At 41.7% G+C, this 144,179-nt stretch overlaps 2 protein-coding genes and 1 long non-coding RNA gene across 6 annotated transcripts; 1 reads left to right on the forward strand and 2 right to left on the reverse strand.

Moving 5' to 3' along the window:
• Positions 1–1,990: 1,990 nt before the first annotated feature.
• Positions 1,991–68,945, reverse strand: TBC1D1 (TBC1 domain family member 1). 4 transcript variants are annotated; one of them, XM_082238050.1, is made up of 21 exons: positions 68,488–68,945; positions 40,655–41,188; positions 38,180–38,269; positions 35,333–35,437; positions 35,014–35,146; positions 34,013–34,104; positions 33,149–33,259; positions 31,783–31,911; positions 31,286–31,372; positions 28,963–29,237; positions 25,929–26,075; positions 24,455–24,574; positions 22,992–23,131; positions 20,040–20,225; positions 17,271–17,432; positions 15,320–15,478; positions 10,929–11,173; positions 10,122–10,281; positions 7,200–7,369; positions 5,478–5,648; positions 1,991–4,129 (listed from the first exon to the last, which is right to left on the reverse strand). In XM_082238050.1, the coding sequence occupies exons 1-21, from the start codon at positions 68,902–68,904 to the stop codon at positions 3,926–3,928; spliced, it is 3,837 nt and encodes a 1,278-aa protein (XP_082094176.1). In that variant the 5' UTR covers positions 68,905–68,945; the 3' UTR covers positions 1,991–3,925. The 4 variants fall into 4 exon arrangements, with proteins under 4 accessions (XP_082094176.1, XP_082094179.1, XP_082094177.1 ...); XM_082238053.1 differs by lacking the exon at positions 68,488–68,945 and adding an exon at positions 52,228–52,513; XM_082238051.1 differs by lacking the exon at positions 25,929–26,075.
• Positions 20,187–26,028, forward strand: LOC309540937. The gene is made up of 3 exons (XR_014223545.1): positions 20,187–20,318; positions 24,498–24,614; positions 25,942–26,028. It is a non-coding gene; the product is annotated as an uncharacterized lncRNA (long non-coding RNA).
• An 11,821-nt stretch (positions 68,946–80,766) lies between the features above and the next one.
• PGM2 (phosphoglucomutase 2) lies at positions 80,767–105,344 on the reverse strand. Its single transcript, XM_082238179.1, has 14 exons — positions 105,181–105,344; positions 97,826–97,993; positions 95,039–95,145; positions 93,437–93,521; positions 92,162–92,245; positions 90,543–90,736; positions 89,178–89,367; positions 88,147–88,244; positions 86,883–87,063; positions 86,709–86,802; positions 84,402–84,531; positions 84,120–84,309; positions 83,154–83,287; positions 80,767–82,804 (listed from the first exon to the last, which is right to left on the reverse strand). Exons 1-14 carry the CDS (start codon positions 105,253–105,255, stop codon positions 82,702–82,704), a joined length of 1,833 nt encoding a protein of 610 aa, XP_082094305.1. The 5' UTR covers positions 105,256–105,344; the 3' UTR covers positions 80,767–82,701.
• Positions 105,345–144,179: the final 38,835 nt, after the last annotated feature.

A 144,179-nucleotide genomic window follows, 5' to 3' on the forward strand; every position in this document is an offset into this window, starting at 1 on the left:
CCAGAGCCAGCACGAGAGAATTATCTTTTTTCAATGCCCCATTCCTTCTAGGTTTAAGGTGGCCACTTAATAGTGACTTGCCTTAGAGCTGCAGATTGTAAAAGCAGTCCTGCTGGTAGTATCCACTTATTAATTTGAATGCTGGGGGCAAGTTACAACTGAAAGCCTAACGTCCCATTGCCATACTGTTGCTCAGCTAAGCCCCCACCTGAAGCCCATTCTTCACACCGGCACTCAAACCTTTTCACTACTTCTCCTGGGAAGTTCTACCCCAAACACTCTCCCCACAATCTCTCCTTCCTATTCTCACTCTCGCAACTTTCTTTAAAGAGAGACATCTTCTGCCAATTCAGCAGTCCTCGTCAGGGGCTGTAGTTGATGTTCCTGACCCTGTCCATCCATTCCTACGCCTCCAATATTTTGTCACCTACTGATATATAAAGCAAGCATATGCTTCATTAAATTAAACTCCATGGTGCACTTATATGCATTCCCCCCCACCCCCAGTCCTATTGTCTTCATGAAACCACATGGGTTGGCTGGTTTCCAGCTCTCTGGGGTTGCTTGTTCCTCATCTGGAGAGAAGGCGGCCATCAATTTCCTGTCATGCTGATAAGATGCCCAGCACGCCCAGCACGTGCTGAATCACCAAGTTAGAAGCCTTTCATTCACACAGGAATATTCCTATTCATTCTTTGGTTGAAATCCCTGAATTTGGCCAGATTGTTTTAAACAACAAAAACTCGTATGATTTGCATCCTTAAATTTCAGGGTGTCAAAGGAAGGGATTTTACATATACAGAAGAACTTATTAACATAGTCGATACAATTCTGTACAAGCAAGTGGAAATCGTAATACAACTGCTGTATTATGAGATCAGATGGGAATTTAGCAGATTTGGAGATATTTCTGAAGGGAGAATACTGACCTGTGTGCTGAAAGTGAAAGCTATTGCTTTCCAAAGCAGTCACTGACACACTCTATAGAGCAACCATGTTTGCTGCAGGTACATTTAAATCTCCCTAAGCCCTGAAGTATGAATGAGGCACATATTGTTAAATTTCCACATACACACATCTGGTGGCCCATGGTTCTCCAATGCAGTCATGCCCATTTTTTTAAAAAAAAGGGTGTTTGTCATTCAAACTTTGGACTGTTGCTGTGGAAAACACCAGTTTAGTCCTAGTATGGTAAAAAAAGGCAAAGGACCCCTGGACAGTCAAAGTCTAGTCAAAGACGACTATGGGGTACGGCACTCATCTCGCTTCAGGCTGAGGGAGCCAGTGTTTGTCCACAGACAGCTTTCCGGGTCATGTGGCCAGCATGACTAAACTGCTTCTGGCGCAATGGGACACCGTGATGGAAGTCAGAGCGCACAGAAATGCCGTTTAGTCCTGGTAGTCTCTGTGGCAAAAATAATTGCAAAATGGCTATTGATGTGGGAAAAAATGGTTTCAGAAGACCTGTGTTCAGATACTCTCTCGGATGTATTGAAAGAATGCTAGGCAAATTAACATACAGCCATCCTCATGCAAAACTTTGGCAGTTACCACCTTGAATTTTAAGTACAATTTAGCAGCTTAATTAGCAATATTTCTCTTGCTTATGATGCCCCCAATTGCTTCAGTGCAAACCAGTGAACTCCCATCAGATCTAGAAAGTAAAAATGGCTGGGCTGAAAATCCTTATAAGGGCTGGACACTCGCACATGGACACACACAGAGGAATAGGTTGTTGAGTGCTAACGGCAGTGATTGTCCCACAGCAAGCTGAGGAGGCTATACTGACTGGTTGAGAAGAAGTCATCTTGTTGGTGGCAATCTCTGTGGAGGAAGGCTCACCAATGTGCTTTCTGGAGAGTCTCAGGAAGAGGTGCCATGGGCTTGTAGCCTTCTCCGCCGACTGGTTCTTCATATCTGTATTTAGTAATCCCATAGGACTACTGCAGGAGACCCGATACTCTATGTTTTTGAACATCACAATATGAAGTTGGCTGGGTTAGTTAGTCTTTTTATTGCTCTTTTGTTTTAGTGTTAAAAAGCTTATATATCAGTTATTGCCTTTGTCCAAATGCATCACTGCTGGGCACTCCTAAGAGTAAAAGTAATAAAATTTCTGAAGAACCCACAATAAAACCATCATTTTAAAAGTAAAAATGTGAATGGAAAAAGCGCTGACTCACAACATAATCAATAAGAGTTTGTTTTTGTTTAAGGATGCAAAACTATGCAGTGAATTGGAGAGGTGTGAGAAATGAAGGAATGTGTTACCCTTTTCATACAACATAAACAATACTTTGGGCTTATCTAAAGAACAACATAGAATAATTATATGCCAGTTAAACCATCATGGTTTCTTAAAGAATCCTGTAAATTTAGCTTGGTAAGGGTGTTGAAAGGTCTCTCTAGCACCCCTCACAGAATGCTGTCCAAGGGTTTCTTGCCAGAGGGAATGACTATTAAATAGGTTTAAGTTTGATGTGAGATCCACATCCTATTGAAGTCAATTGATCTTAATGTTTCTGGATTTTACCTTATATCTAGACAGGAAATTCACTGTGCAATATAATAATTATTGTCAACCACTGCTGGCAGGAAGAAAAAAACTTCTTAATGCATAATTTGTTTATCAATTGTAACATTACTAGTTAAAGTAAATGCCCATACATTTCAAGTCAACAAATTTATTTAAAAAGAAATGAATTTGTGTTATCAATTGAACTTTCTGTAATATATATTGAACTGCTTACTGATGAATAATGATACACTACCTGAAGTTGTAAGTTGAAGTGCTTTTAAAGGTCTTAAAAATGCTTTTGTTTATATGAAGAAAAAAAGGATATATTTTTATTGAGAGACTGTACTCCTACTTCAAATAAGCCAGCTGCTCTGTGTAACACTGCTGTCCTGGGAGTAAATCCCATTGAACCCAGTGGGGTTTATTTCTGAGTGGACATGTGTAGGATAGCACTGTTAAGTGTGTCTTTCATAGAACCAACCCTTGGAAGTACCACAATTTCAGAAGGTAACGTTTTGAAGAGCAAAATTTCATCAGAGTGGGTTGAGGGTCCAATTAACTTCTAAAATTAAAACTGACAGTCATTAAGATTTCCATTTGGCAACCAAAGGCTTGCAACATACAATACTTCATAAATAAATAAAACAACACTTTAAGGCATGATCCATCAAAAGTAGTATCCTGAACTTCATCAGAGCATTAAACCATGCTATAATGTTGGATGTTAAAAATAAAAAAACACTCCCCCCCTCCCCGGTAATTAAAAGATATCAGATTTGTAACAACAGATAACAATCTCAAAATGCATATGGTGAAATTTGACTTACTGGGTTCACTAAACTGATGTCTTAAGGCAGCAAAAGGGATTTAAAAACACAATGTGAATAAATGGAATCCACTCCAGCTTCAGGCGGAGGGGTAAGTGCCACAAACTTACTAAGTCCAATTGCAGATGAAATAGGGAGAAGGAATCGCTCCAGGAACTCCTAGCGCTGTAATTCTCCAGCACCTTTGCAGCACACAGTGTTTAAAAGTAGAGTTTTAAAAATGCTTAGTTTGTAAGCAACATGAAGCCCTTGGGTAGAGAAGCGCTTGCTGCAGAGTTTGGGACAGCAAATCCTTACAGTGGAGTGGAAATGTCAGTCAAAAGCAAAAGAACAAGGCAGCATAAAGGTCCTTCTGCTTGTTGCATTGCATATATGCTTAATTCAAAAGAATTGTAGATATGAACAAGCAAGACTTTCCTCCGTTAGGAAAACATGCATCTCTTTTGTGCAAAGTCTTTGTTTCGCTCAAAGTTAAGGCGTGAACAATACAAAGGACACCTTTGAAAGATAGCGACTTCAGAAAACGTTTCTTCCCTTCTTATCTGTGTTGAACTTGCCTCCTCCGTTATGTCTGCAGCTGTCAGTTAGCAGAATCCGTATGTCCTTGCCTGGTAAGAAGAGGCTTTCCACTGGGGCTTGCAGAATGTGTGTGCATCCCCTTTACCGTTTCCAGCAGTGCTTTCCTCTCCAGTTCTAGAGTGAGAATTGTCTGCCTCAGCTTGCTTTCATTGTTGAGCAAAGCATCAACCATGGCCTCTAGGTTTTGGATCTTTCCATTTGCCATCTTAAGGGACAAACAAGAAACATATACAGATTGCTTGTGAGGAAAACAAGTAAGAACACGCAGACTGCTCCCTCAGCACACCTTTCTATTCCTCTTATGTGAAACCAGCTGAAATTCACATGTGCAGAACAATAAATATAGTACAGCAATCCAAATTACTGGCATACGTAACTTACAGCCAGTTTTGGAGTTTCATCTTTCTACACAAAATGAAATTGAGCCTATACTGGGGCAATGCAGATGAAGCTTGTTTCCCTCATGGCTTTTTTTAGTGTTTAAGAATAGAATAGAATTGAACTGCATCTAGATAAAAAAAGAACACGGGACAAATGTGGACATCAGTGTTTGGTGCAGGGAAGATTCCTGCCAACAATGCAATGACTAAACTTCTCCACAGCCACCACTGGGGGAAAAATACCACTTTGCTACTTAATAATGAATTAAATTTTGTGTATGATATATTCTCCACATTCCTTCCAAATCTTGTTTACTTAAGCTCCAGAATGACTTAAGCCTACAACATAATACTGAGTAGAAAAACTGAAAGCCAATAAATCTACGTCATGAATTGACTAATTCATGTGTAAATTTATTAACCAAGGCATTTTAATTAAGAATAGCATTGTTAATCCAGAGCTACATCTATCTAGCATGAGCCTCACTGATGCTGAGGCAAGGAAACATGAATCATGATTAAGACCAAACAAATAACACACACACAAAAAAATGCCTGCCAAAGACTGTGAAATTGGCTTTTCGGCTCTTCAGCTTTAGCAAGCTTTGACCTGGGAAGCATGAACCTGGGTGATTTCTATTCTTTCCATCTTTTTACTTCCCAATTTTGATCCCAATGGTAAAAAACCCATGCTCAAAACAAAACAAAAACCAAATGGGAAACAGTGGGTGTTTGTGTAGACCTTGGAGAGCAACAGTTGCACTATTTAAGCAATTTCTGTTGATGTCACAGAGCATAACAGTTGCTGTGTTGGCTAAGCAGCTCATAAATTTACTTCCTTCATCTCATCTTTTTTCTGCTTACCAATTGCCTGTATCCGCATGGTACAGATACCTAGTATTTAAAAGCACGATGTAGTTATGCTCCTGTACAAGATATCCCAGTGAAATAGAGATGACAAATCCACTAGGCATTTCAGGACTTTTATTTTTTTAAAGATAATCAAATCCCATAGTCATCTGATTTTCTAATAATCACCAAGAGGGGTTCCAGAAACTAGATGTGCAAATGTTTTTCAAATACAAAAACTCGCTGATTACTGATGCATCCAGCTGTAAATAAATGAGCCACTGAGCTATATTTAATGTATATTGTATAATGTGCAATCGGTACCTGCAGCTCCTCAAGGAGGTCAAAGTTTTGTTTACGTAAATTGGTGTTGGCTTTTTCCAATTTATCCATCCTTTGATTGTCATTGAGAGAAGAATCTATCAATTCATCTTGAAGCACATGATATTCAACTTCATAAGCTTGCAGCTGTTTGGCAATATCCATCTCAAATACCTAGTACATATGTAAAATGGAAGAGTGCCTTGAATTTTTTTAAAAAAGAAACCAATAACCAGAAAACCTACTGCATGCATATTCTGTATAAGATCCTGTTTGGCTCACTGTCTATAAGAAATCGGGGCGTCAGATAATCCAAACATTCTTCCCAAGCAACATTTATTGTCTATCAGAGTTTCATTTTTGCTGCCTCTGAACCTTTTTCTTTTTTCTCTCTCCAGTAACAGGGTGACCAACTAAAAGTAGTATCAACCACTTTAGTATCATATAAAAGCATTTTTGTCATGAGAGAATGGCCTCATGTCAGGTTGTTTCACAGCTAGTTTCACAGCTATGAGGATCACATTATAGATCATGCTATTCATTCATTCATTCATTCATTCCTTCATCCATTCATTCATTCCACTTGTTCAAAAATGTTATGAGCCTACTGAGATAAAGTCTTGTAAAAATTAAGGGAACATTGAAAACACAAAACACCCAACTGCCTAACAAATAAGTTAGCTCCAAAAGTTATCAGGTGCATTTCAAGATTACAAAAGAAGTCAAGGCACCCAGTGGCTAAGATCCTATTGGTTTTTGAAAGTCAAGAAGGGCTCGTCTGAATAAAGAGCATTTAGAATATTAATTCACACCAGAGAGATAACCACCGGTATGCCAAAACATAGTAAAACCACATACAATAGTGCTCTTCCAAGGGGCTTTATTATAGAGCGCATCTATTTTGCTATGAGTTATATTTATTAGAGGACTGAACTATGCACCTACAACATCTATTTCACCAAATGCAACGTACTTAGATTGTAGAATGGTGCAATACAATGAAAGGAGGAGTCATTAAGAAATGAACTGGGGAAAGCCTTACTACAGATTTCTAGAAAGAACGGCAAGAGGGGCAAAAACTGGAATGCCAGACATGCAGGGATACCAAGGCCTTGGAATCTGAGTGGCGAAGAAGTGAAGCATCAACGGTTTTGATGGAATTGGGCAGGCTGCAAAGTAGGACCTGGTGGGAGGTGAAGGGAGGGATGGACAGACTGTGGTGTTTAGAAGATGAAATGTCAGGGAAATGATGAGAATTGGTAGAAAGGCTAATAGTCTTAAGTAAATATTATTTGCCATTCATTACTTTCTCTCCCTCACTTCCATTTTGCAGAGCATTAGCTTAATTTCTTGCTTTCAGGAAATATTGCATTATATTAAGTGGAGAGGAAACTCAACCTTGATTCTTTTGCACAGGACATATTTTACTATTGCCAAATATCCAAAGCATTTCCATTGTTCAAGTAAACTGTCTATGCTCACTATGAAAACACAGGAGGAAATCTAGCTATATAATCCAGCTATAGTATTACCCCCAAACAATTCTGGCTAGTCTCTACAAATATTTTTTAGGTCTCCGCAAGGAACATCTACATTCTCCAAGTGCATAAGCCAATTCAGTTGTGGGTGGGTCGGTTGAGTACAAATACATTTCTTGACTGGGGCATCAATAAATTACTAGTAATTTTGCAATTTACATCTTCCTGGTAATACCTAGCTTCATACCTGGTTTATGGTTTTTTCCATCTGTACCAAACCCAGATTTGGGAGAATACATTTAACGAAATCAACTATAGTTTCCAAGTTTTCATGTTGCAGAATTAAGGGCTTATGGCTTCCCAGCAAACTTAAAGCCACTTTAAATATAACTTCTGATCCTTGGAGAAACAGCATGTCTGGGGGGAAAAGAGTGGGTGGGGGGAGAAGGCAAAGAAGAAATTATAACGAAAATTTTAAGCAGCTTGGAATCCACCAAATGCTCAAGTACCACTGTGTATCAATAATTGTTCTGGTAATGGCAGCTATATTCCAGTTCTCCGATTTGAAGATTTCTAACAATAAGTGACATACTGATAAAATAATGCATGTAGCAGTTCTATGTATCCTGCAGCAAAAGGCACATTTGAATGAAACAATAGAAGAAAGGGACAGTTTTTCTTACATTGCTTTCCACTTACACCATATGTGCATTCTACTGACAGCTGTTAGTTCCAGTCTAACCTTACAATCATTTGCCATCTATAATAAATGTTTGATGCTTATATGCCTTTCACTTAAATAAAGTCGGACAAAATTAATTTCCAGCAAGGCATCCAAATTTGAGAGAGCACACTGAAGGAAAAAACTAAAATTAAAATACATGCTAGAATTAGGGCAGATAATGCTGAAAGCATAGCCAAGCAAAACTAATTTTCGATTTAAGCCAAGAGCAGTGTTTATGCCAGAAGCTGGGGGGTGAGGGAGATAAGAGATCAGTTCAAGGTGACCTATGCTATGTTAGTGTGGCAGACATACCAATTGTCTTGCTCCTGTATAAAACAGAAGCATTTTATAATCTTCCTCAAAGATCTTACCACAGAGAGGGGTCAGTCAGGCTCAGGCAAGGGAGACGGGCCCAAGACCTCTTCATAACGCTAGAGCTGAAGAAGGGGAGAGCTGATTCTCCACCACTCCCAATGCAAATATGGAACCCGTTACTTGTTTTAGCCAAAACATAATTCTGCTTCCAAGCTGAAGAGGGTCAGTGCAAGCACAATGCCTGGTCTCTGTGCCTGGCAGTGGGGTGGTGCTCTGACCCCCTGAGAGAAGCAAAGAAACCCTGCATGCTTCCATCAACTTTCCCTGGCTCTGAGCAGAGGAAGGACAGTCGAGGCAGGTGCTGAAAGCCCACACACCTCTGCTGCCCCTCACCCACTAAGAAGGATGGTGCAGGCATGGAGGGCTGCCTGCCATGTGGCTGGAGCTCTAGGTGCCTGGCAGAGAAATTCCACTGGCTTCTGCCGCCCCTTACAGTTTCACACTGAAGAAGAAAATCAGACCTGTGTGCTGCATCTCAAATATACATCAAGACCCTACCCCCCTGGAGGATATCCACGTGACAACAAATTTCTTGGTTGGCCACCAGGGCCGCACATAATTTGTCGATCCCTGTACAACACATCAAACATTTAAACAAAAGGCCAATTGTTTTAAGAACATATCCAGGGCAAAGGTTTGCTGGATCTCGGTGGTGAGCCAGTAACGACGTAATGTAGACATCCAAACAAATGTCAGCGTGATTCAAAAATACAATCTGGAAACAGAGTTAACATTGTTTTTCTATTGCTGAGCAAATAAGAGAATACATCTTTTTTTGTATAGGACCCTCATATCTACACAGGGGTGTTGAAAGTTCAAAGAGGCAGAGAGAAAAAACAGAGGCGGGTTAAACACAGAATGCAGCCCTCTAGTCCACACAGCCAATTTTTTAACGTAGGACTTCCTTATCTGATATCTGGGTTCCCCAAAGACCTACTCTAGCATAACAACTACAAGAGTGAGCTGCTGAACCAGGAAGGCCCTGATTCAAATATTTCTGTAAAAGAAAAGGGACTAATGTGTGCAATTCTCCTTTTGTTCTTCTTCATCTAAAGTATCATAAAAATAATACTTTGTTGTCTTTGGTACAACAGAGTAAGTAACATGGCTATCCACTGCTGTAATTCATTATTTTAAAGAGAGAGAATGCTCTCCTTATACAAAGTTTTGTGAGCAACTTTCCAAGTATTGTTGCAAATCATTGCTTCCAGTGTAGCAAGCAAAGTTTTGCTTTTTGTTATAACTCCTCCCTAACTAGTGTCATTCTTTGTTCCACAAAGCCCTTTTATATGTCTATATTTCATTACATATGTACAGTGCCTTTCAAGTGTATTTGCTTTTTTAACAAGTTGCCTGTGTTTCTCTGCAACAAGGGAAATGAAACAGAAAAAATGCACAATAATTAAAAACAACCACTCTACATTTGGAAACATATAGGGTGGGATATATACAGATAGCATATGTTTTAGTTTATGTGCATTCAAGCAAGACATTGATAAGTAATGCCAAAGATCATATTTTTTTATTATGCATGACTGTGAAGAGGAATGTTGGATTATAATTTCAACATGTTATATTTGGAATGTCAACTTGATTCCATACTAAGGTATGATGCAATCAATAGGTTTAGGCAGAGATTAGGGCCTCCATCAAATTTTTGTCAACCATGGAACTTAGGTTAATAAGATGCAGTTCAGTCAAATCAGAATACTGTCCCAAATTACTAACAGCCTAAGCAAAATTCACAATGCTTTTGTCCATAGAATATGTCACATTTAAAAATGATTTTGTCCCATTTTAACCAATTGCCTATTTGTCAGAAAGTGTGGTTACCGTCATGAAAGACCTATTCCTCTGTTTACAAACAAAGATAAAGCATTTGACATGGTGGAACGAAAGCATCTGCATTTGCTATGCTCTGTCTCCACATTCTTGTCCATACAATCTTAAGAAAACCACTCATGTCCTATTAGCTGATTGGCTCATACTGATAGAAAAAAACTTCCTGAATTTCAAACAAATAATATATTTAATGGATCCTAGGTATCATTATCATTTATCGTGACTTACCAAATACTCTAGCCACAAACCCCAGGGGAAATTGAGAGGCAAACATGGTAAGAAACCAGGGGGCAGCATACAGACTAGGTCCAATTTCATGTGCTTCAAAATGATTGTAGAGATCTCTGTGGTAATCATGAAGAAGTCGAGAAAGTTGATACATCTGGATCTGCACAGGCAAATAAAAAAAAAGGTTGTTAAACTAGACAAAGTGTTTAAAGGATTTTTCCCTTGGACCTTTATGTGATCGTCCAAATGCACATTTATAGGAATGTAAGTCCTGGTGCATTCAGTTGAAATTGTGATCCTAAGTATACTTTCCAGGAAGCAAACTAAAATTTTCATATCCACAAATTAGCATTCACACACCTGAGAAAAAGAAAAAGAAAACTGAAGCTATTTTGTATTGGCCTTCTACATTGTATTCGAAAATGAAAACTATCCTCCTTCCCCCTTTTATGCCAGCTAAAAATACTGTGATTTGGTGATCTTCACAATCTCATTAAAGGATACTTTTGTTTTCTCTGAGGAAAACCTCATAAATCTATTTGCACACAGCCACTGGCAGCCTATTGAACTGCTAACACACTCCAAAATTGTGCCCTAACTTCAGCAGATACACAGCTGACAATGTTCCCATTTGGCACCCTTCTCATTCAACCTTTCTGAATACACAGGTAATAAAAATTCACGAGTGTTTCACGTATTGTGCTTTCTTTTTATGAACATTGGGTGGAAACGCAATATAGAATTCTTACGTTGCTGCATTTTTTTAAAAAATAAATAAAATAAATAAATGCAAGCTGGAGCTCCAACCTGTAAAATTGTCATGTCAGGCCGATACTGCTTCCTCAGGCCCATGTCAAACATAAGGAACTTGAGCATCTTGAAAGCCTCTTCTTCACTCATATGAAGCAACAGCACACCGGCTACAAAGCTGAGGCCCTGGCAATAGCCGACTTCCGGATCCAAGAGGGAATAGGCCTTCAAGATATTGTAAAGTGACAGCTGCCCAGCTCCAAGCTGGGCTGAGAAATACGGATGCGTCGGAAAGGTGCGGCCTGTGAAAATTAAAAATTGGGGTTAGCAACATAAATATTAATAAAGCAAACATGCCATGTTTTCGTGTGAAGCAAACAATTTTGTTAGGCCGCTTGTCTAATAAACTATAAAGTCTAATTCAGCCTTTCTCAACCTGTGGGTCCCCAGATGTTGTTGAACTACAACTCCCATCACCCCTAGCTAGCAAGGCCAGAGCTCAGGGATTATGGGAGTTGTAGTCCAACAACATCTGGGGACCCACAGGTTGAGAACCACTGGCTAATTGCTTTGATACTATAGATCAGGCTTCCACAACCTCGGCCCTCCAGATGGTTTTTGAGACTACAATTCCCAGCATCCCCGACCACTGGTCCTGCTAGCAAGGGATCATGGGAGTTGTAGGCCAAAAAACATCTGGAGGGCTGAGGCTGAGGAAGGCTGCTATAGATTGAAAGATTTAAATCCAATATAGACTTTGCACTCTATATGACAGGGTCTCTTCTGTGACTCCTATGAATATGTTGTGTGTTTCTCATTGCTGGCAATCTGCCCCTTAAAAGACTCCTGCACCTGTAATATCCCCCCTCACTGCAAGCCTGCCAATGTCTGCCTAATGTTGACTGCTCATGCCCACTACCTCACACCTAATTAAATAAAATACCTCAAATGTTTTTGAAATATTGATAGCAGGAACAGGATAAACATGAGGAGCATGAGAATTGGCATCATAGCACACTCAGTCTTTTAATTTAAAGGTGGCTAACATGAAAACCATTGAAGTTAGTCAAATTTTGAAGGATTAATCCTCTGTAAGGGCTACCATGTTTTCAAATTTCATGTGAAAAAACAAAAATGTTATGTCCATTTTAATCTGAAAATATGTTAAATTTTAAAGTTGGCTATCATGAAAATCACTTGAGCTACCCATCTGAAACTTTTCAGGACTGATCTCCTCTGTAGGGACCACCATGACTGCAAATGCCATGCCCTTATGTGAAAAAACAAGAAAGTTAGAGCTGATTTGGGTTCACAATGCAAATGGTATTTCTGAAGATTTGCAATTTCCAGATTGTGATCTGGATGCTGGTCAGAATGGGCCTGAAACGGATCTGATCCAGATTTACAAATTGGGATCACAAATCAGATTGGGGGATCCATGTAGATGTTCCATGAGGATTGGGAAGAAAATGTTTGCTTCTCTGAAAGACAGCAAGAGAAACCACCAGTTTTTCTTTTCTTCCACGTTAAAATACACTCAAGGTAGGTTTATTCCTGCATCCCCCACATCCTTTCAAGTGCAACTAAAGCAGTCTTTTGTAGCTTCGCACTTGTTAAATCTCACCCCACCCTTTAATTTCCGGAACATTGCATCTATGGGAGGTGTGTTGCCTTGCCAGATGCTATCAGGGCTCTCTTATTTCAAAAACAAAGGCAAAGCCCGAAGCTAAGTCTTCCTGCAAACAGATTAGTGCTCTGCACACTGTATACTAGGAAGAGACTGTTTGATTTCTGGGTCTGGCTGCTCACTGCCCAGGCTGGCAGGAAACCGAGTGTTTCTGCAGATGTAGCGTGCTTTGCTTCCCAACTGGAAGAGCAGCTTGTATTGCAGCAGCTACCTCCCTGCCCAAAGTAGGAGTTGTTCCAACACACACTGAACAGTTCTATTCAATGTCTCCTGTTTGGCAGAAAGTCCTGCTCAACAGAGTCACTTTGAAAGCATGAGCTAACTAGGAAAGGGAACAGATATCCAAAATGGAAAAAGACATAATAATAAGAATGAACAAGAAGAGTACTTAATATTTCCCCCTTTCTTTCTTATTACATGATAACTGATGACAGGCATTTCTGGAATACACCTTTCCTTGGAAGGATATGGATTAAGGCAGCAATCTGCTGTGTCTGATCTTAAAACTCACATGGAAGCTGGCTGAATTAACTGTGGTGAAAGGCAATTTTCACAGACTCCTAAGCCACTCTTAAAGTACTATGCAACGCAAGGAGAAAATGTTCCCAAAACATTTCAAGCATAGGCTTTGTTTTCACAGAAAGAGGCTTAAGAAACAAGCAAAAGTATGTGTGACTCAGCTAAAAGATACAGCTTCAGCGGAAAGCAGGCACAATCCACTGCAACATTCAAATGAAGGGATCTAAGCATTTAGTTTCAAATATTAGCAAATACTAATTATGTTTTTTATTCTAAAAAGTTGCTAAACTACCTCTGAATACAAACCAGCCAATATGTATATAATCTAATTTAAATGTATAGCTATAATACTAATACATGCTTTTTTAAAAAAACAAACAAACACCCTTTTAACCGCTGCTTATTGACAGTCCCAGCTCCTGCCCACCTAGCAGTTAGAAAGCACCCTTAAGTGCAAGTAGATAAACAGGTACTGCTTTATAGCGGGAAGGTAAACGGCGTTTCCGTGTGCTGCGCTGGTGCTGGCTCGCCAGAGCAGCTTCGTCACGCTGGCCACGTGACCCGGAAGTATCCTCGGACAGCGCTGGCTCCCGGCCTCTTAAGCGAGATGAGCACGCAACCCTAGAGTCGGTCACGACTGGCCCGTACAGGCAGGGGTACCTTTACCTTTTTATTGACAGTTCAACATGTCTTAACTTGAAATGCTCTAACACTCTGATACAATTTGATGTGGTGTTGGATAATGAAAGATCCATACATTTTTAGTATTGTGTATATTTTGTTTAAAAACCCATTTTTTCCTAAATAAGAGACTTACACTCAAAATGTGTTGGGAACATTTTCATTTTTGTAGTGAGACACTGGAAACTCATAGCAATGTGTTTCTGTGCCTTGCTAATCTTGGGCTGTTGCCATTTATATTCTGTGGGGAATGGAGAAAAAGTCCCCACTAATGTGAAGTGTAGGAGGCACGGGAAGTCGCAGAGGATGCAGTGCATTTTATCTTTATATTCAGAGGTTGTTTCATTACACTGACATTTTATCTGTATTAGTTTATATAGAGTAAAATATGCAAAGGTTTTTTTGTATTTGTGCAGGTCTAGACTTTATACACTGTGTCTTACTGCTTGAGTGGTCAGGAACTATTCCTCCAGGTTTTGTCATCATTCACACAGCATTGGAACAAACAGATGCATAAGGAAGTTATTTAGAATTTTAGAACTTACTTAAGAGATTTTAAGTTGTGTTATACAGGAAACAACTGATTTAAAGGTAAAGGGGACCCCTGACCTTTAGGTCTAGTCGTGGCCGACTCTAGGGTTGCGGCGCTCATCTCGCTTTATTGGCCAAGGGAGCCGGTGTACAGTTTCTGGGTCATGTGGCCAGCATAGCTAAGCCGCTTCTGGCAAACCAGAGCAGCGCACGGAAACGCGGTTTACCTTCCCGCCGGAGCGGTACCTATTTATCAACTTGCACTTCGACATGCTTTCGAACTGCTAGGTTGGCAGGAGCAGGGACTGAGCAAAGGGAGCTCACCCCGTCGCGGGGATTCGAACTGCCGACCTTCTGATCGGCAAGTCCTAGGCTCTGTGGTTTAACCCACAGCGCCACCCGCATCCCAACAACCGATTTACATGAGTTCAATTGATGTGTGACTTTGCACACTGTGGTGACACGGAAGTGGCCAGAAAAGGGGATGGGCTTATGTGCACTCCACCGTCACATGTGATGACCTGGAACACAACCCCCGGGGCAAATCATAGGTTGCCTTACATGCTTTTATAAGTGCTTCTTTGGGGACCAGTAGATTCGCTGGAAGGAAACTATATGCAGCAGACCTACTCCCAATGCCACTCAAACCCTTTTGAGTTTCTGAATCTTTAGAATCATAGAATTGTAGTGCTGGAACGGACACCAAGGGTATTCTAGTCCAAGCCCCCGTGATGCAGGTATCATATATCTGTTTATGTTTTCAAATTTCTCCTCTGCAGTCATGAGACCTAGACCCACATTCTACTTTTTAATCTGCCCTTTAAAAAGAAACATGAGGTTGAACACTCCATGTTGTGAAAGGAGAATACTTTTGAGCACCAGGCATTGTCTCCAACCTAGGGAGTTCATCAATGCATATAGACTGCAACAGAACAATAGCTTTTAAATAAAACCCTGACTTTAAAAGTGTACCTTCTCAGCAGAACACAAAATGCTAAGTATAATGTCAGATTATTTTTTGTAGACTTACCTAGGTCAATAAGTATTGCATGCTGCTGAGAGGTTAGCTGCTTTAGGAGTTCTTTGTAAGGTGTATCCTTTGGTTGCTGTTTATTTGCAAACTGAGGCTTAAGCTGGTATTGTTCTGCTAAAAACTTCCAGATCTCACCCCGGTGATGGCGAGGAACTCCTTTCCAAAAAAAGGCAATAGGAACCAAAAAAGGAAAGGAAAAAGAGAAGAATTAATTGGAATGGGGGGGGGGGACCCCACATACTATCTATCACTGTACCAGCCATCTGTCTCAACTACAGTATCCAATAATTTGCACCTTAACTCACACAAATTATCTACTAAAGCCTACGTGTGGGCCAAATCGTCAAGAGCAGTACTAAACGCCAAGTGGTGGTGGTAGAGCTAAAGTTCAAGGCAGGGTGGGGATCTTGAGGTAGACAATCCCTCTTTTCTCAAATCACCAAGGACTAAGTAGGGTGAATATACTATCTCCCACTGCCTGTTATGATTAGGAAGGAAGGAAGTTAATGGAAGAGATACTGCTTCCTTCCAATGATGCTTAGAACACCTGTTAATGGATGTAGAAGGGGTGCTGAGATGTTCTCTCTTCCCTCTTCTAAAGACATCATTGAGTCAGTCCTCGATCCACAAATTTCTGCATACAGTAGTGTGAAAAATTCACTGAAAGGTAGGCACAATTTGAGGGGTGAGGAATGCTAATGAAGCAGACCCTTTCTGTTTTTGCTCAGCAGTATGTCACCCCACTGGGGCACAGTTCCCAAATGAAGGTGTCTGCTGCTCCATCCCATTTATCCTCACTGAGAAGAAGAGATGGGGAGAAGTGAACAGAAAAACACAGCTTACTGGTGCCAGCACCACTGACATTAAAGCAACCTAATTGGCGATTTCTCCTTGGAGCAATATCATTACTGGCAGTGGAGAATCACAGTCACTAGGTTCTTTCTCAATGGGAATTGTACAGTTCTTGTATTCACTTTTAAAATGCACACACATTTTACTGCTGGCCGGGGAAAGGATACTGACTAGTTTTGTTGGGTAGCAATCATAGCAGAAACAAAAAAATCCAGTTTCTCAGACTATGTGTGGGATACAAATGGCAAGGTACTTCAAAGAATTTTCCCTAGAAAACTAAAGCAACAGCACAATCTTATACATGCCTAGCAAGATGTAAGTACCAATGCGTTCAATAGATAAGTGGGTATAAGACTGTGACCTAAAACTGTACACAGAAAATAACTCTATTTTAAAAAAAGGAATACCTTTTACCTTTCCCTCACTGCTAACACTTTCATTATAGTCTTCAGATAATTTTATTCAGAAAGACGGCTTATAAATATTTAAAATAAATAAGAATTCTCCAACTGGATGTTTAAAATAAAAAGTATGCTATGGGGCTATGTCAGAAATGGGAATATAATCAATAAAACCAGCAGCAATGGGGACTTTTGGTTGTCTCACTCCAGTTTCAATCAACCTTAGCTGGTGTTCAGCAACATCTGGAGAACCAGAGGTTCCACATCCCTACTTCAGATCAAATCACGGATCCCATTTTAACTTCCTGAAGAAGATCCTGAATAATTAATCCTGATTTCTATATGCAAATGCACAGCACTTCCATTTATTTCCATCTGCTTGCAGTTATTCCCCTTTATGTTGCAGACAGTGCTGACTAGGACTGAGAGTGTGTGTCTTGCTCGTGACAGAGGCATGATTCAAAATTGGGACCTCCTGATTTACTCGCAATTCCTTTGTGGCTCTGTCCATGACAACCTCCAAGTTTCGAAGTCTATTCCATGACCACTGAGAGTGAATGAACCTCAAGCACTTGGAGACTCATGAAATGCAGCCATATTCATATAATACATTACCCGCATTATTTGAATAGGTGTTCTGATAGATTACGTTCCAAGAATGTGTGTGCACGTCTGCAATAATTCAGTACACTTACCTTTTCCAACAGCAGAATGTATTTTTTCCATGTCAAACTTCACCTTTGACCTTCCTGGCGTACTCAACATTTTTTCCCAGACCAACGTTACCTCTTTGAGGCATGGGGTGATTTCTTCATAATCAAGCTTCAGACGTTTGTTTAGCAGATTGTTTTCGGAAGCTAGACAAAAAAGATTAAAGAGGTACATGATAATGACAATCAGCATATGATAAAGGGAGCTTTGACAGTTCACTGAAAATGTCAGCCTAATGAACCATGACACTCAGAAAAGGCAAGCGTGTTTCAGCAGCTGCAAAGGGGAAATAAGGTAAAATAAGAATACGACAAGGCTACTGAATCATATTCAATGTGCTGCTGCCCCATTACGGGCATTTTGAAAGGCTTGTCCTTACTAGCAGTTTACTGCATGAAGTTACTGAAAACATTCATCTTACCTGCACTGTTTACTGTTTACACATAGAAAATAGTACAGACTTTAGTCCAAGCTGAAAACTGTTGTTAGTCTGAAAATGTAGCCGACATGAGGCATACAGTCAGCATCATGTGGGTAGGTGCTAAGTGGGGTCAGGATTAGATAAAAAAATAAGAAGGGGAAACTGAACTCCCTGCTTACTGACATCAGGTAGGTGCCTTCACTGTACTTTTTTCAGCACCTGCTAAAAACATTTTTTGTTCAAGAAAGTCTTTCCAGATGCACAGAAGTTGACATGTGTTTTAATCTGCTTTCAGCTTAACTGTTGGTTGTAATTACATTTTAAATTTTTAAAAATACCTGTTTTCAACTTTTTCTACCATGTTAATGTTTGTTTTATTTTCTGTAAACCACTTACAGTCAAGCGGTATATAAATAAATGAAATGCTGTGAGCACTACCTTGGGCCAAAGGAGGAGGAATCCCAACCGTCTATTCTTGCCATGCTAAGAGGGAGATAATTGCCTATCCTGAGGCTCTTTGCTGCCCAGCAAAGGGAAGGGAAGGTTTTGCTGTTACAAGATCTCCTGGATTAATTGCATTTTGAGGACAGAAAGTACAGTCAACTCGCAACTTTACACAGCTGAAGGCTAGCCAGTTGAAATCGCATACATTAAATGCACGGAGGGAAGACAGCTTGCAAGCTCATTCTGCACTGGGTTTTCCCAGTGTGGAAAAGAGCTTTTAAGCTCCCAGACTTGCTTACCACGTTCTGGGAGGTTCACATGAAGGCTCTGGGAAGCTCTCGTGAGATTTTGGATGAGCCCAAAAGATCCTGCAAGAGCTTCCCAGAGTTTGCTAAGCATGCCTGAGAGCTTAAAAGCACTGGTAAGTGCTGTACTATGTTTTTTACGTATCACTTTCTGGTTTTTAAAGGGTTGTTTTGACTATGCATGATTTCGGCTTTAAACACTATCCCCAGAAGATAGCCCATGCATAAGATGCAAATTGACTGTATTGCTCTTTTTCTGTAGATGAAAGGGTTAGGGTTAGGGACTACCATATGCCAGAAGAAACCCTATAGAGAGAGAACTGGAACAGAGGGACCCAAGCAAAAGGAGATGGAAAAAATACAAGTTAATGCACTGTGTTTCCTTCTACTTAAAGGGCAGCATTAAAAGCACTGCCTGGGCACTAAGCATAACTTGGAACCATATTTAAAAAGTAATCTGTCATATCGTAGCTATCACTTTAATGATGTCTGCTTTGATATATGTACAACAAGCCCTTGCTGTGATGATACATTACCAGCACACTGTCATTCTTGGGACATATTATTCCAATACATCATAAGAATGCTGTCACTTTTATGATTTAATAGCATTATGCATCATAAAAAACAGCACTTTCATTTATTATAGGAGTGAGACAATCTATAGGAGAGTGCAGCCTTAGTCCTCCACTGCAACTTCAGTTTACTGATTGAAGAATACTTCCTTTTCCAGTTTGGTTTTGCCAGTTCCTTTCAAGATTGCACAGTATAGTGGCATGCTAAAAACCATATGCGAACAAAGAATAAAGGATTTCCCTCGCCTCCGATTTCCGGATCATGACAAAATAAATTTGCTTAATAGCACCTTACCTGGGCCATGCAGTAAAGGAGAAAGGGGGGGGATGCAACTAAAAGCAGCAGACAGATCATAGCTGTGAGTAGCCACAGAAGTTGTGAAAGGGCTTGTTTGGAGGAGAGGGTCAAGGGGAAATTCTGTCTTCCATTTTTGCGTCTTTCATGGATTATAGAGGATACGAGGCAGAAATAAATGTTTCAGGGTTGTTTTTGTTGTTTTTCAAGTGTCCCTATTGCACTTAAAATATTTGTAGGATGACATTCAATTTCCACCAGTACTAGTTTAAAGCCAGTACCTCTCACACAGATTAAAGTGCGAGCTCAAGTCTTGGGAGATTTTGACTCAGAATGACTTAGCAGGACACTAACAGAGGTTGAGTACTTTAAGCATCTCGAAGGTGGATCCAAATATACCAAAGCCACAGGTCAAAAGAGTCAGAAAATGAGCACCTTATCAGCACTTCCAGGAACTAGGCTAAGAGTAGCCACTGATAAAACAAGCAAAGAGACTATTAAGATAAAGTAAACAAACTATGGGTAAAGTACAGCAAAAGAAGGAAAGCAAACAGGACAGGATATTGGGAAGAAAGGAATCTGAATAAACACAAGGCAAATGTTATCAACAATACTTCCAGAACACTTATTTATTGTCATGGTAAAAAGTCCAATAATGTAAGGTTCCCCTGCTCCTGCCATTCCTCAAGTTTTTGATCCAGTAATTTACTTACCTTGCAACTTTTGATTTTCCTTTTCCATCCTAAGTAGTAGTATCTGCTGCAGAATTGCTTTTTGCCACAGTTCCCGGAGCTCTCTGGGTGTCCTCTTCCTCTCTTCTTTTACTGCCCTAAAGGGGCCATCTTCACAAACTGCTTGCAATGGTGATCTGGGTGGAAGTTCGCCCAACTCAGAGTATTCTTAATATGGTGACAAAGCAAGAAAGAAGCATTCAGAAGCCTTTTACTGGTATCTAAATGTTTTTAGCTTGGATTTCTAGATCAACACCTCAGGTAAGCATCAGTTACAATATATTGATAAGGTTTGTGATGTTGTGGAGAAAATTTCCCAGTCTGTGCAAGGTAGGGGTGGAAATGAATAGCTAATTTCAAAGAGCTGGAGATCCTGGAAGCAGATTAAAGTGGCTTGCATGCCATCGCTATGCATTGCATGTCACTTTCCACTTAGTAATTGTAACATCTGGTGAAATTTACCCAAAACACAAAACCAAAGAAGCTCCCAGAAGTAGTTTGTGATATGGCAGGAAGTCAACTGTTCTAATTTTTAAAAGTCAAAAATTCTACTGGATATCCTGAATACCTTGGGCACAACTCTCAATGGAAAAATACACCTTATTTTGGGGAAGGCTGTTCTATGCACACCTACATGCAGATTTTACTTCTTCTTGCCATATATATGTGTGTGTGTGTGTGTGTGTGTGTGAAACGAATTAGTCTCCGCCAGGAAATAAACATTTAAAATTGGATACATATTGTGCTAATACCACAGTACTTTTAGGATGCCAATAATCAAAATAATTCAAGAATTGATTCTTGTACTGGAAGACTCATTCCAGTGAAGTCAATGGGACTGTACATGAATGTCCATATGAGCAGAATGCTTAAAATGAAAGACTGGAATCAGGGGGAGATCTCGGCTGAGGATTTAAATCTGCCACAAACACATTGTGCTGGCACTGGAAAAGGGATTATTTCTCAGCTTCGGTTTCCAAATGGTTAAAGGGCAATAATAACATTGTGAGAGCAAAAAAATGAAGCAAAGGGCAACAAAGTAAGCAAACTGAATCAGTGTGGCGTTGTGCTAATACATCTTAGCGTTTGTAAATAACTTTAGAAAAACCTGCATATTTATTCAGGTCTGTGAGCTGACAGAAATTCTACATATCTGCAATATGTGTAAACTAGGAATGTTTTCAGATAATTTATTTTGCTTCCAATGGAAGAACAATGGAGGTAATTAGAGCCCCAACCCTCCTCAGAAATTGCAAATCCTACCACTCTGTCTTTTGCTTAAGATATTTAACCACACATAGGTGCCCATTTTTGCAGCTGTTATAGAAATAGCAACTCATTTTTCAAAAATAAGAACAGTTTCTAAGGATGTTGAATTTTATTATCTAGCAACCACTTCTGAGCTCTTCTTACACATAGTCCTGCATTTGGCTAAACAGTGCCTACAAAACCTGGATCATATACAGGGCTTATCAAACTCAACTGGACTTTATTCTCAGTACAGTAGTTCCTTTAAAAAAGCACGTAACATGAACACAGTGGTCTCAATCAAAGTGCTGCACATGGTGTGCGGCCCACCCCACCCCTTCAAAAGCCACTTCAAAGGACAGAAGGTATATCCTGTAAGACACAAGCAGCTTCTGCTGGACGGAAAAAACAGTCACCACCCATTCTGTTTGCATGTGTGGGCCTCTATGGGTCATAGCCAGCATTACTAGCATATTCCAGAGCTTTGATCATTTGTGCTCCTTACGTTCAATGCAAGAATCTAAATCCTCCCAAAGCATAGACTGAAAAGCAAAGCACTGCAAGAAACAACAGTCGTTCCATTCTTAAAAGCAAAAGAAGATCTTAATTGATTGCAGGGGTGCCATCTCACCCTCGGGATTGTGGGTGCCCGCTGCTGCAATGCAGACGTGCGACGTCGCATGCACACACGCATGTGCAGGCATGTGCATGTGATGTTCTACATCAAGGTTGTGGAGGCTGGCGGCAGCAGCAGCAACAACAGCAGCTCCTCTTCCTCCTCTCCAGAGTCAGCGAGGCACCTTTTTCCATGGGGAGGGGCTCGGACTTGGCAGCAGAGAGACTCTGTCTCCGTGTCTGAAGCAAACTCTTTGAAAAGGGTGTCTCACTTGCTGGCTGCAGAAGGTGGAGCTGAACTGCTTCTCTCCCGCTTGCTGGCTTTCCTCAGTGACTTTCTGGGTGCCTGGCCCCCACAATTGTTGTGGGTGACCAAGCACCCACGGCCCCCTAGAGTTGGCTGCTATGATTCCTTAAGAACCAAACTCATGAGGCGTTTGACCTTTAAAAGCACAAGGGACTCAAACTGAGCAGCTCTAATCTTCTCGAATCACAAGCAGAAGAAACAGTGCCACCCAGTGTACATGCTGAAAACAGCAAGCACAATTTAGCAGGGCGACCACCAACATTTCCCCTCCTCAAGTTGTGGTTTTAGTGCCTGCTGCCAACATAATTACAAATCAGATTAATAGCAGGAAGTGGTGCTAGAGGATGTAGCTGAGGCATAGGCAAACATGGCCCTCCAGATGTTTTGAGACTACAATTCCCCATCATCCCTGACCCCTGGTCCTGTTAGCTAGGGATGATGGGAGTTGTAGTCCCAAAACATCTGGAGGGCTGAGTTTGCCTATGCCTGATGTAGCTGGTAATGCCAGGAGATTAATGGGACATCTGCTGCTGACATAATTTTTTTTGTATCAAATACAACAAATTAAATTGAGAACACTTTGCTGCTTTTTAAATCCTTCTGAGTTTAAAGAACATTAAGAAGAATCCTGCTGGATCAGTAGATTCACTAATCATGAATCTGTTCTTTGGAAATTCATGATATTGTCCATCCACAAAAAAGATTAGATCTTTTATCTATAGCATAAGTTAGGCAGGTTCTTTTTATCTAAGGAAGACCATTACCATCGTGCCAACTAGGAGAATCACATCCTTTCTGTGGGGTTGCCACTCTTAAGAATATCTGTTGTCTCCATGAATGCCGGCGGGTCCTCACAGGGCTTTCGTGGATAGAAGCTGCTTCACTTGACTTGGGCTTGTAGTCACTAAAATTAGAAGGATTGTCAGAACCAGATTTGTTTATCGTTCCGGTAAAAACTGTAAAATGAAGCTAACTGCAATATGTTTTGCAGTCAAGCAGAATGAACAAATCCTCCTAAGTATTTGCAGCAACAAAGAACAAACACCAGTTCTTCATGTAACAAGCAGGCCACTTTAGAGAAATGCTGGGCCCACGTGAAACTAATATTTAATTTTAGTTAAGTTGCTAGCGCTACCCCTTTCACCCAAAATACCTCTGACAAAAATAGCCTATGGAGAGTCTTGTGCTCTGAACCTTGAACATCCTTTTATAAAAATGAAGCAGTGGGAGTGAGAGGTAATATAAACCTCCAAAAAAGGCCTATGGGTTCTTTTTTACTTTCCCCACACATATTTTTATCGTACCCCTATTTTGTGGAGAAAAAGCTACAGCATAACATTGGACCACACTTTCTTGATTATGCGACAGCATCCCCATAAGGTGACATCCTAAGTCATCAAGCTCTAAATCACTTTCCCAGGTTCTACAAATTCGGCCACAAGTAGAAGATTCTTCCACATAGTCAGCATTACTGCAAATTTCTTGCAATGGCCTCACTTATGCTGGTGACCCTTAGTCACTGGCACTCTGCCGCTTACAATTTTCTTCTCAGGTAAACTGTTGTCGTCTTTCCAACTGCAGTTCTTTATTTTCTGTTCGTCATTTTGAGTCAAACTACTATGAGGTGCATTAATCACGCTTTTAGAAAGCTGTGCTTAACGCTACTGGTTTTCCTTTGAAGAAAAAGCTGCTATTTATCTCCAAAGGAAATACGAAGAGCTTTGTCATGGATTCACAGTAAGCAAGGTGGGGCAGATAGGAAACTGGAGAGAGACTCCCCTCCAGATTGGGGAAATGGCACCAAATCAGGGCCTGCGGCTGCATTTCCTCCAAAATAAAAGCGGCAGCATTAATGAAATGTATACTTTGGCCCTTTGAGAGAGTTTCTGAACGCACAGTAGGTAGGGAGGGTTCATGTGGAATGTGAGAAACTACAACTTTGACCCATTCTGCTCACAAACAGCAGTCACTGAAAAGCTACTGAATAAGGACGGCAGCTTACTTTATAAGAATCACTGCCATCACATAACTTTAGAAAAGCCATGGTCTTCAAATTATCTACATTATTTATAAATATGAATAATACACACTGAAGTGAAATGGTTTTTTAATTAGATTACCACACCAACCATTTATGAACAATTATAACTTTTAACAATTCCCACTGCAGTCTGAGACAGTTTCTTAAGCAATCGCAGATTTTTCAGCTGCAGGAAGAGAACCCTACCTTTTTGTGTTCCTAAAGTCAGAGGTGTTATTTTCATCTACAGGAGCCAGAAATTTTAAGAAGTTTGGCACAGAAGAGGAAGAGTGAAGCTTTTTCCGTAGAGCAGAACGGTAGGAGGTGCTGAGAGCAGTTGAAAGGGGGAAGTTCAGAAGGAGGAATTGTAAGTATACCAGGTGAAATTGAGAACAAAAACACAAAACAGAAAAAAAAACCTGATCAGTATTAAACCAGAAAAATAATAATATTTGTAGGTGTTAAAACAAATAACAAACCAGAAAAATAATACTTGTAAGTATTAAAACAAATAACAAGAAATCAAAGGCTAACACTGAAAGACATTTTAAGTCTCTTTAGGGCTTTAATCCAAATCAGCAATGAATAGGAAACCTCACTTCTTGGACTTTTAAATCAGTGGGAGGAGAAATCACCTTGGCTTTTACCTCCCCCTCAGAAATGAGTGGGGCAGCAGTGGTTTCTTCTGGGTTGGTCTCATGAAATGGAAGGGAAACGTGGCAGGAAAATCACCAAATATGATGGTTTGTGTAGGGATGCTATGTGACCCTTACATGAAATTTACTTGAATTAAGAAGATATCGGCTGGATCCATGTAATTTTTTCCCTAGCACCAAATGTGCAGCAAACAAATGCATCTTAACTTTCTTCCTCTCCTGGCTTCTTGATGAAATAGTCGTGAGAGAGTCGTTAGGTGGACATTTAAGGTCAATCTATTCCCACTGCTTTTCTCAAGCTTTGCAACAGCATACGGTAAAAGTAAAGGGACCCCTGTCAGTTAAGTCCAGTCATGAACGACTCTGGGGTTGCGGCGCTCATCTAGCTTTACAGGCCGAGGGAGCTGGCGTTTGTCTGCTTCTGCAGACAGTTTTTCCGGGTCACGTGGCCAGCATGACTAAGCCGCTTCTGGCGAAGCCAAAGAAGTGCATAGAAACACTGTTTACCTTCCTGCCAGAGCAGTACCTATTTTATCTACTTGCACTGTGTGCTTTTGAACTACTAGGTTGGCAGGAGCTGGGACCGAGCAATGGGAGCTCACCCCGTCACGGGGCCTCGAACTGCCGACCTTCCGATCGGCAATTTTAAAGTTTATCTTCTCTGTATCGTTCCAATTTTAGTATATGTGCTGCCGAAACGAGCATGGCAATTTTAAAGTTTAAACCACAGTGCCTAGTAAACAATAATCTGAGTGTGGGATAATGCCACTACAGAGAAGCTTCAGAAGATGCTCCTCAGAGTAGGGGAAAAGTCCACTCCTGTTCCTCAGACTACATAGCCCACCAAAGGTTGTGAGAACTTATTTTTACTTCCACATAATTAAGGAAACACCTCAAATGAAGCATGAAAAGTACATCCATATAGGTGAAAGCATGAAACCACTGGGGTTTCTGGTGGTTTTTATGTTTTAAAATGTTCTTTAAAATGCGGATCATAAACAAACTCCCCACATCTCTTCTCTCACCTCTTTGGCACAGCATGCCCACTTTGTTCTCCACTTGAATTATGCCTAAAATGTTTAAAGAAATTGGGCGAAGAGGCCGAGGGATTAAGACGAGCTGGCGGAGGAGGAGGAGGAGCCGGTGATGACTGATTGGAAGAACTTTTAGAGCTGCAGCCAGATGTGTTCATATTTTACAAGGAGGGTTCCAGCAGGGAAGATTAAACAAAAGGCGAGACAGAAAGAAACGTGACAAATCAAAGAAAACATTGAATATTTACAGATAAATTGTAAACAGATAAGAACATTGGCAGGATTACTGTAATAACCTGCAGTTTTATAAGAGTATATATTTAAAGTAGATGAATAAATTAGCAAATTAATTTAGTTTAGATTTGCGGAAGATATTAAAAATAAATTTAAGGAACTGCAGAAAGAGGGGGAAGGAAGTCAAGTTTTGAAATGTTAAAGTGATTGTAAATTAGTGAAATGTATAAATCTGAAAAGCATAAATAAAATTTTTAAAAAGACAAAAAGAAAAGGGCAAAGAGCTGAATAAAAAAAGATGTACTACATCACTGCCTTTGTATTAACCATGTTAAGTAACAGCACAGGCACCAGGGACAATGGGAGTGCTCTTCCATTGATTCTGCCTCCTCCATGGTGCTTGGTGTAACCAAAAAGATATTCTGATGTCCCCAGTAGGAAGGCAGACATATGACAATTACATCGGCAGCAAACACAAAGCAGTGCTTTACTTCTTGGAATGGTCCTCTTCTAGCCTTAAACAAGCCAAGATGACCTGGCTCATTTTATCAACACTTATGTGAGCAACAGGAGCACAGCTTCCAAGACCGTGGGAAGGCTTTGCAGTCCAGAAAGGATGATTGCTAGTTTCTCTTACATGTATTTCCCAGCCTGCATCAGGCCTTGAGTCGTCAACAAAGTTTTATTGCTAAGGCTTTGACGTACGGATTCTGAACAATTTCCATGCCCATTAGCAACCACACCCAGCAAACCAGGGGATAATGCAGGGACAGGACTGTTGATGCAATGTGTATAGTGGAGGGATGCCTAAACATTTTGAAACGTGTTAATGCTCTTTTGGGGATGCATTTCTGGTGTCATTCTAAGGAGCTAATGTGGGAAGAAGTTCCCTTGAAGTATCGCGTAATTGTAACACAAATGCAGGATCAAGTTCCTAGCAAGCTCAGTTGTCTAGATAACTTTGTATGAAATAATAATAATAAATCTGAATTTAAGATAATCACTATTCTGGATAGCAGGGAACATTATAACATGGGCAGGCAAACTAAGGCCCAGGGGCCAGATCCGGCCCAATTGCCTTCTAAATCCGGCCAGTGGATAGTCTGGGAATCAGTGTGTTTTTACATGAGTAGAATGTGAGCTTTTATTTAAAATGCATATCTGGGTTTTTGTGGGGCATAGGAATTCGTGCATTCCCCCCAAAAAAATATAGTCCGGCCCCCCACAAAGTCTAAGGCACAGTGGACCGGCCCCCTGCTGAAAAAGTTTGCTGACCCCTGCATTAAAGTGATGCACACCTTCTTTGGTTTTTGCATAACCAAAGTTCAGAGCAAAGAACATTTGACTATATGTTCTTGAAGCAATGGAAGTATATATAGCTATATTTAAAGTTAAACTTAGCAAGGCTTTTTTTAAAAACAACAACAAACTAACCCCTATTTTCACCCTTCCTCCCCAAAACTTTACCAGCTCTGTAACATGCAAGCAAAAGCAATACAGCAGTGCTCTGTGTCACAAAAGTTGAGATCAAAGATGAACTGTGAAATAAAACATTCTAAGCAAGTTCAGCTTTTACTGAGCAAGCAGCAGCAGGTTGAAAATAGCGTTGTGGCAAAATGATACTGATGAACAATCTGCAAGTCCATAGCTGTAATGCTAAAGCCCTGTAGATATAACAAGCAACAAGGTTCAAAGAAAGGACAAGGAAACCAACCAAAGCCACAGAACCTCTTTCTTTCACTCTTCCTCCTCTTTCTGCCACTTCTGGTATGTGTAAGGAAGAAAAAGTGATTTGGCACAAATCCCAATTTGTAATAGTCTAGATATGCCTGGCAAACCAGTGTAAACCAGCATTTTTAGCAAAGCCACACAGCTAACATGTGCAAATATTTAGAAAACATATGAAGTATACTGACACAAGAATATGAGGAGTGTTAATCAGCAAATATAAAAGCATTTCATGCAATCAACTGGGCAAAATAGGACAGGGCTCCAATCTCTATCAGCAAATAGAGGAATGTATCCCTCCTCCTGCTCAATTTACAAGTATTTGTAGTCACTAGATATTTAGCCTTCATTTCTGTAGGTACAGTGGTGCCCCGCAAGACGAAATTAATTCGTTCCGCAATTTTTGCCGTCTAACGAATTTTTCTTCTTGCGAAGCACGGTTTAAACGGCTTAACAAAGTCGCAAGACGTTTTCGTCTTGCGAAGCAAGCGCATAGGGGAATTCGTCTTGCGAGGCAAATCGCGAATGAAAAAACCTTTCGTCTAGCGAGTTTTTTGTCTTGCGAGGCATTCGTCTTGCGGGGCACCACTGTACTATCCAAACTTCCCATACTGTTCTTGGAAAGGAAATGGCACGCATTTTCTTTAGTTGCATGCACTTCGCTAACAGACGATAACAGGAAAACACCTGCAAGTAAAACAGTCCATGCATGGATTCTAGTGTCTGAATCATGGACCTTGATACAAATATTCCTCAAAGTCTAAGAGCTAATTCATATTTCCCAATGAGTAAGAGCACTAATGCGACAGAGAGGATGTCAAAGGTTTCAAATGATGAGTTACCCAAAGGCTTTTTGACGTTTCATTTATAAAACATCCTGCTATAGAAAAACACTTTGTCACATTATCTGAGAATTTTAACATTTATGTCCAGAGACATGCTATGGTTGGATATATGAGACAGACTTATCCAGATATCTCATTTTCTCTAAAAATGGACATACCTTAAAACATTTAGCCCAAATTTCTCCCACAACAGCATCCTGTTTTAAACTTAGCCTTACTTTTGTTGGTTTGGAGTCTCTGTGCTCACCGAATGATACCTCATAAGTTTCCTTTGGGGAACAGTTGGAGATGCTTCAGTGGGTTCTGAGGCTTCCTGGCTTTCAGTTGGCACATGGGTCAGAGTATTAGCTCGTCTTCTAAATCCCTGGTAAGCTGATTTTGCAGACTGTTCAGTAGACAGGCTTTCTAGCTCACTTGAAATATCACCTACAGATCCATTTGCCTTGAGGGGGCTCTCTGGGGGAAGGTCTTCTTTCTCAAACAGAGATGTTTCCTGTCAACATAAAATATATGCACATATAATTAAGCATGGCATAGAAGTGATAACTGTTAATTTTTTCAGGCTGCTCTGCACATATCATATATGCTTTTTGGCTGCACTTCTGCAATGTCATTTCGCCATTGTCTGCATGTATAGTTCCAATGAGGTTTCATTCCTGTTTGGGAAGCCCAGAAGGGTTTACCAAGAATATGTTGTTATTCATATGCTACAGATCATAAGCTTATCCGAAGCATGAATTGAACCATGAACAAAATACTCATGCTGCAGAAGGTAAGTCTGGCCTGGAATGGGAGATGTACAGGAAGTTAAAAAGAAGGGGCTTCCAATTCTGCTCAGCCTCAATGGAGGCAGCCCCCATGACAGCGGAAGATCATTGGCAAAGGAAAAACAAGGATGATTGAAGGTAATTATTCTTGCAAATTCCCCCCAGGGACGGGGGGGGGGATGGGCTTCACTCACAGTTTGTCTCGGTACCTGGCTCTTGCTCCAGCATGAAATGAGGGGGGGGGGAGGCGCTGAGTGCAAAAGCACTTCACCTGTCAAAAACCCTCCAACGCCGCCATTAAGAAGCAGAGGTTCTCCTGTTAATCAGGGCTTAATTGGACTAAAGTACAGGCACATGCTAGAAGAGATGAGATCGCAAACCGTGGAACAAACCAACTGCAAGGACTTTAAGGTTTGAACTTAAGATAAGACTCCATTCAGTGCAAAAGATGTGGGGGGAGGGGAGTCTACAGTTTCTTTATTTAAAGTTTTCTTCTCTACATTTATGATTCAGCAACCCTCCTCTGAATGTTAGTTCAAAATATATTTGTAGAAGCAGGATAGAAGAAATTGGATTATAAATATGGAAAATAATATCAAATGGAACTGTGTGTGTAAAAAAAAGGGGGGGAAAGGGAGGGAAGCTCTATCTTGCAAAAGGTTTACTCTTCCCCATTATTTATTATTTATGAAGTGAACTGAATAATGCTAAGAGGACTTAGAATTTAATTTAATTGGAAGTATAATTGCTCATATATCTTCAGTTGGAAGGAAGGATGAAAGGCATCTGTGAACTGCCAAGGAACTGATAAGGGTTCTTTATTGAGTCATCTGCAGTTCGACAGACCATTCTTCTTCCCAGGATGAGAGGGGAAATGGTGACAACAGGTAATTTACTGGGACAGAGTGAATCTTGGAGCTGTTGTTAAAGTTGCAAAACAACGAGGCACGGGATGGTGTGATGGAGAAATTTCCTGAACAACAGTGGGATATCAGCTCCACCCAAGGCATGATGAATAACAGCAACAACCGGGGGAAAGAAGGACACAACATCTTACAAGGACAGGAAGAAACACCACGGACAGAATTGGCACACACAGGAAGAACACGGATATACTTTGAGTTCCTCACTTCTAGTTTTATAAATCATTTAATGTGTCAACACGAATAGAAGTTATTAATATTGCAGTTGTTATATAAGGCTTATTATGACCGGAATGTAATTGAAATTAACAAGATTTTGGAATGCAGAAATAAAGAAAATCATCAAATCTAGCACGCGGGGGGGGGGGCACTTTATCAAAATTATATAATTCGGTATTTGAACAATTGGTATTATTAATTGTATTATATTATTAGACTGTAATTGAAAACTAATAAAAAATTATTATTAAAAAAGGAAGTCAAAATGAAGGGAACTGCAGGCCCTAGGTTTTTATATAACTGTCAATTAAGTGTCTGAGATGACTAAGAATCCTATCCAGATGATCAAGTAGGTATGTTTTTGTAAACCTTTAGGTCACTGATGTGCTAGAAATTATACAGGTGTGACCTACAGAAATATTAGCAGCCAAGAGAGCTATAGAGCAGCAAACTATTTCCCCCCCACTAGTCTGTTTATGATAACAAATATAATCGTTCATTGTTTTCAAAATAAAATTCAACACTGTTTAATAATATAACTGTGCGCCCCCAATGGGCCACCTGCCTTTTAGGAAATAATATTAAAGATTGTAATATATATTGTTACTTTTTATGTTTTGACATTCACTTACTTTACTTGTTGTGCTTTGTGTGCTAGACAAGGAGCTGTCCAAATCAATACTTCCAGAACTTTCCAGTTGACTTTTGGCTTTATTCCCCTACCAAGAAAATCCTCATATTATATATAGGCACACATATATAAAGAAATCTGAAAATTCATACGATTCCTTGCAATAACCCCCCAAAGTTCTCACTGTGCTGAGATCATTATTAAATTTAATTTCCTGAGTGAGCTAAGAATAGCCTTTCTCTGCATAAGAAACAACAGCCTCCTTCAAAAAGGTCACTCACACTGATATTTGCAAGCAGCTTGGAAACCAGCAAAAGCATGACCGCCAAGTACTAATTTAATAAGTGAACCTTTTGCGTAGTCATCAATGTTTTCCTTCCTTTCTATTTTAAGAAATCACCAATCAAATGACTGGATATCTGCACTATGTTAAAAAATTCTTTCAGTTAGCATATACGATGCCATCAGACATAAGATAACAAAATTAAAGAGCCTTACCCGAGATAAAATACTGTCTAATGACTCCGTCAGTGACCTTTTAGCCTTGCTCTTCAACATATCCAGTCTGAACCGGGGTGTGTTGCTTGGCATCTCATTTCCCATGGCCTCTACTGACGACTGTGACGTCTAGAAAGTTAAAATAACAAACATTTGTTTAAAAAGAGAAAATAGGGACAAATAGAACAAGTTTCCATAGAAGACATCCTTCCATGTTTTCTAGAAGTGTCACACAATTTGTATGACGCCCTTTCTGAACTTAGAACTAACTTGGAACAAACAAGTTCTAAAAGGCTAAATATTTGTTGCACGGATCAGATTTTTCCCCTTACACAAGGAAAGGAAAGCTTTCCCCTCCATTCAAATCAGCTCCCACCCCAAAATATGTCCTAGAGACAGCAATTTGGATTGCATTTATTTCTTGTGTACAAGTTTCTGGGCAGTCAGAACTGAGAGCCAGGTGGTTGAGGAGAAAGAAAGTAGTATTCCCAAGGAAATGTAAAGACTGTATCCAGTTACTGGAGAAGATGGTTGCCAGAGAAAGTACTCAGGGTCAAATATGGATGGATGCTTGCATAAAATAACGGTAAAGGTTCAAGCGGGCTTGCACTTATGTTGTAGTCTACTGTTCAATTCAGTGCACAGCTACAGCCACAGGAGAGCATTCTGCTTAAACTAATGTTGCTTTCTCTCTTCCTTTGCAATGGCACATATTCACCACTCAGAGCAATGTTAAAATAGACACTTTACTACAGTGGTGCCTCGCAAGACGAAATTAATTCGTTCCGCAAGTTTTGCCGTCTAGCGAATTTTTTGTCTTGCGAAGCACGGTTTTAACGGTTTAACAAAGTCTCAAGACGTTTTCGTCTTGCGAAGCAAGCCCATAGGGGAATTCGTCTTGCGAGGCAAATCGAAAACGGAAAAACCTTTCGTCTAGCGAGTTTTTTGTCTTGCGAGGCATTCGTCTTGCGAGGTACCACTGTACTTCTCACTGGTTGAGTTAGCCTGCACATGCTAGTTATCTAAATGCAAGGATTTATATTTTTTAAATTTCATTTTTAATTCATGATCCATTTATACACCACTTTGCGCTATACACAGACACACACACATCTCAAAGCCGTTGACATACACAATAAGTTCAAAAAAACACATCAAATAATTCACACAACAAAATACCGTACATGCGAGTTATACAGGGCAGCATTTAAATATGTGATCCTCCAAGGAGGGCTATGCCACATGTTTTCAGAAAATACAGATCAGGTCTCATGTGCAGACCTTTACAGAAAAGGCATTTTCATGGTATGCACCAATAGATCTTTTCCAGCAATAAGAAAGGGGGGGGGGATTTACAATTGCCTACCTGCTTGGCTTCACTAAGGTGGATATGATCCTTTTGCTTTTCCTCATACATAACTCTCAGGACAGAGATTATTAACTCATTCTCCTTCTGTTCATTTCTTGGCCTTATTTTCTGCAATAGGAAAAAGGGAACATCTATATTAGCCATCCAGATTTTGCCCTATTACTTAAATTTTGTCAGGACATTGTATGGTTAAATTTCTGCTTGTACCCTAAAATACCAGTAGATGGCAACAGCATCACAAACTAAACAAATTTAGCTAGCAAAAAAAAACAAACTCCAAAAACAAAACCCAAGCCGAGAAAAAGGGATTGCACTGCCCCATATAAATAAGTAAACAGGCGATTCACAGTGGAGTGAAGATACAAGCAGGAGCAAGGCAAAAATAAATAAATTGCCCCCTTGACAGATTTAGACAGAAGATTTCAAGATATGACTACAACAAGAGAGGATAGCCTGCCATGTAACTTGGAAGTGTGGGTGGCCCTGCTGTTTTGAGAAAAGCAAGCCCTGTTGGGCTTCTACATGGTTTCACACTTCTTTGGACAAGAGCAGATATGCGGACCACAGAAGTGTGTGAAGTCAGTTACTGTGATCAGTTGCTTCTGTCATTAATTGCCAAGGAATGCCGGAAGCAGCAATCCCAGCTCCCAATATTAATCTAGTTGTCTCCATAAGAAATCTCTCTCTCTCTCTCTTTTACAATTTCCAACATTTTAAAAAGAATTTCCAGTATTTTTCACTAGTGAGCCAAGGGTCTGTTGTTGTTTCTTTTGATCCACCATAATAAATATCGGAGTACTTTAAAGGACATGTTTCCTGTTCCACCCCACCCCTTCCACAAGAAACAGGCAAGACGGTTACCTGAACTTCTTCAAAGACCGAGGCCTGCTCCTGGTTGTTCAGCGTTGTTAGATGCTTTTGGATTTCTAGTTTAGTTTTAGAAGGATGTAACCCTAACAAGTAACAGGCAAACAAATTTAGGGTAAACAAAATGATTTTAGACAGGTTGTATCTGGCTACGGTCAATTCAGAGTAGACCCACAGAAATCAATAGTTTTAAGTCCATCACATCTACTGATTTCAATTGTTCTATTCTGAGTATTATCACTTGGTTGGATACAACCCAATGACAATACCTAGTCAGGCAATATTCACAAAGTCATGTCCATCTAAAATAAGCTTTCCAGACAGGGACTACACTCACCACACTAAGGTGAAAAGCATAGAAGCAAAAAACCAGTCCTTTAAGATATGAGGGACAATCCCTTCTGAAGTTTAAAAGAATCCTAGGTACAGTCGTACCTTGGAAGTTGAACGGAATCCGTTCCAGAAGTCCGTTCGACTTCCAAAATGTTTGGAAACCAAAGCGCAGATTCTGATTGGCTGCAGGAAGCTCCAGCAGCCAATCAGAAGCCATGGAAGCCCCGTCGGATGTATGACTTCCAAAAACAGTTCGTAAACTGGAACACTCATTTCTGGGTTTGTGTTCAAGAACTAAGTTGTTCGAAAACCAAGGTACGACTGTATAGCTAATACTTTTTAAAAAAACAAAGACCCTTTTTTGGGCTTGCAAAAACAAAAACAAAAAACCCAACCTCAACAACACCCTCTTGGCCTATTTTGCCCCCAGTTTTTCTATCCAGCACATGAAAATATGTTTTTAGTATTTTGGACCTTGTAATATGCAAATATTTGCCAGACAAGGACTTTTATCCAGACTTCTCGAGTACTGTTCAAGTAGCAAAGTTGTTTTTAAATACACATAAGTTTGGCAAAGCACTTCATGCTTGATTGTTTGCTTAGCAATAATCCATACACATTTTTTTTTAAAGCAAACATGTACCATGCTGCATAATTCCTACCTTCTATCCTTTCACAGAGTTTATGCAGGCACTGCATGGGACATCCTTCACAGAGTTGGACTTGTGCTTTGGCAGTTTGTTGTATAGCAGCTACTGTAAAAGCCTGTTTCAAAGTCATCATGATCTCATCAACCTGGAGCAAAGAAAACTAGGGGTGAAGAGCTGGTATTTAAGAAGGCTAATGAACAATGTATTAACTGCTATTCTATATTAGCCCAATAGTGACAAATATCAAGCTTCAGAGTAAATAAGAACCTTATATAGAAGACATTCTATGTCCAGCACCTCTTTGTTGTTTTTGATTTCTAAAGGTTCTTACCAGGGCTTCATCTGTACATTGAAACACGTAACAAACGAAATGGAAGCCTCCATTTTCCGAAGGCTCTCTGCAGATAAATCCAAAGTGATCCACATGTCTAATTCCCTACAATAGAAACAATTATATCAAAGATTCATAAAGGCTAGGTAAAGACTTGTAATTAGTCCTCTAAGCAACATCTTAACATACAAACTTTGGTGAAAGGCATGCAAAATAAATATTAACTGTAGGAAAATAAAAGTAATCCATTGGGAAATAAAATATATATACCCACCCATATTATACAATGAAAGCCCAAGATTGGCAAATCTAAACTGCCTCAGCCCAGTGAATCTTGTGTTTGGATTACAATGGTACCTCAGATTACAGACGCTTCAGGTTACAGACTCCGCTAACCCGGAAGTAGTACCTCAGGTTAAGAATTTTACCTCAGGATGAGAACAGAAATCGTCCGGCGGCGGTGCGGCAGCAGCAGGAGGAGGCCCCATTAGCTAAAGTGGTACCTCAGGTTAAGAACAGTTTCAGGTTAAGAACCTTTGGGACGAATTATGTTCTTAACCCGAGGTACCACTGTACACTGTTCCTTAGTTGCATTTGATTTGTACTGAGACCAATGGGACGGAAGTCCTGACTTAAGTCCACTGGTTTTAATGGAAGTTAAGTGAAGCTAATGTAGTCTGGATCCAATCCAATCAATTTCTAATTTCTAATGAAGAGATTAACATGTTTCTTAAAAGGAGAGAGGGAGAGAAGAGAAGCAGAATATCAATACCATTGCTTGGTATGGATCTCAGTGCCCAGAGCTTGACATAAAAGTAATCAGTAGGTTGAGTGGTGGAGTGGCATTAAGCCCAGAGAGCCATGTACTGGATGACATTTCAAAGAGCGGCCTTCAAGTTTCCATTTTGTTCATGGAAAAAAACCACAATCCCTTCCTTTTGTCAGCAGTCAAGTTCCCAAGATATTAAAAGGAGAACAGCCAGCCAATTGCTTTCAAAAACATGAAAGCACATAAACTAATTTCTTCGCCAACAAACAAAGTTAGGCCCACATGTTGCTGATCACGTGGTGGAGTTGACAAAATATTTGGAGAACTTAAAAAAAACAACAACCAACTCTCAAGCATCACTTGCTCAACTGAGAAGACACTCAGAAGACACTGAAGCTCCCTGCTTCAGTAAGTGCTGGTGCAGGTGAACCCCATGTCCAATTCTTAGCTGAGCTAAGATGCTTCCAACCCCCTGGAGTTCTTAAGGGATGCAGTTGACAAAACACCCCAGTTTAGATTTGAATATGGGGTAAAATCAATAAATGAGAAACCTGCATCTCTCTAATTGCAAGTTGTGTTGCATTATGGGAGCTTTAAAGCTTTAAGTCTAAGATGCCCAGGAGCCCAACAAAACACAACATGATTAAGAAATGAAGACTCTCTGACTTGGCAAACATAACAAGAAGTAAAAGATGAATGAGTTAAGCAACAAGGAAATGCAGGAGACAATGCTTATGTAGCATAGAATATCCCTAGTTTTAGGATTCAATGTAATTCAAGGCCAGTAACACTGCAAAAGAGCATGGCAGTAAATACAGCTCCCCAAACAATAGTTTTTATAGGTACAGTTTGGTGCCTACAGGCAGATATTGTTCCCATGTGACCTTAGAACATTAAAACATACAGCACAATTGTTAATGAATGAATGATATCCATGAGGAATTGGGTAAATACTTTCATAAACCCAAACTTCTCAGATTTTTACATTTTAATATCCGTTAAGGTTGTGCATCTCAAGTTATAGAATCTTGTTTCATAAGAACAGAAGCAAAACAGAATGATTTTCCCATCTTCAAGCCTTAAAGCATCACTGCCAACAGTTACCATGGAAACAGTCTGTGGCTGGTGTCCAAGGGAGGATGTACAGTTGTAGCATATGCCCTCCTTTCTCTAGAGACAGCAAACAGGAGCATGTGTACAGTTTTTCCCATTGGTTGGGCCACTAGTTAAGCAATCCAAAGGACTGGGAGAGGGAGTTGGGTCATTAAATTTGGAATTTATTTCCTGTTGGTCTGAGAAAGCTAAATTTTGACCTTGAGGGCAACCTGCTAAGTGCTGACTCACAGCTTTCTCTCTCTCTCTCTCTCTCTCTCTCTCTCTCTCTCTGACAAAAGTTCCTTTACTGTCTGACAAACTTCCTTTAGAAAGTAAATTTCTGGGATTTGTGTTAATTTACTTCAAGATCCACTGCAGGCAATCTTCTCAAACGTACTGGGGTTAACACAGTCCTTGGTTATTTGAAGGAATGTCACACTCAGTGAGCTTTGCTGCCTTCATGGTTTGGACAAACTGGGGAGGGAATCCCTTATTTGCTGGGGGGAAATATGCTGAAGTAGTTCATTGCAAATGAGACAAAAATACTAATATTACAGTGTTCCTACCACATACTGACTGCAAATGTCGCCACTACAATGGTTTTAGAAATCTACCCTGACACACATTTCTTAAGTGATAAGAAAATCACCCTGTCCTTCCATCAGAGATCAGATTTTAAAGGGAGCAGTTTTTATAAGTTAACTGTAAAAAAACCTGTTACTTTCTGCTCACTCAAATTTTAGTTTATTTTCTTCCCAAGCAGTTTATTTCCTGCACCTAAATGATCACCCAAAACTTTATAAACCATTGCCACATATTCCTCTGCATGTCCCCTCCCTTCTTTGAGTCATACGCTGGTTTTAGGGCAAAGATCCTGGCTTGTTAAATGGTGTAATGGAATTTAGTGGGAGAAAACCACTGCCCTGTTGTGAAAAACAACACCCAAGTTTTTAAGAACCAAGAAGGAATCAAAAGCTTGGTACCTGAGAGCAAAATGAAATTTCCTTAAAGCTTTTCTCAATAACTACTTTTTTGGTATCAGGACTGATGATGTAAACTTCAGACTGGCCAATCTGAAAAAAATAAACAAAATATTAGTCAGTTGCGCCCTTCAAAATAATTTGTAGACAAAAATATGATTTTCTGAGACTGTAGTGGGTGTGCTGAATTTTGCATGACAAATCAGCCACAATGCAAACTAGGACTTTCATATTGTATTTTAGATTGCTGTAACTCGTCCTGGAACCTTCGGGTGAAGGGTGGGTAACAATCACCACCACACTTGTTTAGGAATTTAGCCCAACCCTGCACACGGCACAAAAGGAGCTGCCTTATACCCAATGAGACTATTTGCTCATCTAGCATCATACTGTTTGCGCTGTTATTCGCCAGGTACATTACCTGCTACCTCATTGTTCTAACTGGAGATGTCATGTGCTCTACCAATGAGCTATGTTCCCTCTCCCTAAAGATCCACAGTGCGCATGAGAGCTTCCACACAATCATTCCTTAGTAACTTCAAAAGAGGAGACTTTACGTTTTTCCATTTATGTGCACCTGCCTCTGACAGGAGTTCCATATGCACCTCAGAGAACTTTCTGAGTTATAGACTGAAGTCAGAGTTATAATCATGAATGAAAATGCAATGTCAGTATTTCCCACAAATTTAGCTCATTTTCTTTCTCTCTGGTGAGCTGGCATATTGGGAGAAACAGTGCCATCTTATGTGTCTATGAAACTTAAAACAGGTTAAACATTAATTGATCAATATAATCTAGTGTTACTGGAAGGTAAATGACAGAGGGCTACTTCAAACATTATACCTTTCAGGTTGTTTCAAAAGTTTACCTAAATAATTTGATGTGCGAATGACAGGTTCTTGTTTGCGAGCACTTGCATCGTGCAGTCATATTGTCTCCAGAGCATTAAAGTGTTCAGGTATTGTTGTAACATAATTTACTCCAGGATATCCCAAACCAATCCACACTACTGTGGAGGGAAGTTGCTTGAAGAAGGCTGTTTTAAGCCTTAGACATTACCTCACAGTCTGTTAAAGCAGAGCTTCGTAGGGGAAGCCTAGCCAGCCTTCTGTTCTGCCCAATTTTAGTTGGAAGGTCTTTAAAAGTATTACATACATTTAGGCTTCTATCTTACACATGGCCTACACATATACAAAACAAGGGATACTTAAAATGCAGTTACAGTGGTGCCTCGCAAGACGAAATTAATTCGTTCTGTGAGTTTTTTCGTCTTGCGAATTTTTCATCTTGCGAAGCACGGTTTCCCATAGGAATTCAATAACCTCAACAAAGGCTACCACACTGCATGCTATGAGTTGCTCCTCGAAGTCAAGTCGCAACTGCACCTCTTCAAGCAATGCACCCTGGGTACAGTATTAACGGTTTTAAGAAAAAGGAAACAAACTTGCAAGACGTTTTCGTCTCGCGAAGCAAGCCCATAGGGAAATTCATCTTGCGAAGCAACTCAAAAAACTCTTTCGTCTTGCGAGTTTTTCGTCTTGCGAGGCATTCGTCTTGCGAGGTACCACTGTATGTTGAAGCTGCTCCACATGCCATAGTTTGTATGTGGTAGATGCAGTATGGAATATTACAGGGTGTGATCAGGTACCGAATGCCAGCTTAAGGCTTGAGATTTTACAGGACTACTATCATAGTCTGTAAGCTTTAAGATGTGGTGGGGTTTTTTTGGGGGGGGGAAGAGAGCTGTGCTTACTTTCTACATTGATAGAGACTGCAATTTGCACAGGTTCTTAATTTTAACTACCGTATATGTGAGGACACAGTGCAGTTGCTCAGTGGTGAGGAAGTGCAAGAACCAAAGTACTTCCCTTTATTACTTCATATCTATTTCCTTAAAAAAAGAAGAAGGAAAATGCCAAATACAGGAAGGAGTAGTGCTAAATGGGTGCATTTGATGGAGCTACAAGCTCAAGAGCCACAGCACAGAAAATAAATTTTAGCTGTGATCCTGTAGGGTTGAGTTTGGCTTTGAGGACAAGTGATGCAGATTTATGCTACACTAAACAGAAAGCACTCCATTGTTCTCTGTTCTCTCTCTCTCTCTCTCTCTCTCTCTCACACACACACACACACACCTGAACTCAATTAACTTCAAATCAGCCAGCAGCAATACACAAAAGCTCTGGATATCCAATTCTGTAACCATGTTATTCAGTGTTCAGAGATGGTATCAGAGAGCCAATGCGGTGTGGGGGTTACTGAGTGTTGGACCATGACTTGAGAAATCATGGTTCAAATCCCCACTCTGCCATGGGTAACCTTGGGTCAGTCAGTGCCTCTTAGCCTAACCCACCTCACAGAGTTGTTGTGGGGCTTAAATGAAGAGGAGGAGAACCATGTATGCCACTTTGAGCTCCTTGGAGGAAAAGGTGGGAAAGAAATGCAATTAATCAATTAAACACAACAACTCTGTTTTACCGTGAACAACATTATCCGGTTCCCAGCAATATCCGTTGGCTGAACGTTCTGCCCATGAATAAATCGACTTTTTAAGTTCAGAGAAACAGCATCTTCATCAAAGGATCTGACAAAGCTGTTACTTGTCTTCAGGCAACCTGCTTGTGAATCTCTCTTGAAAGCACAAGAACGCAGTCCGGGCTGAGAGTAGGATTTCCGCATCGGCCTTTTCTCCTGTTCTTCATTAACTAAGGGTTGGAAGACGGATCGGAATTTATCACTTATGGAAAATCCTCCAGAATGGTTGACAGTTTCATGTTGTTGAGCAAATGGACCAGAATCCAAGTTTTTGGTATAACTAACATCATTAAATTTTTCAATACATTCATCTATGAGGGCTGGAGGTGCATTTTTGTGCGCTACTGTCACTCGGCCACAGAATAGCACTTCAAATTTTTTGCTAAAAGGATCTTCCACATCTGAGAGGTTGTTCTGAAACTCTTCCTGCCGTGCAATTTTTCCTGCTTGTCTGATAGTGCTTATGATCTCAGGCACCTGCAAGAAAACGGCAATATCAGAGCCACTCAAATAAGAGGAAGAACGTAGGGGTTTAAAAGTGACAGAAAGTGATGTGTGAATCAGAAAAACCACTGTACAAATTAACTTTGGAAGCTAGAGGCATCTTCATTATTTGGCCACCCCAACATTAAAGGAAAACCAATATATGTGTAGTTTGCCATCACAGATCTAACCCAACAGAGAGGATTATCATATCACAAAGATTTTCAATGAAATCTGATCACACATTAAGCTGCCAGTTATCAACACTGCGTGAAGAGAAATCAAGTGACATACATGCTTGTGTGTGAACTTGTCCTGGAATACAGAGGCTAAGATCCAAAGCGCTATGCACAGTATTCCTCATGTGCATGGGTTTTTTTTATGTACTCTAATCCCAAAGCTGTTTGTGCTCTCTTTTTAAAATCCATTGCTTTCAGTGTTTTTGAACAATGGGAGCTGCATGTACTCTTGAGAACTACTGAATGTGATGTTTAGGGCCTGCTGTCATAAGGGGACACCTTATGCCCTCCTGTTCCTGAACAAGAGAAAATGTATTTGGATTAGGACCAGAGTATGTGTGTGCATGGGTATGTTCTGGTATGAAAGGAGTTTCAGGCAGTCATAAACAAAGACAATTGTCTTTAGGGAAAAGTAAATATAGCTCAGCAAAATGCAATTTTCAAACATGAAGCCAAATGCATGACTCTAGCACAGGCATAGGCAATCTTTGGCCCTACAACTCTCATGATCCTTAGCTAACAGGACCAGTCGTCAGGGATGATGGAAATTGTAGTCCAAAACATCTGGAGGGCCGAAGGTTGCCTATGCCTGGTCTAGCAGGACTGCTGTTCACAAACAGGACCATATGAGATGGCCAGATGATATTACTGCCCACACCAGGCTGCTGTACCCTAAGAAGGGGTGATAGTAGTATGGGAAGCAACTTTGTCAATTACCCACACATACACAATTCTGGTATTAACAAGTTACTGGCATGGCAAGGAACCAAGCATGTGGAAGTAGCTCCCAAACCACAAACATAACAGTGAAATCACACCAAATTTTCTGGCTTTAAAAATATTTTTCTTGATTCGAAACTTGATGGTATTAGCCTGTAAAATACATACTTTTTTTCAGATTATACCCTCCTTTCCATAGAAGGCAGCTTTTCAGAACAGAGATGTAGCTGCTCAGAGTGAATGGTGAAACAAGCAGCGCAGGAGTAAAAAAGTAAGACTTCTGCTCTTAGAACCATCTCTCTACATAACTAGAGAAATAATGTCCCAGAAAGCATCAAACAAAATCCCTTCTGGAAAACTCTTTTCCCTTTGTACGTGCATTCATTTGTGTGTGTGTGTGTGTGTGTGTTTTTAATGCAGGTGCAAATTTCATCTTAACTGTAATAGAAAATATTTGCCTCTGGATTTGACAAAGACTTCAGAAGGTCTTTTTATAGATAACAGACATATTTTGATAGCATTAGTCAGAGGATTACAATAAGGAAACAAGAATGGTCTGAAAATGAGACAGGAAGAATTACTTCATTCTCTGAGCATGGTGCATGACTCAGTCAACATACAGTTTGGTTGCACTCTGAACTAATATTAAGTAGTTGTTTAAAAAAAGCAGCTGAGTAAGAGCAGAACTTGCCCTCTTGCACTTTGTAAAATGGCATGCAATTTTGATGGCTCTATTTAAATAATAAAGGCACTGAAAAAATGTCATTGTTCTAAGGCTGGTATGAATGAGGACTTTACCCATATTTAGTATAGCAGTACAATGCTGTAAGTACCTAGCATTTATTTGGTCCAGGCAAAACTTCTGAGTACTACTGAGTTTTAATATTTTGCCTGTGACCAATATGCGAAGTTAGAATGTTCATGTTTTATGTTATAATGCTTTTTTTCCTTTGAGAAAGACCCTGTCGTCCTCCAATAAAAATTAGGAGATGAAATACTACTGCTATTTTTATAAACTTTCTTTTGCAAATAACTGTGGGTTCAGGTAATTCTAAATACACAACTTCCCATTTAATACATGTTATAGTTAGGACACACAATCACTAATTTAGGACTGTAAATAATGATTTCAACATCAAAATCTGCCTTAAAGTGAATCAAACTACAGGCTTATCTAGGTCCCTAGACCATAGCACCTTTTTACATAACCAAGAGGTTTGTTATACACAGAAAATATACCATAGCTCTAACAAAATTACTTGCTGTAGGTAACAAGCGGGCAATTTATAGGCAGGCAGTTGTAGATTACAGGCTAAAGGTGACCCACAGTGGCAAGCAATAGCTCCTGAGTTAGAAATCCAAGCCTCTTTCTGTCTTCTAGGCACAAAGACAGTAATACGCTCCAGCAACAGCCTTGGCTCTGTTCCCTACTGCTTACTATCTGGCAGTCAAACGGTACTCTATGAACATTGCATTAGGAGATACGCATCCACGTTTGATACAAAGAACTATCTGATCAAGGCACTGATATTCTGTCAGGATTCTAGCCATAACCTGTGGGATGTTACGCAGCAATCAAACAGATGCATCCCCACACAGCATTAGCAAAAAATAAGGGCTGCAGGGGACCAAGTCACACTAACAGGGGAGAAAAAGCCTTCCTACACTTAGAGGCTAGAATGGGTAAAGTAATATTTGATTCTGTTCAATACTGGCTGCACCTTCATCTTCCTCGTTTGTCTGACCTGCAACTGCACTGACATATCCTTAGAAAGCCAGGTAAACACAGAACTCATGTTTGGGTGCTCCTTCAATGTTAAAACAACATCACTGTGCATCTCCCAGCGCATAGGAAACTTTGGGCTTGTCCACACAGGGCTTTATATTGAGTTTCAAAAAACAAAGGAGAAGCAACAGAAAACCCACAGTGGGTGGGCTGCTGATGTTTGCATTCTCTTCAGTTAATATAGCACGAGGAAAAATTTATGCAACCTGAGGGATGGTGAGGGAAAATCCAGAGTTTGTTTGCAGTGTTAAGAAAAGGATCCTGCCCTTCAATGTCAGGAGGAAGGCTATATTATGGAAGCAGAAATATTTCTTTAAATAGAATATAATGTTTTAAGTTAGTCTATAGACCACATCAAAAGAGAACAAAATAAAATATGCTTAAAACTCTACATAAAAGTGTATGTGTATGTATGTGTGTGTGTGTGTGTATATATATATATATATATATATATATATATATATATATTAATTATACAGAGAGAGAGTATGTGTTTGTTTGTTTAGCTAGATGAGAAAGTTTTTATTAGATCTTTGCTAAACAAAACTAAAAATGTAAAAATGGGTGAGACATGTGTCAGAATGTTCGTCTCTCAAAAAAATCAGAAACTCTACCACAGAATCATAAAATTGTAGAGTTGGAAGCATAATCTGAAATGAATTACAGATATCTTTTCCTGAGATTGGAAGCTTTTACCACAAAAGAGGCCACCTTCAGAGTAAAAAACTGATTAGTTCTTCACACTGCTTTGAGAAGCAACGTTTTAAACAATCCATTCAGGATGGGAATTGGCTGATAACTACAGGAGGACACTGAACCAGAGGAGCTTCAGATCTGGTATTGGCAGAACCTGTGCCAAGAATGGATTAAGTACAGAATGATGGGTATACCTAATAGATCCTTTACATTAACACAGTACTGGACAAACAGCACTGATTGTGGACAAGCATTTTATTATGCAGTTCATTACTGAAAGAGGGAAAAAATGATTTTTCAAGAAAACTCTTTCAAGCATCTCCTAGTATTTGTCCACAAATTTTCTGCTACCTCTTTTCCTTTTCACTAGCTCTCAAAAACACATTATCAGCAACAGCTAAGACATTAGGTTCCTAACCTTATTTTCCATTTTCAGGAATCAACCATTTAATATTCAGTGTGCATTTAGGAGCGCATTAGGAATATACTGCATTAAGTTGTCATGCATCAAATATAATACTTTTAGATCTGTGCCTACATTAGTGAGAGTTGTTTCAATTTCTAGAAGACCAGGTTGCTCACAGTTCAAAGTCCCAGATCCAGCAGTACACTAGCTGCTGGGTATTGTCGGTTCCAGATACAGGATGTGCATTCTCTGGACAGGACAACCAGGAACCTGCCATGCTTTCTGTTCTATACTGCAGCAGGAATTATCTGAGTCTCCCTTGACCTATTATCTTACTTTCCTACCTTTTTTACCCTGGGGCTAATTTTTCAGTTAACTTTTCTTGTAAGAATAGAGGGGGCTTTCATTTCTAACTCAGGAACTATTGATTGTTGCTGTGGACCACCTTTAACCTGTAATCTACAACTGCCTGCTATGTTAGAGCTATGCTATATTATCTGTGTATAATGAAGGACAAATCTCTTGGTTATGTAAAAGGCTGTTTGGTATAAGGCTGTTTTTTATGTTCCTATTAAATGGCAAAGTTGCTTTTGGTAAATGGCAAAGTAAAGTTAGGAAATCAGTGTGACGCTGGAGTCCTTTAGGGTTTATCGTCATTTGAGGAAGTAGGATGGTTAAAGATTGGGGAAGCTGGTGTAGTTCTAACTCAGCACTAACCCAAATCATTCTCAGAACTGAGACAAGTATTCTTCATAGGCCTTAAGACTCTCTGTTGCTCAATCAACAGATGGTACCAGCTACCAGTTTGTAGTATGTTTTGGATTAGTCAAGTAAGAAGAAGCAGTAAAGCTGTTTAAGGGACACAGGGATACACTGTAGCCTTCCTTTGCTATTTACTGGAACCCTTTTAAAAAATATATCCTGCAAGCCTTACCATGCAACTTTTTCTATAGTTTCTAGCAGTGTTGTTATTCTAGAAAATGAGGCGCTGGAACTCACCATGAACACCTCCCTTGTTCTCTTGCAATGGCAATGGCACCCACCTGAGAGGTGCCAAAACAGAATTCCGGGGAGTTCTGGCTGAAAAAAATAATCCCTGGTTTCTAGTCCTATAATTAGAACAGGAAACAGCCCTAGTGATGGAGAGGATGCTCCTGCCCCATTCTAAAGATATGACAGCAGGTGTTCTTTTAAAGAATGGTTTCACAAGGAATCAATAAAGTTGGCTTCTCTCACTAGAAAAAGAACTGCCCTGAGACCTCCGGGTATAGGGTGGTATATAAATTCTAATAATAATAATAATAATAATAGTAATGAAAGAAAATAAAAGTGACCCTCTTTCATTGTTAAGCCATTGCTAAGTATACAAGAGGCTGTCTTGTTGTGAGTCAGGCCTGTATTGACTATCGGCTTTGACTAGTAACAACACTTTAGGATGTCAGGCAGAGGTTTCTAAAAGCCCTTTAAACTCAAAACTAAGTGCAGATGCCAAGATTAAACACCTGACCTCACACACAGGAAGCTTGTACTGTTTTACATAGGCTACTGTCATGTTTTGGAAACGTACAGATCACCATCTTTAACAGCAGGAAATCTAGCAGACTGAACTACTATATTGTACAAATAACAATCCAGTAAGTGCAGTTTCCAAGCTGATAGTGTGGGGGGGGGGCAGAACAGGTGTTAACAGCATTTATTTCTACATGGAAAATAGCATTGGAACATAGCAGAAATGAAGATGCTATTGCAGATGTAGTGTGGTTCTATACTGGGTGCTAGTTCTCCCTGACTGAATGACTAGTAGCCAGAAATATATAAGCTGCTTCTTAAATGTAAAAGGCACATGCTGCTTATCATAGGGCATTTGAAAATAAGAGTTTCTGGGTACCCATTTTAACCTGGGGCAGCCAAAAGATAAAGCCATCCTATTTTAACTCCATCCATATCAGCCTCTGGCAGTTGATGTGTACAGGATGCAGATTATGACATCCAGCACAGATTTTGATATGTTCTTCTTTCTACCCAAAAAATCCCCTTGGTCTGCAGAGGGTTTAGAGGAGTATCCACAATAGCTGGGCCTAGCTCAGGTTACATTAAAATGGAAATGGACTAATTTGAGCAAAACAAATGCTAAAAGCCTTCTGGCTGCAGTCCTATACATGACGATTAAGAGGCAAACACCACTGAGTTCACTGAGACTTATCCAATCCAAAACGTGCATAGGATTGAGCCTGAGTAGTCATGTGTTAAATTTTAAATTATTGTGTTTGAGGGTGACCTGATGCTATGGCTCTTTCCTACAACCCCTCTTTTATCATCCTGATTGCTCCTTTCCTTTAAAATTCTAATTAGGGAGCTTTTACGAGTGACCATTTCAATAATTCATGTTCCTATTTTCAGTGTCTCGTTTAAATCATTTAAACGAAGTAAGAGTGAATTCCTCAAAGGAGCTACTGTTGCGTCGATATTGATTCCCAAATGAGCAAGCTGATCTCGAGCCAGAATCAGCTGCACAGACCATTGTGTTTTTATAACTGGTCAAGCACTAGCAAGTCTTTACAAATTCAAAAACCAGTGTTCATATAAATAGGATAAACCAAAGATGAGGAACCTTTTTCCATTCAGATGGTGTTGGACTCCAACTCCCATCAATCCCAGACAGCAATGTTGGACTCCAATGATCAGAGATAATGGAAGTTGTAGTCTTAACAGTTCCTCAAAGGCCACAGTTTTCCCTGTAGGTTTATTCATATGTAAAACAGATTAGTCAAAATCTGTTTAGATGGGTTTGCCATATTTCAAAAAGTAAAGACAATGACACCCCAAAAGTTGTTGAGCGTTGGTGTTGTTGCTGTTGTTGAAAACCCCAAAGCAACTTTTCAATTGACTTGCCTAAAATCTAGGGCAGAGCAGGGTCCCTGGTCCACTACTGCATTGACAAAGGTTCAATATAGGGCAGCCATGATACCAGTGACAGTATGAAAAGCTGGCTAAGGAAAAGAGAAGGATCCCTGCAGGCTGTGGCTGCTAGGAGTGAAGAGGAGCAAGATGAAGTATCTATTCTCTCCTCCCTATGACTGAGGTCATAGTCTCTGAGCTTTCATGCTGCAGGTTACACAGGAAATGGCTCAGTAACTCTCACATTAGTGCTGTAAAATGATAATTAAAGCACTGTTTATCCAGTGTCTCTCAAAGGTCAGTTTGGCTCCATAAACAGTAACTGCCTAGGGATCTTTTGCTCTTCCATGATACCTTACTATATTCAGATCCTGCAAATACTATGGAGATTGTTATACATTTCTTTTCTCTATGTTAATTAGCCACTTCAGCAGTTACTATGGGAATTAAAACAGTCCCAACAGTATGTATGGTGACACAGAGCAATGGAAACATGAAAGTGATATTTTGCTATCCAGAGGCAAGATCTTGCCATTTTCTTGGCTCCTGCATGCAAGTTATTAATGGTGGAGGAGTCTCTCTTTAACAAACATCAAATTCCTTTGGAAGATAAAGAACATGTTTGCCAAACAAGCATTTCAAGGGAGGATAATGATGGTCAGCTGCACACAGAGAAGATACAGACCAATTACAGGGGTTTTTCTCCTTCTCAGGTTGAACTACTAACACAACTTATACATATTTTGCGAAGCAAGTTTATGAAAAATATGTGTGTTGGTTTTTTTTAAAAGTAAGTAGGACAGCTAAGCATAACTTGTTGCAGCCATAACCATTGCTTGGCTTCTCTACCTGTTTGTTTTCAATTTTAGCTTGATCATGTGTGAAAGAAGTCGTACCTCTCTGCTTAGCACCGTTGCTGACTAGTAAAAAACAGGCCGCAGTAGCTGATAACAGATTGGGAGATGAACAGAAGCAAACAGGTTTACTGTCAAAAGCAGAAAAGCCCTGTCGCAGAGGGGATAAAGTACAATCTGAGTATGGAATAAAAGATAATGTAGGGTTTGAGGAGGCAGAGGTATGCATTTGCCTTCACACAGTGAATGTTTGCTGCAGGCAACACTGCTGTAAAACCAGTGCACTTAAGGCAAATGTGAATGCTATATAAAGTGTGCAGCCCCTCTGGCTCATCAATACAGAGGACTGAAATTCATTCTCTCCTCTCTCTTTCTCTTACACAGACATGCAGAGCCTTTCATGGGCTCTATTTATTTATTTTTAAACTGCATAGATGTATTAATGCATTCCAGAAAGTCAACTGCTACTATGGATATATGCAGTGAAACACCTGTACATGCAGCTGCCACACATGTTTGTTGCACATAATTTAAGAGAGAAAAACTCCATATAAGGCTTTTGTATTCTGGTCCTAAAAATGGGATATAGAGCAGCACACTTTGTGAAAATGTTCCAGATTATGAATCTTTAATGCCATTAAACTATACATGGGTACCATATTTTTATTTCTCTGCTATTATGTATGAGTTCTTCTACTGACAATATTCCACAACCTTTCTATCCGTGAGCTCCTTAACGTCCTTAGCTACCTCTAACCTTGCTGTACCAAAGAGCATTCTAATGTGATCTATTAATTGCCCAGGTCTGAAAGAGTCCTAAAAATCCTCTTCCAGTGCCTTGCCATGTCTTGGCATTACCACCATCAGCAAGCCAGATTGTGTCCCTGCACCCTCTCCCAGTTTGGTGTTAAGGAGTTGTTAATTCAAGGTAACTTCTTTAATCTGAACCAATATTGCCTGGAAATGTTTGGCAGTCCATGAGTTCCATTGCCTCTTTTGGAACTGTAATACCACAGTCTGCTTCCAGCACTCACACCTGTGATATTTTCAAGAACAATGCTGCAAATTGTGGGGCCCTCTTTTGCTGAGTGCATAATTATTATTATTTTTTGAGACCTAAGCCTTTCCCCCTTATTTACTGAACACCTGGGAAAATGCCAGGCCTTTGGCTTTTGCAAACAGTTTGCCAGAGTGTCTTGATGGAAAACGTCTTTTGAGTCTCAATAAGCCACATACTTTCCACTCTTTAAATTTGAAATATTTGTCAACAAAGGGAAAAGGATGACCCAAAATAGAGCAGGTGTAGAAGGGGCTAACATTTCCCCCCACAAATTCCAAATGTTCAAAGAATTTTTTTAATGAATTGATTTAGAATGGTTAATGCTATAGGCAAAAAGAGACGGGAAATGTTAGTGAAAAGCACAGCATAGTAACTATTAAAAGTTATCAACTTAGAACAGAATTAAGGGAAAGGCTTTGACATGTATTTTTGAACACTTAAGTTTTCTGTAAAGGCTACTGTGCTGTAAAAGGTTAGAACTAGGTCACTCCTGGGTGTACAAGGACTCTCTTCTGATCGGGTAATGACTCATGGCATTAGCAAATTCTCTGTTCCTCATCTGTAAAACAAAACAACAGCCTAGAGTAGAGTACTTTTGGTCCCTCCAGCTGCTGGTGGACTCCATCAGCTGCAGCCAGCATGGTCAATGGACAGGGATGATGAGAGTTGTCATCCAAGACATCCAAAGAGCATCAGGTTGGGGAAACTTGGTACAGAGAAATCATGGGTGGTGGCAGCAGGAAGGGGATATAACAAAAGCTGTAAAGCAGGGGTGGTTAACATGTGGCTCTCTAGACATTATTGGACTCCAAATACCATCAGCCACAGTCAGCATGGCGAGGGATTTGTAGTCCAGCAACAATCAGTTAACTGTACAACATATTGTGGCCAACATAGTATTGGATATCTTTACTTTCTCCCATTTTGTCAATACTCCTACTCTAAACTCCAATATGCTTAATTTGTTCATGTGACTAAGATAAGGCACACTCCCCCATTGACTCCAGAGACAGGCGGATGCCAAGAGCAGATCAAGAAAAAATACTTATCCGACTTTGTTACTTCAAAATGTCACTTAAGTGTATATATATGGCAAGAGGAACTATCCTGAGATTATGTTTAGAAACTTGCTGGTTCCCTTCAGGACAACCGAAGGTAGCCTAGTGACAACAGTAAGAATCCAAGACAACAGTAAGTGGATAGGTATTTCATTCACAAATCCATGTGACAGAAAGTAAGAATCCAAGTGGTTAGATACTTCACTCTCCAGTTAGAAACATGGAAATTCCTGTGGGCACTAGCAAGGCTCAGAATTTTCAATTCCAGTCAGGACAGGAAATTTGAACACAGAATAAAGAACAGGAAGAAGAATAAGCTACTGCTTACTTGGGTATACAGAACACACCCTTTCTACAAGACCCAGCGGTGAGGTACAAAGGTGATAAAAAATAAGCAGCTGTTTTAGTCATTTAATAGAGAGGATTATGCCTTTTTGGACAATAAAAGAAGAGGAATGCATCAATTTTCACTAACTTCATTTTCTTGAGGTGTTCAAAGATATTAGCACACAAACTCTTGAGGAAGAAATTGAAGGTATTATATTCCATAGTAAAATGTGTACTCATAAGAAAATGAGATAAATGTCAAATAACTTATGTCCAAGATTTATGTCCTCATTTTTCAATTCATTTCTAGGATGTGTTTTTTGGGTTGTCTCATATCCCCATTTTGAATCACAAACTAGAACCAGCCATCAGTTTATTAACTCTTCAGACGCACAAAAACCCCCACTTATCACATTTAACCCTTTGAGCTGCTCAGCGTCCACACTTGAAAGAAAGCTGAGTTACAGTGGAAGCTGCTATCAACACTCCAGAACAAATAACTAAAACATAAACAACCTCTGCCACTATTGCTTATGGGCTGTCCATCTCCAAACGTAGTCCGAAGCTACCCCAAAGGACTCTTTCAATTTCTGGAGCAGACTAGGTGAACCAACAAGAATGGCCAGATTTAAACTGATGCAAATTGTCTTCTTTTACATATAAATACTAAAATGTTCATACACCAACTCCTACAAATTCGCTGGAACACAAGAATTCTAGCTTCTACTGCAATCCTAAACACAAATATTGGAGAAGAATTCACACTGAACACTGTGGCACTTTCTTCCAAGTAAACATACATAATGGTTGTAACTGTTAGGCGTTTTCACTCAGATTTTGCACATTTTAAAAAGCCACTTAACTTTCCTCTAACTAAACGTTTGCTCTCCAGCTGCATTTTTCTCTTGCAGCACCCCACCATCAAAACATAGCCATTGATCTGCATATCTAAATAAAATGAGATGAATGAAGTTTAAAACTCCTCCTACCTTCGCCACCCAGTTGAACAATGGTGACATCCTAACAAGGGCAGATGCAGCAGTGTGCGGAAAGTTGCAATTCCAGCCACTTTCTCCTCTCCTCTTTCAGCGTTTGCGCTCTCATAAAACCGCCCTCTCCCGCATCTGCCTCGAGCAGTAAGCTCGTTTACTGAGAAACAAGAAAGCACTTCTTTCAGACTATTCGCTCCATGCTGCAGAAAACCACGCTCCTTCCAAGCTCTGCAAGCAACTATGAGGTCACTGGTCTCTCGCACACAATTCCACAGTCTATCGCAGAGATTCATTGCAAGGAAGGAAAAGGCTGGGTGGGTTACGCGCAGGAGTGAGATTTTCTATAGGCTGCTTTCAAAAGACGACTCCACCTACTCCCAGGGAGAGGCAGTTAAAGAAAGTACCAACAAAGTCCTGCTCTGTAGATCACTCAGGAAGTTGTGAAACGGGGCAGGTTTTTTTTTTTTAATTTAAGAGAGAACTGCAATAACATGCCAAAGAGGGCAGTTATGAACATATGCTGGCAACTTTTAAGGAGTTCTGAATAAAAGAGAGCATTCATAGAACTTACTTAAAACAACACGCACACGCACAGTCTCCCAACAACACAGCCATTAATAGGACTTTCTAGAAACATTCCAACTTACAAATAAATAATGTCACTGCTAATTGAAAATAAACGCAAAACCCCCAAATTCAGTGAATTCGTTTCTTGTCTTTCTGCAGCAGTCGTAGCCCCACTTACTTCTGAGTAGACATGATGGCACTGCAGCCTCCACTAGTACATCAATATTGGAGCAACAGTGGAATAGTGATTTTTGCAATATTAACATGAAATATATATTGGACGCTTGTCCTGTACTTTAAACATATTTTGCAAAATATAATGAATTTTGGTAATAGTGAAGTAATGTACCGTAAGTGCCGTTTTCTTCCCCCTCTGAAAAAAGCAATGTTGAATTGCTTTTTGAATGTTAAATTGCTTTTGGGGGCGGTGCGGGTGGGAGGGACCGTGTGCAACTAGAAGCAAGCTTTCCTCACATTTTAAAATGGTTTGTGTGTTTAGCTTTTTGGCAACAGACATGTAGATGAATAGATTTCTTGCAGTATGGCTTAATTTCTAAATAAGAGGTATGAGTCAATCTTGTCTGAAAATTATACTTGGACCCTCCTCTTACATAGAAGCTCTTTCCCTGTCCATAGATGTGCAGAGAATAATTGATGGTGCTGGGTTTGCACTCTGCACATGTGTAATGGCACCCTGCAAACATTCCTAAATAAGTGCTGTGATGAAAAACAGCAAGGCCTATAAATTTAAAATGTTACCAGCTGCCAATGAATGTTGGGATGAATCTACATCATACATTGAATAAATTTCTTGGTTGCAGGCTTCTGGTTCTAGATGAAATGTGAGAAACGCTGATATACATCAGATTAGTTTACTTTCAGATTTATTCACTGTCATGCCAGTATTTTCACATGGCTACTTTAGGAGGAATAGCATGGCAAAGCCCAGTCTATCGGCTTGGACAAGAGATGAGCTGTCTTAAACTCTCTTCTCAAGAGTCACCTCTCCCCATACAAACCAACCTGAACCTGTGCTCATGATCTGAGGCCCTTCTTTGTGTGTCTCCTTCATGAAAGATCCAGAGGGTAGCAACACAAGAACAGACTGTAATGGCTTCCCATTCGTGGAATGCCCTGTCCAGGGAGGCTTGCCTGGTACCATCATTATATATCTTTAAACGCCAGGCAAAACCTGGCCTTTGGCCTTTAACTATTTGTGACCTTTTAGAATTGGGTGGGATGTTTTTAACATATTTCTCTTTTCTCTTGGTTTTAATGTATCTATGTGAGGTTTATCATCTGTCTATTTGGTTGTAAATCACTTTGCATTACCCTGTGAAGCGACTAACAGATTTAATTAATAGTTTTAAGAATAATAATAATAACACAGCCATTTCACGTCAGAGGGAAAGATGGGTCAGCAGGAGCCACTCCATAGGCTTGGGTGAGAGACCAGCTGCTTCCTTCCAAGCTGCTCATTATAAGAACTATATAACTTTCCTTTCCATTCTTTTTTCATTCTGTTTCCTGTCTTTTAAATGTAAGCATATGGCCAGTGACTGTAATCTGTGTACAGCACTTAGCAAATCTCAGGTGCTTTATGAATCATGTTATTTAACAGCATTGGAAAGGCAAGGCCTTTCTGCTCTTACCTTTTATTGTGCTGTTTGACCCAACGTTTTAAAGAGTGAATGTGGAGCTGACTGTCTGCACCATTGGTCACAAGCTACTGTTATTAGAGAGTGAGTGCAGGGTTTTTCTTTCTGCACTAACGGTGGGTTGTGTCCAAGTTGAGAAAAGTTCTGTGGCTCTAGTCACACTCCTTACATACCCTCATGATCCTCCAGCAGTAAACATCATCGTTATGAGCATGAATAAAGCTACAGCTGTTTAATGGAATTTTAATTATCATTTTTAAAATGCCTAGCATTTTGGAATTCTAATCTTGTGATAGTATAGGAGATTCGAAGGTGCGTCAGCCTGAGCTATGGCGAACTTGGTTGTTGTGATGAAATTTTGTCTGCAGCTAATGAATGTTGTCATGGGCAGAGCTTTGACTCAACATCATCTCCATCTGTTGATGTCACAAACTGACAGCTTGCAAAGGTCAGAGAGAAGTAGCACAAAACAGATGTCTCCCAAGCCATGCCCACCAACCCCAAACCACAAATAAACCAGGACACTGTGCTTGTACACAGTGCTATTTTTCTAGAACTTTCCCCTTGTTCTCTTAGAATGGCAATGGTGCACACTTGAGAGGTGCTGGAGCTGAGCTCCTGTGAGCTCTGCTGAAAAAAAGTCCTGCTTGTACATATTCCAGACAGGTGAAAAATATTGAGGATCCATTCAGGATCTTTCTTTCACAAAAGTTGTTATTGTTGTTTTGCAATAAAAGAAAAGGCTTTAAAAAACACCCCACATTATTCTGGAATATTAGCTGAATAACGGGGGGGATGACCCACCCCAACAACCATATCCCTATAAATGGTAAGTGTAAACTGGACAATGAACAATTAGCAGCAAAGATTGGCTTCTGGCCATAAGACTGGGGACTCCTGACCATGTTATAACATTTCTGTCTCCCAGTTGCATAGTAAAAATTAAATCTGCAAGTTCAAAAAGGTTTATTTGTGTGGAGCTACCTGGAAAGTATTCAGGTATTCAATAATTTATTTTTATTTACCTCCCCTTAATGTTTGTCCATTTGTTCTACCTCCTCTCCTCCAAAAAAAGTACAGACGTACTTAAAACAGAACTTAGTGTTTTAATGTTTATTGCAGCTTGTGAATAGATTAAGCAATGCTATTTCCAAAGGTACTGTATAGTCATTTTAAATGAATGGAAAACTCAATAATATAGTATCCAAAAAATAGCAAAAAGCAAAATTGTGCCATATGCACTGTATAATGTTTTTAAAGCTCTTGAAAACAGCATTTTATAATCTGTTATAGAAATAGACTGAACAGGGCAGCTGGATGAATTCTTGGGGTAGAAAACTTTGCCTTGTACACATTCACCTTCCAAGTCTCTACCAGAACTTCCTTTTAAAGCAGCTGCCATGGAGACAGTTCCCAGGGGAACTCAGTGGTCAGTCACTACAACAGCCACCACAACGTTGCTCATGACAGATCATTCCAGGCTTGAACAGAGTTGCTCCAGAGGGAGGCCAAACTGTAAATTGCCTCTTTGGGGCCCAGAGCTTTAGTAGACTTGCTGTTCCCATGAGGGCTGATTTCTCTGAGAAGAAGGCAGCCAACCAAGCAGAAAAAGTTGCATTAAAAAAAAACCTAAAAAACTTTGGAGCTGGTTGCCAAAAAAGTAGAGGACAAGGCCCACACCTCAACAACTTTAACGTAAGCTATTGAGTCTGAATGCATGGCTTTTATGTGGGGCCTTGCTCTTGGGCCTACCGGAAAATGTGGACTGCTTCAGGCCTATCAGAAACTGGGGGCTCTTCCCCACAGCCTCACAACAAAGCCAACCTGGGCCATGTTGAGATAGCATATATTAACTGGCAATCCTATTCTAACCACAGAAAAATTATATAATACATTCAATGTTACAGAATTGAAGGATATTTTTGTATTTCATGAAGCTTTTAGGGCTTGGATTATCTGACACTGAAACAATGACACGCCCCCTAAAAAAAATCAAAGAAAAATAAACCCTTTGAATCTCCCCAAAAGTTCTGTCTTATGACACTGCAGAAACTGCAAAACTGCTGGGCATGAGGCACTAGAAAATGGCAACAAAAGCCACAGCTGACCATGCTAGAGTGAATGGTCCGCAGGTGTCTATCGTGCATTGGCCATAAGGGCCAGGTCAGCCATACTCTTTGCTTTCCTTCCAACTGACATCTCCTCAGATCTGTGTATAGTTACTGGTGCAACTCCTTTAGTTTATGGCAGCATGACAAAGGGCTCCACAACACTCGGCTTCCATGGCTTGGACTGTTCTTTTACCTTAAAGGTCCTGGTGGAAGTGAGCAAACAATGGTAGTCTTTAGTTCCAGGCATTCAGAGCGAACACCGGGAGCACACAAGTAGTGCCATGCAATTGCCTCATATCTAGAAGTCAGGGTTCATTTTCCTCTTGAATCAGGAAAGGGGGGGGGATCACTTGACCCACTTCACTAAACACTACACTCATGTATTGGCAATCCCGTGCTTGGCACCAATGGGCAATGCAGGTCAAAGAAAGCACAGAGCCAAGGGGGTCAAGCTACTTCTCCCTTTTATTCACTTGCCACACTTATTAGGAGTATTTATTAAATTTGTAGGCCACCCTTCATCCGAAGATCCTATGGCAGTTCACAACAGAAAAATACAAAACGAGACTACATAATAAAATAAAAACAAACCACTAACCACCCACCTCCCACAAACACATTTAAAAAGCCACAGAGTGCCAATCAGTACAACGCCTGGTTGGAGAGATATGTTTTCGCCCAGCGCCTACCAGTACCTTCACAATCTGGGACTTTGTGTACAGCCTGTGTGATTTTGGCAGTTCTTCTTCCTCCTGAGTCAGCTCCAAGGAGATTGTCTGGGATGAAAAGGTTTATTTTAGCCACAAGGCTGTAGCTCCAAGGAGGAGATGGGTAAACAGTGGGCCACTTGGTGGTTATCCATGGGCCAGATTTAGCTCATGAACCAGCAGGTCTCTACCACTACATCCTGGCTGTACTTTAAGAAGTCAGGTTAGGGAAGATGCTTGTCTGTGGAGGAAGATGGCAAACCACCTGCATCTGGTAGGAATTGAAGCTGGAATTGTGTGTTTGCTTAAGGGGCTTTAAGGTGTTCCGGATGTTGCTTTTTGTGGGAAGATGCCAATGTCACCACTGAATGGTTAGATGTCTGTTAGTTTTATTTTGAAGCAAAGTGTCTAAACTTAGAACTTGGTAACAAATAGGAAAAAGAAATAAAAAACAAAACAAAATGCCAAACAATCATGCAATTCGTAGCACCTGTGTGTATAGCCCATACATAGAAGCACAGATTCATACCAAATATGTCACAACATGAACTGCTCCAACCATGACCTCAGTGTTAGCTCCTGAAATGAATGCATGGAAGCCACCAACTAGTGTGAACTTGCTTGCAGAATGAGCAAGGGTGACCTTTCTTCCACCCAGCCTCAGTTGTGAGCTTCAAGCAGGAAAGCAACCCTAAGGGAAAAACAACAACAACAAAACCCTAAAGGGTGTGTGGGAAATGCCACATATAGTTAGCCTTTCTTTGAATTCATGTGCAGAAAATGAAGCCATCCTATCAAAAAAAAATCTCCTCACCCACATGAAACACCAGAATAATATTGACATCAGAGAAAAAGCTCTTTCCTGATTGGATTGATGCTTCATCTGACCCAGTTCCAAAATAATCAAACTTGTAGCTTTCATTACTTTTGGAATTGTCACAGATACACCATTTACTGCATGACAATACACTAATAGCGTCACTGATAATCCTGTCTGCATCACACTGAAAACAGATTTTAAAATAATGTTGGCCAATATGATATCAAATTGAGTGTTCAGGTTTTAATCAAGAAGTTTTACAGTATTAGAATTCCTTGGATTTTGTGTTTGTTCTCAGTAACCACTAAATCCTATCCTAGTGTTTCCTCCAAGATGGGATATGGTTTGGGCATCATTAAAACTATAGAAATGATATCTACTGGGAAATGCAGTTTTGTACAACTTATTTCATAATAAGCAATTTGTGTAGAAATTAACCATCACTGTCTATGAGAGATGTTATTGGTGGAAACAGTTAAAAATAAAACGTAGGGAAGGTATTTAGAAGAAAGTTCACTCTCCTCCCCGATCCCAATCTCTCAGCTAAAAATTCAAGTGAGAAACTGCAGTGGGAGCATCTCCAGAGTTATAAACTATTTTGAAATATAAGCTGCAGATAAAGTACTCCCCAGACTTGCAGCTATTTCTGTGAAGGCAAACTAAAGAGGTTCCAATTTCCTGACACGACTTTCAGAAATGTCTCAGGCTTGGATTGCAATTGGAGACCCACACAGACACCAACACTGTTTGTACTGGCAGATGCATTCAAGAGCAGTTTTTAGCAATCAACAGGCAAATAAAACATGATGAATGGAACTGAGATCTTTTTATCTTGTGTTGCACAGTTTGGAATACCATGATACACCTGTACTTTTCAAGCACAACCCTGAGACTACAATCCTGTGCACACTTTCCAAGTAAATACTGTTGTGAGTAAATGACTCAGAATCAATTTTCAACACCACCACCAATGTGTAACAAAAAGACTAGAAAGAAATATAAACTTCTCTCTCTTTGTTTCTTTGTTTGATACATAATAGAACTTAAGGTGCAACACTTTACAAACTTTTATGGGAATAAAATGATTGAACTCAAGGGTACTTCTGAGTTGATGTACAGCATTGCACTACAAATCTATGTTCCAGTCAACATAAATTTCACATTTGCATCAGATTTAAGTAAAGTCAATTAAATGTGCTTAAGGCAAGGATATCAGTACAGTATGTTTATCCTTTGCTTTAAAAGTATTCAAAGCCAATATCCTTGGCTTTTTGAGAACATGAGCAGAACTTTGACATAAATGCATGTTACAAAACTGAAATAGGCTTTACATAAAATAGGCATAATGCAACTGATTAAGTAACTTCAGTCCCTCTGATTTTCACTGGAATGATGTAACTGCTTACTTTTCCAATCAAATAAGCTACTATGCCCATGGGTCCTTTGAATGGAACACAACAGAGTCTAAGGGTATTGCCCCATGCCTTAAATCAGCAGCCTCTGCCCTAATAGCTCTAATCAATCTGAAATTTTATTGATGTTATTGTTTACAAGGAAGACCATTGCAACATGGAGACCAATACAAGACTGAGACTCGTCTGCCTTGTAGCATAGGGTACATAATTTAACACACAAGTATTCTTTTTGGACCAATAGAAATGAAAACAAAAGAAACTTTTATTAAAATAATGGTTATCCTAGTAGCTTAAAACTTTTGCCTCCTGGCTGAGCCCTTACAAATATACACATATAGGCTGGCACTGTTCTAGCTTTGTTCACAGGATTGCTGTCCACATTAGAGAATATAATTGAGAATCAGATTGTGATATCATTTTACTTCCTTGTTCACTTGTGACTAACTGTTGACAGCTTTTCTATTATCAATAAATGCTAACTCTTTATTATCTAGGCTTATGTTGCATGGAGATAGGTCAGATTTCCTTAACCACGCAATTATTTGTTCTGAAGCTGGTAAGGGTAACAGTTTTTGATGCAGCAGGAAACCCTTATGCCTCTAAGCATGCACACAGAGAAGACATTTCACGTCCTATAGAAAAGACTGTAAAATCTATTATTTAGCAAGAAGTGCCAAGTTTTAAAATCAGCACATAAGCTGGGTCTATGCTCAGTGGTGCCCACCACCACTCTGATTTTTGCCATGGCCTTTTCCTAAGGAAGTAATGTGATAAAATATTGCTATATATCTGCATCCTACATATTCGGTGTCTGAACGTTGAACATTTGCAAATGCCATAGCTCCACAGTGTGGCTGTTTTAGGGAACTGCAGCACAACAAGGCATCCTAGGGATACAGAGAAAAAGGAGAAACGAAAGAGGGCAGGATACTGGCAGGGGAAAACCAGTGGGTGGAAAGGTGAGTTGCTTAATCTCATCAATTAACTGTATGTGTGGTGGGAAATTGGGATTATGGCCCACATTCCCCATAATATAACTTCTCTGCCTTGTCCTCATATGTATTAATGTGCACAGAGGGGCCTATATGTGTTTCCTTGTCCATACGAACTGTATGCTCCCCAGCTGTAAAACCAGGTGCATAGCTCCTGTTGATCAAGTTGCAAGCATGGGGCTCCACCTATACGCCATGTGCAACAATCAAAGGTAGATTGGACGGTGGTGGTTTTCAATGTTCACTGCAATCTCTACATTTGTCAGATCTTCCTTGCTTCTTGTCAGGACTGAGTTCCTGGGCTGGATTTTCTTGGTGCTATTTATTCAGCGGCTCAGGGCCACCTGTTGCTTATTGACCACACGTGGCCTTATTGGCTGTTTCGACTATATAGAAGCCTCCTGGAAAATCCAGGCAGGCCTTTGTTGTGGGCTGTTGATTTAGAACATCAAACTGGACTCACATTTTTCTCTGACCTAAAACATTGTTCTGCAAGGTGCTTGCGAACTAGAATTTATTATTTGCTTTTGGTCTTGTTCCTGAGTTTAGAGCTGACCTATAGCTTAATGGTTGAGTTATGTGAGTTTGGAACTCTACTGTTTCACAGAGTTCTCTCCTTATAAAGTTAAACGATTGTATTGAGGGGGATTTTTTTTTTAAAAAATGGGGCAACAAAAGCTACTTTTCTCTTAGTGCTACAGTGGTGTCTCCAATGTTACAACAGTAATACTGTATAACTGCACAAACATAGTGGAGAAAGAAAAAAACAGCTTGCTATTGTGGCGATGGGGAAAGCCTGTTCACCTCCCCCTCCCCTAAAAAAACACACCTTGGAAATAATGGTACAGGAAAGGATAGCTATGCACAATTTTTTTCTTTTTAAACATGATGTTTTGCCCCAAAATTTCAGAAATAGGGACATTTGATTTGTTATGTCACAGGCACTGCCCAATAGGTGCCCAACATTGACGCTGCATTATGTTGAGTTGGATCATTTGTCCATCTGGTTCAGTGCAATCTTCTCTCTGCAGCGAGTGGTAGTGGCTCTCTAAGGTTTCAAACCAGGGTCTTTTGCAGTCTACCTTGGGCTAATTCCTGGGCGTGAACCTGGAACTTTCTACATTCAAATCATATACTCTTCCTCTGAAGTATGGACCTTCCCCTAAGAACATAACTTTCTCTCAGAGGAGTACTGATTGTGCTTCTGGATCAATGTTAAAGATTTTAGCAGATATTTCTTGAGCTATAAGTTGGATCATTTAAACTACTCGTCGCCAAACGTTTCAGGCACAATTGCAAAAAAGACAAACTGTTGTGAGCACCACACAGACAACAAAGCACACACCATACCCTATTCTATGGGCTACAAGATGCTTCTTTCAAGCCTCATTTCAGCAGGTGACCCCATGGGCACTAGGGAAGGCCTCTGAGAGCACATGAGTGCCATATTAGTGGCCCCTGATTTAAATCAAATGTCATTTTTTGCTCCATGTTTAAAATGCCTACTTTTCTGACAAGTCTGTTAAAAAGTTTATTTCTCTCAGGAGAGCTAGATGCACTCAAGTTTCAATTATTTCTGCTCATCCAAATGAAAATCAGCTGCATCTTTAAAGTTATGAGCAACCTTACAAAGAAAATAATTGAGGTCTGCAGCATTTGACAGAAGAGAGAAAAGGGCACCTGTACAATTTTTGCTGGCATTGACATATAAATCTGAGTGAAGGGGTGTGTGTGTTTTTCTAAGTATTTCCTCATAACTTTGCAGATTGTCTTAACATTTGCTAGTCAAATGCTATAAACAATACTAACTCTAATCCCACAGTTGAATGTCTTGTCTGGGCAATTTTAATAGAGAGATGCTTACAAAAGCCTTGGTGTCAGCTATAAACAATAAATTACATAATAATCCTCCGTCATGAAGCTAAAGCTAGCAACCAGTGTTTGGGGAGTTTGCTGTGTCTTTTCTATGCCTTTCATAGCAGAATAATGTACATAATCCTCATCAGTTCTCAGTCCTGACTGGCTGAGTAATCTGGTAGCCTACTGTACTATTGATCAGAATGCCAGACACTTCCACTAGCCTTTCAGCAGTGTGCATGTATTGTATTGTTCCAGTTATATCCCACTTTTCACTAAAGGAATTCAAGGTGGCATACATGGTTCCTGACTTACTGCTTCCCATTTTACCCTAACAAACTCTGTTAGATAGGTTGGTTGAGAGGTGGTGACTGACTAGTGCAAGGTCACTCACTGAGTTTCATGGCTAAGTGAGGATTTGAACCTTGGTCTCTCATGTCATATTCCATTCTAAAGAACAGAAATACATACACATCCATGTGAAATAATATGGTTTTGTAACAAAAAGTGAACACACTGAAGTTAATGTACAATTTGATGCTCAGTGTTATTTATTTATGGGGGTTACTAGCAATCTTTCCAATACAAAATACACATGAAAGCCTCAAAATAAAAGACTATACAATAAGAAAAACACCACGTGAAATACTAAAATAAAAGAAAATGTGGATAACTTTCATCTTTCTTCTGATAAATAGTGGCTTTAAATAGTGGCTGATAAATAGTGGCTTTAAAATAACCTAAGAACTACCAAACCTGTCAGGCACAAAGTCACTTAGATAAACATCCTATTTCTAGCCAGTACTGAGGACATTTACAGCAAACATGGGACAAATCCAGTACTCCAACTGATCGCAACTGGGTACTGCTATACTTAACTGTCCAATTGTAATACGATACTATCTGTACTGTTGCATACTCTTCGCCTCTAGGCAAAACAAAGCTTATGTTTATGCAACTGCACTTTTACTCTTCCCTCTCCAATCCCTCCTTGCCTATCATGTCCCTAAGTCAGTTAAGAGGATATGCTGGAAGCCAACTTTGGGGTGGGGGGAATTCTTCACATTAGATTCTTGCTGTTGGTCCTAATAGTTACTTTAAATCATTATTGAGGAACTGGAATCAAACAAAGGCTGGTTACAGTATAAGCCACCTATACAAGCCTCAAAAATATGGATGTTTCTCAAAACACATTCCCAAAAAATATTATTCTAAGTTGCAGATTGGAATCAGGTTGACAAAGGTGAAATAGCAATTGAGTGCTATTATTACTCAGTTTTTGCATCCTAAGCAACAAATATATTTGGCTGTTCAGAAAAAAAACAACCCTGGGTGGTTTACATGGACCCCCTGCAGTCCATAGACCACCAGTTGGTAACCACTGCTGTATCTTCTTGTTTTTCAGTCTTTTGGTTAAAATAAAGAATAATAAAATGCACCCATGTGGTGGCCCTCTTTCCCCCCCTTCCAACTCCCACTACAAAGTTGCATTCTTTTACTTGGGTTTCTAAATTGACTTGGTCTAAAAAAATTGGAAAGCCAGATATTTTCCCAAACTCTGAACTTTAGATACTGAGTGAAGCAACTGCTCAAAAATGTGTTAGCAGGGCAGAGCCATTTGAAAATATTGGTGGATTTTGAACAGCTTTTTGACAATTCACAATTTCTCTATTTCCAGAAATAAAAGACTTCGTGGGGTTTTTCAGTCGTAGACATTTTGTTAGCTTGCATGGGAAAAGGGGCTTCTAACAGCTGAAACATTACAGTGGAACTGCGGGTTGCGAATGTGATCCGTGCGGGAGGCACATTTGCAACCCGCAGCGCTGTGTCTGCATGTGCAGGCGCGCAACATGATTTCGCACTTCTGTGCATGCACAAAGCGCAATTTAGCACTTCTGCGCATGCGCCAAAACCCAGAAATAACCTGTTCCGGGACTTCCGGCTTCGGCGTGTCTGTAACCCGAAAACGTGCAACCCGCAGCGTTCACAACCCAAGGTATAACTGTATATGAATACCCGTAGAAATCCAGAAATGTTTCATACAAATCAAGATAGGGCAGCTTTTTCATCCTGAGGGCCACATTACCTCAGAGAGAAGCTTGTGGGGGCCATGAGCCCATGGTAGGCGGGACGAGAGGCAAAAGTGGGCATAACATTGGGTATGACTCTTTCCTTTATAAATTCCAGCCATGCAAATGCAGATGTTTCTACATATACCCCTCCATATGCCATCTAGGATGTGAGAAGCATTATTATAGGTCAACGATACATTCCAGTCAAACAAAAGCACTAAGGAAGCATACAGTGAGGGGAGGGCATAGCCATAGGAAAGTGTTCTGCCTCTGGGCTTGAGGTTTCCCAGCCCAATATAAATATAAGCCCACCGTGCAGAAGGGCCTGTTGACCAGCAATTAATAGGCCAGCATGTGTTTATTGTTTGGCCAGGCCAGAATAAGTTTCTCAATATACTTCCTATGCATGTTTGTGGAATTAAGTATCAAAGACGAACACTTCAATAGCATTCTGAGATCAAAGGTTTTAAGAAGGCTTGTTTTCTCATTGAAGCAAAACCACCTGATGCTGAAATTGTTTGACTGGCCTCTGTAGAGGAGATCAAAGACTAAAGAATAAGATTTGGCGATATAAAACTAACTGGTATTTTTGAATTTCCAGAGATAGAGAATCTATACCTGCATAGAACCTAAGGGACCTCATATGAATGTCTACTATTTCCCCTATCAGTCCATCGTAAAACTCTTTCAACATGTAGGAAATGATGGGTTAATCACCAGCAAATGGGTTTTTCTCTCTCTCTCTCCTCCCCACTTTTATATTATTTTCTTGCTTTGTATACTACATAGCCTTATTAAGAGTTCAGGAGAACTCAAAAGATTGTGCATTGCTTTGTGATATTTTGGTTGGCCTAATAAAGATATTGTCCTAATATGGACATTGAAATTTTTCATTTCAACCAACCATTACCTTTTGTATTGTATAGTTATACTTTCATCTGATTATTTAACTCTAAAACTTGTATAGTACACTATACTTTCTCTCCTCCATGCACATACTGTTGATTCCTTCCTAATTCAGGCATACCATCCTTTGCATGGTTTACATAAACGATTTGGAAATTGGGCAAGCCATGCTTTATGCAAGCCTGAGAGAAAGAACCTCTTGGCCTTCCAGATGTTATAGAGTACAGTTCCCACTATCCCTGACCATTGACCATGCTTACCCCAGTAAGCTCATGGGAGTTGCAGTCTAATAGCATCTGGCTCACAGGTTCCCCACACCTTGTGTAAGTCAAAGTACGCGTCCAAACCAGAACCTACTTTCCAGTCATGATTTCTGGTTCATGGTTGGTGCAAACCACCATTTGCTAGTTTGTTAACTTTGGTTTCCCTAAAGAAGGAAGTGAGGAAGAAAATTGGAGTGTGCGAGAAAGTGCATAACTGCACTTTTCTCTCACTTCCTTCTTAAATAAAAACTTACTGTTAATGAGTTTGCTAACCTAAGGTATAAAATGCATGTTCAATGCTATACATTTTGTGTTTCACTGGTATGGCCAGGACCTAAAATGGAAAGTCCTCTCTCTTCCAGGACTTGCACTTCTGCAGAGGGACTTTTGTTTTTTGAGTAACAGATACACCCAAATCACAAACTTCCATTTTTGTTCAAAAGGCAAAGAAAGGGTTCAAATAAAGCACAAGTCTGGAGTCATCTTGGAACACTGAACTAGCACAGTTCTTCAGATCCTGGCCAATGTCTGCTACCATATTACAGACTCCAATTTTGCAATGCTCCTAAAGAAGAAGCCACACCATTATAACAGTGTGAGAGAGCTCATGGATCTCAAGCTAAGTCTCATGAAAAATACCCATTCTCAACTTCAAAAGCTTCCACATGGCCGAGAAGCCACCTAATGACTAAAGTAAAAACCATTCCCCAAGTTTAAAATGCTACCCCAAAAACAATCTTACGGACAGATTTTTTAAAGATACATTTGTCCTTCAGATTACAAATACCAGAACTAGTTTAGAGGCTCACTACATATTTGGCAGCAAAGTATTAAAAAAAAAAAAAAGTTTTTCTAAAGAAATATTTGTTTTACTTGGTATAAACAAGGGTCACAATTATTTGAGCTTCTTCCAAATCAGGATCCTTTTTATGTGATAGGACTTTTATAAAAGGACAAGATGTTTATGTTATGTTCTGCTTTAGAACTATAAATTTTGCATCCATTTGATGTTCGTAGCTGTGTGAAAATGTTCGGCTCTTTCCTAGAACATGATGTTAATAATAAACCGATACCCCCAAAAGAAACTAAAACATGCACAGCCCTCTACTTAACTGTTTTGTTCTTCAAACTTTATGTCAAACTGCTCCCAGAACTAGCCAAGCAAGTAAATGTTACCATCATTTTTTCACAGTGTAAAACAAAATGGAGCATCGTGGTAGACAGCAAACAGTAATCAATAATATATATTAACAAAAGTAACAAATAATAACATCATCTACTAGTGTTTGAGGTGATTATTATTGCCATCAGTATTTTGGGAGGGGGCAGGGCAGGTGGACATCCCATGCTTTTAAGTGTCATGGTTATAACATGACATTCACTGACTGAGACCAACAGTTCTCAAAGCAAGGGACACTCAAGCCATTCTGTTTTCACAATATGACATCATATAGCTGCTAAAGATCAGAACTCCAGGCAAATTGGGAAGGAAAACAGGTAGAGAAGGAACTGTCAGCCTCTGGCCATCTGGAACAAATCTGTAATGCTGTTGTCACAACATATTTATTACGTAGCAGTTTGGGGCATGTCAGTCCCAGCACTGTTACCCTACACTTAGTTAATACCCACAGTGGCAGACTTTAGGCTCTCAAATTTCAGTGGCACCCTGTGCTACGCTAAAATTCACCATCACTCCTGTCTCTCATGCTCCATTCTACAGCACTGTTGTGGCACCACTTGCAGCACAGCGCCCAGTGCAGGCAAACCAGTCGTGCTAAAACAGCCTTTGATACCCAGATCCTGTGGTTCAAGGAATTACACATAGACTAATATTTACTAGCATGTGGTCTGGAATGGAAAGAGGTATGTATAGAGACTTCAAACTGGTTTATCAGTTATTCCCTTTCCTAGAGGAACTGCAATTCCATTATTGCTTGGAAAGCCTAGGACTTGCCAATCAGAAGGTTGGCAGTTCAAATCCCCGCGACGGGGTGAGCTCCCGTTGCTCGGTCCCTGCTCCTGCCAACCTAGCAGTTCGAAAGCATGTCAAAGTGCAAGTAGATAAATAGGTACCGCTCCGTCGGGGAGATACGTGCAAATGTATATGCGAACCCGGTCTTTGGGTGGGTGTTTGATTTTCGTTGTTGTGTATACTGTGTATATACGGACAATGACAATAAATTTATCTTAATCTTAAATGGTGTTTCCGTGTGCTGCTCTGGTTTCAGTGTTCAGAAGCAGCTTAGTCATGCTGGCCACATGACCTGGAAGCTGTACGCCAGCTCCCTCGGCCAATATAGCGAGATGAGCACCGCAACCTGAGTTGGTCACGAGTGGACCTAATGGTCAAGGGTCCCTTTACCCTTTACCTTTTTAACTGCCCTATTTGCACCACTTTTACTGAACATTCTTCGTGCACATCAACACAGACTGAATACCAAGCGTCATAGAGTGCTAATATAATTTGTTTTAGAGGTCCTGTATTCATGAAATAGGGGAAGCTCTGGATAAATGAATGGATACTTTGTTTTACATATTGAGAAAATAATCATATACAGCTTGTATGGAATAGAACTATTCACATCCACATCATGCATTTAAAGCACATTTATATCATTTTAACAGTCATGGCTTCCTGTAAAGGATCCTGGGAAGTGTAGTTTACCTCTCACAGAGCCACAATCCCAGTAGCTTTATAAAACTACAGTTCCCTGGATTCTTTGTGTGAAGTAACGTATCTTAAATGTATGGCATGGATGTCAAACCATCACAGAAGCTGCATCTCTCTACAATACAATTTATTTAAATGCCATCTTAACTTGCAACACATTCTCTAAAAGAGCTGTTAATATCTCTCGGTTTGAATGTAAACAAAAATATATCACTTACTTTTGTTTGATCATCAGCTTTGAATACGTAACAGATACTTTGGGGGTTTGTTGCTCCATCTTTTATTAAGCAGCCAAAGTAGCTTGGATCATGACTGTTGTGAATCAGTTTGTGGACATGCTGCGGCTTACACTCAAACAGGCTGGAACAAATCAGAGGATCCCACTGCTGGGTTTTCCCTGTGTCTGCTTCACACCGCAGCCTGGTCGGTGAGACATAAAGCCGTATTTGGCTGGAGTTAGGCTCTTCCTTCAAGGAGTGTGTGCTGAGCTGCCGAATCTCTGCCACAATCCAAGGGAGAACTGGCATAGTGGTTAGAGAGTGTACTGGCAGAGAACCTACTAGATGAAGGCTGAAGTCTATTGAGCCATCACTGGTTGCTTCAGGATTTTTAACTTTGAACGATATGGGATCCATGTTTGAGTCATCAAACAAATTTTTGATGAAGACTTTTACTTCTGAAAGGAAAGATATTTACATGGTTAACACAATTTCCCTCTTTTATCATTTAAGAGTCATGTCAGTGACTGTATCAAATTAAGCAATAAAATGAAAAGCTTCTTGTGTAATTATATATATCAGACATTAACAACAGTGATTCACACTTAGGGCAAAAGCATTACAGGAGTCAAGTCATATTTAAACATGGGGATGTTAAAGCCTCAGATGATCCTCAGCCAGCTACAAAGTATATTTTATTATTTAAAAGCCACAGCACTATAGTAGATTCATTCTGGTTGTTTGATATGCGTCCAATTATGAGCTACAACATTTTCATGTAAGGTTTTGTCTTCAGGCTCACTGAAAACACAAGAAAAAGCAAGACTGTTGTAGTCCAAATTAAAATATCCAAAGGTTTTAAGAAAAACCGTACTTTTCCATGTATAAGAGTAGGGTTTTTTTTTTTACTAAAAAATAAATTTTAAAAAGGGGGTAGTCTTATACACAGGCGCAGTCTCCCCCCATTTTCTTAATTTTGAGTCCCCAAAAACAGGGGGCGTCTTAATACACGGGGGCGTGTTATACATGGAAAAATACGGTAGCTTGTGTAACAAGAACCATAGACTCCCACCATCCCCAGCCAGCATGTCAAATGGTCAGAGCAGACGAGAGCTGTAGTCCAACAACAGATGGAGGGTCACAGGCTCCTCACCCCTGTTGGAAGATATTGAGAAGGAGGAAGCATCACGACTTAGCAACACCATGGGCTAAGTAGGAAAGGGAAGACAGGGAGACAACCAGAGTTTTGTCTGTAATAAGAAAGCAAGTGCGGAAGGAGGAAGTAGGAGACAAAGATTGTGTTGGGTCTTGATTTGGGGACTAAATGATGTGAACAACCCTTCCCCCTTTTTCTTGAGTTCATATTGACTGCACATTAGCTTGCCCTTATCCTCTAGGAACTGGCCCTTTGACCTTCCTGGAGAGCATTCTTCTAAAGCAGTATCAAACCTATAGCAACCCATATATCTAGGGAGGTACAAAGGTGATGATACATCACACCACAAGAATCATATTACATTTTCTGGCCTACTATTTTTATCCTGACTTAATGCTTGTTTGCAACATAATGAAAGTTTGTGTACTTTGACAAATGTTCTCCTTACTTAAAATATGCAGTGGCTCAGCTTATAAGCACATTAAGACGACTGAGAGCAACTGTCAACAGTTCATAGCCTTTTGAACTCTGAGGGAGATAGCAAGAGTGCCTCTTTTTTCCATTTTATATAGTAATGTTCTTTTCAATCTCTGAGCTTAGCTACAGTCACAAATCCCACCATCTGTACTGCAGTGAGGCTCCTAAATAATAGCTCAGGAGTATTAGCCTCTTTCCTAAATAACATGCAGTACATAAGCAATCTCTTAAAACTAGCCTAAAATAGGACACACGAGTTCAAATTCCCATGCAGCCGCTCATAGACAGGAAAGTATCTTGTTTTAAAAGGAATGCTAGCTAAGAAATAAAATGGCGGTGCTTAGAACTAAGAAAGGAACTGCTATACTTTATTATCAGATCAGATGATTATTCCTAGACACACATTTGGCTCCTCCTCACTTACTTACTCAGAGATGGAGCATAAAATTTCTTTTCCCCACAACTGATAAGAAAGCTGAAATTTGATATATCAATCAACCAATCATTTTATTTGTAAGCTGCCTTTCCAAAATTAAAACCATGCTCAAGGCGGCTTACAACATATAAAAATATCACATAACAAAAGTGGTCAATAAACAATAAACAAAACATCAAAAAGTGCACAAAAGTATATGGATCGTCCAACTCCAGAGAAGGTTGAAAATGTTACCTCTCTCCCTCAAAACGTGGAGCATGGAGTCTAGTTCCTAAGAGCAGTCAGTAAAGTGAAATTCAAGACACAGATTAGACAACACGTTGAGAATATGGGGAGGTCTTAGTAACCCTCAGTTGGATGTGTGTATGTTTGATTTATAGTGGCAGCCAGAAAAGAGACTTGAAAAATGGGAGAAGCCACATATATTTGGTATTTTCTCCTCAACATACTTTTCACAGTAATGGTGAGAGACTTCTAGAGTGATACCAACTACTATAAGTAATTATACCGTCATGTGTGTGTACACATGTGCAACATCAGTATGAATATTTTGAGATTAAGTGACCTGAATATTTTAGCACAGAGCTTTCCAAATGTGTAGGTGTGTCGCACGAATGCTCCCCGTGCTCTTCCTGGGGCTGGAAAGGGATTAGTTTAACCTCTGGTTTGCTAGTAAAACTGAATTACTGTGTTGCAAAATGATGCATGTCTAAAAAGTGTATCATCAACATGAAAAGTTTGGAATGTTCTTCTTTAGCATCTAAGAAAGAATTACAGTAAACCCACAACATACGCAAGAGTTATGTTCTGGGGATCACGCCTAAACCGAAAACTACATGTAGTTAAAGCCAGTGCTATTTTTCTAGAAAAAGGGGTGCCGGAACTCACCATGAACACCTCCCCCGTTCTCTTATAATGGCAATGGTGCCCACCTGAGAGGTGCCGTAACTGAGTTCCAGTGAGTTTCAGCTGAGAAAAAGCCCTGGTCAAAGCACACTGAGTTCAATGGCACGTGGGATTGCTAAATCATTTTCCCCAGAACCGTGCCTGCTTTCTGTCCCCCCCCTCTTTTTTTTGCTATGCACATAAAGCTGAATGTGCACAAGTTAAATGCAAGTGAATTGTAGGCTTATCGTACTTAAATTAGGGCATTATGACTTTGTGCAGGTGCTTATAACAGTTCTAAGAATCCAGACTTTCCATTTGGGGAAAAAACAAAACCCCACACCTCTCTCAATGATGAAGCTGGGAACCACTCAGATTCATTGCTGGGTTCCCAGGGGGCAGGGCTTCTGGGGCAGACCAGAGAGAAGACTCTAGGGGTCTGGTCCACTCCAGGAACATAAAAAGAGGACACAACCAACTTCCACCACAGTCACCCGCTGATCTTTCCACCCACCCTCTAATGCTATTCTTTGTAATTTTGCTTTTAACTAATACAGTGGTACCTCGGGTTAAGTACTTAATTCATTCCGGAGGTCTGTACTTAACCTGAAACTGTTTTTAACCTGAAGCACCATTTTACCTAATGGGGCCTCCTGCTGCCGCCGTACCGCCGGAGCACAATTTCTGTTCTCATCCTGAAGCAAAGTTCTTAACCTGAAGGAATATTTCTGGGTTAGCGGAGTCTGTAACCTGAAGCGTATGTAACTTGAAGCGTATGTAACCCGAGGTACCACTGTATTTAATTGTCACAACTTTCCTATGGCGGAAAAGGCACTGGGCTGAATCCTTAGAAGGGAGGGGCAGGCAAAGGTCACCATTTTCCAGCTAATGGAGATTCCCCTTAAGGGATCTTGGAGGGCAGAGATTTCTGTCATGAAGCCCAGTTTGGTGGTTGATGAGCCATGGCACCCTCGCCTCAGTGGCCAGGGGAGGTTCTCTGTAAGTGGTTCATACTGTGCGGAAATCTCAAAATTGGTCAATCTTTGCTGTCAAGACACAGCTCATCACCCAACAGGCTGCCTTGGTGATCACATGGATATAGGCCCTTGCTTTGCCAAAGCTCTTGCGCTGTAATAAATAAAGCTGTGGCCTCCCCCCCCCCCCCACAACTTGTCATTTTTACTGACTGCTTCCCGCACCCCGAGCTACACTGCACATGGGCCTACAATGCACATACAAGGTGGACTTGGGTTTAGATAAATGGCCTCCACAGATTTAGTAACCTTGGCATCTTGGGATCAGTAACCTTGACCTATATGTGAATTGAGTCACTCTGCTTATAGACGTTTTGCTGGTGCCTGATTCACCATCTACCCAAAGCACTGGCCATGGAGCAGGCTATAGTCTATTACTCCTCAAGAGGACATAATTGAGGACTGGGAACATCACCCATTTAAAATCCTGGAGAGCCACTCCTGGTCAGTGTGGCTAATACGGAGTTAGATAGACCAGTGGTCTGACTGAGTAAAGGATAGCTTCCTACCTTCCTAACTACTCTAAGCAGTTTCCCCCTCTATGACTACAGCTACCCTCAAATATTCAGGTATGATGCATTTTGTAACCTTTCCCCTCTTTTATGCCCTGTCTCTGTAATTTTAATACTGCTAAAAAGCCTTTCCAAGCCCTTTACAAACATCAAGCTTGAAACCAGAGTATACTGTGCTATGTATAACATTACTTTGCATGCTTCACTCTGAGCAGCACAATTGGAGTTTATTGCTGTGACATTCCTGAGACATTATTTTTACCCATAATACTCTAAGCGCACACCCTAAATACAGCACAAGCAAACTCCAATGAGAAAAGTTGCTAACCAACCAGTACATTTTGGATTATTCTCCACTAGGAAACATTATACCCCCTCATTGTACTTGTACAGATGACGCTGGTTACAATATTTGGTTATTTTTGGAGTGAAGAAGCGGTTATCATCATGCAATTGAAAAAGGAAACTGCCTCCCAAATTACATGCTTATTCCTAGGTTGTTTATGCTTCCATCATCACTAACGCAGGTGAACTTGTATCTCACTGGGATTTCAACATTACAGCAAAATCCCAGACTGAAATTGTATCCTACGCTCTGCAGTGCTAAATGGCAGAGTGACCCTCTATCACTTGATCTCTGAACAGAAGAGAAAACCACACAAGTGCAGTGCTGAGTTATGAGCAAAGTTGGCGCCTTTAGTTCTACAATTTGTTATTGGCACAAGTTAGAGCCTACAAAGTACGTTCAAAGCTGCCTTTCAATCTCAACAAAATGATGCACTGAGAGATAAATCTATGCCTATCTCTAAGAAAATGGAAATGAATGCACACACAAAACACTTCTTTTTAATCTTGATATATGCATGATATCCACATGATAAAAAATAAAAAGCAAAACTCAACTTTACTTCCAAATATGCCACTTTCACTTGGCATATTACGGTACATTAATTAGTATTTTAGTACTGGTACCGTCGTAAGCTTTGGGAGCTAGATGAAAAGCAGGGTAGGGTGTTTATGAAAAAAGTGGCAAAAGGTGTGTTCATCAGGAAACGTATTAAACAGGTTTTTAACCAAATATTTGTGGGATTCCAACCAGACATCATTGCTCATACCAATAGATTAACAGTGATCGAGTTGAGACAGGACAAAAACAAGCAAACATGCAAACAAAAAACCAACATTTTAATGCATTGTTGTAGACCTAAAACTGTTTATATACACAGAGAGAGAGCTGTCCTAGTTTTCACAATCCTTCTACTGTGATTTATTGATGCAACAATTATTGAAGGCAAGTTGTCAGTGTCAGCAGTGCCAGTCATTAAAACGTTCCCATTTGGCATCCGCAGCTTCCTTCTAACCGTGCAAAGCTGGCTGCGGTTGTGAGACCACAAAGCCAAAGCGTAGCTGAGTAAGATCTATATTCCTCAGTCCTAACTGAAGTGAGGCCCAAGGCATGCCTACTGGAGGGCATAGGACCCAACTCCTAGTGGGCAAGGTTCCTTTACCCCCCAAAAGATTTGAGCCCCCCCCCCAAAAAAAAACCTTAATGGGCATTGCCATTCAAATGGTGTTTGTGTGTGCGCTGCATCCTGTGATCAATTAAGTGGGGCAGGATTTACCTGTCTCCTCCATTATTTATTCAAATTGGCACCCATGGGCGTAGCCAAGGGGGCGCCGTGGGGGGCAGCTGACCCTCCTTATCAATACAAATCTGAGGTTCTTCTGCCCCCCCCAACAAAAGCCTGCTCCCCCCAACAAAAATCCTATGTTGGCACTCCTGCTGGAGGGTGAGGCAAACCCCACTAAACGCAGGGGGGTTATTTCCATTGCATAACAGCCTCCATTGATTTCCAGGCCACCTTGCGCCATCACAGTTCCCTGTGAAAATCCAGACTGTAAGCTCCTCGGGGCAGAGAGACCACGTCCCTCGGCGAAGCCTCTTGCCCACATACGGTCATAGTGGGAGCAGCAGCAGCAGCAGCAACACGTGGTTGTTCCGTATCGCCACGGGGTGTGTGGGGTGGCTGGGTGGGTTAGGTGGGCGCTGCACCCTCCTCCCCACCCCACCCCCGCCCCAGAAGCCGCGTCAATCAACCTGCAAAGGGAGAAAAAGTATGAAGGGACGTTGTGGGGGGGGGGCGGTGAGAGAAGATCACTCACCGATCAGCAGCGCAGGATGAGTGTGTGCCTTGAAAGGAAGTGCGCCGTCTGCGGCTCGCGAAGAGATGTCAGCGAGGAAGATGAAGACCGAGAGAGGAAGGCGGAACTCTCCCGCCTCGTCCCTGAGGGGACGGCAATGTCCCGCCGTCGACGAGGAAGTTGGCCGGGGCGCAAGCGGCTCCTGTTGCTTCGTTCGCTACGTGACCGGCCTCGCTCGCTCCCCCGCCCCCGGGGCTGTCAAAGGCGGGCGGGCTGTGAGGCGGCGGCGGCGTCCCCTTGAGGGAGAAGCGACGCACGGAGGAGCGGCTCAGCCCCTCACAGCGCCCTCTCTGGGCTGCCCCGCCGCGCCCGCCTCTCCCCCGAGGGCGCAGCTGAGGCGGGGCAGGGAAGAGCCACAACAAGCCGGCACATGCACCGGCGGCAATGGCTCCTTATCCAGCCGCGTCTCTCGAGGGAGAGAGGAGGAGGAGGAGGAAGGACCGGGCCGAGCCGGGGTGGGGGGTGGGCGGCCTCGGAGGGGCCATGAAGCTGTAAAAATAGAAGTTTCCACAGGCCGCGAGCGAAGCCTGGGGGGCTGTGTGGGTGTTGAGGCGAAGCGGGTTGGCGCGCTTTTCCTCTCAGAATAATCGCCTCAGAGAAAAGCACCCGCAGTGACACTTGGATGTGGCGCAGCAGCAGCAGCAGCAGCCGGTCTTGCCGCGGTCATGTGCGAGAAGCAGCTGCACTGCAGGCCGGCGCGCGCGCGTGTGAAGGGCGGCCTCTTCCCGCTCTGCCTGCCCGCCTGCCTCTCTCTCTTTCCCGCCTTTTCTTGCTTCCCTCCCCCCCCCTCGGAACCCACCACAAAAGGCGGGCGGGTTAGGCGCTCGAGGCAGAAGGGCGCCACGCCGCCGTCCCTCCTCAGCCCGAAGGCTCCTGAGGGTGAGGAAGGCACAGTCCTCACGTTCAGGGCAGACAAGCCCTCGAGTCAGGGGTGCCAACTTGAATTTTAAAAAATGGGTTGTTTTTTTTTAGAGTGAGCACCATAGTTAATCACAAGATCCATTTGAATGGCAATACCCATCAACTTTGGGGGCTTGGGCCCCCCTCTTACTCCTCGAGTGATGACTTAGGTGGAATCTACACATCTATTTTTAAACCGCTGTGAAAATGCTTCCCCCCAAAAAAAACGTTTTGAAAAATACATTGATTTTGGTATAGCTCGCCGTGGCCATCTAGTGTCACATTTGTATATTGCACTTTGCAACACATTTAAATCATAGTTGTCAACCTTCCCTTATTTTTGCAGGAAATTCCCTTATTCCAGCGCGGTTTCCCACTGCTTCCCGCTGCTATCCCGGATTATTAGATATCCCGTAGACTGTCCCCGGGACAGGTGAGGCTGCTGATCCCTTATTTTCAAATCTCAAAGTTGACAGCTGCGATTTAAATATTTACAGCTGTATAACTGAGTCCCTGGTCACATCTGCCTGTACTAACTTGACTGCAGCCCAGTCCTGTTGTCTAGGCAGGATTTGCCACAGGGTTTGGTGGGATTTGCTTCTAGACACGCCTGGGATTTCATTGTAAGCTGTTGCCACAAGTACAGGAAAAATCAACACTCACTTCCTTTGTATGTGCTACAAAAGGCCCAAGCTAAATAAAATAAAATTACAACCTCTTCATCTCAGGGTCGTGGGTTGGAGCCCCGTACTGGGCAGAAGATTCATGTATTGAAAGGGGTTTGACTACATGATCCTTGTGGCCCCTTCCAACTCTACGTTTCTTTGACTCTAAGCATTTGTGAAAGTTGCATGGGTCACCATCTTCTAACAGTAGCTCAGTGCTAGTAGTTTTCAATATTTGTCCCCTGTTTGTGTGCATATGTAGATTGGACCTCCCAAATGTTGCCACTCTGGTAGAACTAGCAACCCCTAAACCTTTATCGGTGCTTTTAGACACATTTTCAAAGGGACTCGGGCTGCTTTTAATGTTACGTTTCCTCATGACTGAGGCTGCAACAGCAGCTACAGGATCCCAAGTGTGAACTCACGGACTTTGCCCCATTGCACATGTGACAACTGCTTTTCGCGTGTCTGAGTCAGAATCTCAGACTCTCTGCCCTTTTCTCTCCTGGCTGAAAGTAAGGGGTAATATGCAACCCAGTTTAATCCTGAAAAGCTTTCGTTACAGGATCCAAATATTATGAGATTCAGCGGAGACCACTTTTTTGAAAATGTCAGCTGTCTTCTCCTTGAGGGCTAGAAACATACTTTAAAAAGGGATCTAGTCCCCAGATCAAGAATTATCCTGTGAAAATGAACCATTTCTTGAAGACCAATAGGCTTGAACTCGGCTGCTTAGGGCAACAATTTAAAATGGCCAGTTTCTGACAGAATAAACTATAGCACGGAAATTTCTATTTAAGCTTCTAATCCAGAGAGGCGAAACCTGCGGCCTTCCAGCCATGCTCAAGTTTTGCAGTTACGGTACTTTCTTCTGATTCTTGTTGTGAATTCCCACAAGGTCACTACTCAAACAAACCACAAGTACTGAGCCGAGAACTAACCTTGGTTAGGGGCTATAGTTTGACACAAAACAAACGACAAGGCTAGGTTCAGACATAATGCAAAGCCAAACCATGGCTTAGCTTCGGGTACTACAGCAACCACAGAACTGAGTAAAGAGTGAAATACCCATCATTTTCTTTCCTGTACATACCAAGCCATAGTTTTGTTTAGTATTTGTCTGGTACAGCAGACCTTTCTTGTACAAAACCAGATACCTTTGAATGGTACTACAATGCATGCTAGCTAAGAGTTTGATTTGGGGCAACTTGGCTCTTTTCAAACTAACAAAAATCCATTTCACCAAGTCAAGTGAGCGGGGAACTTAAAAATAAAATAAAATTGTGATTTGCAAAGAAGCACATTTCTGATCAGTTTATTAGAATCCATCTGGTCATATGGATTTCTCCCTTCTGTTCCACAATCACCCTGCAAGCCATAGAACCTAAGACTACAATCCAATATTGTGGGGAGAAAAAAACAGATCTATCTAACCAGAAGGATGACAACACACACCCTCACGCTGAATTCAAAGGACATACTTAAAATGGAAGCTTCTCCCACTTACAGCTTTAACACTAAGTGAAAACTTTGTAAAGTTTTTTTGGGGGGGAGAATGGTCCTGCAGTACAGCACCATTTGCTGCAGTACAATACACAGGAAAGTATTACTGGTGTCACATTCTGGATTGTGAAGGTACCACACCCAGCATTTCCACTATTGTTCCCATCTATCATACAGAGAGGCAGGAAAATCAGATAGGATAAAATGAAACAGGAGCATCTGATCCCCACAAAAGCCTCCTGAAAAGTGCTTGAATTTATGTCCACCTGCTGTCTGCATTGACATGTTGTCTGATCTGTTGTCCAAAGTACAATTTGTTAAAATTGCTCCATTTGGTTGAATAAACCTTCTAACTGAATATTTTTATTTCAGTTAACGTTTTTCATGTCTAGCAAAGAACTTGGGATATGCATTTTAGGACCGACCTATAGACGAATGCCATCCTCATTCTGGAACCTGCAAGTTTAATTATCTTTCAGGGATTCTAGAAAAAAGAATGTTCTAGAAATAAGTAATCCCCCAAAAGTAATCTGAACATGGCCTTTCATACCCTTAATCATGTTAGCAGCTTTTCAGACAACCACACACAACAAGGAACACAATGGTTTCTAAACATTACAAAAGGCAGCCAGGGAAATAAGACATATAAGGGAGAACTGAAGGGAGAAACCTGTTTCTTTAACACAGTATGCGGTGACTTGTGGGATTCTGGTTCATGGTTTTATGCAGCTTACCTGCATCCACAACTTTTTTTTTAATCAACAACTAGACATCAATAATTTGGACTTTTTATATTTCTACCAAGTAGATATCAGAACAATTCCTGCATGAATCTACAATAATTAGTATTTTATCCTGGATATAATTATGAAAAAGGAAACTCTTGACCAGTGACAAGATTGTAAAGGAACAGGGAACAGTTAAAGGAAACCATTTTAAGCACAAAAAGCATCTACCGTATTTTTCGCTCTATAAGATGCACCAGACCACAAGACGCACCTAGTTTTTGGAGGAGGAAAACAAGGGGGGGGGATTCTGAATCTCTGAAGCCAGAACAGCAAGAGGGATCGCTGCGCAGTGAAAGCAGCAATCCCTCTTGCTGTTCTGGCTTCTGGGATAGCTGCGCAGCCTGCATTCGCCCCATACGATGCACACACATTTCCCCTTACTTTTTAGGAGGGAAAAAGTAAGTCTTATAGAGCAAAAAATATGGTATTTCTGATTGGTTGCTGCTGCAGAAACCATACTCCTTAATGAGTGCCTGATTTAAACCCAACTTAGTGATTGGAATCTTTTCCCTTGGCTTCAGCAGGCCTTGAAAATTCTTTTCTAATGACATGCTTATTTTCCCAGGTCTATTTTTGTGTTGTAAAAGCTATGACTATATGCAGAACCTGAATGTTGTGTGCTTTGCGAGGATATAAGGGCAGTATTACTTTATAGTCTAAAGCAAGGAAGAGATCAGATAACAAAGCTGACATAAGGGTTGAACTGACCTTGCCAGGACTAGAGCATGTTGTTGCTTTTTGGTAACATGCCGTTTCAAATCAGGCTGGTCTATCCCTTTCTACATATGACTTTAACATTACTGGCACTGTAAATTGAAGTATTTACACCAGCAGATAGGTGTACAACACAGCTAATTTCCCCAGCAACTCCAAAGTGATGCAGCACCATTGCAACACAGCAGCCCGCAGCAGAACAGCGTCCTGTAACATCTTAAAGACTAGCAAGTTTGTCGTGGAATAAGTTATCCTAGGCAAAAACCTACTTCCAACAAATGCAACGAGCAGGCAGATATGACGCTGGATATTTTACACACAATATAAATGCTTTAATGTTTTTTCTACAATCAAGAGGTATGCAATTTTTTATGAAATAAATAACTAACCCTTTCCCCTTTAAGTTGATGCTGCATGTTCTAAGATCTGTAAATGTGAAGAAATGAGTTATATTCAGCAACTTTAATACACTCGTAATGTTGTTTTAAAATGCAGTTGAGTGGGACCTTTTTACTTATCTTGACTGGAAGACTGAATTGTAACAAGCCGAACCTAAATGAATATAGCAAAGCTAGTAACATTTTCTTCAACATCATATCCTATATAAAGAAGTTGTTTTGTGCTCATCCACAAAATGGGTTGCTAGCAAAAAAAATCTGCTTGATCCCAATTTTTCAATCAGTTAAGTCTTTGCATATTAACCAATTTCAGAGGCTGACAACAAATTGAGCAATAGGAACAACTGTGTGATGTTTTGATCAATGTTGCTATATTGCTTTCAACATATTCTCGCGGTCTTACTTTCAGATCTGTATTTTAAAACTTTCACTTCTAGCTACACCCTTCCTGAGAAGTTATTATAAAGTTGAGATACATTGTTGCACAAAGGCACTTCCTGACAGTAAAATTGTCTGAGTATCTGTGCAACCCACATACGCATGTCTTTTATGCCTAAGAGGAAAATAAACAGCAGGACATCCACAAACAGCAAAAAGAACAGGAAGGCGTTTTATAAACTTTGCAACACTCATTTAATAAAGAGTCAAACAGTATTTTACATTGCCATACATAAGCAGCATCCACTCTGGGCGACATCAAATGAGACGCTACAGTTCTTCCGGAATGTAGTCAAATAAATTAAGTGCATAACTGTTATGCAAATGTATGCTGAGCTTTTAAAAAACCAATCATGGATGACAGATTGGCTAGGATTCCAAGAGCTTCACACCGGTCAACAATTTCAAGAAAAAATGCACATCCTATCTCTGATTTGTCATTCAATTTATTCATGAAGAAAGAAATTGTCTTTTTGGTAATCAAAACTTCAGGTGAGTGATTTTGAAAGAGTGCAGCAGGGGTAGGTGGCAAGTGTGGCAGGAAGATTCAAGGACAATCAGACATTTAAACATTTCAGTGTAGTAAAGCATAGCTTTTTAATTTGCAGAATACTGATAGATATATTTTCCATATAAGAGCAATAGCATCAAGTGATATCAAGGACAATCCTGGTTGTGATTCAGAATTGCCATTTAAACATGAGTGTTGGAAAAGACTCTGGGCAGCATGAGCAAAGTGTGACTCAGGAAAAAAAGTTTGATAACCACTGCTCTAGGCAAGACATCATTGAGACAGGTAATTTTTTATTCAGCTTCCATTTGGAGGGATCAGCCATGGAAAACAGGACTCTTGCCTTTAGATAGCTAGCGGCTATAAATCTAGTGTTGTTCCCTTGATAATAACAAAGCAAAACCCAAACAAGCCAAAAGCAATCTGTAAAGGGGAGGGGCAGGTAATCGGAAATAAGCAATACAGACAGAAGAGATCATATTCTGTAGAACCAATGATTTTTGAAAGAACTCTATCTCAGAATATATAGGGCAACTGACTGAATAATTGTCTGATTTTCTTATAGTTTTTACACTGGTTAACAGTACATAATTATAGAAATATGCAGTGCTTTTTCCCCTAAAAAAATGTTTAGGGGTACTCTCATTTTCCTACTCATATTGAAATACTGTCCCTCAATGAGGCCAAACTTAATTCACAAAATGTTTAGGGATATGCGTACCCCTGCATCCCCACCCCAGAAAAAACCCGCTGGAAATATGCATCTTGCAGAGCTGAATCCATTGTCTCTGTCACTGGCAGAACTACACCTACTGTTGTTTTGTTACAAGTTCAAGATTCAGATATATGATAAACAGCCTGTGCTGTTTCAGGTTAGGCTACTGGCTTGTCTGCACTGGGGACGATACCACATCTTTGATGTGCTGGTTTTATTGCAGCTGATTCTGACAAGTCAGACCCTACATTTTATAATTATTTCTGGAGTACTTCCAGTAACTAGGCACTGTGAGTCAAAAAAGAGAAACAGATTTTGCTCTCATGCTTGCAACCAAAGAGATTAGGCATGCAAGGGATGGGGAGCAAAGCTGGAAAACTAGGAGACACTGACCAGTTTGAGAATGTAAGAGAGCGAAGAGGCAACTTTTCAACATGCACACACCAACAGGAGTGAGATGACTGAAAAGTTTAAAAAGTTCTAATGGAAACAAGCATGATAGATCAGGAAACTCAGGAGATCTGTATGAGTTGTAATCTTACAATCTTACAGCTGAATGCAAAGCCTTGTAACATAAAATCGGCGTCCATTACTGAGCGCTTTCTGCACTTCCATTTGTAGGGGACATTCCTTGTGTCAACAGGCACTACCAACTATTTTATTAAAACCAAATGCAATTTCATCAGGAAATTGGTTGAAGGAGAATTTGCCAAGGGAAGACATATTTCATGAGCATGCATGACAGATGAAACATGCAAACATACTTTTCAAAATAGTGAAATTACAGTCACGTTTGTGCACCCTTAATTCATGGAAACAAGTGCTTTACACATATGTAGAAAGTATTGTTTGTGTAGAGATGAAAACAGGGACAGCTGTATCACTCTGGCTTGGGCTGCAGCTTATTCTTCTCTGGCTCAAAGAAATATTTTTCAATTGCACTGACCAGTTCATCCAGTTCTTTCTTCAGCTTTTCAAAGTCACTAAAAATAAGCCAAAAACAAAACCTGGGTTTCAATCTATTCAAATTCTCATTCACATTAAAAACAGTAGATTTATTCCCATCATATGCTAATAGGTAAAGTCCATTCTGAACTGTGGTGGTGACTGGGATAAAGCAAAGGGGAGGTGGTTTAAAATGCGCATTTGAAATACAATGGACTGAGGTTTTGTGGATATGACAATGAAATTTAGCTTACCCAACCCAAAACCGTGTTAAACAAAGATTTGTGAAAACTGCTCAAACAGCTATTCTGTGAAAAAGTCTACAGTAGGAGAAATCCAAATTTAACAATGGTTTGCAACAGAAAAATAAATAAATCTAAACAATACCTGTTTCCAGGAGGTGCACAAAGCTCTGAGTAGTATTTGATTTTGGGTTCGGTCCCACTGGTTCGCATGGTAGCCACACATCCATTAGTAAACGTAAATGTTATCATTTGACTGCTTTTACTGGTAGGAAGCACCTAACACCACAAAAGGTAAATTTGTCACAATTTTGGCTATGACTGCATGAGACTCATATGCGCTAATGTGTAATGACTAATCATCAGCTTTCTAAGGTTGGAATTCATGGGATAAAGAAAAAACCTTTCCTGGACTCTTCCTTGTGAAAAATTGACAGTGGGGATTTCAAGAGATGTCTTTTTCTTGGGGGAGCGAAAATATAGGATTGGGCACTAGGATGCCAAATATGACATACACTATTCTAATTTGCAGGTATCTGCAAATTATGCAGATCAAACCAGCAAGTCACCTGGGCAGCTAACAGTACCTCTATTAGGTTCGTACGATTCTTCCATCAGTCAAATGCACTGACAAAGGAACAGCATAGATTGACTAATTCTGCTAGGAATCTACATGCAGGATGAGGGGATTCAATACTATGTGCATGTTTGCATTTAGCCCCAGCATTGCTTACAAGGCAGTACACAAAACAGAGTATTTCAAAACTTTTTAAAATTTTTTTATCCTTATTAAGGGATGGGATTTGCCCTGCTTCCTGAGCTCTGTTTTCAGCTGCCGGTTCACTTTCTGAAGCCTTGTGTTCCACTAATTTCTGCCTTGGTCCTCAAAGAAATATAGATGAGGGGAAGAGAAGAGGGATAGTTCCCTATGACAAGCAGAAGCACTTATCAGAACAGTGTGACGTTGAATTCCTCCCTTAGACTTTAGGACTCCCTCTGGCTACCCTCTGGAATGAAATCAATGACTTATTTCCAAATAAAGAAATTTAGACAGCATTCAGGGAGCAACAGTCGCATAGAAATAAAAGAACAAAAGGTTCCAGCTACTTACAGCCTTTTTATCAGTCTCATTACTGTCATAGCCAGTAGTTAGATCCCGTACTCCAGACACTGCAAATCTCCCACAGGTCTTTGGATAAGTGTTCTTCCCATCATAATTTCTAAGCTTCTCAAATAGCTCCTTAATAATCTTCTGATCGTGACAGATAAAATAGGAAGCTTTAGTAACATGGTAGCCGTACCTTTGAAGACAAAATAGTTACCTGTGAGCTCCATGTACCTTGCATGTAGAAAATATATTAAGTATACTATGAAATGCTCATTGTAAACTCACTCATTGTAAATGTTTTTCAACTGCTGAGACAAAGTCAATTTCTTGGTTTCCAGAAAAGCAGACATCTCCGCAGTTATGACCGCAGCACTGACACCGTCTTTATCCAAGACCACAGGGCTGCACATATATCCTGAAGACAAAGTTACAGACAGAACATCTTTAACAGTAGCTATTTTGTCTAAATGTTCTTGACAGATGATGAAATGCAAAAGTTTGATAAAGTTTCCAGTCAGTTACAAATGTGATTCTATGAAATAAAGTAGTCCTATCACACAGCTCAAGATAACAGGCTCATATGCAAGGCAGTGTTGCTTTCATATCTGTACATCATCTGGTTTGTATTAGGTGCTCGGTTGTGACTAATATTATTAAACCTAAGCCCTAAACCCAAGACCTAAACCTGGATCACAGACTGAAGGATCATTTCAAATGAATGACCCAAGTTAGAAAATGCATTTTGCTGCAATTTCAGAAGGGTTAGGTGCATTTTAGTACCAAGATAAGGATAGCCCCAATTTTCATCTCAATCACGGGACTGATTTGCAAGTAACACTATATTAGGTGCCTCACCATAATGGTCCTTTCTGCCCACATGGCTGGGATAAGTTCTGTAGAATTTATTTTGCATATAATGCTAAGCCTTGTTCATATGTAACACAAACAAAGAATCCTGATTTAGCAGTGGCTAAACAATAAATACCTTATTGTTTGAGGTTGGTTTGTTTAGAAGGAGCCATTGCTAGTTTTAAACCAGGATTCCTGGTTCTCAGGTAAAATTTAGATAATAGCCATTGAAACAGAAAGCATATTCAGCAGAAGTTCTCCTGGTCATGAAGGATGGAAGTAGCAATGTGGGAGGGTGCAAAACAAATGCTTTGCTGGGGCTCACTGAGACTTGTCTATGTTAGCACTAAATGAGCAAACTAACCCATTTATTGACATGGACATGGAAACATTTTAAGACACACATTGGTAACATGCATGTCATCAGAAAGTATTGCCAGAAGCAAATCTGTTTTCAGTTAATTGCAGCATGGTATCCCAACCCTCAAGTACTATCATATATTTATTGATTATTGGGCATTATTATACTTAGGGAGGGAAATTGCTTAGTGGTGGTATTTTAAGTAAAGGGTAAAGGGGACCCCTGACCATTAGGTCCAGTCGTGGCTGACTCTGGGGTTGCAGCGCTCATCTCGCTTTATTGGCCAAGGGTTCTGGCGTACAGCCAGCATGACTAAGCCACTTCTGGCGAACCAGAGCAGCGCACGGAAACGCCGTTTACTTTCCTGCCTGAGTGGTCCCTATTTATCTACTTGCACTTTTGACGTGCTTTCGAACTGCTAGGTTGGCAGGAACAGGGACCGAGCAACTGGAGCTCACCCCGTTGCGGGGATTTGAACCGCCGACCTTACGATCGGCAAGTCCTAGGCTCTGTGGTTTAACCCACAGTGTTATGCTGAAATAAGCAGCCCCATTTTAAAGCCAAAGCTTAGAAACAAGTTAGCATCTGAACATTATCTTCCTGAGCTATCAGTAGGCAAGCATTTTCTCCTACTCTCATCAGCATAAATGCAGACAGTATGCACCTCACTGTACAGTGATACCTTGGTTCTCAAACGTCAAAAACCCAGAAGTAAGTGTCCCAGTTTTCAAACACTTTTTGGAAGCTGAATGTCCGATGTAGCTGTTGGCTACTGTTTCCGGGGTGCCTGCACCAATCAGAAGCTACGCCTTGGTTTTTGAACATTTTGGAAGTCAAACAGACTTCCGGAACGGATGAAGTTTGGCGCATTTGTTTTTGCTATGTATTTTGCATGTTTTTGAGGCTTTTCCGGTTAATTTGTTTTTGTGACTGGGTGGAACCCAGTTCAGCTGCTGATTGATTGATTGATTCTGTGACTGCGGAAGTGGATAAAAGCCTGCCATCCAAACAATGACTATCATCAGTGCAGGTAAGATTTTTTTTCATTTTCATTTTTATCATCTACAATACTGTCTTATTTATTTTATAGTATAGTACATTGTTTATTGCTTTCATTTTAGAAGTCTGGAACGGATGAATCCATTTTGCATTACTTTCTATGGGAAAGCGCGCCTTGGTTTTGGGACGCTTTGGTTTTGGAACAGACTTCTGGAACGGATTAAGTTTGAGAACCAACATACCACTGTACTACAGGTAATCAGTTCTCAAGACCAGAAAAAAAACAAAAAAAACCCCACAAGAGTACATGGTACATTAAACAGATGCCTATCTCTGTAAAATATTTCAGTCTAAACCACTCTGCGTTATGGAATACTTATTACCAATCGCTTCTTCAAAGGCAAATAAGACCGTTTTTCCCTGGTCCATGAGCTGCTTGGCTCGGTTTCCCATCCACTTGAATCCTGTTAAGGTTTCCTGTGCAGAACAAGATTTCAGTCAGAACACTGTCTACAGGAAAATGAAATATGCTTCTCTCCTGCCCCCAAACGGCTTACTTCAAAGTGAAATCCTTCCTTGAGTGCGATTGCTCTTAAGATTTTGGAGGACACTGTGCTCGAAAGCATGTATACATCTTTGATGGCAGCGGGTTCCTGATTCTGCTTTTTCCAGCAAGTGAAGATCCACCAGCCCAAAAGAGCTCCTGATTCATTGCCAGAAAACACCTTCCATTCTCCACTGAGGGACAGAACAAGTTTAGATGGTTAGAGAGACAGTAGCTCGACAGCTTAACATAAAGAAATGATAGGAACTACAGTAAAGAAATTGTGCTGAGGTTGCAGTTCCAAAACCAAAGGGATATACCGTATTTTTCCGTGTATAAGACTAGGTTTCCCTCCTAAAAAATAATGTCCGAAATTAGGGGGCGTCATACACAGATAGTGGCTCCCCCTATTTTCTTAAATCTGAGTTCCACAAAACAGGGGGCGTCTTATACATGGGGGTGCCTAATAGACGGAAAAATACGGTAGATACAGAGTGTGCACTTTTATTTGTCATGTCATTCTACTCAATATTGTTCCAGAGTAGATTCCGATGTATAGTTAGCAGAATAACAACTTAAACATGTTGCAGGATTCCCAAAAAATAGACCAGAGGCAATTATATTTCATCCAGCAGAGCTTCACTGCTGCTGAAGCCAGATGAGCATAATGGTCACAAATTCAATACATTCGGGAATGGCACTGTCTATAAGAAATAGAATGGCAGCAGACTTAACTGAAACTTACAATAACTTACAATAAGTCTAAACCTTAATACTAAGCATACTATGTGCAGAACACCACACCAGAAGGAAAAGAGTGAAACTCAGTCTCCTTCTGGCCCTACTTTTATAGTCAGCATGACCTTGACAGGAAGAGATAAGAGAAGCAGTTTAAAGCCAGCTGTACTCAGCTTCTCTAAAGGAATAACCCAAATATCAGGAATCTTCTGATTGCTTCTTTCACACAGAGAAGCTTCTTGAATTAATTAGAATGGGGAAGATCTCTACACATCAGATCAATACTTTCTGAACTAAGAAATGCAAACTGACATGTTTTTCCACAAATATTGGGTGTGTAAGTATTTTTTAAAAGAAATTGATTTAAGATACATTTTTTATTATTATTCTCAAGAGCATGTACTGCCAACACTTTTGACAGTAGTCAAAAGAAAAACAAGGCAAGAGATAATATACATTTACATAAATAGCTCTTGGGCATTTTCAACAATTGAACTGTTGAAATCACCAATTGAAATCACCAAAGCAAGCAACCATACCTTTCTTGTTTCTCTGCAACAGCAAGTCGATCAGCATCTGGGTCATTGGCTAAAATAATCCGAGCGCCTTCTTTTTCGGCCAAGGCAAAAGACAGTGTCTAAAAAAGAACAGGAAAGTGAAGAGCCCCAAAGCAATAACATTTTAAAAAGAAAAGAAATATATTCAATGCATTTTATGCCAATAATAATACAAGAGGCCTATTTGCTGACAGAGATGGGAAAGTTTGGCTCAAACCCTGAAACTACCGTATTTTTCGCTCTATTGGATGCACCGGACCATAGGAGGGGGAGAACAGGAATTTTTTTTTTCTTGTTCTCGCCCTCTAAGTCAAGGTGCGTTCTGTGTGTTCAAGGTGCGTTCACCCGAAGCCTCCGGAGACCAGCGGGAGTTCCCGCTGGGCTCTGGAGGCTTTGGGTTCCTTTCGACCTGCTCTTTGGGGCTGGCGGGGGGGGGAGCGCCGCCAAGCTCCCAAGGCTTACGCATATCTGCCCAAAGCCCGGGGAGCGCTGGACAGCGCGCCCCAGGCTTCAGGATGCAGGCTGCTATCCGCAGCTCCCGAGGCTTGCGGATAGCTTCCTGAAGCCTGGAAAGTGAGAGGAGTCGGTGTGCACCGACCCCTCTCGCTCTCCAGGCTTCAGCAAAAGCCTGCATTCGCCCCATAGGACGCACACACATTTCCCCTTCATTTATGGAGGGGGAAAGGTGCGTCCTATAGAGCGAAAAATACGGTACATGCCAAAGAAAGAGACAATTTGGTGCTGATTCACACATTATTTTAATTGCACCTCTTGCAGAAAAAAGGAACGCATCAAATTTTTGATTCCATGAAAGTAACATGTAGTTGTCCTCAGGATACAGCAAGGAGAGAGAAGAGGAAGAAGAAAAGATGTTTGATGGCTTTTTCAAAAGATGTAAGTACATGTCTTTAAAAAAAGAATATGCATTTAGAAGATTTATAGGTTATCAGGAAAGGTTTGAAGTGGCGCAAAAGAAAGGTAGAAGGAAGAATTTTGACTAAATTGTGTTTTACCAGTACGCCTTTCCCCTCCTCAGGGTTTGGATATTTTACTGTTGGAAATTCTGGATCAGGCTCCTTCTGTTCAGGAACAGCAAATGGAGGGCTAAAGTCAAACGCCTTAAAGGCTGACTGCACAAACTCATGGCCTACACCGTGCACAGAAGTGTGGACAAATTTCAGCTTTGTCTCCTTGTTTATATTCCTGAAATTAAGTACATCAATGACATTACATTGGCATGAGCTTGTTTACCGCTAATAACAAAGAAATGCACTGTACTGTATCCTCTTTCACTAAAACTTGTTTTTTTAAAAAAGCCGCTTACAAGTTGCCAGATTCTCAACTCCAGGCCACACAACTGATGTAAGCAGACTGTGTATTCAAGCAATGTTGCGAAGATGTTCCTGCATGCACACACAGTTGCAAAGCGGTTACAACGTGTGTGCAACTCCTTCTGTGTATCTCCTCTCTGCTGGGACTGCTATACTATCTGCTTAGATGTCTTATGGGATAAGACAGGGAATAAAGAATGGTAACGGATGAACAAAGGGAAACACACAGACCTGAAGTTTGGGACATTCCTGTCCTGAATGCCTTTCCTTAGCGGCTGAGAAAGGAAAAATGGACTCGCCATAAGTTGCCTTCCTTTCAAGGGTCAAGCAGGAATTGTCTATCTACGTTAGGCCATCAGCCGAGACTTTAATAACATGAACTCCTTTTACCAGCTGCCCCCTCACCATTTGACACTCCTACTCATTTTTAAGGGATTGTCGCTTGCTAGAGATAATTAAGACAACCTTTCGTCTTTTCTTCCCTACATCTCTCATCAGTCCCTGTGGAGATGGCAATACCGAATCAGTGACGCATGTCCTTCTGGCTTGCACTGTTTATAAAGACTTGAGGAATGAGGTTATCACCCCTCTTTTATCATCCATTCTGCGTCACCCAGCCACTGTCATGCTGTCCTTTCGCTTGGCAAATCAATATGAGCAGGTGACAGCAAAGGCTGCAAGGTTTTTAGCTGGGGAATTCAGAATAAGATCCACTATTTGACTATTGATTCAAAACCCTAAAATGTATTTTATATAATTGACTTTTTATTTCTATTCTTTGTATATCGTATTGTCGTTTTATTGCTATGGCCGATGCAAATAAAGATTCATTCATTCTTTCTTTCTTTCTTTCTTTCTTTCTTTCTTTGATCCTACATACCTCATCAGACGTTTGTCCCACCTTTATACCAATGGACAAAAGAAATTCCCATTTCTGTATATGGAAACCTACTTGCAACTTACTTTCAATTTTAATCCTGTTCCACTAAAATTAAATAACATAGATTTATCCCCAAGAAGTAAGAAAAGTATTCCCTCATAGCTTACCTGTGAAAGCAGTGCTTCTGTATGTCCTTAAAGTAGTCCTTGTTAATAGATGTGTAAGGATCGTGGAGGAGGGGACTTTTATCAATCAGGCTGCCATCCCAAGCTTGAGGCCACGGCTCTAGGTTTTCTTCAATAGCCTGAGCAATTCCTTTATCATGAGGTGAAATTATCTGAGCACCGTTTTCCCAATAAACCTAAGTAACACAGAGAATATATGCAGATTATCTGTTAATGGAAGCTTCATTATGATGTATCTACCGTATTTTTTGCTCTGTAAGACGCACTTTTCCCCTCCTAAAAAGGGGAAATGTGTGTGCATCTTATGGAGCGAATGCCTTCATCCCGCTGCCTTGCGGAGGCTTCGCGGGCTAGCCCAGAAGCCAGAACAGCTCCCTCTTCGCTCAGGAGGCTTTGTGTTGCTTTCTTATTTCTTTTTTTCCTCCCCTAAAAACTAGGTGCGTCTTATGGTCTGGTGTGTGTAATGGAGCGAAAAATACAGTACTTAGTAGCTGAAAGTACCAGGTGTTGCCCTGGAATTCTAAGAAACTAAAAAGCATAGAGATGTATAAACAGATACAGTGGTATCTCGGGTTAAGTACTTAATTCGTTCCGAAACTCCGTACTTAACCTGAAACTGTTCTTAACCTGAAGCACCACTTCAGCCTACGGGGCCTCCCGCTGCCGCCGCGCCACCGCCACACGATTGCAGTTCTCATCCTGAAGCAAAGTTCCTAACCTGAAGCACTATTTCTGGGTTAGCGGAGTCTGTAACCTGAAGTGTATGTAACCTGAAGCGTATGTAACCCAAGGTACCACTGTAGTTAGTTTTAGGGCTGTGGAGCAGCCGTGCACCATGGAGCTGGCTTGTGGGGTGGCGGGTCTGAATGTGGCAGAAGCGGTGGCAGAAATCAAGCAAGCAATGACCATGAAGTAGGAGCAGATGACATTGTTGGTGGTGGCAACTGAGACAGCTGGGGCCTGAACTATAGGAAACTGGGACATACTGGGGACAAAAATGTGGGAGGGGAGGGTGGATGGAGAATGAGGAGGCCAGGCAAGTCAAGTACAGCAGCTCAGCACATGCAGTAGAACTGCAGTCAAGCTGGGTACAGGGTCTGTTTTGCCAGCTTTTTCTTCCCACAAGGAATGTACTGGTGAAGAAGAAGAAGAAGAAGAAGAAGAAGAAGAAGAAGAGGAGGAGGAGGAGTTTGGATTTGATATCCCGCCTTTCACTCCCTTTAAGGAGTCTCAAAGCGGCTAACATTCTCCTTTCCCTTCCTCCCCCACAACAAACACTCTGTGAGGTGAGTGGGGCTGAGAGACTTCACAGAAGTGTGACTGGCCCAAGGTCACCCAGCAGCTGCATGTGGAGGAGCGGAGGCGCGAACCCGGTTCCCCAGATTACGAGACTACCGCTCTTAACCACTACACCACACCGGCTCTCAAGTACCCAACAGATTAAAGCCGCCTCCTCTCTGCAATGTCTCCTTCTCTTGCCCCACCCTCCTGGCTGTACAGGCTTTTAAAAAAATCCTAAATGAAACATGATCTCCACCTCTAAATTGTTTCAGGCCAGATCCAGGTGTACTGGAAAAAGAAGAGGAGGAGGAGGAGAATACCTTGTATCCATTGTCTTCTTTTGGGTTATGAGATGCGGTAACCATAATTCCAGCAGAAAGTTTCAGGTGAGTCACTGCATAAGGCTGTGGAAAATAAGCAAATAAAGTAATCTTAAAATGCAAGAAGACTGCCTGGAGCAACTGCCCTGTTTCCTTCACAGTTTTTAGAAAATATTTATTCCTCTCTCCCACATTCTAAGAATCTCAGTACCAGTATACATGAAGCTATAAAGTTCAGTCCAGAAAAAGCTATCTCTTCCAATTTCCCCCACGCGTCCCGGTCACCAGTTATCAAACAGCCTGCTACTACAGTCTCCCTGAATTTGGAACACTTTTTAGAATTTCGGTGAAATAGTGAAAGTCTTGTTCTACTTAAACTGATCTTTGTTTATGTGATACATCGGAATTACATTTTAACTTCAACACTGTGAAAGAGGGACGGGTGGAAGGCAACAATTTGTCCAGAAACATGCAGTGCACTTCTTGGCTGAATGGAGACTTGAATCAATGTCTTTCTGGACCAAGCACAGAATGCCTACGGCTACATTACACTGAAGTATCCAGATGGATTAGCAACATGCATACCTTTGGTATCAAGAACGCATGATTTTTAAATTTCTCCTGCATAACACCAATTCAATCAAGATGCTATAGAATGACCATCAGGGATAGCACTCCAATAAAAGGTGCTTCCTATTTGGCCTGTTCTATCAACAACAGCAAGTATAGGCAGAGACCTTCATCTCAGCCCACATCACAGGTAAGTTCTGTGTCATAATCTGCAGAAAACTGGAAGGTCTCCAAAGCACAGAGAAAGCAATGAGCAGAAGAACCAATTGCAGATGGTAGATGGCTGTCTTAAAATTAATCAGAGTTGCTTTTTTTAAAGAACTAATGATCTCATAACTAGTTTTAGTTTGACCTCATCTCATGGCAAAAACAGTCATACCTTGGTTCTCAAACAGCTTAGTTTTGGCTCCCGAATGCCACAAACCTAGAAGTGACTGTTCTGGTTTGCGAACTATTTTTGGAAGCTGAACATCCAGCAGGGCTTCCGATTGGCTGCAGGAAGCCATGCTTTGGTTGCCGAACATTTTGGAAGTCAAACGGACTTCCAGAACGGATTCCATTTGACTTCCAAGGTACAACTCTGTGTGTGTGTGTGTGTGTGTGTGTGTGTGTGTGTAAAACACCACAATAAATTATATTTGTCTATTGATCCTTCTAACAATGTATAAGTAGTGTAATTGGGGTGCAGAGAGGCTAATAACCTACCACAAAAGGAGTCGGTGTGATGTTGGAGAAAAGGTACACAGGAATGCCTTGACTGATAAATGCTGTCGCAGCAAGCCTTGCAAATCTATTGGCGAGAAAAATAATAATTTGAAAACAAGGAAGGAATCCTCTTGCAAAACTCAAGGAAGTACTGCACTGAACCTAGGTGCCATTTAGTTTATATTCATGCATTACGTTTGCCAGCACCCACCCTGCAAACAGCATGCATTTAGCAATCTACGAAGGACGGTAGCACGGCCATGTTCTCCATCACAAGGACATGAATCGGGTGACCTACATATGATAAGTTTCTTCCCAGTGTTTTTCATGGGCTATAAAATGCATCTAAAGGTGAAAGGTAAAGATACCCGACTGTTAGGTCCAGTCGTGGACGACTCTGGGGTTGCGCGCTCATCTCACTCTATAGGCCGAGGGAGCCGCCGTTTGTCCGCAGACAGCTTCCGTGTCATGTGGCCAGCATGACTAAGCCGCTTCTGGCGAACCAGAACAGCGCACGTAAACGCCGTTTAGCTTCCCGCCAGAGCGGTACCTATTTATCTACTTGCACTTTGACGTGCTTTCGAACTGCTAGGTTGGCAGGAGCTGGGACCGAGCAATTGGAGCTCACCCCGTTTCGGGGATTCGAACCGCCGACCTTCTGATCGGCAAGTCCTAGGCTCTGTGGTTTAACCCACAGCGCCACCCGCGTCCCTTAAAATGCATCTAGTATGGAGAGAAAGTCTCTGAGCATGACAGAAAAAGTATGATGTTAACATATGAAGCAGGCCAAGCCCCGGCAATTAAAGCCAACCAATCTGGTTGTATAGCCAGGGCTTTAAAAAGTTAAGTACCACTATAAGTTGTTCCAAAAGGAAACCAAGGGTTCACCCCCTAGTCGCCAGGCAAGCACTGCTTTTTCTCCACAACATAATGAAATAAAGGAGTGATCTCTGGCAGCCAGGGGGCAGCAGAGTACAGCAGAGCAGTTTGTAGAACAAACACTTCCTGAGTTTTCAATACACTTCTTACCAATACTGATATTGTGTATGTATGTATGTATTTCATAAAATTTATATGCTGCTTGATTGAGGGTTTTTGCTACAATGCAGTTTACAAAAAGATATAAAACAATAAAATCACCACTAAAAAACAACTGCAAATTAAAACATAAAGGAAGTTAAAACAACCACAACAGAATAGACTAAAACAAGTTCCCATAATTCTTACATACTCTTAAGTGTCCTTACTTGGGAGATATATCCCAATAAAAAAAACCTCACTCCTTAGCAAGCGTGCCTCAAATTACAGCCTTAATTCCTTTCATTTTATTATTCTTTGTCCCAATTACCTAAAGAAGAAAGATACTCTATTGGAGCTGCCAGACCCATTCAATTTTTAATATTTTTAGTTTTAATAGTGATATTTTTAGAAAAGGTGGGATTAAAAAAATCCATCCATCAATCAATCTTATCAGCTCATTGTGGCACAGACTTTCCCTTAAGTTTAAGTCAAGAAAGGAGTTCATTCTTAGTGGGCCCCTTCTCCATCTATGGCAAAACAAGCATGTCATCAACAAATCATCGCAGCAGTTGCTAAGTATACCTTTTGCTGCTACCGCCACTTGAAGGATGAGCGCGAGCATCGTAGCCAATCACAACGCCTCTTTTCTTCAGGTCACTGAAGCTCTTTTCAAGGTACCTACAGAATCCCTAGAAACAAAGGCATACAGAGTGCCAGCAGTTTTGAAAGTCCATCATATAACTTTGCACATCTTCTACGGAACAGAGGAAGAGGAAGCTATTGCTTGCAAAGTGAAGAAGTTATGGCGTCTTGAAATAAATATATTACAGGGCTCATGATGAAGCATCTTGCCTTGAGGGCAGGAGAGTGGAGGCAGAAACAACTTGGTGAGCTTTCACCTTCCACCCATGTTCCAAGAAATATGTCCCCTCTCCCCCGCAAGTGGCGGAGGGCTTTTAAAGCATCATCTTGGGGACAAAAATCTAAGAATGAAAAGTGGTACCTGAAAGACGAACCAACATGCAAATCCCCTTTTCTACAAAGCATACCTTTTCCCAAAAAGAAATACTGTTCACAGGGAAGAGGCTTTTGATCAGGTAAGATAAAGAGATTGAAAACCTCAGGTCATACGTAAGGAAATACCTACTACGGTAACTTTGAGGATTGCATTTTACCAACCTAATTCCAGTATCTACTGCCTCTGCAAATAAGGTGCTTACAGTATGGTGTGCTGGATTAGGGTGGCCAATGCAATGTTATAAGCTGGGTGGATAAAAATCGATTAAAAAAAAAAAAACCACACACAAAAATATTGGATTTTTAAAATTTAAATTGGCTTTTTAAAATAAAGTGCTTTTGGAGGAAAAATCTTTCTAAAGATAGTTTTCTATTTAAGTTACATTATAGTCCAAAGGCTATTTATCAGGAAATAAGGATTTGTTTTAAGTTTTTTTTAAAAAAAATCATTTAACCACATCAGTTAACAAACATGAATACATATGCTATAATGTTATTGTTTAGTTAAATAAATTGTTTAAACTGTTATTAAGGAAATGATTATTTTTCTCCTTCCAATAAAGTACAGCAGAAAAGTTGTCCAAGTATAAACAGTTAACTTATTAAACCTCACAATAATTTCATAATTATCTGTCTACATATTTCTAATAGCATAACCACATCAGTAATTTTTGATATAACTGTAAAAACTACTCTGAGAATATATTATTCCAAAAATGAAACCTTCATCTGGTTGTAAATATTAAGATTATACCAGCGAGAATGAGTCTTTCTGTAAAAAAACGATTTAAATCAAGTCTTACTGACTAATGATTTAAATCAAGTCTTACTGACTACTGATTTAAATCGTGATTTAAATCGATTTGATTTAAATCAAATCCACCCTGGCTATAAGCCATGATTTTGTGCAAGCACTGCAGAGTTATTCTTCTCATACTGCACATATGTGCCGATGTAAATGGCCGTGGTGCAAGTTATGTGCTCTCTTATATACACAACACGAAAGGGGAATTGTGTTCTTATTACAGAATCCTGAATGAGCAGCTGAGCAATACTTGTCTGTGCTAATCAGGTGATTATTTTGGAGGGGGGGGGGATGTTGACTAAGGTCTGCTGTGAGGCTGCACTTAAGTTGGAAAGGATTGCCCCATGCTGGCTCCCAGTTGCTGCAAAAATGACTCTAAGATAGCAGTGCCATCTTTTTGTATGCATGATAAACATGAAACACTTGCACCATCAGTGCCCATGTGAAGATCACCTGGTGGAAACCCTTACACATATGGTTCTGAATTGTAAACTATATGCTGATCTCCGTCAGCAATTTCTAGATCAACTCTGTATCCCAAACAGAAACCAGAGTTGGAGGTCCTACATTTTCTATTACTGGGAAATGACCAGGAGCTCACCAAGTTAGTGGCTAAATATCTCTATTTGGTTTTTTGACGTCAAAATACACTGCAGATGTCTGATTTCCCTGGAGACCTAGAGATGTTACGATAGACTGCTCTGCCTCCCTTCTTTTAGCAAATGTTTTGTTCCACTGGGGAAGTGGTAATTCTATACTGATTTGTTTTGGATGTTTGTATGTGATGCCAATAAAAGGTTTGATGATGATGATGACTGCATGTAAATTGCTGCCATGTTTGTTGAATGGTTTTCTGGTCATCTGAGAAGAGCAACACACCTGGGCTGTGGGACTTTGCCTGTCTGTGGCACAAATAATGCAAACAGCTTGTGCAATCTCCCAATTAGTACTCCACCTGGATATTTATTCAGGTCGATTAACTGATCTGCTATCTTACAATCCTTGTAGCAATGTGGCAATTGCATATGTCTTGCAACATTCTGATTGTATTTTCCTGCGCCTACGCTTCAACACATATCTCACTAACATTCAATCCAGACTTTATGTTATTTCAAAAATTTATAAGCCACCTTCAGGAAAAACCCTCCCAAATAGGAAGAATTAGCCTCCAAATATTGGAGAAACTATTTCTAAAAGCTCATTTTAATCTTGCAAACTGAACAGGTGTTCCAGTGGAAAATGATGGCCATTTTGAGATGCAGTTTAATTTCTCTAAAGCTTTGGTGGGATTTTTTTTTTAAAAAAACAGCCAATCATTACAAATAGTTGCAGAGACATTAATGGTATGCTTACCCATTAAAGAAAAGCATGATTAAGCCACTGAAATGGTTTCAATTATTTGACTCTCTACATATTATAATTATTACAAGCTTTGGGTACAAACCAGAGAAAGTTCGATGGGCTTGACTTATTGATAATGAGAGAGGCACTCAACTTTCTATCAATTACAAACATTCTTTGAAAAACAGGCAAACAGTACTTTATACCTGAGTAGTTTGAATAATAGTCAAATCATTCATCCGAGATGTTCCTGTTCCCATAGGTGCTCGGAGCCCGGCAGTCCCAAACTCCATCCGTGAACCAAAACATTTTCGGAGTTCTTCTGTACTCTGATTTGCAAGCAGATGCTTTACATTGTCTCTGGTTTTAGAATTCTGTAAAGAAAAAAGATTTCACCAGGGTTTAATTTTGAGCCCAGAATTTAGGGCACCGTTTATGGAAAACCAATTTTGCCAATTTTTTTGAGGGAAGCAAGTCTTATAATGGAAAGAGTGTAACTGCAAGACTTTCATATCACAATACAGACATATTGCTCCACATGTTATTATGGCCTTTACAAAGTGCCTTGTATGTCCAGCACTTGCCTAACAACTAAACAACTAGAGAAGCAATACAGGAAAGGAGTCATGTGCTCAAACCTGTTGCTGAGTTAGGCAACTCACTTCACATTAGTATTTACAGTACCGGGCTGAAACATTCAGACAATACAGAGCCTGTTTGCCCAAATCCAGCTGGTTTTTGTTTTTTGTTTTAAAGAGGGGGATACAAACCACAAGAAGATTCGTTGTCACTAATTGTTCCTCAAGACCAGAATCACACAGCAATTATCTTATAGGAAGCCACATGGAACATATTAGAGCTCTTGAAATATTAGGAATCTTCACATTTGGCCTTCTGAATGTAAAGATTATAGCTGAGCATGAAGACGACTGCAGCTTCAAAGAAAGTTGGCCCCAAGGCTTTGTGCTAGAAATATTCTACAGTAAAAATCTGAACCATTCTGTTCTTCAGCCTCCAAAAAGGCTCCTAGACCAGCTCACAAGCATCAACCATAAGACAGTCTTTGCCCTCTGGCTTCCAATCCAAAAGGCACAATGGAAAGGGGAGTGTTTTGTTTGCTTTTTTTTTGCTTTGTAAAGCCACCTTGGAAGGATTTGCATCCTGGTAGGAGGAATAAATATAACTGAAATGCATGCATGCATAAATCAATACAGTAGCTAAAACTCGGATTATTCCACATATTGCTGGGCAAAGAGGTGCTTAATAACAATGATACTTCCAGCCTGATCTAACACTCACTCACTCTCTTACTTAGCAGTCAGTTGAAATGCTTTGGGCATCCAGAGCACTTCACTCAGGGAGAATCTCCTACCACATGATTTGCCATGGATTGTCAGTGGCTCCATCTGCAATATACATTTAAGGCAGGATCACATCACTTTATAAGCAGCCCTGGCTTTCCTCAAAGTATTCTGAGAAGTGTAGTTTGCTAAGGGTGCTGTTAGGAGACCCCTACTGCCCTCACGCAGCCACAGTTCCCAGAGTGCCCTGGGAAGGAGTGTTAAACCACTCTGAAAATTGAAGCTCCCTGAAGCTCTCCTAACAATTCTCAGCATCTTTAACTAACTACACTTCCCAGGATGCTCTGGGGGAAGCCCATGACGGTTTACAGCGGTAGGATACTGCTCTAAGTGTCAACTGAAGCACCTGCTAACAGCACCAAGCTTGGCATTCACTATAATCAGGGTCTTTTCAGCAGCGGACCCACTGTCCTTCCACAAGAAGCTCATTAAACCTTGAATCTTGCTTTCGTCTACATTCAGACCATGGCTCTCTGTGCCACAAAACATATTCCTATTCCTTTTTAGACTGCTACTTTTGGCATTAAAATTTTGTAAAATAAACAGATCACCTGCTGTCATATCCAGGTTCAGCTTTGAGGTTGAATTTGAACTAAGTCTCGCCCTTTTATCACTAAACTACAAATTGCACAGAGGCATATTAAACACATGAAAATGCAGTAAAACCCATTGAAGGCAATAGGAGTGCAACCAGTCGCTTCTTGTCTCAGGAATAATAGGGATGGAAGTAGGGCAGTACTGTAGCTCTTTTTGTTGGTCAATAAGAAAGCAGATGCTGCTACCTTTATTATTGCCGTTTATTAAATTCATAGGTTGCTTTTTTTTTTACCAAAGTAACTCCAAGGGATTTGCAGTAAAAACAAGCAAGCAAACGGATACATTAAAACTGGGGATAAAGAAAACAAAAAGTCTAGGAGGTAGTTCTATTTTTTAAAAGCTGCATTAAAACATTCCACCCACTCCCAGAAAACACGGGTAATTAAAAGCCTGGCCAAAAATAAAGAAATTATGCTGATGACTGATTCCTAAAGATATGTAACGATGGTGCCAAGCATGCCCTAAGATGGAGCCACCAGTGAAAAGGTCCGTTCTTGTGTTGCCACCTTTCAGGCATCCTGTGGATTCTGGTTTAAATCAGGATTAACATTACCATATTTGTAATGCATAACAAAGTCCAGAAATTACGAAACCTATGAACCTGAACTTGCCCAAATGTTTCTAGCACACTGTTCATCCAAGGATTGAGGTATCTGTATGCGTAATAGCTTGCTAAGGTGAATCCTCGTTTTGTAACAGTAAATATAGTACTCTGCTGCTTATCAGGAGGGTGATCATAGTTGAACTTTACTTTAGGTTTTGTAACCATCTTCTGATATTTAACCAAGGTTACATTCCTCAAGCCACTTTCTCAACAGTAGGCCCATGCAAAGTACTATTTCAGAAGCAACAGGGTCTGGTGATTGGTGTATAACTGCCTCTGAATGTGGGGGTTTTTATGCTTAAAACTGCTTTCAGTACATATAAATATTATACAAATTTGGAATGGGATTGCTCAACAAATATTATGATCCAAACTCATAACACAACCAGTTTCTTTCTTTCAATGTACTGTACCCACCAACTTTAACCACCAAGAGGATCAAAAATAAATCACTGAATAATGTCTGGAATTTTAAGATAACGTAAACCGTTACAAAGCAGAATTGTAAGAAATGTACTGCAAGGTATTTCAACTATCTGGGGAAACAAAAGCTATTTATGTAAGACAGGAAGGGAATACAAGGTTTAAATAAATACACATATAGCTAAAAATCTCTCCGAAGTAAAGCAAAAACAAAAAAACTGGAATAAGAAATTAAACAGCCACTGAAATTGTGCCACCCTATTGAAATACAAGGAATGCTGAATGATTCTGCTACTAACACACAAAAAGCCTCTAGTCTAGTTCTAAAATTTAATTTCGATACCCAAGTCACATGTTTTTGTGGAGTACAGTACATACTGTAACCCATTCAAAAATAGAACATTGACATAATAAGAGGATTTGGGCAGTGAATGTTGGGTCACTATCACCTTTGTCTTCATTGCTGATACACTGGGCATTGGTAGAAAGGAAACACAGTGTTCATAAGGGTAAATGCTTGAAGGCACTATGGTTAGCAATGTTTAAATCATGTTCTATTTAGTAGGTGAGTAGCCAAAAGCCATCCAGCCTCTGCTTAAAACCCTTCGAGGAAGGAGAGTCCACACCCTCCTGATGTTTAAGAGGAATCTCAATTCTTGTCACTTGAAGCCATTATTGGTTCAGGTCTTAGTCACATAGAGGAGGGAGAAAGGTTGTTTTCTGCTGCTCCAGAGAAGCGGACACGGAGCAATGGATCCAAACTACAAGAAAGAAGATTCAACCTAAACATTAGGAAGAACTTCCTGACAGTAAGAGCTGTTCGACAGTGGAATTTGCTGCCAAGGAGTGTGGTGGAGTCTCCTACTTTGGAGGTCTTTAAGCAGAGGCTTGACAACCATATGTCAGGAGTGCTCTGATGGTGTTTCCTGCTTGGCAGGGGGTTGGACTCGATGACCCTTGTGGTCTCTTCCAACTCTATGATTCTATGATTCTATGATTCTTACACACCAGAGCAGGGGAAAAACAAGTTTGCTCCATTCCCCCATGTGGTAGCCCTATAGCTATTTGAAGATGGCTATTATATCATAAGGGAAGCAGGTGGCGCTGTGGGTTGAACCACAGAGCCTAGACTTGCTGATCAGAAGGTCGGCGGTTCGAATTCCCACGACGGGGTGAGCTCCCGTTGCTCGGTCCCAGTTCCTGCCAACCTAGCAGTTCAAAGGCACGTCAAAGTGCAAGTAGATAAATAGGTACCGCTCCGGAGGGAAGGTAAATGGCATTTCCGTGCGCTGCTCTGGTTCGCCAGAAGTAGCTTAGTCATGCTGGCCACATGACCCAGAAGCTGTACGTCGGCTCCCTCAGCCAGTAAAGCGAGATGAGCGCTGCAACCCCAGTCGGCCATGACTGGACCTAATGGTCAGGGGTCCCTTTACCTTTATTATATCATAGTTTTTGCAGGGCAAAGAACCTTCCTTGGGAGTTTTGAAGCAGAGGTTAGATGGCCACCTGTCATGGATGCTTTAGTGGAGAGTCCTGCACTGCAAGGGATTGGACTAGATGACCCTCAGGGTCCCTTCCAACTCTACAATTATACGATTCTAACAAATCAGATTTATCCCTGCAGTGCAGAGTGCTGGACTAGACAAAGCGTTCGAAACTCCCATTGTTCTAGGCGCATTTTGTGACCGGGAATTTCATTTGCATGAGCAGTTCCTGGGCTCGGAAATACGCCTAAGATTTCAGATTAAAACTGCAGAATGGAAGGAAAGAACAGCCTTTTTCTGCCTCCCCATTTCCAGCCACTCTCTGAGGACTGGAGAAGGAACCCTCATAAGAATATTAGGGGGACGGGCAGGGGAAGCATGGCTTTGTTTTTTGCAGTCTTCAGATGAGGTCTAGACCATGTGAAAAATGAACATAATATTTAAGCTGCAGTTCATTCATTTTCAGCTTTGTATTCTTGTTACAAAAAAGTGTGCCTAGACTTTGTTGTGCCCATAACCTAGGCTTAAGGTGCCATTATCTCCTAGCTTTCATATCTGTTTCTAACACTGACTAAATGACCCTTGGGGTCTCTTCCAGTTCTACCATTCTATGCTCTCTTACTGGAAATCCTGCTCCTGTGGCTTCCGGTTGCCTTAATGGCACAGCTCCCACAACAGTGGAGACCACTGGCGAAGCAATAAACAAAGATGAAAGAGGGTAATTATCTTTGTAAACTCTCCCCAGGGCCCAGGAGGAGTAAGCTACACTCGTGGATAGTCTTGGTACCTGGCTTTCGCTCCTCCATGGATGTGAGAGGCAGGGAGACGCTTGGGTGAAAAGCAATTCACCTCTTGGTAACCCTCCAATGTCGCCATTAAGAGCTGCGGTACTTCTGTTCATGAAAGGATTCATTAGGATTAATGCAGAGACACATGTTGGTAATGATGGGACAAGACTAAGGACTGCTGAACTGAAACAGTTACAAGGTCGTACAGATTTAAATTGGAAAGATGACTCCATCTGAGCCAAAAAAGACGGTATGTGTTTGTGGGGGGAGCCAATCACTTCATTATGAATCCTTTGTTACATAAATGACTCAGCAACCCCCCGCCCTCCCCCCCAAGAATGCCTGGGAATGCTAAAAGTTTTGTTCTTTAAAGCAAATGAAGGAGATGGGAGCACAGATATATATCATAATGACAAACGGGACTGTGTGAGAAAAAAAATAATGTTTGGAATAATTATAAAAAGGGGTTGGAGCCTCTGCGGAGTTAATTATTTTACTTGCCCCCTCATTGAGGGGAGGAAGGACTGGACTTTGAAGACTTGCCGGGGCACCAGATCAATCTTCTACAAATAATTATAATTAATTGTTTCAACTGGACGTGGAGGCGAGAACTTGGAGGCCTGCCAGGGCTTTGGCAGGACTTTGGGCGACTCCTTGTTTGAAATTGAAAGTGTAATTTTACAACTGCATCAGAAGAGTTGGGAACAAAGAGAGAGACCTCTCCAGAGTAACTCCGAGGCAACAAAGGAGATCAGGAATAATTAATATGGACATAATATTTGATAAAGAAACAACTGATGGAAATTAAAACCTCACACAGGAAGAAGAAAGGAGAACTATATTACAAATTACTGTATGTGTTAATGCGAATTGAAGTTAATCATTGTAGCTGTGGTATAAGGGATTTTATCAAGAATGGATTGTATTTGGTTTGAGCAATAGTCTGGAGGCAGAATGAAAGGAAATCAGACCCTGAAGTATAGCACGTGGGAAGCCATACAAAATTTATAATTGGCTATGTAACTGATTTTTAAGATTTTTAAGCATCTTAAAAAGCAGAGACATCACCTTGCCAACAAAGGTCCGTATAGTTAAAGCTATGGTTTTCCCAGTAGTGATGTATGGAAGTGAGAGCTGGACCATAAAGAAGGCTGATCGCCGAAGAATTGATGCTTTTGAATTATGTGCTGGAGGAGACTCTTGAGAGTCCCATGGACTGCAAGAAGTTCAAACCTATCTATTCTGAAGGAAATAAGCCCTGAGTGCTCACTGGAAGGACAGATCCTGAAGCTGAGGCTCCAATACTTTGGCCACCTCATGAGAACAGAAGACTCCCTGGAAAAGACCCTGATGTTGGGAACGATGGAGGGCACAAGGAGAAGGGGACGACAGAGGACGAGATGGTTGGACAGTGTTACCAGCATGAATTTGACTAAACTGCGGGAGGCAGTGGAAGACAAGAGTGCCTGGTGTGCTCTGGTCCATGGGGTCACAAAGAGTCGAACACGACTAAACAACAACAACAAAATGTAACTGATTTGTATATGAAATGGTATTGTTATTTGGCATTAAAATAATTTGGTGCATATTGGATTTTTGGAATTTAAAATTAATAAAAATCATTATTATTACAGTATTTTTAAAGAAGAAGAAGAAGAGTTTGGATTTGATATCCCGCTTTATCACTACCCGAAGGAGTCTCAAAGCGGCTAACATTCTCCTTTCCCTTCCTCCCCCACAAGAAACACTCTGTGAGGTGAGTGGGGCTGAGAGACTTCAGAGAAGTGTGACTGGTCCAAGGTCACCCAGCAGCTGCATGTGGAGGAGCGGAGACGCGAACCCGGTTCCCCACAGGACTAAATGCACAATAATAATGCTAACAGCCACCCTTCTTGGGTAAGGAATGGCCAGGCAGCTTACGCAACATGCTTCTGAAATGCTCCCCGAGGTCCCCCAGAGACGTTCCCTATGGCTACTTGCACATTCATTCCTGCAGCGCTGGATGACCACAGGGGTTCCCTTCCAACTCCACCACCCTCTGATTCTAACACGCCCCATTCGTTCCTGCACTGCAGGGGGTTGGGCTGGATGACCCCGAGGGTTCCCTTCCAACCCCACCATTCTGTGATTCGAACGCGCCGCCTTCATTCCCGCAGCGCGAGGGGGTTGGGCTGGATGACCCCGCGGTGTCCCTTCCCCACTCGGCAGTTCTCTCATCTCCGACAGGCGCCCACTACATGAGCTCCTGGGCGGCCTCCCTCTTCCCCACACGCCCGGCTCCTTCCTCCCCTCCTTCTCCCGCACCTTGTCCCACAGCAGCCAGTCGGAAGCCGCTAACTGGACCCGCTGGTCTTCCAAGCCCTCCGCCATCGTCGCCATTCTTTCCCCTCAGCGCCGCCGCTCCGTCCCCTCAGAATCGCCTCAGCCGCCTCTTCCCCGGTTCCGGAGGCGCAGCAACGCGCCCAAGGCCGGGAAGCTCCGCCTCCCGAAGGCGGGCGCGGCCTGATTGGATGGGTCGGCCGCTCGAGTTAACCCTCCCGCGACTTCCCTAGCGAGCGCCGGAGGTGGGAGAGACGGCGCTTCTCTCGTGAGAGCTGCGATCGTTCAGGAACTCCTTGACTATTGGTGACAGCTTCGGCGGCGCCTTCGCTGAGGTGGCTCAGTCGGTAGAGCGAGGACACTCTTAATCGCAGCGTCGTGGGATCGCGCCCCACGTTGGGGAAAATCATTCCTGGATTTGATGGTTCCATTAGTCCCTTCCGAAAGCGTCTGTTTAAATTCGTTAGGATAATCGCCCTGGATAGTCAGTGGATTGGAGTGTGGGGCTGATATCTCCAAGGTTGCAGGTTCGATCCCTGTATGGGGCAGCTGCGTAGGGGTTGAGCCAGTAGATGATCCTTGGATCCTTTCTAATTACCGGTATATTTTTGTGGTTTTGATCTTTTTAATGTTTTCAGTTATGGCTAGAAAGATTTGCATGATGGTTTATCGATAAAACTTTGTAACCCGCTTTTGAGTTTTGTTTTGTTTATTTTAGAACACACATGAAATTTATTTTATATATATGAAATAAATACATTTTTATTTATTTTGTTTCTTAGATTTATATACCACCCTTCCTCATAAAATCCAAGGGCAGTTCACAGATTAAATTCTTTAGTCTGGTCTATTATGGTTTTAGCTTAACTAAACAAATGAGCACAGATTGTTCAAGTCTATGTTTCCTGGGCCTGATTTGGCTGCGGCCACCAAAGTGGTTTATCTATTGTTTATTTATTTTAAATTCTTTTTAATTCAATTTTACATTATACATATAAATTCAAACATTAATCATAATCGTCAACGTTTAGGATTCCCTGAACCTTTAGAGTTCCCTCCAGTCCTCCATGGTTTCCATTATCAGGCATTTTCTACTGCATCATGTATTTTCTCTATTTTTCTTAAAATAATTCATTATTACCTTTGATTTTAATACATTACAAGTATTACTCTAATCCTGCCAAAGTTTTTAGTTGTTTACAGTGTTCTCTTAAGTAAATTGTAATCCCCCCCCCAATTCCTTATTAAAGTTTCTATATTCCTGGTTTCTGATTTTCACGGTCATTTTCGCCATTTTGGCGTAGTCCATCATCGGTTTATCCATTATTTAATTAATTAAGTTGTCCATTGCTTTATCTTGCCCAGGGCGATCCAAAGCAATTTCTAACCAACCAAACAAAAAAAGCAAAATAAAAACGTCTGTTCCTTCATGTTCTGGTTAAAGATCTGTGTGGTGCTAAAACGCCACATGATGGAGTCTTCTGCCATACACATGATCTTGTAGAGATGGATGAGTGACTATCTTGTTCAGCCATGGACTTAACAAAAGAACGTACCTCCATACTTTGCAATATTACACAATATTAAACTAGGCCAGGCCATTCTGCCAAAGGCTAGGAGGAGGTGGATGAAACAGAAAGAATGCCATTGGCAAATAAGTATGAGGAAATCAGCAAAGGAAATTCCCAGATAAAATGACTTGCAGGTAGGCAGTGCTCAGATGCTTCCGGGAATTAGGTTCATGGATGAGCATAGAAATGCTATTTAGGGAGGGCAAGTAAGCATTCCTCCCATCTTTTAAATCACATGTGGCGATTTAAGCACCGGTCTGATGACTCAGGCTAGCCTCAGAGGTGCCCTGTATCTTGCCCACAGGGTCCCACAGACCTTGAGTGGCAGGTCTCTGGCAATGCCCCTCAGTCCTATAAGGTGCCTAAGGGTGCTCACCACAACTCATTATTTACCTGTCAAGCTTCTTGCACTTTCTTGCGCGTTCTGCCTGGATACTGAGGTCCAGCGCCAAGGGCCTTCTGGCGGTTCCGTCATTGTGAGAAGTGAGGTTACAGGGAACCAGGCAGAGGGCCTTCTCGGTAGTGGCGCCCGCCCTATGGAATGCCCTTCCACCAGATGTCAAAGAGAAAAATAACTACCCAACTTTTAGAAGACATCTGAAGGCAGCCCTGTTTAGGGAAGCTTTTAATGTTTAATACGTTATTGTATTTTAGTGTTTTGTTGGAAGCCGCCCAGAGTGGCTGGGGAAACCTTGCCAGATGGGCGGGGTATAAATATTATTATTATTATTATTATTATTATTATTATTATTATTATTATTATTTCCTGCTAAAAGTGACTAGGCAACTGAATTAACAGCTGACCTCAACTCAATAACAAAACACCTGGCAGCCAGGCCAGTGTACTGGCAACCCAAAATTTATACTGGACTCCAAGGCAGCCTGCAAAACCTGCACTGGATCTAAGGGTGGGCAGGTGCTGAGATTCCAAAGAACTGGAAGAATGGGTGGAAACGGCTTAAATATCCATGCCCCCTCCCATGTTGTCCTGGCACCCCAAGCAGCTAAGGCAGGCGTAGGTAAACTCGGCCCTCCATATGTTTTGGGACTACAGCTCCCATTATCCCTAGCTAACAAGACCAGTGGTCAGGGATGATGGGAGTTGTAGTCCAAAAACATCTGGAGGGCCGAGTTTGCCTACCCCTGAGCTAAGGCCTTCTACCCCTTCACCCTCCCAGAATGCAAAAGCTGCTTCTGTCCTGCGCCAAAGCCCGGGCTTAGAATCTGACCAACATCTCCTATCATGTTGTCCACATGTAGAAATGTTCTTTCCCATGTTTCTCCTTTGTTTTCTAGTTTGGAATACTGCCTGGGAACAGGAAAGAGAACCATCTACCTCAACAGCTGTAAACGATAGGTCACCGCCGATGTGTTCCTCTCATGTTGGACCGAAGGGAATCGGTAATTCTGGAGCATGGACTGGACACAGAGAGGCAAAACCAATTCAAGATTTCAAGCAGAGTTTATTTGGTTCACATATGCAAAGCAAACGGTGCAGCGCAATACACATAGCTGTCAACCGTCCCTATTTGGCGGAAAACTCCCTTATCCCAGCGCCGGTTCCCGCTGCTGTCCCTTATTGATGATGTCCCTTTAATTTCCCGGGTTTCAAAGGAAGCAGCTCCTCTCCCTCCCTTCCTGCTGGCCAGGGAGGCTCCAACTGTGTTGCTTGGCTGTGTTGCTCACCCAATAAGGAGTCTAAGAACGACTGGGGGGTGGAGCTTGCATGCCTTGTGCCGATCAAATTGGCCGCGTTGCCTGGGGACTCGCCTTTGCTCAGCGCTTCCCAGCAGGTCCAAATCCGGTCAGCCTTCTGTCCCCGCCATTTTCACCTCTCTTCAATCCTTTCTTCCTCCTTCCTCGTTTTGCTGGTCCCGTGGGTTACCCAAGAGGCGAGGTCCAAGTCCAGTCCGTGGCCAAAGGTGCAAAATGGAGGCAGTCCGTAGTAGCTGAAGCTGGGTGCAGGGCAGGGAGTCGGGTGAAGTCAGCAACAGGCTTGCAAGCAGGGAAGCAGGGCGGGTCAGGAGCTCAGGCAGGAAAGCAGGACAGGGTTCAGGCGGGAACTAGCAACCAACAATGTTGCTCCCACAACTTGGGACTGGGCTGGCCGGCTTTTATCTGCCCTGAGGCATAGGGCGGCCACAATCCTCTGGTGACTCGCTTCTCCTGGTCTGGAGGCAAGTACTCCTCCTGCGGGAACTTAGTTCCCTTCCCCTCTCTTCCCTGAGCCTCTGCAGCTCAGGAGAGGCTGGAGGGTTACCTTGATCTCATCGCCCTCGAGCTTCCCTTACTCCCTTTTAACTCTTCCAAAGGAGAACACCTTCTCTTCACCAGTCACGCCGTACGCTCATTCCAGATCTTCTACAATTATGTCCCCTTCTTCAGGTGCTGACCTAATACGGGCCCGGTTTCGGGCTTTTGCCTTCGCAAGCTCTCGACAGCTCCTGAAGAGTTTGGTCACAACTGGTGCCAGAGGAGGCTGCTCCTTGGGCTGGAGCGGGGCCACTTTGTTCCTCTTTTTAAGCTGCATTACACTTCTCAGTCTCCTGAGCCACTCTGTTCCCTGAAGGACTAGTCCGCTGAACTTTCCTTCTTCCTGCATGCTTGCTGCTGGCACCGTTCTCTTTAAGCAGTCAAAATCAGAAGAAAATCCAAATCCTCTGCTTTCTCTCTTACCGCACCTACACACCTCTCTCTGCCTCACGAACCCACAATGGACAACTGTCGTTGGTGGCTTTTAAGGGAGAAGCAGGTGATGTCACAAAGGAGGGCAGGCCATTGTTACCATGGCAACCCACCCACCTTGACCCTGGGCCCAACTCCCCCCCCCCCCAAGTTTCTTCAGAACTTGGAAGCACCTGCTGTTCCGTCTGCAGGTGGATCTTCTCTTTTGGAGCTCATGTTTCTGTACCGGATCTTTCTTCATTCAGCCCCATTTCCAAAGGAAACAATCCCAACATCCCTTGAAATGCAGTAGAAGACTCCCAAGTCTAGGGGTGTCCATAGCACAGGATTAGACAATCTGCTTTGCATCCTCATCATCCTCATAGATAATCCTGGTTTACATCTCCAGTTGGGGCAGAGAATGTCCCCTGTCTGAAACCCGGTCAGTTTAGACGATGCTGAGGTGGATGGGTCAAGGTCTGACTCTGCCCAAGGCAGGTTCCTCAGAATATTCCTCTTAAGTCATTTACCCAGAAGACAAGCAAGCTAACTTCTCCACAAGACCAACAATCCATTTCTCCATTAGAAGACAATATGGAAAAGTCCCTGTTTTATATACAACAATGCATGTACAAAAAAATCTTGAATATGAGAGGAAGCAAAATCCTGGCCTCTGTAATGAAGCAATAGGCAAAGGGTCCTGAAGCAGAGCAATTTGGGGGGCATCAAACTGTGATTCCTGCATTGCAGAGGGTTGGGCTAGATGGCCTTTGGTGTGGCCCCCAGTTCCACGATTCTGTAATTTGAGGATTGTACTCTGTACTAGGTCCTGTTAGATTTATGCAGCATCACTTTTCCTTTTTTCCTTTTTTATTTTGCATTTTATTTGTTATATTACATCAGTAATCATTCTCATATTACATTACAGGACTTACTATAATATAATTTCCAACATGTATACAAAAATTACTGGTATATTCAAATTTTATATACTAGAAAGAAAATGAAACACAAAAAAAGAAAGAACAAAGAAAAAACAAAAACGACCCCCCCAAATTATATACATACCAACACACTAGACTTCCTGTCTATCCTGTTGTATATTCCTTTTTTACAAATGAATGTACTCATAGGCGCCGACTCCATGGGGCTTGAGGGGGCCCGAGCCCCCTCAAAAATTCGTTTGGGGGGTTCCGCCCCCCCAATAATCTCCGGCGCCCCTCCAGCAGAGCGCCATCGCCGCCCCTCCCCCAGCCCAAAATGCACAGGGAGGGTCGGGCTGCATGCCTCCTGCCCTCCCTCCCGAGCAAAAGCTCCACCCAATTTCCTTTGGAGCTGATTAATAGGCGCAGCACGCTCTCCCCTATTCGCTCACGAGGAGGCGGCGCCACTTTCTTTGCATATTCATGAGCTTATTTATTATTCATGAGCTTTCCAGGCCCCCCCAATATTTTTTATAAGTCCGCGTCCCTGAATGTACTCTTATTATTGTATCTTTCGTTGCATTTTATCTAATACAATCCTATATCAATATGTGCGCTTAGTCTTATTTCTCAGCTCAGTCTCACTCCAACGTCAATCCAATGCCAGCATAGATAGCGAACCTTTACTGTATTTTTGAACATATGTTTTATATCTATCCCACTTTTCCATAATTTTTTGTTTTGAATTGCCTCTCAGGGTATTTGTTGACTGCGCCATTTCAGCAAATTCTTGTAGCTTGTAATGCCAGTCCATTATTGTCGGGGTTTCTTGTTCCTTCCACCCCTTTGTCACCAAAGTCTGAGCTGCGGCCGTTGCAGATAAGAATACCTCCCTAAAGGCCTTCGGGATGTCCCTGCCAACAATGCTTAACAGAAATGCCTCTGGTCTTTTAAAAAAAGTTATTCCAAACATTTTTCCAACTCTTTGTAAATTACCGTATTTTTTGCTCTATAAGACGCACCAGACCACAAGACGCACCTAGTTTTTGGAGGAGGAAAACAAGAAAAAAATATATTCTGAATCTCAGAAGCCAGAACAGCAAGAGGGAACGGTGCGCAGTGAAAGCAGCAATCCCTCTTGCTGTTCTGGCTTCTGGGATAGCTGCGCAGCCTGCATTCACTCCATACGATGCACACACATTTCCCCTTACTTTTTAGGAGGGAAAAAGTGAGTCTTATAGAACAAAAAATACTGTAAGCCCCAGAACACTTTGATCATCCTACATGTCCACCACATATGATACATGTCACCATTACTCCCACCACACCTCCAACTAGTATTCACTAAATTTTTATACATCTTCAATATACTTTTTTGGGGGGGTGAGAGACCATCTGTGCTGCATCTTTAACATATTTCCTTTAATGTTATAACACGCCGTAAATTTCATATTTGTTCTCCAAAGCTCTTCTTGATATAGGAATGTATTAGATAATATGTAAAGAAATATGCAATAATAAGAGTACATTCATTTGTAAAAAAGGAATATACACCGGGAAAGACAGGAAGTCTAGTGTGTTGGTATGTACGGTATATGATTTTTGGAAAAAAATGTTTTGGTGTTTTTTTCTTTGTTCTTTCCTCCTTCTTTTTTTTGTTTTTTCATTTTCTTTTTAGGTATATAAAATTTGTATATAATCTTTGTATACATGTTGGAAATTATATTATCGTAAGTCCTGTAATGTAGTATGACAATGTTTACTGATGTAATATAAGAATGTTAATAAATAAATAAAATGCAAAAAGAAAAGAAAAGAAAGAAAGCAGCAGAGAAAGCTATTTATCACCCCATCCTATCAAACAAAACAACAGCTTTGGGAGAATGGGGAAGGCATAGCCCAACCCCATAGTATCAAGTAAATCATTGTGGTTCCTCAGGGAGGAGGTATTCAACCAAATCAGGTCTTGGCTGGGGGAGGGTTCCATTTGTCTTAAGATCCTATCTGGTTCGTGGACTTTCATGTCCTATTTAGATACCCTGCGCACCAGAGCTTGAGAAACGTTCTTGCAACCACCAAATCAGGTATCTTTAATCTGGGATCTTTTGAAAATGGTTTTGGCTTTAGCCTTTTTCTCAGGCTTGAAAAATAAGAGTTTCGCAACACACATCAAGGACTAGCTGTCCTATGATGTTGGTACGAGTTTCTTCTTTTAAAAATCTGCAACTCTCAGACCTCATAGACCTGCCCTTGCATACAAAAGAAAATTAGTGGCAGAAGTTCTTTCATAACCTGTTTGCTTCCGCTGATGGCCCAATAAAAAGGTATAAGACTAGTAAGCTGGCACAGCAGCAGCGCAGCATTAAAACTGCTCAGGCCTCTTAATGTAACACTTAAAACACTGACCTAGCTGCTTTAAAAAAACAAACCAACTATTTTTATTAGTCTTTTTTTAACATACCAAGCTTAATGATAGTAAACCTATATCAGTGAATGAGCTGGCATTAAGGGTGCACATAAAACATTTTTTCTTTAGGCAAGCCTACCCAGACCTGTAATTTCATTATGTACTGTGTATTTGGTTTTCTTTTTAAAAAAAAACGGTTGGTTTGATCTCCATTGTGATCATTTTATTGTCTGCAGTAAAAAGTTACCCAGATTTAGGAACCAGATAAGGATCAGCTGCTTGCAGGTGTAAACCTATTGGTCCCAAGTTGGTAGTTTCACTAGGACCTCTTCAATATTCACTGTGCTCTGCCCAGCAGCTCGCTCCTTTGTCAATGATATTTGAAGCTTTCCTTTTTCCTAGCAATCAAAAGTTGATTTTTGTACTCAAGGGTGCCCTCTGCTGGTATAAAGCTCGCAGTTTGAGGACTTTTTGCCTTCAAATATTTGCACACCACAGTTACCCAGTGGTGAGTCCCATGGATTTCAGGACAGCTGAGGATAGCTATACGTTACAAAATTGTGTACAATCAGAAAAAAGTCCCCAGAGAAAACAAAGGCATTTTGTTCACTTTCAAAAGCTTCCAAGTAATTAAGTCACGGTAAATACAGCTAGATATGCCGCTAATATGAAAAACAATTGCTCCTATAAAGCCTTTTTTTCTTCTGGCACGTTGTATGCATGAATGGGTATTGGGACGGTCGTATGTGTTATGTACTGAAATTCTCACCCTTGGCCAGCAGGGGGATACTGTAGATAGTTTTCACTCAGGTCCACATATGCAAATAAGGGATTGAAAGTGATGTTCAGTGATTGGATAGTTACAGAAAATGGTTATTGTTGCGTTGTAGTGGAGCTCTATATAAGCAGGCTGGCTGAACCCTTCAGTTCAGTTCTGTTCTGGCCTGTGAATAAACAAGAGCTGTTTGAAGAATCGCTGTGTCGTCTGATATGTTCACCCACAACTTAACAGTATGTTCAGGGAAACCTGATTATATTCCTGCCCCCTACATGGTGTGTACTGCAGTGTGCAAATGCTACTTGAAATGCTGCAAAAGGAAGCATTTTAAGTTGCTAATGTGTACAAAGCCTCGGTATTTTGTGGAAGGGGTTCAATTGGCTACTGGAAATTCAGGTATGCACATGCAGAGTGATTGAAGTGTTCTGCCACAACAAATCCACATGGATTTTTTAAAAAAATACTTTATGAAGTTAGAAAATGGGATAAATGATTAAGTTGTAGAATCACCGCCCAAGCGAATTAGGATGGCATGAATGACAATTGTAGTGTAACCTCTCTGGAAACAAATCATAATGAACCCTCCATAAACACCAGATATAGTCTAACCTCTGCATGGGTTTTGAGCAAGCAAATGAGGATGAATGCTCACTAAACAGGCCATTTGAAGGAGCCCCCTGTTGAAACAGCAATAAAGATAAAGGTAAAGGGACCCCTGACCATTAGGTCCAGTCGTGACCGATTTTGGGGTTGCGGCACTCACCTCGCTTTATTGGCCGAGGGAGCCAGAGTACAGCTTCCGGGTCATGTGGCCAGCATGACTAAGCCGCTTCTGGCAAACCAGAGCAGCGCATGGAAACACCGTTTACCTATTTATCTACTTGCACTTTGACGTGCTTTCGAACTGCTAGGTTGGCAGGAGCAGGGACTGAGCAACGGGAGCTCACCCCGTTGTGGGGATTCGAACCGCCGACCTTCTGATCGGCAAGTCCTAGGCTCTGTGGTTTAACCCATTGCGCCACCCACGTCCCTTGAAGTAGCAATACACAGGTTCAAAAGGCCATGTGGAAAAATTAACAACCAGTACTGGTTCAGAAGACTTTGGTTACTCACAGAAATAGCTGCTCATGAGATTGTCCAGAGCACAGAACTTTAAAGAAATTGCATCTCACGTGCAGGAAAATCAGATTGTGTGATTATTATTCTTTTAATCCTGAAGGAGGAGCTGCAATTCCACCCAAGTCCCTTCTTCTGTTGCTATGTTGCACGTGGAACTCGATAAGCCATGCAAATAATTATTTGCAGAAGTGAGCTAGTCATTGATTTTTCTGAAAGGTCTCTCAGGCTTTGAGGTATCCCCAGGGAGTTTTGCAACTGAGTCACCACCCCAGAACATCACTTTGCTTTCCTTTGTTGTTATATCTCAGTGTGAATGAACAGCAGTCTCAGCGAGAACACTCTCAGAGCAGTTTTTGCAGCTTGCTAAACTATCTCCTATCAGTGTTTGCACCATTTGTGTCCTCACTGATCTGAACACTCATCCAAACAGATATTTTTGAGTATGCATGCATGTAATTTACACCACCCCCTGCCGTTGGCTGGGTGGCAGCTTGCAACATGAAGGTAAAAGGTAAAGGACCCATGGACAGTTACGTCCAGTCAAAGGCGGCTCTGGGGTTGCGGCGCTCATCTCGCTTTCAGGCTGAGGGAGCCGGTGTTTGTCCACAGACAGCTTTCCAGGCCATGTGGCCAGCAGGACTAAACCACTTCTGGCGCAACGGAACACCGTGATGGAAACCAGAGCGCATGGAAACGCCGTTTACCTTCCCGCTACAGTGGTACCTATTTATCTACTTGCACTTTGACGTGCTTTCGAACTGCTAGATTGGCAGGAGTTGGGACAGAGCAACAGGAGTTCATCCTGTCGCGGGAATTTGAACCACCGGTCTTCTGATCAGCAAGCCCAAGGGGCTCAGTGGTTTAGACCAGTGTTTTTCAACCTTTTTTGGGGCAAAGGCACACTTGTTTCATGAAAAAAATCATGAGGCACACCACCACTGTGTGCGGAGAGGGAGATGTCAGAGCCCCGCTGCTCTCTATGGGGAATCGGATGAGAGCGGACCGCCTGTCCGCTCTCATCCGATCCCCACCCAGGATGGATGGAAAATAGGGTGGACACAGTCCAGCGCCCGGCTAGTGGGCGAAAATTTGACTTTTTTTTTTTAAAAAAAAATCTTTCGAATTTTTCAATTTTGCCCACGGCACACCAGGCAACATCTCGCGGCACACTAGTGTGCCGCGGAACAGTGGTTGAAAAACACTGGTTTAGACCACAGCGCCACCCTTTAGCATTTTACAGCCCAGCGGGGAAAGTTTTGGGAAGGGCGGAAAAGAGAAAAATTGTCAGCATAACGCAAAATGTATCAGCATGATGCAAATGTTAGAGTATACTATAAGACTAGGACCAGGGAGAACTGATTTCCAACATCCCATTCAGCCATGAACTTCATTGAGTAGTCCTGGGTCTGTCACACACTCATAGCCTAACCTACCTCGCAGGGTGAAGATAAAGTGAGCAACCATGTTATATACCGTATTTTTCGCTCCATAGGACGCACCCGACCATAGGACACACCTTGTTTTAGAGGGGGAGAACAAGAAAAAAAAATCTCCCCCTCTCTGCTCAGCGCCCCTTCAGCAAAGCGACAGGAGAAACGGAGCCCCTTCCATTTCTCCTCCTGCTTGCCTGAAGGGGCGCTGCGCAGCTCTCCCTCTCTGCTGAAGCCAGGAGAGTCTTGCTGTCCTGGCTTCAGCAAAAGGAACCCGAAGCCTCTGGAGCGCAGTGGGACCTCCCGCTGCGCTCCGGAGACTTCAGGCAGCTATCCCTGAAGCCTGGAGAGCAACGCAAAGCCTCCGGAGCATGGAGGGAGCGCTCCCTCTGCGCTTCGGAGGCTTCACGTTGCTATCGCTGAAGCCAAGGAGCCTGCATTTGCTCCACTGGACGCACACACATTTCCCCTTAATTTCTGGAGGGGAAAAGGTGCGTCCTATAGAGCGAAAAATACAGTACATTTTAACTCCTTGGAAGAAAGGCTGGATTTAAATGGAACAAAGGATCCTCCACAGCAACAAAAACAGCAAGTGCAAAACTGTGCTCCTCTTCCAGACGTTTGAACAAGAACACACCTGTTGGCAGTTGGGGATACTCTGTTATTACAATTCCTTAGCAAATATCTTGCCCCAGTATGTGAGCTGGCTCCACTGATTTACCAATTGCACCATTGTGCAAATGACAGGCTTTTAAACACACGCAGATACATATATTTCCAGCTTTCTGCTTGAGGTGAATAGCAAATGTGCAGAATTTTGCCATCTGCATTCTGGAATCTGACTTTCCAGCTGGAATTAAAACCGTCTGCCAGAATGCCTTAACGACCACCAAATGGAACCGCTCTTTTCTGCTCATCCCTATACACACATGCCTCAACATGCTGTCGTGGAAGTCAATAATATGCTAAATTGCCTCGGAGCCTGGATTAAGTTACCAAATTATAGACCACACAACACTGTCCAGACAGCAAGCATTATAATCAAGGACTTCCCCCACATACTTATTTTCAATTAATTAAGGGGGAATTTAACTGTAGAGGCAACATAGACATTCCTATATTTTTCCTTTTTTGTGTGGAGCCAGACCAGGATGGGAGAAGACATGATGGAATAAAATATTTTCACTCTGGGAACTAGTTTCAAGACTGCATACTACTGTGTTTGTATCTTGAACTCAATCCTTAATAACAGTCATAGTTTATAGATTGATATCTCTCTAGAATGTCTCCAGCTGGTGGAAAATAGATGGTTCTTTTGCCCTGTGCGTTGATAAAAATATTTGGGGAGGTATCCAACTAACCTGTCCCGTCAGCTCAATAATTTCTACTTGTACAACAGAACTTTCTTTTAGGCATCTGGCCCAATACGTTTTTATTTACCCAGCCTTTTAATCTCTGATTAATCTTCCACCACACTTCCATGCAAATTTTGAATTGGAGGGCAGTATAGAAATGTTTGAAAGTGACCAAAAGTAGAGTTGAACTGTACAAATTACAGTACACACCTGCAATAATAATAATAATAATAAAATCACTGCTATGGGTGATCAAGTGACCAAAGTCTATACCATGACTGTACAGTGTGTTAATTATATGAAGACTATATCCAAAATACACAAACCTTGCCTGGAAAATAATACAAGAGAGGAGATAATTCAGCCTAAGCATCACACAGATCTTTATTGTGTCACTCAGTAATTAGCAGGAATAGTCTTCCCACACATAGATCCTAGCTTTCTGTGCTTTGTAGATAAAGTGTGGTGCTCTCACTAGGAAAGCTTGACAAATTCAGTCTTTGTAAACTATCCTGCTCTGCAACCCCAAATTTTGCACTTCTCTGAATGTTACGATGCTGTTCATGGCTAACAAAGAGAGTGTTAATTAATATGCATGTAAACGTGAAAATTTTGAGAAGAAAACATATTTAAAAATACACATTTTGGGAGAAAATTGTTTGGAGAAAAGATGTTCAGAAACATGCATTTAAATAGTTTTTTAAAAGTGGGTTTTCATGCAGATTTGGTCGAAGAAATGGCAGATTAATGTGGTAGTGGATGAAATGGACTGATGAATGAATGAATACATGCGAAAGTGATGTAGACTAGAAGCAGAGGCATTGGGGCTGTGAGTCACATAAGGCTTTATAAATCAAAAGCAGCATTATGAATTGAATTGAATCAGTAGCCAATGCAGTTGGGCCAGAATCCGTGTTATGCTTAGAGACCGTCTGGTCCCAGTCAAAAATCTGCCTGCTGAATTCTGCACAAGCTGCAGTTTTCAAACAATCTGCAATCATCCTTCACCTGTTTTCTCCCGCCAGTGAGAGAGATGCTACCATCTCTCGAGTTGGCATCACCCTCTGTGTGCGAAATCCCCCAGCTATCAGAAAACCTAACAATTACATTCCATTGCGAAGAGATTTGGAATGGCTAGCCAGAAGCCATAACAACATATTTCCCATCACTGTTGCTCTGGGAGATCAGAACAGCTGAAATACCAAAGATTCTGGCAGCTTGTTGGTAAGGTACGGAGCACAAGCAGAAAGCTAACAGCACATGCTGATCTTGCTCTTAGTGCTAGGAGAGGACACCATATTCTTTTCCTTCACACAGCATATATCTCCACCCCATCGTTCTGCCCGGACACTGAGGTCCAGCGCCGAGGGCCTTCTGGCGGTTCCCTCGATGCGAGAAGCCAAGTCACAGGGAACCAGGCAGAGGGCCTTCTCAGTGGTGGCACCCACCCTGTGGAATGCCCTCCCACCAGATGCCAAAGAGAACAACAACTACCAGACTTTTAGAAGACATCTGAAGGCAGCCCTGTTTAGGGAAGCTTTTACAGTTTAATAAGAAGAGAAGACTCCCTGGAAAAGACCCTGATGTTGGGGAAGATTGAGGGCACAAGGAGAAGGGGACGACAGAGGACGAGATGGTTGGACAGTGTTCTCGAAGCTACAAACATGAGTTTGACCAAACTGCGGGAGGCAGTGGAAGACAGGAGTGCCTGGCGTGCTCTGGTCCATGGAGTCACGAAGAGTCGGACACGACTAAACGACTAAACAACAACAACAAGTAGTAGCAGTTGCCTGGACATTGTCCTGTTTGCCTCTGAATAGTTCCATCCTTATTTCAGACATTGTGGTAGATTGCAATGTTTAGCTGGTGATATTGTGAGGTTCAGCTGCTGATAACATTGCAGTGTTTAGCTGGTGAGTTATCGCGATGTTGAAAACCAGATATCGCCTAGCCCTTACACACATTGCGATTAACAATATATTGCCAGCTCAAATATTTTGAAACAATTACCACGATGCAAAATTCAAACCGGTATTGGATGATATATTGATCAGCCCTACTTCCCATAGGCATCTGATTGGCCACTGTGAGAACAGAATGATTAGTATCTCCACTGCCCCACTGATTCATCATAAAGCCATACAAAAGTAATACTGGTTTGTTCCACCAACTACGGTAGTTTTTGTTTCTAAAAGCAAGATGGTCAAAATCGTCGTTCTTTTCTTTTGGCATTCTGTATGTGCATTCCAGCTTTTTCTGAGTTCAAAGAAAAACAAGAAAATATTTAATGCAAAGTTTCCTCTTTTGTGCCTTGTAGCCTCCCATTGAGAAGGATTTTGTAAATGCAAAGTTGAAACAGTAATTATGAAAACTTCCTATGATAAATATACTTTGTTACCATATTAAATCCCTCCCCCCATGCCATTCACAGGAAGCTCTTTTTTCAACTTCACATATCCTCCAAGGAAGATTTAAATAGCTTCCTATTTAAAAAAAAAAAGACTTGTAAAACTTTTTGAAGTGCTGTTTCTTTGGAACCAATAACATGAGAAGCAAAACCCACTGAACCAGTTATGCACAAAATATTTCGCGAAGAGTTATCTTGCCCCACTCTTTGTTTTTTTCTTAAACTGAAAAACCCCCCAATATTATAACTTTTCCTTATACAGTGGTACCGCAAGTTAAGAACTTAATTCATTCCGGAAGTCCGTTCTTAACCTGAAACTGTTCTTAACCTGAAGCACCACTTTAGCTAATGGGGCCTCCTGCTGCCGCCGTGCGATTTCTGTTCTCATCCTGAAGCAAAGTTCTTAACCCGAGGTACTATTTCTGGGTTACCAGAGTCTGTAACCTGAAGCGTCTGTAACCTGAAGCGTCTGTAACCCGAGGTACCACTGTAGAGGAATTCTGTGATATTGCGGAATAAAATTGGTATTTAGGAATGGCTACTGATTACACATGGATACATGTTCATTACCTCAAAAAACCAAGGCCTGTCCTAGTTTTGAAACACCTATGCCAAGAAACTTGAAAATCTGCCAGTGACTTATGCATTTTGCTACAGCCAAATATCTTTTGTGCCCCTGTACCAGGAAATAACAGTAACCCGGGCTGTCCCACATTGCCAATAAGTAGAATTTATTTCATCAACGGAATATCCCCCACCCAGTCCTTTCAACTGTAGATGTGAGAGTCACCTGGGAATGTCTGCAGCAAGAATCCTGATGGCTAAGTATTGGAAAGGGAATCAGTTACCGTACCCACTAGGAGAGAATGGTTATGTAAGCTTTCAGAGTACTTAGAATTAGCCAAATTGACAGATATAATAAGACAAAAACCAAAAAGTGAAGTGAAAAAGGAAAAAGGAAAGTGAATCAGTTACCCACTAGGGGAGAATGGTTATGTAAGCTTTCAGAGTATTTAGAATTAGCCAAATTGACAGATATAATAAGACAAAAACCAAAAAGTGAAGTGAAAAAGGAATGGGAGTGTTTAAATGAATGCCTTAAAAGTCAAGGTTCAAGGACAGAAATCTGGAGTCTGGAAGTCAGAAAGAAAGTCAGATTTCTGTCTGGAAGACAGAAATCTGGAATCAGACAGAAGTCTGGAATAACCTTGTAAAGCGAAAGGATAAGAAAGAGGGATTTATATCTAGATGCTAGGATAGAGATGATCAGGAAAACAGGAAGACACAATGAGAGGTAAAGGAGGTGTTGTGGGATTGGTGGAAGTCAATGTTTGTTTTTCTTTTTAGTGTTTATATTATTAACTTGTAAGATATGGATTTGTGTTTTTTTGGGGTATGTTGGTTTTTGTGTTTTGTGTATTGTTATTTTTCAGTATTTTTTGTGTTGTTGTTGTTGTGTGGAAAATATTAATAAAATTTAAATAATTAAAAAGAGAGAGAGAGTGCACCTGGGACCTTAGACATACAGTGGTACCTCAGGTTAAGTACTTAATTTGTTCCTGAGGTCCTTTCTTAACCTGAAACTGTTCTTAACCTGAAGCACCACTTTAGCTAATGGGGCCTGCTGCTGCCGCCGCACCGCCGGAGCCCGATTTCTGTTCTTATCCTGAAGCAAAGTTCTTAACCTGAAGCACTATTTCTGGGTTAGTGGAGTCTGTAACCTGAAGCGTACGTAACCTGAAGCGTATGTATCCCGAGGTACCACTGTACAGTGGGAGCTGCGGCAGAATGTTGCAGTGTGGAATGCTCCCCTGCAGGATTCCAGCTGCAGCAAATGGATCAGCCACACCTTTTCTCTGGATAAGTTTTCACTGGACTGTTTTGGAAGAGTTCCTTCCCCCCCAGGGTTTTTATTTTATTTTAATTTCTTACTTGTGCAAAAATGTTCCAAAGTATTCGAGCAGCAATGCTTCTGGGGCAGAATTCCGGGCAAATCCCGTTTTGTAATTGAAAGAGTTTCTAAGCCAGACATGATGCTGCTTTGAAGGAATGTGCCAAGTCAGCTTCATGGATGCCATGAAACCACTGAATCATTGCACTTCGTCAAATGCTTGTTTTTCCCCGATGACTGCTGTAATAATATAGTTGGTATTGATGGATGCAAGCCCTCCAAACAGCCTGCTCTTGGCTACCCCGAATGGATACATTTAAAATAACGATAAACGATAAAATGAGAGGACGTGCTTCATTTTGGATTCATTGAAAAATAAAAAAACATTACAGAAGGAAAGCAATGCTTAGGAATGTGAGCCATAAAGGAAAGCTCTTCTGGAAGCTACTGTTTGCCTAGCAGAGTGCCTTCAGAAGATACCTAACATTTTAAAATACAGTGGTACCTCTGGTTACGTACTTAATTCGTTCCGGAGGTCCGTTCTTAACCTGAAACTGTTCTTAACCTGAAGCACCACTTTAGCTAATGGGGCCTCCTGCTGCCGCCACGCCGCAGGAGCACGATTTCTGTTCCCATCCTGAAGCAAAGTTCTTAACCTGAGGTATTATTTCTGGGTTAGCGGAGTCTGTAACCTGAAGCGTATGTAACCTGATGTACCACTGTACAGTCGTACCTTGGTTCTCGAACACCATGTGAGCTGAACGTTTTGGCTCCTGAATGCTTCAAACCTGGAAGTGAGTGATCCGGTTTGTGAATATTTTTTGGAAGCCAAACATCTGACGTGGCTTCCGATTGAGTGCAGGAAGCTCCTGCAGCCAATTGGAAGCCGTGCCTTGGTTTTTGAATGTTTTCAGAAGTCGAACAGACTTCCGGAATGGATTCCGTTCGAGAACCAAGGTATGAGTATATATAGTTTAGTTTTGAGACCATAAGAAAAGCCAACTTAGTGTTTCCACAGTGGCCTACCAGATGGTCATGGGGAGCTGCGGAAAACAGGAGCTGAGCGCAACAGAAATGTTAGAGGTTAGTAAGCTCCCTTGAGAAAGCCCCTGACTGAAAAGCAGCCTATGTGTTTGGTAAATGAGTAAAACAGATTCTGAGTGATCTGAAATACAGTGGTACCTCTGGATGTGAACGGGATCTGTTCCAGAGCCCTGTTCGCACCCTGAGTAGAACGTAACATGCGACTGCGCGTCTGCACGGGTCACGTTTCGCTGCTTCCGCACATACGTGTGACGTCATTTTGAGCGTCTGCACATGTGCGAGAGGCGAAACCCGGAAGTAACGCGTTCCGTTGATGTGCAAGCCCCTATGCAGTGGTACCTCAGGTTAAGTACTTAAGTACTACCGAGGTACCACTGTATTTAAATTTAAATTATAGCCATTATTTCTACGTTTGCATCTATACTTTTACATCAGAATACAGTGGTACCTCAGGTTACATACGCTTCAGGTTACAGACTCCACTAACAAAGAAATAGTGCTTCAGGTTAAGAACTTTGCTTCAGGATGAGAACAGAAATCTTGCTCTGGCGGCGTGGCGGCAGCAGGAGGCCCCATTCTTAAAGTGGTGCTTCAGGTTAAGAACAGTTTCAGGTTAAGAACGGACCTCCGGAATGAATTAAGTACTTAACCCGAGGTACCACTGTATGCACAATCTATGCAGATTGGGCTCCTCTTTTGTCCTTCACTAAGTGGCCACCAGGAGCAGCGTACCCAGTGGGCCAGAGCTGCGCTACTAGCCTCCTGGCAGGCGTATCACTGTTGCTTAGTGGAAGGAGGAAGGGCAAAGCATCGATAAGGTTGGGGCTGCAAAAACCCATTGGTGGAAATACCAAATTGGCTCCACCAACCTCGCTGCCCCCTCCCACTCCCCCCACATGGTGAGTGGTAGTGACGCCGCTGCCGGGAAGCTATTCTTACACCTTAAAGTGATTAAATACACGAAATAGCATATCTGATGATACACCGCTGCAGTTCAAACATACCTGCAGTGTGGAAAATGGCAGGCTGTGCACTAAAATGAGACTGTGCGTCACACACACAATTTTCTACCTGTGTTCTAGAGACAAGGAACAGCCATTGTCCACTGAGATCCAGCTGTGGTTCCACTTCCTCTGGGTGTCAGTCAGCGCTAGCTTTTAAAGTTGCATCAGTGTCCCCTAAACAAATATTAAGTCCTTAGAGCCATTTCCCTAAGGTTCCTTCTGGCTAGTATAATAATAATAATAATAATAATAATAATAATAATAATAATAATTTATTATTTATACCCCGCCCATCTGGCTGGGCTTCCCCAGCCACTCTGGGCGGCTTCCAAAAGAATATTAAAATACTACAATACATCAAACATTAAAAGCTTCCCGAAACAGGGCTGCCTTCAGATGTCTTCTAAAAGCCTGGTAGTTGTTGTTCTCATTGACATCTGGTGGGAGGGTGTTCCACAGGGAAGGCGCCACTACCGAGAAGGCTCTGCCTTGTTCCCTGTAGCTTTGCTTCTCGCAATGAGGGAACCGCCAGAAGGCCCTCGGCGCTGGACCTCAGCATCCGGGCAGAATGATGGGGGTGGAGACGCTCCTTCAGATATACTGGACCAAGGCCGTTTAGGGCTTTAAAGGTCAGCACCAACACTTTGAATTGTGCTCAGAAACGTACTGGGAGCCAATGTAGGTCTTTCAAGACCGGTGTTATGTGGTCTCTGCGGCCGCTCCCAGTCACCAGTCTAGCTGCCGCGTTCTGGATTAGTTGTAGTTTCCGGGTCACCTTCAAAGGTAGCCCTACCTAGAGTGCATTGCAGTAGTCCAAGCGGGAGATAACCAGAGCATGCACCACTCTGGCGAGGCAGTCCACAGGCAGGTAGGGTCTCAGCCTGCATACCAGATGGAGCTGGTAAACAGCTGCCCTGGACACAGAGTTGACCTGTGCCTCCATGGACAGCTGTGAGTCCAAAATGACTCCCAGGCTGCGCACCTGGTCCTTCAGGGGCACAGTTACCCCATTCAGGACCAGGGAATCCTCCACACCTGCCCGCCTCCTGTCCCCCCAAAACAGTACTTCTGTCTTGTCAGGATTCAACCTCAATCTGTTAGCCGCCATCCAATAGTAACGTGTACATACTCGTTTCCTTCACTGGCTTCAGCCCAGATGCCAAACTGGTTATCACTAGACGTGTGATGTGTATGTTCAGTAGCTGGGAGCCACCATTAAGCCAATGTCTCTAACTATCTGCTTAGCAGATATGGAAGCCCAGAGATAGCTATTGCTTCATTTGGCACAACACAGCAGCACTCTAATTACATTTAAGGAGGCTAAGCAATCGTATGGTTCTAAATTAAGAACAGTTTTTGGTTTCCTTTCAAGGGCAAGAGGGTTTGCAATCCAGATAGGGTACAACCAGAGCCAGTGAACTAGACCAGGCATAGGCAAACTCCGGCCCTCCAGACGTTTTGGAACTACAATTCCCACCATCCCTAGCTAACAGGACCAGTGGTCAGGGATGATGGGAATTGAAATATACTTGGAGTCGAGAGTGGATTTCATGCTCTTTATTCAGTTCATAGTGGTGAGGAGGAATGGAAGTTCCCCCACAATATCTGTTTTATATACATTATTTACACAATGGGCTGCACCTGATTGGCTAATTCCGGGATTATCCTGTAGGCCAATCAGGTTGTGGATTCACTTCCACCTGGAGCTGGATTGGGTGGCTCCTGCGGACCAATCATACTGCTGCATTGTTCTAGGACCAACCAGATTGCTGCATTTTGGATCCTATTGTTCTAGGACCAATCAGACTGCTGCATTTTGGATCCTATTCAACTCAGTACATAACAGGAATTGTAGTCTCAAAATATCTGGAGGGCTGGAGTTTGCCTATGTCTATGCCTGGACTAGACTGATATTCCCAGATTTCCCACAGATGAAAATAATGACACCTTTATAACACACCTCATACCTATGATCACAGCCTGAGGCCACCCGCAAGCCCTTACACAATACTGCAAGCTCTGTTCTGTTGTGTGCTGTATTCATGCATATACTAGACATCAACATGATTTTATTATTAATCCTGATCCCTTGGGAAGGGGAAGGGTCCTTGAATCTGACCAAATTTGCTAAATATGGATTCCGCCAAGACCACAATATGTGGGTAGGCTTAGCTGAGATGGTAGCCAATGTTACAAATAGGACCAATTGCCTTGTTTGCTCTCTTGGGCCAGATGATTCAGAGGGAGGTATGCCCTTAAGTGCCATTGGTATGGTAAGCGAAATGCCACACCAAACAGAAGTACAGAATTTCCCCGGATGGAACTCAACTAAACCAATATGAGTTATACCTGTACAAGGGGAATTCTGTGTACGTAAATCATTAGATGCAGCTGATTCTACCATGGTAGGCTCTTCTCATTGCCACTATACTTGGGATTATATTAAGAATAGTCAAACCTGGGCACACGGTACTACCTATCGAACTCGGAATGCCTTGCCCTGTGCACCTCCTTTTATTCATGCATGGAAAATGGTGTGGAACATAACTGTGACAGCAAAAGGCAATCTAACATACTGCACTGTGAACTCTCTACCTCTTTTGCTATTTCGCCTTCTGTACTCCACGTACCAAAAACCTCAGACCAGATGGTTGTGGTGGATATGTGGAGAATGGGCATACAAGAAACTCCCCTCCAAATGGAGTGGGACTTGTTTCCTGGGATGGGTATTACCACCAATGTGGATTATGCCCACTAATTTGGCCAAGCGAACACGAAGAAACGCTGATATTTCTCATATAGCAGGAGGAAGTACCCAAAGTTGGAGCGGTACTGATGATTGGCCACCAGAGCGCATTATAGCCTATTATGATCCTGCCTCCTGGAATCCTGGTGAGCTCATACAAGGGGCACGGGATCCTATTTATAATCTAAACAGAATAATTCGATTGCAAGCAGTAGTGGAACTTGTAACCAATGCAACGGCCCAGAGTTTGAGACTTATTGCACAACAGTTGGATGAAAGTAGAGCCGCCATTTTGCAGCTGAAAATGGGAATGGATTATGTACTTGCCAAGCAGGGAGGTCTATGTGGAGTCTTGAACTTGACAGGGAATGCCTGTTGCTTTAACATTTCAGATAATGGTGAGGCAATCCGTGTGTTGGCCACAAAGATGGAGAATATAGCACATGTCCCAGTACAAACATGGGAAGGATGGGATATGGGATGGCTCACCAATTGGTTACCTAATGTTGCAGGACTCAAAGGGATACTATTGTCTTGCTTGTTTTTCTTGATGGTAGTAGTAATGGTTTTATGTATAGTGCCATGTATCATTTCATGTTTTAGAAGTACAATTAGCAAGATGATTTCAAATGAAACTCTACCTCATATCATGGCCCTATACAGAGCTCAGGAATATGATGAAGGTCAAGCTATCAAGGACACTTGGGATGAAGGTCCTTGAGCTTGAAAGGGGGGAATGAGGCATCTGATCAAGGCCTGTATTTTAAAATGAGCTTAAAGATATATTTGCAAATGTTTGTATGTTTCATGCCAGGCAGAATCCAGCTGGCTAAGTACTCTGGCAGTTGTTTATCTTCCTGCTCTCCTGAACAAGGGCCCCCCTGATTTATAGCAGTAGCAGGAGACAAGTTTCTCAAAGTTGTAAAAGAGAATTACAGGCTGGGAGCAAATGTTACACTGACCCTACATATTACAGAATACAATCAAGCTGCAAAAACACGTAATTAAGAGTTGGTAAATAGTAAGATTTATTGTTTAACAGAAAATAATACCATGGGAAGAGCTAATGGGAAAAGCATCTGGCTGGGAAAGAGGGTGTAAACTGAAGAGGCTTCTTTTGAAGCTGTTTTTACTGAGTTCCTTTTTACTTTGCAAAGGCCTTTTCTTCTAAAAAGCTATCTATGTTATGTATGGGATTTGTTGGCTTAATGTAATTATGCAAAGGATTTAGAAAGTAAGAAATGTTAGATTCTTATGTTAGATTCTTATTTCATTGATGGTGTGTGAGAATGTGAACCCAAGATCTCTGTTTAGATAGAATTTAATACCATGAGCCATCTGTTTTAGCCATTTGTTTTGGAATGCAGGGGCAACAGGGGCAAAAGGTGATCTGGTAATTAAGGTGCCTTGTCGAGGCAAATGTAAGATATATGGCTACTTGTCTGCCATTTATGGATAGAAGGAAATATAGCTCTTTGTCTCCCATAAAAGGTAATAGGAAATGGGTGTATCTTTTATGATTGGTTCTAGCAAACAGCCAATAGGAATTTCAACCAGGCTGATTGGACAGAGGCAGCCAAAGGAGGAGCAAGGGGGCTGGGCTGAGGAAATATAAGTGCTGGCCATCAGGGCTGGAGTGGGCAGAGCTTTGGTAACCATATACCACTGTGTCTCTCATTTATTTGTCTGACAAATAAATTATTATTTTAATTTCTCTATTGCTGCGTTGAATATTTCATTCCAGCTAAGCATTAACCACAAGGGTGCTACACTAGTCCCAAATAATAATAATAATAATAATAATAATAATAATTTTATTATTTATACCCCACCCATCTGGCTGGGTTTCCCCAGCCACTCTGGATGGCTCCCAATGGAATATTAAAAACACGACAAAACATTAAATGTTAAAAACTTCCTGTGGCGATCACACACGTTTAACAGTCTATTGATCCCTGTGCCACCACCGTGCTCGCTTCCCTGCTGCCACCAACCCGTTACTCTCGGGTAAAACACTGAGTCCAGACAGTTGTTAAAACTGAACCAAATAAACAAGTTTATTTTATAAGCATTAACAAGTTTATGGTTTCTCAGATAATATTCCTGTCAGTTTCTTAACTTTAGTTTCTTTACCGGCCTATATCTTCCTAATACCTTCTAACTGATTATATCAACTGTTTGACTGACTCCTCTTAACATATTCTCTCACTCTCTCACATCAGACTAGCCCAACCCACAGACTTATCCTCTCTGTCTCTTCTCTAACTCCAGACTGACTTCTTAACAACTCTAACTCTAACTCCCCTTGGATTCCTATTGGTTAGTCATTTTACAATTAGTTAACCGTTTCCTTATGAACCCAGCATGATGTCACACACCTAGGAAGGCAAACGCCACACTTCCCTAAATAGGGCTTCCTTCAGATGTCTTCTAAAACTTGGGTAGTTGTTTATTTCCTTGACATCTGATGGGAGAGCGTTCCACAGGGCTGGCGCCACTACCAAGAAGGCCCTCTGCCTGGTTCCCTGTAACCTCACATCTTGCAGTGAGGGAACCACCAGAAGGCCCTCAGCGCTGGACCCCAACATCTCTTTGGGCACTTCCAGATTGTTGTGTGCTTACATACTGGAAAATTCAGGTAGCACATTATAGCTTACTTTGACGTCTTGTGGAACAAAGCCTGCTGCCCCTCAAAACTGGGCTTTTTCCAGTAAGGAAAGTGACAGGAAACGACACTGGAAACTGTGAGGTAAAACTAGCTTTGATGCAAAGTTGTCTAGCCTCCCCGCAGAAAAACCAGAATGAATGTTCAATAAAAAGGTCTAAGAGCTCCCAGTATCTCTTCTTATAAATCCATTCACAGTGCTAAGCACTCACCCTGATTAACTGCAGAGATCAGCTGCAGGCTTTACATTTATTGGAATATAAAAATTGCAGCCAAGAAAGTTGTTTAACCTGAGTGTTCTCACATCCAGAGTTCTCCTGAACCTTGTCACAACTTCCATGTGCAGTCTATCCTAAGTATGTAAACACTTGTCTTCCAGGAAGGCTGTGAGGAATGTCATAATTACATAGCGGTGCACTGAACATTTATTCCTCACACCGTGCTGCAGGCTTCCTGTTTACTGGGCAGTCTGACATAGCTCTCATGGAAATGCCATCTTGAAGGAGGCAATTTAAGTCTCTTCCGTTACATGTAGAAAAAGCTGATTACCTGAAATTGAAGGATGACGAACATCACCGCCGCATCTCAGGAAAATTGCTTATAATAGACCCTTTATACTAAGAGCGAATTAATTATTTGAGAGTCTAGATCCTTAAGCAGCCAGAATCCCGAGATTAGCATAAGTACAGTGGTACCTCGGGTTACATACACTTCAGGTTACATACGCTTCAGGTTACAGACTCCGCTAACCCAGAAATAGTGCTTCAGGTTAAGAACTTTGCTTCAGGATGAGAACAGAAATCGTGCAGCGGCAGCAGGAGGCCCCATTAGCTAAAGTGGTGCTTCAGGTTAAGAACAGTTTCAGGTTAAGAACAGACCTCCGGAATGAATTAAGTACTTAACCTGAGGTACCACTGTACACATTTTAAAGAAGATGAAAAACCTTAACATGAGAGGGACCACTAAAACAGGACAAATGAGGCCTGTGTGGTGTAGTGGTTAAGAGCGGTAGTCTTGCAATCTGGGGAACCGGGTTCGCGTCTCCGCTCCTCCACATGCAGCTGCTGGGTGACCTTGGACCAGTCACACTTCTCTGAAGTCTCTCAGCTTCACTCACCTCACAGAGTGTTTGTTGTGGGGGAGGAAGGGAAAGGAGAATGTTAGCCGCTTTGAGACTCCTTCGGGTAGTGCTAAAGTGGGATATCAAATCCAAACTCTTCTTCTTCTGAACATGCTCAGTGGAGACAGAACGCTGACTGTTGCATGGGTAGAAAATCAGGAAGGGCAAATAGGATAGGATCCCTGGGATCCTAATGAGGAACACTAAATGCTACAATTTTTGTGCATGTGTGTGTGTGTGTGCTTGTTTGTGCATATGTGTATGTGTGCAATAGTTACACACCTACCCCATATAAAACGGGGCAATGCAAGTGAGTAGACAGGGCTATGCAGCTTGGAGAAGGCATGAACATTGATGGCTGGGGCCATGAGACTATGAGGGACAGGGAGAAGATTTGTGAGGGAGTGCCAGCAATCTTTGGTGGTCAGCGATCCCTCCCTGTGCTGGAGTGTGGGCCATGAAAGGTGCCTGGCAGTACAAGTCCCTACCACTAGGACTCATAGCTGTCAACCGTCCCTTATTTGGCGGGAAACTCCCTTATCCCAGCACCATGTCCCACTGCTGTCCCTTATTGATGATGTCCCTTAAATTTCCCGGGTTTCAAAGGAAGCAGCTCCTCTCCCTCCCTCCCTGCCGGCCAGGGAGGAGGGAGGCTCCAACTGTGTTGCTTGGCTGCGTTGCTCACCCAATAAGGAGTCTAAGAATGACTGGGGGGGTGGAGCTTGCATGCCTTGTGCCAATCAAATTGGCCGTGTTGCCTGGGGACTCGCCTTTGCTCAGCGCTTCCCAGCAGAGAGGTGACGGTGGTTTTCCTTGCTGCATCCCCTTTGCCGGGTTGCTGCGCTATGGGAACCACCGCTTGAGGCTTCGTTAGGCTGCTGGCTGGACTTTCTGCCTTTCGCTGGGAGGGGCTCAGAAGTTGAGCTTGGAAAATCCCTTATTTTGGCTGCTGATCCCTTATTTTTGAGGCTGCTGGTCCCTTATTTTCAAATCTGTAAGTTGACAGCTATGCTAGCACTACAGAAACTCAATTCACCTGTCTACCTAGGGATGTCAGGGATTGGACTCAAGAGGGCGAGGCGGATGAGGAGTGGTGGAGATCACACATCCCCTTCTTCTGACGCGGCAGGAGAAGAATGCGACATTGAATTACAGCAGGGGTTTGAGCAAGGACACAGCTCAGAGAGAGAGGAACAAAATAGTTGGAAGTGTTAGAAGAACGGGGGAGGGGGAATTGTGATAGAGCAACCAGCTGACACATCGTCACTGGGGAGTGTTTCTGATCCCCCTTCTCCCAGAACACAGCGTTCATTAAGGGTGCAGGAACAATGGAATCAGAGACATTTGGCCATAAGCAGCCACCGTAGAGGGAGATGTTCTGGCTAGGGAGGAGCCCAGTTTGGAGCAATGCCATGTTAAGACTTGCTGTGTTCTTTGAAACTCATTAAAAAGGCCTCTCCTTGCTTTCTCTGCTCTTACTGCAACCAGAGGAGGAACAGCTTTCCCGAAGCCTTGGCAGAGCCTTGACAAGGGACTACCTTTGCAAAGTAGAGTGGTACCTCTAGTTACGAACTTAATTTGTTCTGGAGGTCTGTTCTTAACCTGAAACTGTTCTTAACTAGAGGCGTGCTTTCGCTAATGGGGCCTTTTGCTGCCGCTGCGCCACCGGCACACGATTTCTGTTCTCATCCTGGGGCAAAGTTCTCAACCCAAGGTAACTCTTCCAGGTTAGCAGAGTTTACAGCCTGAAGCGTTTGTAACCTGAGGTGTTTGTAACTCAAGGTACAACTGTACTTCCAACATGACATGCCCTCCAGGATTTCCCAGAGGAAAACTGGGACATGGCATCTTTTGGGATGTCCTAGTTAAATCAGGACAGTTGAGGGGTATGAGTACAGTTTGAATCACAGCACCATTAATGTATCATGGCATTGCATAACAGGACAGGACAACTGCAATGATCCAAAAAGCATATTTTTAAATATTTTTTGGAAAGACAGCTTAGTCCTACAACATATGCCAGAAGTACAACACACACCTTCTAAGTACCCCACATGTGCCTGTCTCATTGAAACACGCTCACCATGTGTGTTGGCCTATCGCCATGCCACTCTCGCCTACTTTTTAGGGTTGCTGATTGCTGATATGTTAACTAGATGTCGTAATCTCATTCCATCTTGATAAGTCATGTTTGGGTGAGTGCTTTCCCCATGGCTCACATCATATGTAACTCAGGTCTCCTCAGAATTAATGTTAACTTTGCCTGCGCACAAGGACTGCAGGTTCACAACAAAGTGTTCTGCCAGTGTAGATTCATGCAGGAGTAGTGCTTCATGCAGCATGAATTTTAAAGAAGAAGGGCACAAGCTGCTTGGAAGCTCTCCTATAGAAAAACAAAAGATCAAGGGAAGTAATAGTGCCACTGTATTCTGCTCTGGTCAGACCTCACCTGGAGTACTGTGTCCAGTTCTGGGCACCACAGTTCAAGAAGGACACTGACAAACTGGAATGTGTCCAGAGGAGGGCAACCAAAATGGTCAAAGGCCTGGAAACGATGCCTTATGAGGAACGGCTAAGGGAGCTGGGCATGTTTAGCCTGGAGAAGAGGAGGTTAAGGGGTGATATGATAGCCATGTTCAAATATACAAAAGGATGTCATATAGAGGAGGGAGAAAGGTTGTTTTCTGCTGCTCCAGAGAAGCGGACATGGAGCAATGGATTCAAACTACAAGAAAGAAGATTCCACCTAAACATTAGGAAGAACTTCCTGACAGTAAGAGCTGTTCGACAGTGGAATTTGCTGCCAAGGAGTGTGGTGGAGTCTCCTACTTTAGAGGTCTTTAAGCAGAGGCTTGACAACCATATGTCAGGAGTGCTCTGATGGTGTTTCCTGCTTGGCAGGGGGTTGGACTCGATGGCCCTTGTGGTCTCTTCCAACTCTATGATTCTATGATTCTATGATTCTAAAAACACCACTGACATTAATGGGAACTGTAGCAGGACACAGCTCAGTGGGATTTACTTCAGTGGGGCTTAGGCAGGAAAACCTGCCAGGAGGGTATGGGACTGGCAGAAATGACTGGCAGAATCCGTGACCAGGGAGAAGAGTCGGCAGAAGAAGATTGGAAAAAAATTAAGGACTATTTACAAAAATACTGTAAAATTAAGGAATGTTGAATGATGTTGGATTGAAATTAAGTGGTTTCTACTGTAATGGTACAAAGGAATATGATAAAATGGTTTTCTTTTTATAAGTAAGAATTTAAGGTTATAATAACCTAAGATGCTGGAGAGAAAATAAGGTGTTTTCTTGTTTTTCTTTTTTTAAAGCTGTAATGCTTTGAGATATGGATTTGCTGCACAAATAATTTGAACTGGATATGCAAGAAGGGGGTCAGGGAAATATGTTATGAGAAAATAAGTTGTGAAATTTATGCGTTTTTAACTTTTTTATGTTTGCTTTTTTTCTTTTTGTTTGCAAAAAATTGGAAACTTTAATAAATATCTTTAAAAAAGAAAAGAAAAGAAGGAGAGAAAAAAAAAGAAAACCTGCCAGGAGGTTATGGCCCTAAGTCAACATGGAATAATTATGTAGGTTTCTCTGTAAAAATATGTGTGTCAACTTAATCAGAACTGCTTGACGACAAACCCTTGACTATTTTATGATTCCTTCAAGTATCTCCGCATACAAAATCCACTGCTTATTGTACCCTGTGGTATAACTTGCGGTACATTAAGGGATGGATCAAAAGAAATAGATCCTATAAATCACAAGGGTGCCCTTCTCCTGCTATGAACTGGCCCTAAGTTCAGATCATGGACCAAATGTCTGATGAGCTTTATAGCTAGTGATAGCAGATGCATTCCCTGTGACTTCCAATGAAACTAAAACCAGCCGCAAATCTTGATCTCTCGTTTTGGATGTGTCGTCTCTTGCTGCTGCAAGTTCACTAGACTCACACCATGAAGGACGAATGGAACAGGATGGAACATTCCAAGAATTTTGCACTAAAATTTTCATGTAAAGGCACATTCGGAGCTGTAGGGAAACCTTTTCAGAGTGTCCAAGTTGTACTTTTAATAAAAACAAACTGGAATCTAAATTGCACAGGCCAGTAGTTTTCCTTTCGATGTTCCCATTCTGTGGTATAGCTCCACGATCATGGCAGAAATCCAGTTCTCATTATGAACTGGTAAATCCCTTCATCCTGAAGCAGGAAAGGGAAGTCAGAATTAAAGAGGGGTAGCTAAATTAGTAGCTTGCAACAAAAACTCTTGGGACACTCTCAACAAAAGACTATCGGATCTATTGTGACAAGGGACTACATCCAACAGATTAAAATATTATCTATTACGCGGGTGGCGCTGTGGGTTAAACCACAGAGCCTAGAACTTGCTGATCAGAAGGTCGGCGGTTCGAATCCCCGTGACGGGGTGAACTCCCGTTCCTCGGTCCGTGCTCCTGCCAACCTAACAGTTTGAAAGCACATCAAAGTGCAAGTAGATAAATAGGTACCACTCCAGCGGGAAGGTAAACGGCGTTTCCATGTGCTGCTCTGGTTCGCCAGAAGCGGCTTTGTCATGCTGGCCACATGACCCGGAAGCTGTACACGGCTCCCTCGGCCAATAAAGAGAGATGAGCGCTGCAACCCCAGCGTTGGTCACGACTGGACCTACAGGGATGCCCACGACTGAGGAGAGGTGATGGCTTAAGCAAGGGGAGGTCAATATTTCCTGTTTTCTAGGGAAGGCAAGGCAAAAGGCAAACCAAGGATCAGTACCTTGAAATGAGATCCAGCTGTGGGTGCAATATTGCAGAAAAGTGATTCTGCAGATGAGGACAAACATCAGGAAGGTCCTCAAGGGCTTTTGCAGGCTTTTTCAATGGTTTTCCCAACAGACATGATTTTCCTTAAATGCATGGTGCCTTAGAATGTAACTAGGGGTGTAAATATGTACATTTTTTTATTGCAAAGGGTGTTTAAGGAGATAACAGAAATCACTGGGTCAAAGCTGACCAAAAGCCCAGAGGTAGCAATATTATCAACTTCCGATGGGGCGGAAGATTCTCAGGCTATGAAGGACTTGCTCACAAATTTATCGACAGCCGCACAAGTCATTATAGCTAGAATGTGGAAGGGGCAAGCAGAATATAAAATGGGGGAATGGTACAAAGAGATTTGGGATATAACTATTAATGATAAAATAACATGTGCCATTAAGGTAAGATGGGGAATATGTAGGAGAAATGATTTTGAAGAGATACGGAGGGCCTTTGTAGAATTTGTATTGTCAAAATGAAAAGGGGTTAAACCAGTGCAAGAGGTGTTAAAATTTTGGGGGGTTGAATAGTTACAATGCCATGGTCTCGGTAGTGGGCTGCACATTTTTATGCTTATTTATGTATGATTAATTATTAATTAAATAAAATAATTTATTTTTTAAAAAAGAAAATAATGTAACTCTCGTGTAAATGCCTGCATTGACTCCTGGCAGAGTCAGACCAAGGATGTTTTGCTGCCTGTGAGCATGCTCATTTGTTTCTAAAGATGCTTTTATTCATCTTGGGTTTTCCCCAAGTCTGCTAAAACAGGTAGTGAACATTTTAGGCATGTCCAAATGACATGTGATTGCTGACGCATGGGTCCTTTTGGACCTGGAAGAGGGCAGAACAGCGGTGGGACAGGCTGATGCATGCTCTGCCAACATGCAACCCTCACATGAAATGGTCACCACCTGTATCACCTCTTGTTCTTGGATGATGATGCTATAGCTACATAAAGATCAGCATATGGAGAACTCTGATTGCAAATAGTATACAGTGGTACCTCCGGTTACATACGCTTCAGGTTACAGACTCTGCTAACCCAGAAATAGTACCTCGGGTTAAGAACTTTGCTTCAGGATGAGAACAGAAATCGTGCTCCGGCGGTGTAGTGGCAGCTAGAGGCCCCATTACTTAAAGTAGTGCTTCAGGTTAAGAACAGTTTCAGGTTAAAAACGGACCTCCAGCACAAATTAAGTTCTTAACCCGAGGTACCACTGTACAGTGGTGCCCCGCAAGACGAATGCCTCGCAAGACGGAAAACCCGCTAGACGAAAGGGTTTTCTGTTTTGGAGGTGCTTTGCAAAACGAATTTCCTATGGGCTTGCTTCGCAAGACGAAAATGTCTTGCGAGTTCCTGCGGGGTTCCCCCCCTTTCCCCAAGCCGCTAAGCCGCTTATCAGCTGATCCTAAGCCGCTAAGCCGCTTAACAGCTGATCCGCTAAGCCGCTTATCAGCTGATCCGCTAAGCCGCGTATCAGCTGATCCGCTAAGCCACTAAGCCTCTTATCAGCTGATCCGCTAAGCCCGCTAAGCCACTAATAGCGCTAATCCGCTAAGCCGCTAATGGGCTTGCTTCGCAAGACGAAAAAACCGCAAGACGAAGAGGCTCGCGAAACAGATTCTTTTCGTCTTGCGAGGCACCACTGTACATGCTATAGTCATCACCTTTCTAACCAATTGTCTTTGTAAAAGTCCACAACTACTGAAGGGATGCGTCAACACACAAAGATTTAAACATAACCGTTACTGTTTATGTTAATGAAGATAGCTATTCAAAAATGTGTATATTGAAGGGGATGTTTTTATTTTGGCAACAAGGCTCTATGCAAATGCATGACCTTTATGCATCCCAGGGAAAATAACTTTTCAGTGTTGGGACAACATGCAAGTCTTTGACCTACGGTAGCTAATTTTGCATTTCTGCATAGGAAGTTACCTTTCGAGTGCTGTTTGAAATACCCTTCATTTACAGAGAGTTTGAAAAAGAGTTTCAGTCTCCCTCATTGCACCATGCCAAATCTCCCATACATCTAAGAAATAGTGAGATCAAACATAACCAGAATGCTGGATTTTTTTACGATTGGATAAAGTAAGCAAACAGATGCCTGTTCATAGCAGAACTGCATTCCTTCTGTGCATGGGCTGAAGCAAACCAGCAAACATAATAAATGAAGGGCTTGCATCTTTTCCTATGTGCTGCTGTTCTTTATGACTACAGAAAAAAGTTAATGATTCACTTAAACATATATTATGGATAAAACACTTTGGCCTACTTGTTGGATCCCAAGCTAACGAACACTATTAACGAGGTTCACAGTCTTCTCTCAGGGAACAAAACCAAAGGGCTACATATGCCTCAGGGCCTTTCACTCACAGTTCTTATTATTTGCAAAGTATTTCCTACAGTGATTGGACCTGTGGAATCATTTTTAGTTTGGCATTTTCTTTGGCTTTTTAGAGTGCTCAGATGCAAAGAGGGAACGGGGTTCTTTCGCCTCTAATAGTTGAGTAGAGGAGAGAATTTCAACAGGCATTTGCATGACGTGGAACACCTGAAATTTTTCCCTCCTCTGTGCAACTGTTCCAGCTGACCTTCCTACTTTTTATAGATATTTATGTGTTTTTTAAAAAAAAAATATTAAAGATTTTCTTGTTTTACAGAAGTATGTGTGATGTCTCTCGTATTTTTTCCATGTAACATTTTTACAAATCCGTTTCATTTGTTGAGACATTAGGGGGAGAGAAAAAAGGGGGTGGAGAGGGGGGTGAGATGGGTGGGGGTGGGGCCGGGTGGCGATGTTTCTATTATGCTTAATGTATGTAGGGTTTGGTGTCAGCGTTGCTTGTGCTGTTCACTTGTGTTCCTTTGGTGGTGAGAGAGGTTGGGGTTGGCCTAGGGTGTGGCTGTTGGTTTGTGATTGGCTGTGATGATCTTTGTTTTCGTGTGTGAGCGGGGTGGGTGGGTGTTTTGGATCAGGTTAGCCATATTGATTTGTATGCTGTTGGTGGATTATTGTCATTGTCTTGTTGGGCTGTGTATGTGGTAAAGGGGAGCCATACCGGGGTGAAGGCGTCTTCTTCTGTTTGTCCCCGTGTCAGTTTCAGTTTATTGGTTAATTTTTCTAGTAGGGCTGTTTCCCATACTATTTGGTCCATGCTTACTCCTGACAGGTCTCTCCAGTGTCTGGTTATGGTGTTTCTGGCTGCTGAAAGTAGGTGGGTTATGAGTTCTTTGTGGTGTAAATGGGCATTGTTGTCTTGGAAGATGTTTAGTAGGGCCAGACATCACAGCCCTCTCATCACGCTACAAACAAACAGGATCTAAAAAATTCCTCAAACTTATAGAAGAAAAAAGGAGAGAACTAGGCTCCCTGGAAATCAACAAAAGAATGATCAACATTCTATACTCTAAATGTTTCTATGAATATGGAGGGAAAAACTCCAGATTACTAGCAAATAGATGTAGGAAAAAAACACTCAAAACAAGAATACACTGCATAACCAAAAAAGATGGCAATATAGATATTTATGTCTTCTTCCCTCCTGAGAGCTGAATGAGCATTTTCTTGACATTTAACTGTGCAGGAAGACTGCTTTAGATTGGCCCAATTTGCCAACACGCAGAGCATGTGTGTTCATGAAGATAACTATTCAAAAACGTGCATATTGAAAAGGGATGTACCGGTATTTATTTTGACATCAAGGCTCTATCTATGACCTTTAGGCATTCTAGAGAATATAATTTCCCCTTGACTACTAATTTTAGTAGTCACCACCTCTCTCTTGGGAGCTTTGAGAAGCGCAGTTCTGTGAGGAGGCTAGGGATCTTGAATTGAGCATTGTCAGCAAGCTCTTCAAATTACAATACCCAGAATACAGCAGCCAAGTCATTTAAAATGGTACAAAGCCAATATTAGTTTCTTCTACAGGTATCTCGAAAGAGTAAACTCCCAACTTGCATTTTACTAAATTGTAAATGTAGGGATGAAGATACCCTCCAATATTTCTCAGATGAAAATAGAGATGTCTCCTCCAATATTTCTCCAATGAAAATAGGGATGTCCTAAGGAAAAGTGAGAGGGAAACGGGTGGCGCTGTGGGTTAAACCACCTAGGACTTGCCGATCGGAAGGTCGGCGGTTCGAATCCCCATGACGGAGTGAGCTCCCGTTGCTCGGTCCCTGCTCCTGCCAACCTAGCAGTTCGAAAGCATGTCAAAGTGCAAGTAGATAAATAGGTACCTCTCCGGAGGGAAGGTAAACGGTGTTTCCGTGCACTGCTCTGGTTTGCCAGAAGCGGCTTAGTCATGCTGGCCACATGACCTGGAAGCTGTACGCCAGCTCCCTCGGCCAAATAAAGCGAGATGAGCGCCGCAACCCCAAAGTCTGCCACGACTGGATCTAATGGTCAGGGCTCCCTTTACCTTTAAGGAAAAGCAGGACATTCCAAAATCAAATCAGAAACTGGAACAGCTTCTGTAAATCTGGGAAATAGGGACACTTGGAAGGTCTGCATTCCTAATCGAAAAAGGGACAAGAACTGGATCAGGAATTTAAGGAAGGATTGGGAATAAGCTCATAGTTCTCCTAATCAACTGCTTATGTGTCCAAAAGACACTTGCTCGCAATGAGACCATGTTCTATTTATTGAATTGTCACCTAAATAAAATATTTAAAGCTGCCTCAGAACAACAAAGCACATTTCATATGGTGTCTATTCAGTGGCGGTGGAATAAAAGGTGCTGCGGTTGAGATATGCTGTTTGAAACACAAATGCATTTGTTTGGTGTCTAGTACCATTTCCTGGAAAATATCCTGCCTGGGGACAATAGCTGATTCTTCCTCTATTACCGTTCCAGCCTATTTCTATGGTGGCAGGCAGCATGACCCTGGATGCAAAGAGGCAGAAAAAGATTAGAGTCACGCTCCGGATTATGTGGTTAATTGGACCTATTAGACCCTATTATCATCTCAGGGGATGGTAAACTGTTATCAAGAGATTTCAATTGTTTCTCCTTTTGAAAAAAAGGATCCATTCTTAAAGGCATTTGATGCGTTCATAATGCAGGACAGTATATCTGCTGTTCGTACCTCCCCACAGCTCTTTGTTTGGATTGCTCCCACTACTTTTCACTCATCGCAACAAAGCTGTGAGAGGTTAAGTTAAGCTAAGGAAGGTAATTCGCTTACAGTCAACTAGTGATTTTCATTGGTGAGTGGGGAAGCAAAGTTCCTAAGCTCCAAAGCCAGCTTTTCCCACCGCATCACAGTGACGAGATCTTCCCTCAATATTTTAAAATTCACCCTGAAACACAATTATATCCCTGGGCATGATGAAACTGAATAAACTAATTTATTTCAAATATACTTGAAATATACCTTTTATATTGTAAACCGCTCTGTGATCCTCCGACGGAGGGTGATATAAAAATTTAATAATTAATAAAATAATAAAAATGTATATAACCACTGTGATAGCTCCCTTTTTAGCCAATCTGACATGTGGATGATTCTGTTGGTAACACCGAGATTTATATCCACCTAGCAGTTGCTTTTAAAGGTTGCAACGTAAGGTTGCTCATCCGTTTTCTTACCAGCAATACAGAACTTAATTACATGATTTTCAGAACAGATAATGATAGTTTTTGAGTACAAATAATCCTTCTCTTTCCTCTTCCATTTCCGTTGATCTGTACTTTGTGGTTTCTAATGATATAAACAATGTTAGCTATTGGTACTGTTCCAGACTGGTTGGTATGCAGCGTGAGGCTATCAGAAAAATTGTCCCTTACAACTCTGTTTCACCTTCCCCACTGGTCAGTACTGCGTGCTACCAAGAGTTGCTAGACCTTTGGGGCTGACCTGAAGTCTCCAGGTTTCCCTGGCTGTCCCCAAGAGGCAGGAGGAGGTCCGGGGGGGGGGGGGCAAGACCACCTTGTTTAAAATATAAACAAATATGCGCATGCAACTGGCAAACTCCAGCCTGGCAGGAGCCAACTGCAAATTATTGCATAGACTCAGTGAGGAGTCTGTTGTCCTCTCCTCTCCCAATTAACCTTCCCCTCCAAGGCGCTATGGTGGGAGGGAGGGCAGAGGAAGAAAAAGAACTGGGATGGCCTCAAGAGAAGGAGGGAGTTATAAGTGCACATGTAGACCTGAAACAGGGCTGCAAAAGCGAGCAGAACACATGAGCGGGAACAGCAGAAGAGAGCCTTTTTTTTTGCCAAATAATCCCTTTGGATTAATGATTTGACAGGTATATAAACCACATGTCTGAAATAGTACAGGAGAGCAATCCTGAAGCCAATTTGACTTTCCCAAACCATGTTGACTCTCCCAAATTAACTGACCTCAAATATTTCTCTGCAGTGAGAAAGGTTAATGGGAAAGCCTCCCCATTGTCTTTTGCTTACAAATCGGGTCTTAAGGGCGTATTTGTGTATGAATAGGGTGAGCCTGTGACTTGGTTTCAGGAACTAAGCTATTAACCACCACAAAAGAATGGCCAGGCTGCCCAGGCAAAGCAATCAGTGACCATTGTCAGGTATCCTGGCAAAACAGGATTTCTGCTGTAGACCGCCTCCTCTGCTGTAGACTGCCTCCTTCTGTGATGCATGTATGATGTTTAGGGGTGGTGGTCTTGGACTACAGGGTGGGCAATTTCAAAAGTCTATATAAGGGCTTGCACACCATCGTTCGATGCTCTCCTCCCTCCCTGCGTGGGGTGAGTGAGGACCCTATTGCAACAGTTTAATAAAGATCAAGCTTACGAGTTGCTTTGCTTCTCAATATTCTCTGGTTGGACTCTGCTATTTTCTCCTACCAATAGGGAACCCACTTAAGGACTCTATAAGGGCTCTTGGATACCTCATAAGGGGAAAGGAGCAGTTTTTTTTCCTTATAATGGTTAGGAGAAAGAACAGGCAATTTACTACCCTTTCCCAAGTTGCTCAGGGCTTTGTAAACAAATACAATATATATGCAGAGTTGGCCTGCCCACAAGGCAGGGTGAAGCACACACTAGATTTGCAAGAGGCAGTGCCCCAGCCATCCCACCATTTCCACCACCAGCGAGAGGGAGGCATTCTGGTGTGCAGTATTGTCACTCAGCTTCTCCACCTCTAGGGGGAAAGCCAAGCAGTTTTGAGAAGCGCCCAGCTTCGGTCAAGTTCAGCGAGAGCTTGGGTGTTCCTGCAGTCCATGTTGATGATCAGCTCCCACCCACTCCCTGTCCTGAAGAGAAGCTGAGTGCCAACACTTTGAGGAGCACCCCAACTCCCGCTGAGTTTGGTGAGCGTGGGGGCATGATGGTGGGCAGTGACAGGGGGAGTATAAGGCAGCGATTTCCATTTCCACTCTGGTGGCAAAACGGGATGAGCCACCCATGTATATGTTGTTGTTGTTTAGTCGTTTAGTGGTGTCCGACTCTTTGTGACCCCATGGACCAGAACATGCCAGGCACTCCTGTCTTCCACTGCCTCCCGCAGTTTGGTCAAACTCATGCTGGTAGCTTCGAGAACACTGTCCAACCATCTCATCCTCTGTCGTCCCCTTCTCCTTGTGCCCTCCATCTTTCCCAACATCAGGGTCTTTTCCAGGGAGTCTTCTCTTCTCATGAGGTGGCCAAAGTATTGGAGCCTCAGCTTCAGGATCTGTCCTTCCAGTGAGCACTCAGGGCTGATTTCCTTCAGAATGGATAGGTTTGATCTTCTTGCAGTCCATGGGACTCTCAAGAGTCTCCTCCAGACCATAATTCAAAAGCATCAATTCTTCGGCGATCAGCCTTCTTTATGGTCCAGCTCTCACTTCCATACATCATAGGTAAAGGTAAAGGGACCCCTGACCATTAGGTCCAGTTGTGACCGACTCTGGGGTTGCAGCGCTCATCTCGCTTTATTGGCCGAGGGAGCCGGCGTACAGCTTCCGGGTCATGTGACCAGCATGACTAAGCCGCTTATGGCGAACCAGAGCAGTACACGGAAATGTTGTTTACCTTCCCGCTGGAGCGGGGCCTATTTATCTACTTGCACTTTTGACGTGCTTTCGAACTGCTAGGTTGGCAGCAGCAGGGACTGAGCAACAGAAGCTCACCCCGTCGCGGGGATTCAAACCGCCAACCTTCTGATCGGCAAGCGCTAGGCTCTGTGGTTTAACCCACAGTGCCACACGCGTCCCTACCCATGTATATACAGTAATGTAAATTTCACTACATTGGCTCCCAGTACGTTTCCGAGCACAATTCAAAGTGCTGGTGTTGACCTTTAAAGCCCTAAACGGCTTCGGCCCAGTATACCTGAAGGAGCGTCTCCACCCCCATCGTTCTGCCCGGACGCTGAGGTCCAGTGCCGAGGGCCTTCTGGCAGTTCCCTCACTGCGAGAAGCAAAGCTACAGGGAACCAGGCAGAGGGCCTTTTCGGTGGTGGCGCCCGCCCTGTGGAATGCCCTCCCATCGGATGTCAAGGTGATGGACAACTACCTGACATTCAGAAGACATCTTAAGGCAGTCCTGTTTAGGGAAGCTTTTAATGTATGATATTTTAGTGTTTTTTGGTTTCTGTGGAAGCCACCCAGAGTGGCTGGGGAAACCCAGCCAGATGGGCGGGGTACAAATAATAAATTATTATTATTATTATTATTATTATTATTATTATTATTATTAACCTGCAACCAATTAGCAGGGGTGGGGATCCTGAGGTCAAGGGGCTGAACCTGGCTCCAGCTCGATTACTGAGATTATCTGCAGGAGTGCCACTGGTTGTTCCCCAACTTGGTGAGGCTCATTTGACAAAAAACAAGAAATGGAGCCTTTGGCGACATTGGCCCAGTCCTGTGGAATACTGTGCCAATAGAGATTCAGCAGGTCTCTTCTATGCCAACTTTTAAATGCCTGCCAAAAGCCTTTTTCTATTCTGCCAGGCCTATGGAGGCAATCCTTCTACAACAGTTAACTGATGCCTATTTATAGCCTTTAATGGTTTTTATTGTACCGTTTTATATTTAATTGCTGTTAACCACGTTGCTATATTTCTTATGA

The sequence above is a fragment of the Podarcis vaucheri genome, assembly GCF_965113315.1.
Source record: "Podarcis vaucheri genome assembly, chromosome: 9".
Taxonomy (NCBI): Eukaryota; Metazoa; Chordata; class Lepidosauria; order Squamata; family Lacertidae; genus Podarcis; species Podarcis vaucheri.

Excerpts from the sequence above, each read along its gene's own strand:
- TBC1D1 (XM_082238050.1), bottom strand. The coding sequence starts at position 68,904 with ATGGATCCCATATCGTTCAAAGTTAAAAATCCTGAAGCAACCAGTGAT. Across the intron at positions 38,270-40,654 it reads ACCGGATAATGTTGTTCACG|ATTGGCCAGTCTGAAGTTTA; the intron begins GTAAAACAGAGT and ends TATTTTTTTCAG. Across the intron at positions 4,130-5,477 it reads ACCTCCTTGAGGAGCTGCAG|ATGGCAAATGGAAAGATCCA; the intron begins GTACCGATTGCA and ends TTGTCCCTTAAG.
- PGM2 (XM_082238179.1), bottom strand. The coding sequence starts at position 105,255 with ATGGCGACGATGGCGGAGGGCTTGGAAGACCAGCGGGTCCAGTTAGCG. Across the intron at positions 97,994-105,180 it reads ACTGGCTGCTGTGGGACAAG|AATTCTAAAACCAGAGACAA; the intron begins GTGCGGGAGAAG and ends TTTTCTTTACAG. Across the intron at positions 95,146-97,825 it reads CTATTATTCAAACTACTCAG|GGATTCTGTAGGTACCTTGA; the intron begins GTATAAAGTACT and ends CTTTGTTTCTAG.